The following is a 128,282-nucleotide window of genomic DNA, read 5'->3' on the forward strand; positions in this document are numbered from 1 at the left end:
GTGTAGCTCAGAGGTAGAGTTTATGCTAACATTGTAAGGCCCTGGATTCAAAAGAAAAGGAGGAGGAAGGAAGGAGAAGGGAGGAGGGCAAAGAGAAAGGAGGAGGAAGGAAGTTACCCAATTTGGATGACATTTAGAATAAGAAAATGACAGAGATTGACCACAGAATTTGGCGACCAGCACACTATGCCATTTTGATGAACTGGTGGCCAGAGGTGGACTTACCACAAGGCTAAGAAGCTAAATGTCTAAGGTCCCACACTTGGGTAAAGCTCCAAAGGTCCTAGAAAGGGCACCAGCAGTATGCTCACATGTTCATATGTTTTTGTAAAAATTACAAAGGAAAAACATATTTTAAGGCAGTTATCTCTTCTGACTCTGACTTCACCATTGCACTTCCCCCTCATGTCAAATGGCACTGGAGTGACCAAGGACATTTTTGGAAAGTGGCTAAGGGTAAGTTGAGTTGCAGACACATTTACTTTAGGTTTAACAGGGTGTATATATGATTCGTGATCCTTTTCATATGTAATAGCTGCTATCAGTCGTTCTGGAGTACTCATGGCTTCTAGGAGTACTCCCACCATTCCTGAGGTAACTACCTGGTACTGTGACAAAATGTGGGACCAAAGGTCCTACAAGTATGAACATGTCCCAAGGTATCTGACATCTGGAAGGCATTGGGTAGCAGAAAAGAGACAGACTTAAAATAGATGGAGTGAGAAAGTAGTCTATATAAAATTCATAATTATTCTCATCAACAGATTGTCAAAATTGAAGTTCCCACCTGTCAAGAAAATACTTGACGATGCAGTGAATTCCATTATGGAAACATGCTTATTTTTCCCTTTTTTTATGAGAATCATGTAAAATATAGTTTATCAGAATTCCTCTTTTTAAGAACAGATCTGTAACAGTAATACAAATGATAAGGATTTCTTTGTGTAAAGTCATATGAATCTCAATTGCCAATAATAAAAGACTAATTTTGGTCAACTGTGCTAGAAGAAAGATTAGATTATCTTTTTAATCTCCCTATAATATAGAATTTTCTCATATGGAGAGGCAGAGCACACAGTCAAGAAATGTAAGGGGAAAACTATACAGAGGTGTGCCAAGCACTTATAAAAAATATCCAGTTTTTTTCTGTATTTTCATAGTGTTTATGACTTTTATAAGCCTTTTCAAAATTTATTATGACTTATTTTGTCATTCCATATATTTCTTTTCATAATTTGATCAACTTTAAGAGGTCTGTCTCCTTACCCACAAAAAATTGTCCTCAAGACTCAAAACCTACATCCATGTCAAATGGAGGAAGTGAAAACTAGACTTAAATATGTTTAAGAAATAGGAGGAAGAAAAGAAGTAGCAAGTATGGAAAGTGCTTCCAGGGTGTAGTCCAGGAAGAAAGGGGATGGAGAATGGAAAATGCAAGATTAAAAAAGAAAATGTAAGTTGAAGGGAGAATGACTGGGAAATGATACCAGAAGGACCCACACCAATTGTGTGGAGGTCTGGCTAGCACATTTTCCAGAGATTTCCATGATGAATAATATGGGAACTTGGAAAATACACCAAATGCAACTGAGTATCCAGAAAAGCCTCTCTTGGTGCCAGTCGACTTATGCTCTGATGTAGCATGGACAAAGAGAGCCAGGAGGTGGATTAGGAATTGCATTTTAATAAGCTATGGCACAAGTTTTTAGATTGTTATCATTGTTGTTGCTGTTGGCATCTGATTTTGTTTTAGCAGAAGAACCTATTCAATCTAAATCTTATAGGAACCTCCAGGAATATCAGAGACAAAGGATAATGATTCTAGTTTTCAAGTCCACTGGACTCCAAGCATTGTAGCTTCCCCAGTGGCCCAGCTGTCCCCTAAGCACAGGGTAAAGCATGGTTTGAAAACAACTGACGTGGACACTTGGGTCACTATGACCAGCCTCACAGTTGCTTATACTGTTAGAGCTAAAGGAAGAACGTCCAATGTAGGGAACATTCGTCAAGCTTACCTGACAGCAGTCACTCACACCATGGTCTAAGTAAGCCAAACAGTCTGGACAGAGAAACTGAGGTAGGTAAAGACTTGCCATGGAATGAAGGGCTTTGCAGCTGCTGAGGCTGAGTTAGAAGCTGAGGGAAGGCCTCGCTTATCAAGCATCCCAGCAAGCTGTGATGTGAGCTCGCCTGCGCTGCCTTGCCTCATGCTATATGAAGGAGCTTGCCGTCCTCCCAGTCCTTTGTCTCAGACTTGTTGCTGGGTAGAATTACTTAGGCATACTTGGTTTGTTTATATTATCTCAACATATAGTTCACCTATAGGCTGATTCTGTTAGGCTTTAACAAGCATGTTAACCTGATTGGATAATGTGCCTATATATGTTTTGTACAATCCTAAGTAAAATTAGATCTGTGCCTTCAGAGCCTGGTCTCCAAAGTCTGAGTGCACTGGGTAGGCATCGTACGTCCTCACCCTCAGCAGGCCCCCATCTCTGAACATCTACAGTCCGAGTCTGAATTTCAGATGAGCATGCTAATCTTCAGCGAATTTCAGTAAACAAGCCTTGTGTGCCTCCCTAACTTTGTGGTGTGCCCAAATACCTCATAGGAAAAAGAAGAATTATAGAATGCCTCAAAGCAAACAAGAAGTCTGATAGGGAATAGTTATCTTTGTGCCAAAGAAAAACTGGTGGTTAAATAATTAAGAAAAAAAATTAACAGAAGATAGGTGTTTATGGGAATTAAGCTACATTGTTATCTCCTACCCACTCAAATTTATCTGATGCACATTATCAGGTACTGATTAGATATTCAGCCTTCCAGGGCCCTTACCTGGAAATGCTATTTTGGTGTGCCAGCAGTACAACCCAATAATTTGTATGTTAATAACCAAGCAATTCTTGTCATCTGGGAAACTGGAAAACAGTAGACAAGAAGTTGGAAATGTATACTATCAGATTGTACCCCTGCTATCCTGAATCAGAACCTGCATTTCTGGGGTTGCACCATGCTCAGAATATGAAATTGAAAAAGAATAAACTAATCCAGATTATACTTGAAGATTTCAATACTCCCATCTCAGTAATTCTCAGAACAAGTAGATAGGAAGTCAATAGGAATACAAAAATTTTACTATCTTTCTCAACCAACCTGACCTTTTTTGAAATCCACAGAACATTCTACCCATCAACATTCTCTTCAATGAACATGAAACATTGACCAAGATAAACCACATTGAGGACCATAAAATAAGCCTCCATGAACTGTAAAAATTAGTCACACAGAGTACATATGCACACAACAGAATTAAATGAGAAATTAATAAAAGAAACAACTGGAAAATCTTCAAGTATATGGAAATTAAGGAATACAAAGAAGAAATCACAAAGGAAATTAGAAAATAGTTTAAACCGAATGAAAATCAAAATATGACACGCTAAAATTTATGAAATGTAACTAAAGTAGTGCTTACGGAAATTTATAGCATTAAGTGCTTAAATTAGAAAGGAAGAAAGGTCTACAATATTGTAAGCTGCCAGTTTAAACTGGGGAAGGGGGAATAAAATTAAGTCCACATTTCATTTCCTAGAAGGAATGAAATTACAAGGAAAAGAGCAAAAATCAATGAAATAAAAAGTGGGCAAAAAAATATAGAAAAGCAGGGCTGGGTTGTGGCTCAGGGGTAGAGCCTAGTATTCATGAGGCACTGGGTTTGATCCTCAGTTCCTCATAAAAATAAATAAATAAAATAAAAGTATTGTGTCCATCTACAACTAAAAAATATTTTTTTTAAATAGAAAAAATCAGTATGACCAAAATTGGCTGTTGGAAAAGACTAATAAAATTAATAATCCCATAGCCAGACTGATGGAAAAATTAAAATGAAAAAACTGGTACAAGCTGAATCTCTTTTAGCTGAAATTCTTGGGACCAGAAGTGTTTTAGAGTCAGAGTTTCTCAAGTTTGGGGATATTTGTGTATATTTTACTGGTTGAGCACCACTAATCCAAAAATTCAAAATCTGAAACACTTCAGAATCCAATTCATATTTCAGAGCATTTTAGATTTTGAATTTTTAAGTTAGAGATAATAAACCTGTATCAGGAATAAAAGAGGGAATATCACCACAAATTCTATACATATTAAAAGAAAAGAATTTAACAAATAAAAATGAAAAACCCTTAGACATGCTAACAAAAAAAGAGAGAGAAAACTCAAATTACTAAAATTTGTGATGAAAAAGGAAATATTATTTATGATTGACACCACTGAAACACAGAAGATAATCAGAAACTATTTTGAAAATTTATACTCCAATAAAATAGAAAACCATGAAGACATCAACAAATTTCTAGAGACATATGACCTACCCAAACTGAATCAGGAGGACATACACAATTTTGACAGATCAATTTTAAACAAACAGTGAAATAGAAGATACCATCAAATGCCTACCAATTAAGAAAAATCTAGGACAAGACTGATTCTCAGCCAAGTTCTACAAAACCTTCAAAGAAGAGTTTAATGCCAATATTCCTCAAATTAGTCCATGAAATAAAAAAGGAGGGAACCCTTCCAAATTCATTCTATGAAGTTAGTGTCACCCTGATACCAAGCCCAAAGACACATCAAGGAAAAAAAAACTTCAGACCAATATCCCTGATGAACACAGATGCAAAAATTCTCAATAAAATTCTGGCAAATTGCATACAAAAACATATTAAAAAGATAGTGCACCACAATTAGTTGGGGTTCATCTCAGGGATGCAAGGTTGGTTCAACCTATGAAAATCAATAAATGTAATTCATCATATCAATAGACTTAAAGACAAGAATCATATGATCATCTCAATAGATACAGAAAAAGCACTTGACAAAATACAGTACCCCTTCTTGCTCAAAACACTAAAAAAAAAAAAACTAGGGGGAGTGGGAACATAACTCAACATTATAAAAGCTATATATGCTAAACATAAGGCCAACATCATTGTAAATGGAGAAAATTGAAAGCATTCTCTCTAAGAACTGGAACAAGACAAAGATGTCCTCTTTCACCACTTTTATTCAACATCATCCTTGAAACTCTAACCAGAGGAATTAGACAGAAAAAAGAAATTAAAGGGGTACAAATAGGAAAAGAAGAACTCAAACTATCATTATTTGCCAACTACATGATTCTATATTTAGAAGATTCGAAAAATTCTACAACTAATAAATCAGCAAAAAAGGAAGAATATAAAATCAACACCCATGAATCAAATGTGTTCATATACATCAGTAATGAATCCACTGAAAGATAAATTAGGAAAACTATACTATTCACAATAGCCTCAAAAATAAAATATTTGGGTATCAATCTAACAAAAGAGGTGAAAAACCTCTACAATGAAAACTACAGAACACTAAAAAAAGAAATTGAAGAAGACTTTAGAAGATGGAAAGATCTCTCAAACTCTTGGATAGGCAGAATGAACATTGTCAAAATGGTTGTACTACCAAAAGCATTATACAGATTTATTGCAATTCTTATTAAAATCCCAATGATATTCTTCAGAGAACTAGAAAAAGCAATCATGAAATGAAATTATTTGGAAAAATAAGAGATCCAGAATAGACAAAGCAATCCTTAGCAAGAAAAGTGAAGCAGGTGACATCACAATACCAGATCTTAAATTATACTACAGAGCCATAGTAACAAAAACAGCATGGTATTGGCACCAAAACATACACATAGACCAATGGTACAAAATAGAAGACAGAAACAAACCCACATCAATACAGTTATTTCATATTAGAGAAAAGTGCCAAAAACACACATTGGAAAAAAGATAACCTATTCAACAAATGGTGCTGGGAAAATTAGAAATCCATATGTAACAAAATGAAATTAAACCCCTATCTCTGATCCTGCACAAAACTCAATTGAAAGTGGATCAAGGACCTAAGAATTAGACCAGATACCCTGTACCTAACAGAAGAAAAAGCAGGACCAAATCTCCACCATATCAGCTTAGGAACTGATTTCCTTAACAAGACCCCTGAAGCAAAAGAAGTAAAATCATGAATCAATAAATGGAATGGATTCAAACTAAAAAGCTTCTTCACAGCAAAGGCAATAATCAATAATGTGAAGAGAAAGTCTACACAATGGGAGAAAAATCTTTGCCACATGCACCTCAGATAGAGCACTAATCTCCAGCATACATAAAGAACTCAAAAACCTTAACACCAAATAAATAAATAACCCAGTCAATAAATGGGCTAAGGAACTGAACAGACACTACACAGAAGAAGAAATACAATCAGTCAACAAATACATAAAAAATATTCGACATCTCTAGCAATTAGAGAAATGCAAATCAAAACTACATTTCCTCTCACTCCAATCAGAATGGCAAGTATCAAGAATACAAGCAACAATAAATGTTGGCGAGGATGTGGGGGAAAAGGGACACTCATATATTGCTGGTGGGACTGCAAACTGGTGTAACCACTATGGAAAACAGTATGGAGATTCCTCAGAAAACTTGGAATGGAACCACCATTTGAGCCAGCTATCCCACTCTTCCGTTTATATCCAAAGGACTTAAGATCAGCATAGTATAGTGAGACAGCCACATCGATGTTTATAGCAGCTCAATTTACAATAGTTAAACTATGGAACCAACCCAGGGGCCCTTCAACAGATGAATGGATGAAGAAAATGTGGTATATATACAATACACTAAGCCTTGAGGAATGAAATAATGGCATTTGATGATAAATGGATGGAGCTGGAGAATATCATGTTAAGCAAAATAGCCAATCCCAAAGATCCAAAGCTCAAATGTTTTCTCTGATATGTGGATGTTAATTCATAACAAAGGGGGGTGGCTAGGGAAGAATAGAGGTATTTTGGATTAGACAGAGGGGAGTAAAGGGACTTGGGGGTGGGAAGGACAGTGGAATGAATTGGACATTATTACCCTATGTGCATATATGATTACATGAACAGTGTAATTCTATGTCATGTACTCCATTTATGTATGATATGTCAAAATGCATTCCACTGTCATGTGTAACTAATTAGAACAAATTAAAAAATGCAAATACTATAAAATCAAAAAGTGAATATTAACTTATGTCAATAAATTTTAAAACTTTGGTGAAATGGACATATGTCTTACCAGACACAGACCACTAGATCTCACTGAAAAGGTAATTAATAAGCTAAATATCACTTTATCAATTAAATAAACGGGATTTGCTGTTTGAAATCTTCCCATTTAAAAACAAAGCACTTCAGAGCCAGATAATTTTGTTGGTAAATTCTGCTAAACACCTAAGGAGTTTAGGGGGATCCAGGAATTTTAAATGAGAAATAATACCAAGCTGAGGGTATAGCTCAATGATAGAGTACATGTTAGCATGCATAAGACTGTAGGCTTAATCTCCAGCACCAAAAGAAAATTGTTTTAAGGAAGAATAAAGAAAGAATACCAATCCTACATGAACTTGTGTAGAACACAGAACAGAACATTTCCCACTCACTTTATGAGGCCAGCTTTAATACTTAGAGAAGGAAGAAAAGATGGAATTATTCATCCTAGTAGATTTATTCCATAACTAATTGGGAAAATAAGTACAAGAAAAATTCAATGACTATGGACTTTCATACTAAACTTCCCCTATTCTTTGGCACACTAAGGTTCCTGGACATCTTTATTTATTTGTGGTTAATTAATTAGAAGTTACCTACTCTTCAAATTTTTATAAAATAACAATTGATACTTATGTTAGATTTAAGTCCTATAAGCATAATTGGAACAAAACAGAAATAATTAGTGATTGTAAGAGTGGCAAAACTTCATCTCTAGGGACTGGGGATGTAGCTCAATGGTAAAGTGCTTGCCTAACATGCTCATGGCCCTGGGTTCAATCACCAGTACCACAAAAACAAGCAAGAATAGTGATGAGTTTTCTTATGAAGGAAAAAGTAAAAGGACATGTAAAAATGCTAAAAATAATACCTAAGAGTGAAGTTTAATATGCATATTAAGTTATCTAGAATCAGTAGATTCTCCTACAACAATGAAAACTCGTTGTTCTATTCTCACCAGAATTCCTGGGTCCTCCTAACCCGCTTCTCCTATCCAGTGTTCCACTAGCTCAACCTCAACCTTGACTCTCAAATCTCTAACCTTGACTCTTGACGTAACAGTCTATTAAGAGATCCTTTTCCACATACTGTTAGAGTGGCCTCTGCAACACAATCTGACCCTGTCACTCCCTTGCTTACAGTCCTCTGGGGCCTTCCTCCCTATCCTCCTAGGCTCACCTCTCACCGTCCCCAGCATGCATTGAGCCTTCCAGCCCTAATGCACCACTAGCTCATCAGCCTCCTAATGATTTTCACTTACTCATCTTCCGCATTATTCCCACTTCCCAAAGGGTTCTTCAGTCCCATTCCCTGCCAGTGGGCTTCCTCTAGCCAGGGCTAGTTACTCATTGAAGGAGCTCTTCACCCCATGAATCCATGAGAATGAAGTCAGAAAATGATTGATTCCTGTTGATAAAGTCTGTGTCTGGCACGGGATTGTGGGGGCGCAGGGCGGCAGGGAGCATAGCTGGGGCAGTGAGGGGAAGAGGGGCAGAGGCTGTATTGCCAGGGTAGCAGGTCCATCCCCTGAATGCATTCTTCAAAAGTGGCAACTTTCTAATATTGAACACTGCAGACAATTTGGTGTGTCAATTATCTATCAATTTGTTGACTCTCAGACCTAAATTCACCCTTCAACGCCTGTTCCACAATAAAGTGAAAGAAGATACACGTGTTTCCTTTGCCAACTGCACCATGTTAAGCTTTCTTGTTAGGGGGCTTGAAAGGGACCCTGAAGAAGGAGGAAGAGGATTTGGGTCTAGATTCTGGTGTGCTCTTCAGAAAGCTCCTCAAGTACACTCAGTTTCCATGACTTGTGGCTTATGCTGCATCTGGCAGCAGGCAGCCAATGGCCTGCAGTCTCCTGCAGCTCCCCGTAGGCCACTTTCTGTGACTGTCACTTCTGTTCCAAGGCATAGTACCTCCTGCTGAAGAGACTCCCTTAGCATCTCAGAAGGCTTACTTCTAACAAGGTCCATCAATATGGCACCTCAACACTTTCCCCACCATTGATGAGATCAAAAAGAGCTAGGGAACCTGACAGGGTAGGGGTGGTAGGCTTGGGGGTGGTCCCTTGAGGTTTGCTCCTTCCTTGGTGCTCTGTCTCTCAGCCCTGGAGCCGTGACTGTGCCTCACTACTGCTATTCCTATATTCTTTAGAGTCCTCTTGACTCCTCAGTAGCAATTCCCTGTTACTCCAATCCCTGGTAATCATTAATACTTTAACTCTTCCTTTTCAATACCATCCAGTTTTTGTCTCCCTGTTGGATCCTGACCAATAGTTTCCAGAAGAGGAGCCATGTTAACCTGCTTTCTCTGATAACAAAACCCAAAAAAATCTTTCGTCTGGCACATAGGACAAGTTCACATGTTTTCAGAATTAAAAAACTGAATCCCATATCCTAACACTATATTCATAATTTGAGCCAGTTAAAAGTCAAGATACATAAAAGGTATAAGAAGATAACATCTATGAATGACAATGAGTACTACTTCCTAGTGATGAGATTCATGCAGTAAGGTAAGCAACCACTTTCCACACATGTGAAAGTCTTGGGAGCCAAACCTCTTCATTTAAAACAGCACCTACTTCTGTGCCACCCCCTCTACCTCATACTTACATAAAAGTACAGTCCCTGGAGGTTTCCCTAACAATACTCAAAAGGGCAATGGTAGCCAGGTGTGGTGGCACATACCTGTAATCCCAGTGGCCGGAGAGGCTGAGGCAGGAGGATCACGAGTACAAAGCCAGCCTCAGCAAAAGTGAGGTGCTAAGCAATTCAGTGAGACCTATCTCTAAATAAAATATAAAATAGGGCTGGGGATGTGATTCAGTGATCGAGTGCCCCTGAGTTCAGTCCCCAGTACCCCAAAAAACAAAAGGAGTAATAGTTAACTGCATGTCTGTCTGACACCATGTAATATTGTTCATTCTTTTGAGGACCCACAACTAAATAAAAATCAAGACAATAATCTGGATCTTTGGGGCAAACAAGGAAAGGTCAAGAGTGGCTATGATTTCAGGGTGCTCCTAGCTGGGCTACATTTCAGCACTAGAGGGCAATATTCTCATTTAGAATCTACTCTCTATTTGTGCACAACTAATTTTTATTATTGTTTTCTTACTCCCAATTAGGGAATTAGTCCAATTTAAAAAGAAAAATTCAGATAAATACATGAAATTAGAGGCCATCCAGAATTCACTTAGGGGCTATGAAGACCCGATCACTATGTTTTTTAAAACCCTGAAAGTAGTTTTTTAGTTCTAATTTTTGCCTGAGTTGTTAGAACTTATAACTTTTATAATGTGAATAATTCTGTAAGCAAAGCTCAAAACCTTCATCAGCCTCTGCAGTAGTCTGCTATCAAGGAGCCATCAAAACAAGCTCTACTTTTTTTGAAGAGTGAATTTTTGGCTGGAGATGTAGCTCAGTGTTTTGCATGAGGCCCTGGGTTCTATCCCCAGCACTGGGAGAGGGGGGAAAAGTTAATTTCATCCAGAAACTGTGAATTTAAAAAGAAAGAGGTTATTTCCCTGACATTTCCAGTTGTGGTCAAACATAGAATCATTCTAAAGTAGGGAATGAGAGAGGAAGGGGACTTTGTTAATTAAGCCTCATTAGGAGAATCATAAGAACAGAGTCCTTCTACTTCCCAAATACTTGGGGACACATAATCTCATTTTTCCCGAGCAGCAAGCTCTTCCTTCATGTCTAAAATGCATAAATATAGGTTCCCCAGCAAACTACTGAACAAGGTCAGATTGCTCTTTGGGAAAACTGTCTTGGGAGTACGACTATGAAATTTATGTAAAGTTGAAATGTATGATACAGGCCTTCATCCAATTCTCAATTAAAAGAGTTAACATTTGCGGGGCATTTATTTTTCTGCTAAATGAATTATTCATTTTACCTTCACAGCAACCCTGAATTCCATGAGGTAATACCTTGCTCAAGGTCATTCCTTTTGAATGGAGGAATGGAACAGAGCCTGACCCCCACACTCTCTATAAGTTGCTGTCATTGGCAAGTCATAAGAGTCAGAATGTTAGAGCACATGGACGACAGAAACCAGGGTCCAGTGGAACTTGTCTTTAAATAAAGTCTGCACAGAACCTCAAATTTTAGACAATAAGTTATGTCTATAATTGGAAGGATGAGGGGAGATCTCTAGCTCATCCTTTCAGTACCAGTACCTGGTATCACATCTTGTTTTGCTAACTGTGAAACAGTCCTGGCTTCACCCAGCAAGGTACAGAAACCATAATTCGGTTCAACTCCCATTTCAAAGATGAGGAAACTAATCTTAGAGTTACCATTCAGACCCAGCTCAGAGAACTGAGCTGAAGTCACAAAACATTGCTCTTTCCAGTGAAGTTATATTAAAAACACAATAAAAACAACAGAAAATGATTCCTTAGACTGGTATAAAAAGTTAAACTTCTCTAAGGGAGGAATTGAGGCTCTATTTCTACCTTGGCAACTCAGTCAAGTCCCTGAACACAGCATATCTTTTGAAGGGATAGGATTGGGATCCATGTCATGGAAATTGCATTAAATGTTTACTGTTTGCAAACACCAAGGCTGCTGCGTGGTTCTGCAGCTCATTCACCACACCACAGTTCTCAGCTCAGCAGAGTAAGGTGGGGCCCCACACTCAGGCACCACCTCTGCCTGGAAGAGATGCCCTTTTAAATTGATACAATAGGGTCATCTGCTTTCCAGTCTGTGTATCCCCAAGGCAGTCTCTGACAGCAGGAAGCTGCCTTTCTCAATTCACAAAAAAGCACCACAGCTGAGCCCTGAGAGTGAAAATGCCTTTTATGGTTTATCTTATTTAATCCTCATTAAATCGCTACAACCCTATGAGGTAACTCCAATGAGCCCTTTTTCACAGTTGAGGAAACTGTCTAGTTCCAAGTCTCTCATTTACATAGGCAGTAAGTGCTGAAGAGGGAAATCAAACCCACATCCCTTTACTGCAAGCCACTACCAAGATATCCTGGTGCAAACAAATGAAAGCTCTATGGTCACCAATGTCACATAGCCACATGCAGTCCCAGTGAGCTCTTTTCAAAGTCCCCATATGCACCTTCCTCTCACCTATGCCCCAAAATAAGAATACAAAAGGAGACCAAATAAACTCTAAGTCTGATGCATTCGCTATTTCATTGTGAAATACTGCATACATAAAAGCACATAAAACAAATGTATAGTTTAAAGGATAAATTAAACACTCATGTAATCACCACTCAAAGCAGGAAATTACAGGCCCCTAGAAGATGCTTCACCAGTCACAGCTTCTTCCCACATCCCTAGATGTAACCCCAGTCAGACTTCTATGGTAATGGGCTTTTTAAATATGCTTTGTTCCCACATATACGTTCCTAAACAATATAATTGAGGTCACTCAAGAAATAGTCATTGAACATCTAATATATGCCAGGCATTTGAAATAATAATAAAGATCCTTCCCCTTGTGGGACTTTTGTTCTAATAAATTTAAACGGTGTCTGTTCTTAAACCTGATATCAACATTGAACACATATAAAGCATTTGCATGACATTGTGAGATTCACTCACGTATGTAGTTGTACTTCATTGCTGTCTATAGTATTCCATTGCACAAGTGTTTCATGGTTTATTTACTCTACTACTGATGGACATCTGGATTCTAGGTTAGGACTATGAGTTTTCTTATACATGTATTAAGATGCACATAACCATGAAATACCTATGCACAGAACTGATAAGTCATTGGGTATACAAATCTTCAAATTTACCAGATTATAGATGATTTTCCAAAGATATCCTCCCACCAGCAAAAAATGAGTTCCCATTGATACATATGCTTGCAAATACTTGACTATGTTAGACTTTAAAAATTTTGCCAATTTAGCCACAATTGATGACCCATGCCTATGATCCCAGTGGCTCAGGAGGCTAAGGCAGGAGGATCACAAGTTCAAGGCTAGTCTCAGCAACTTAGTGAGACTCTATACAACTTAGCATGAACCTGTTTCAAAAAACAAAAAAGAGTAGGGATTTGACTCAGTGGTTTGGTGCCCCTGATTTCAATCCCTGGTACCAAAAAAAAAGAAATTAATTTGTCAATTTAATGTGTTAGTGATATCTCAAAGTGATCTTATTTTGCATATCTGTTTATTGACCTTTTGAATTTCTTTTGTGGTACGCCTATTATTTTTTCCTTTCCAGTGCTGGGGATTGAATTAAGGGCCTCATGCATGCAAACCAAGCACACTGCCAGAAAGTAAGGAACACCTGGGATTGCATGAGACAAGGAAGGATTCTTCCCCTACAAATTTCAGAGAGACCTTGACCCCAATGACACTCTTAATTCAACAGATTTCCTTTGTTCAAAGTCAACCAGTTTGTGTTACTTTATTGCAGCAGCCCTAGGAAATAATACAGGGAACTTTGAGACTTAAAAAGTCTAAGGGAAATAAATTGATAATTGCTTCGGGGGAGGGGAGGTAATAATGCATTCTGTTCCTTTCCCTGCTGCCAATCCCTGAAAGATTGACTCAAAACTCTGGACACCATCAGTGATGATTCAGGAACCAGGTAGCAAAAAATGACAAAAGCCAGAGAGGAACACTCTTACTGCACACTGCTACGAACCACAGAGCAGTTGTGGCACCACCAAATAGCATTTTCCCAGAGTCGCTGACTGCAGAGGGGATCATTAGAACAAACCTGTTCCTGAAGACAGAGCTGATGCATCCGGGAGTCCCAGTCTACAGTGAAAAGTCATTAAAATAAACTAGGTGTAAATGTTGAAGTGCTAATAGTTGTACCACAGGCTGATGGGGCCTGATAAATGCTGAGCACCTACTATATGCCAGATATGATGTCAGGCAAGCTACTGAGGGATCACACCTCACAGCCAACCTCAAGGTAATTATTAACAAAGAAAAAAAAAACAATCTAAGGACAAATTTTGATCATCTAATCAAAAAATAAAACGGAACTTGAGAACATTATGTTAAGAGAAATAAGTCAAACTCAGGAAGTTTTCTCTAATAATGTGAAAGCTAGAGAGAAGGAAGGGCAAAAGGAATGGGGTAGATATCATGAAAATAGGAGACCAGTAGAGGAAGGGGACCAGGGGAGGGAACAGGGAGGTAATGGGGAATGCAATTGACCCAATTGTGTTGTATGCATGTATGAATATGTAACAGCAAATCCTACTAATATGAGATATTGCAATGCACCAATAAACATTTTTAAATAAATACATAAAGCTGCTGGAGGTATAACAGTGGCTTTGTGCCTCCTCAGAACATAGATCATCCTGAGTTCAATGCCAGCACTACAAACAACAAAACCTGTTAAAGAGGAGAATTTTTCTCTTTTTCTTTGAACATTCTCTGTATTAACAGGGCAATTAACCACCAAGGGGAGGGGCGGGGGAGAAGAAAATAAAAGGAAAAAGTACTTCCTCATCTAACGAGATCAAAGGAAATGCTTGTGTTACTTATTGATGGGAGCCAGCAAATACATTCCATCTGGTGAGAAAACCAAACTCCAGAGTTTATAAAGAGACTGTTACTTTGTGAAGTTTTTTCCCAGTCTGTAAAGATGAGAGGGAATTAAGATTTGTTGCTTATTTATATGCCAGGTAAGACATTACTTCATCTAATCCTCAAAAACCCTACAAAATAGGTATTTCCCCCCAATTTGCAGATGAGGAAAGTTTCTGAAGGGTTGTGAAAGCTTTGTCAAGAATAACAGCTGTAATCTGAGCCCGAGTCCACCTTGATGCAAAGTTCTTTGTACTGCACCAAGAACCCGAGGCAGTTGGTCCTGAAGGAACGCCCAATGAGAACACAGCTGGCAAAATCCAGGCAAGCCACTGAGCCAGAATTTACAAGGACACTGAGAGGTGGGGGTTGAGAGAATCTGCCATAAAAGCTGTTACTCTTTATCTAGGCCTTATTAGGCATTCAGAATAAAAGCTGATTGCTAACCAATTGCTGACACAATTTTCTGCTGTATTTAACGAGCAATCAAGGATACCAAAAGGACTCTATCCAAATTATCTCTTCTACCCACTAGTCTTCAAAAAATTGTTAATGACTTTTCTTTTTAAAATGAAGTCCCTGGTTGGGGAAAGCAAGGGTTAAGGGCCTGGGAAATGGCACTTTTTGAGGTACTAAGACAGACAAATGTCCCTGCAAAGCAGGTGGTTTTATAAATAGATTTGGGAGGCTAGAGACAGGGAACTGTGGAACTACAGGGGAAAACTTGGTCACCGAAGTCTAGTGCAAAGCTGAGAGGAGCTAAGGGATTAGTAGGTTGATGTGAGAGGGCTCCACAATGTTAGGAGCCGTTAGTTGATACCGAAATGAGAAAATCCTACCATCCTGAAAGCAAACAGTTGGTCTGAGATGACTCAGAATTCTCCAGAATGTTGTTATGAGAACAATGCAATTATCTGGATTCTCTAATGTTCCTCTACAGACTTAACTCATCTGCTTATAAGAGATCAGATCTTTAAGTGAAAAACTTCCTTGTATCTGCAACCCAGTCTCTTAATGAAGACCAGGACAGCTGTTCTTATTTCAGCTAATATTTTAATAGTACACATAAGAACCTAATCTTTCAGTCCTACTCTGTCACAGTGTATCTGTTTCTTCTATTAACTCCTCAGATGTCCAGCTCCAAGTGGATAATCATCTAAATGCCAGAGTTTGCTTAATGGTCCTATTTGCAAGGAATTCAGGTTGCAAAATCTTAGGAATAGCCTTAGAAAAATGTCCATTTGGAAAAAAAAAAAATTCATGGGTTATAATAATCTCAAAATAGAAAACAGAATCCATAAAAGAGGTCTAGATGAGTCCATTTCAATTCTAAATTAATTTAGCAACTGACATAATTGATTTAACTAATTGAACATTATTTATCTCCATCAACAAAATATTTTGTTCAACATGTTTTTTTTTTTTTTTAATAAATCAATACTGCTTTCATTTCTATTGCCCCTAAATTGGACTACATGTAAGTGAAATGCTGAGATATGGAGAGAAAATGTTTACTATACACTGGAAACCTTTCTAGTTCCATAAATAACCTTTTAAAGCATCAAGTAATCTTAGTACCCAAACTATATACAAATGAACTGATGGTGGGTTGAATCCAGCTTTCAAGTCTGTAAGTCCAAGGTTTCTGGAAGGAGATTATTACAACTCTTTGTTGAATTAAAACTGATGAAAGGGGGCGATCCAAGATGGCGGACTAGAGGGTGAGTGCATCTCCAGTTGCTCCAGAACCCAGTATTCAAGAAGGGGAGGCATTGAGAGACTCAGACTAAAATAAAGCCTCGGGGTGAGTCTCCCCCACCCGGTGAAGCGGTGAAGCGCTGCCCGGGCGGCAGGCCCAGATTCGGGTGGCTTATTAGAGTAAGGCAGAGCAGCTAGAGTCCTCCCCAGGTGGCCCTGCGCACTCCAGCGGTGAGCTCCTCCCACAAGGCCAAATTCTTCAGCATCTCGGAGCAGACCCCCAGTGAGAGCCTTTCTGCACAGAACCAAGCTTCAGTTCCCTGAACCAGGGCGGCAAGTTCCTGCCCGCAGGTTGCTTCAGGGACCAGGACAGGGCAGCCAGGGATTTCCCCAAGCAGCCCGCAGCCCTCCCCCCTCCGGCGGGAAGCACCTATCCAGGCTAGCTTCTTGGAGCAGACTGCCCAGTGAGAGCCTTTCCACACAGAGCCAGCTCCAAGTCCTGGAACCAGTAGAGGACTAGGGGCAGCTTTCCTTGGAAGCACTGCATTATCAAGTTACTCCAAGATTTCAGGCTACCGAAGGCAGGAAGGTGATACACTGGAAATCTACAGGGACAATATAAGCCAATAGAAGAATTATGCAATATCACAAAGTCCCACTGACATCTGACCAAGATGAGAAAACAAGGGAAGAAAATGTCCCAAACAAACCTAGATACTATATCAATAAAACCCAATGACAGCACAGCAGAAGAAATGTCAGAAAGGGAGTTCAGAATGTACATAATTAAAACAATCAGGGAAGCAATCAAGGAGATGAAAGAGCAAATGCAGGCATTAAATGATCGCACCAATCAACAGTTAAAGGAGCAAATACGGGAGCAAGAGATCATTTCAATAAGAGTTAGAGATATTGAAAAAAAACCAAACAGAAATCCTTGAAATGAAGGAAACAATAAACCAAGTTAAAAACTCCATAGAAAGCATAACCAATAGGATAGAACACCTGGAAGACAGAACCTCAGATATTGAAGACAAAATATTTAATCTTGAAAACAAAGTTGAACAAACAGAAAAGATGGTAAGAAATCATGAACAGAATCTACAAGAATTATGGGATATCATGAAAAGGCCAAATTTAAGAATTATTGGGATTGAGGAAAGCTTAGAGAAACAACCAAAGGAATGAACAATCTATTCAATGAAATAATATCAGAAAATTTCCCCAATCTGAAGAATGAAATGGAAAACGAAGTACAAGAGGCTTACAGGACTCCAAATGTACAAAATTAAAACAGACCCACACCAAGGCACTTTATAATGAAAATACCTAACACACAAAATAAAGACAGAATTTTAAAGGCTGCAAGAGAAAAGAATCAAATTACATTTAGGGAGAAACCAATAAGAATATGAGCAGATTTTTCAATCCAGACCCTAAAAGCTAGAAGGGCCTGGAACAACATTTTTCAAGCCCTGAAATAAAATGGATGCCAACCAAGAATCTTATACCCAGCAAAACTTACTTTCAGATTTGACGATGAAATAAGATCCTTTCATGATAAACAAAAGCTAAAGGAATTTACAAAAAAAAAGCCGGCATTGCAGAACATTCTCAGCAAAATATTCCATGAGGAAGAGATGAAAAACAACAATGCAAATCAGCAACAGGAGGAACTAGCCTAAAGGAATAGCCAAATAAAGGGGAAACCAAATCATATCAAAAAACAAAAATGGGTCAAATGACTGGGAATACAAATCATATCACAATAATAACCCTGAATGTTAATGGACTGAACTCATCAATCAAAAGACATAGACTGGCAGAATGGATTAAAAAGAAAAATCCAACAATTTGCTGCCTGCAAAAGACTCATCTCATAGAAAGAGATACCCATAGACTAAAGGTGAAAGGATGGGAAAAAACATACCATGCACACGGACACAGCAAAAAAGCTGGAGTATCCATCCTCATTTCAGATAATGTGGACTTCAAGCCAAAACTAGTCAGAAGGGATAAAGAAGGACATTACATACTGCTTAAGGAAGCATAAATCAGCAAGACATAACAACCATAAACATCTATGCCCCAAACATTGGCTCATCCATGTACGTCAAACAAATCCTTCTCAATTCCAGAAATCAAATAGACCACAACACAATAATAACTAGGTGATTTTAACACACCTCTCTCACCGCTGGATAGATCGTCCAAACAAAAATTGAATAAAGAAAACATAGATCTCAATAACATAATCAACAATTTAGACTTAACAGACTTATATAGAATATACCATCCAACAAAGAACAAATACACCTTCTTCTCAGCAGCACATGGATCCTTCTCTAAAATAGACCATGTCTTATGCCACAAAGCTACTGTTAGCAAATACAAGAAGATAGAGATACTACCTTGTACTCTATCAGATCATAATGGATTGAAATTAGAAATAAATGACAGAATAAAAAACAGAAACTTCTCCAATACCTGGAGATTAAATAATACACTATTATATGATGAATGGATAACAGAAGACATCAGGAGGGAAATAAAAAAAATCATAGAAGTAAACAAGAACAAAGACACATCATATCAAAATCTCTGGGACACTATGAAAGCAGTACTTAGAGGAAGATTTATTTCATGGGTGGTTTTCAACAAAAGAAGTAGAAATCAACAAATAAACAACTTAATGCTACAGCTCAAAGCCCTAGAAAAAGAAGAGCAGACCAACACCAAAAGTAGTAGAAGACAGGAAATAGTTAAAATCAGAGCCGAAATCAGCAAAATTGAAACAAAAGAAACAATCAGAAAAATTAACAAAATAAATAGTTGGTTCTTTGGAAAAAATAAACAAAATTAATAGACCCTTAGCCACACTAACAAAGAGAAAGAGGGAGAAAACTCAAATTACTAAAATTCGGAATGAACAAGGAAATATTACAACAGACACGAGTGAAATACAAAACATAATTAGAAGCTATTTTGAAAATCTATACTCCAACAAAACAGAAAACCTCGAAGACATCAACAAGTTTCTAGAGACATATGAATTACCTAAACTGAACCAGGAGGACATACACAACTTAAATAAATCAATTTCAAGCAATGAAATCGAAGAGGTCATCAAAAGCCTACCAACAAAGAAAAGTCTGGGACCAGATGGGTTCTCAGCCGAGTTCTACGAAACCTTTAAAGAAGAGCTCATTCCAATACTTCTCAAAGTATTCCATAAAATAGAAGAGGAAGGAACCCTCCCAAACTCATTCTATGAAGCCAATGTCACCCTGATACCTAAACCAGACAGAGACACATCAGGAGACAAAATTTCAGACCAATATCCTTAATGAACATCGATGCAAATATTCTCAACAAAATTTTAGCAAATCGCATACAAAAATATATTAAAAAGATAGTGCACCACGATCAAGTGGGTTTTATCCCAGGGATGCAAGGTTGGTTCCACATCCAGAAATCAATAAATTTCATTCACCATATCAACAGACTAAAAGTTAAGAATCTCATGATTATTTCAATAGATGGAGAAAAAGCATTTGATAAAATACAGCCATGCTCAAAACACTAGAGAAAATTGGGGTAGTGGGAACATTCCTTAACATTGTAAAGGCCATCTACGCTAAGCCCATGGCCAATATCATTCTAAATGGTGGAAAACTGAAAGCATTCCCCCTAAAAACTGGAACAAGACAGGGATGCCCTCTTTCACCACTTCTATTCAATATCATTCTTGAGACTCTAGCCAGAGCAATTAGACAAACCAAAGAAATTAAAGGGATACGAATTGGAAAAGAGGAACTCGAACTATCCCTGTCCACTGATGACATGATTATATATTTAGAGGAACCTGGAAATTCCACCAGAAAACTCTTAGAACTCATAAGTGAATTCAGTAAAGTAGCAGGTTACAAGATCAATGCTCATAAATCCAGTGCATTTTTATACATAAGTGATGAATCTTCAGAAAGAGAAATTAGGAAAACTACCCCATTCACAATAGCATCGAAAAAAATAAAATACTTGGGAATCAATCTCACAAAAGAGGTGAAAGACCTCTACAATGAGAACTACAGAACACTAAAGAAAGAAAATAAAGAAAACGTTAGAAGATGGAAAGATCTCCCATGTTCTTGGATAGGCAGAATTAATATCGTCAAAATGGCCATACTACCAAAAGTGCTATACAGATTCAATGCAATTCCAATTAAAATCCCAATGGTGTACCTTACAGAAATAGAGCAAGCAATTATGAAATTCATCTGGAAGAATAAGAAACTCAGAATAGCTAAAACAATTCTCAGTAGAAAGAGCGAAGCAGGGGGTATCGCAATACCAGATCTTCAACTCTATTACAAAGCAATAGTAACAAAAACGGCATGGTATTGGTACCAAAATAGACAGGTAGATCAATGGTACAGAATAGAGGACATGGACACAAACCCAAATAAATACAATTTTCTCATACTAGACAAAGTTTCCAAAAATATGCAATGGAGAAAAGATAGCCTCTTCAACAAATGGTGCTGGGAAAACTGGAAATCCATATGCAACAGAATGAAACTAAATCCCTATCTCTCACCCTGCACAAAACTCAACTCAAAATGGATCAAGGACCTCGGAATCAGACCAGAGACCCTGCATCTTATAGAAGAAAAAGTAGGTCCAAACCTTCAACTTGTTGGCTTAGGATCAGACTTCCTTAACAGGACTCCCATAGCACAAGAAATAAAAGCTAGAATCAACCACTGGGATAGATTCAAACTAAAAAGCTTTCTCTCAGCAAAGGAAACTATCAGTAATGTGAAGAGAGATCCTACAGAGTGGGAGAATATCTTTGCCACTCATACTTCAGATAGAGCACTAATTTTCAGAATCTATAAAGAACCCAAAAAACTCTACACCAAGAATACAAATAATCCAATCAACAAATGGGCTAAGGAAATGAACAGACACTTCACAGAAGAAGATGTACAAGCAATCAACAGATATATGAAAAAATGTTCAACATCACTAGTAATAAGAGAAGTACAAATCAAAACTACCCTAAGATTTCATCTCACCCCAATTAGAATGGCGATTATCAAGAACACAAGCAACAATAGGTGTTGGCGAGGATGTGGAGAAAAAGGTACACTCATACATTGCTGGTGGGGTTGCAAATTAGTGCAGCCACTCTGGAAAGCAGTATGGCGATTCCTCAGAAAGCTTGGAATGGAACCACCTTTTGACCCAGCTATCCCACTCCTTGGCCTATACCCAAAGGACTTAAAATCAGCATACTACAGAGATACAGCCACATCAATGTTCTTAGCTGCTCAATTCACAATAGCCAGATTGTGGAACCAACCTAGATGCCCTTCAGTTGATGAATGGATAAAGAGACTGTGGCGTATATATATACAATGGAATATTACTCCGCCATGAAGAATGATAAAATTATGGCATTTGCAGGCAAATGGATGAAATTGGAGGATATCATGCTAAGTGAGATAAGCCAATCTCAAAAAACTAAAGGACAAATGATCTCGCTGATAAGCAGATGAGGACATATAAGGGGGTGTAGGAGGGGTTAGTATTAGGGTTAGGGTTAGGTTTAGGGTTAGGGATAAGGAGGGTGGTAAGAATGGAGGAAGGAAGGACTGCATAGAGGGAAAAGAGGGGTGGGAAGGGTGGGGGGAGGGGGAAAAAGTAACAGAATGAATCAAACAACATTGCCCTATGTAAATTGATGATTTTTAATTAAAATTTAAAAAAAACTGATGAAAAAAGAAAAAAAAAACTTTGCAGGAGTTACAGAAATTATCCCAAGTGGAACTCAAATGAAACTGTTCACATATTACATTAAAATTATTTCTTAAATGACTTATAATTTAAGGTGAAGGACAAAAGGTATAGTAGAATAAGCTGATGATGAATAAAGATACATTTGATGTGACAATAGTACACACAACTCCACTAAGGACTCTACAAGGTAATGCTAAGAATAATTCTATACCTTGTGATCATGGAATTCTCCTTAGCTGGAATTTCATTCATTTTAGAGTAAATCATCTAAATCTGAAAATTGCCCATGGAGATGGCTTCTTAACACCAGAAGAATCCTTTAAAACTCGTTGCATTACCAACTCCACAGTTTTCCTTTGAAAGTACTGAGTCTACTGAAGATATTGAAAAGATTGGAAATTTTCCATCTTCCCCATTTACTATATAACTCTTTTCAAAACTGTGTAAACCTTGGTGAATTCCAAGGGCAGGGCAAGTAACAGGTGTGAAGTGAACCTGATATGAAAAGGGCATGCCCTGCCCCAAAGCAGAAAGGAATCAAAAAAAAGCTCCCCCACCCACTCACCCTCAAAATGGACATTGGTTACATTTACAGATCAGGGAACAAAACATAAGTACATCCCTCCCGGAGTGGCCAATTTGAAACCCTGTACCAATGACATTCTTTGAAATATTTATAAAAAACAAAGACAGAACAACCTAACTGAAATCCTTATGCCATCATTAAGAACTTGATTCCTAGGAGTTAATGAAGGCTGGGGTGTAGCTCATGGTGGAACACATGTCTAGCACTCCTAAGACCCAGGGTTCAAGCCCCAGCACCCCGTCCCCCCCAAAATGCTAGTAGTAGGAATTATACTTTGTTATCATTATCACATATTTGATAAACATTTCTCAATATTTAAATAGATTTAACAGGAATATTGGAAAATAGTTCAAAGTTTAAATTTTGGGACTAGTTTTTCATTAAAATCTCAGCTCTGCCATTTATAAACTTTGATACCTAGACAGGTTATTGATCAGTCTTCTTCACCTGTAAAATGGGTAAAATTATACACTTTTCTTGGGATTGTATAAGAACTAAAGTAAGATTTATATAAAGCAGTTGTCATAGATTGTAGAACACCACTCACAAATGGTGATTTGTGTATGTATGTGTAGTGCTGGGAATTGAAAGCAGGGCCTTGCACACACTGGGCAAGTGTTCTACCTCTGAGCTACAATCCAGCGCAGCAAATGGCAAGGATTTTGAAATAATAAATCCCTTCCAAAAAATTGTTCAGTCAGTTGTGGATGTATTTTGAAATTACCCCATCTAACATTATGAAGAACAAAAGGATCAAAATCAAGCAAATTCTACTCATTCACATTCTGTAAGTTATAAAAATTTCTCGGTTTGTTTTAATAGCTGAGGTGCCTATAAGCCCTGCATTTAATTTGCGAAGTTGTAGAACAGGCCCAAGATGGCTATACTTAAGCTCCCTCCCAAAACTTCCAGCCAGCTATGTTTTTAGTATGTACTAAGAGTCATGAGCATGTGCTCACTTATATAGCCTGTTGGCACATATACAAGAGGCCTATGGAGAAGACTGGGTGGGGCAGGCTGCTGCCACCTCCAAATGAAGCACATCCCCAATCCCTACTGCAGCTCGCATATTCTTTTTCCTGCTGGGATCCCAAATCTATTTCCCAAGGTCTGAACCCCAGTAGGGTTCAGAAGTCCAAACTCTCTCCTATATTGTATATTTGGAGTTCTCAAATGTTTACCCAAAGACCAAACTGATTTAGAACTTCTTGAAGAAATAATTTTGACCTTACCTGCAAATATGAAGAGGCCTGCCTCAGATGATGGTTCCCATTCCAGTTGAACCTGCTAAATTTTCACTGTAAACTAAATTATACTGTCCAAACTCCTACCCCAGTTCCTCATCCATATATGCACAGAGGAATTGTTCTGCTCACCACAGTCCAGTTACTCATGGAATCCATGGTTCTGCAGCCCTGGCTTCATTCACCTGGAGCTTGTTTAAACACACACACACACACATACACACACACACACACACACACACACACACACACACACAAAAGGCTCTCAAACCCCACCTAAGACAACTAAATTAGAATCAGCATTTTAACAAGCACCCCAGTGACTCACGTGCATGCTAGTGTGTGAGCATCACAGCTCTATAGTATATAGTACAAGCTGCTTTTTAATAAGTAAGACTATCAGCAGGTGCAGGAGTCACCAGAGAAATCTGCTGTGAACTAACTTTACTTTGGACCCTAAAACTTGACACAGACTATGTAAGTCTTTTTCTTTTGAATTTTATGAGTTCTTGTTCACTATTGTGCAATAACAAAGAAACACATCTGGGTCATATTGTCTTACCAGTTTATTTTTTATCTGACAAACTGAATTATATCTCAAGTTATTAATGTAACTCTCTGGTTTGTTTTGTAGGATAAGCAAATTATTTGGGGAAAATTCAGTCCCGAACCACTCACCAAAAAGTGTAAGGGATAGAGACTAAAGAAAAAGGTAGATAGACTCAGCACGGCACAAAGGACAAATCATTCAAGTCTGTGGATGAGAGTGTGTCTTGGATGGCAGCAATTCAGGAAGATCCCTGCACCCCAAGACTGGAGAACGGAATCCATTGGCTGAGTTATACCAAGGTAGGTGGCAGCCAGCTGGAAAGCATCTGGCCTTTCTCAGAAACAATTAATATCCACCGTCAGTTAAGAATCAGTGCAGGTGTCAGTGGCTGGCACGACATGCTCAGTTGACTATCTTAATAACTTAATTTGTGCTATATGGCTTGGGGATGTATGTCAGGGTCATCTAGCAAGCTGTTATGATGACGATGGCTGTGGTCATGTAAAGGTGGATAGCTATACAAATAATAGCAGTTGAACATAGTACTTATGATTTCCCTCGTACAATTTTCTATCCAAATGTATCCCCAACATTTGTAAAATCCTATTTTCAGAAATGCTTTTTAAAAGTAGAATATATGTGAGAAACCACCATACAGTGAGTACTTTACACCAGACACTACAGTGAATACTTCATACACATCATCAAATTTACCCACAGTACCTGGCACTAGAAACTATGTTACAGATAAGATGGAACTCACAGGTTAATAACTTGCCTAATATCACATGGTTATTAAATGACAAACCTAAGATATGAATCTAAACCACTTAGGTTCCAATAATCTGTACTAACTACTGTTACTATTTGTGCAACATATTCCATAGAATGTTCTGTTAGATTCAAAGCCAGATGGGCACTAAATGCTGTGACAATTCCTAATAGTCAAAAATAAGACAAATACTTCTCATCTAAATTATTTGCTCAAAGTGTTTTCTCTCTTTCCCAAGACCTGAAAACTACTGAGATCAACTTTTTAGATATGGATCACAATGTACTAACTGTTACAACTTACGAATTTCCCGCCACCACCACTGCCCGAGGGGCCCTGCTATGTGTTGCCCAGGCTGGCCTCCAGCTGCTAGGCTTAAGTGGCCCTCCTGTCTAGGCCTCCCAGTAGATGGGACTACAGGCCCCTGCACCCAGGTTTAAGAATGTTTTTTAAATTCACTATCATTCAACAACTTAAAGGTATATTAAGCATGCTTAAAGGATTTCCAACATTCGAATATCAAAACCTTTGGCAAAACTGGTAACTCAAATATTATAAGAAAAATGATTCCTAGAGCATAGATGTTTCCATGCAGTACAGAGGTACTATGCTTAAAACAGGAAGGGATCATCTAGAGTGTAAAGAATCCAAGTGCAGGCACAATTTAAGGCGCTAACGGCAGCTTAAAACTCTTGGTAGAGGGCTAGGATGTATATACCACAGTGGTAGAGTATGTGCTTAGCATGTGCAAGGCCCTGGATTCAATCTCTAGCACCACACACATACATAAAAGACCCTCAGTCTCTTAAATATTGAATCAATTATCATATTTACAGTAGAAGTTCAATTTTAAGTTTTCAAAAAAAATCTGCAAAATATAAGGAACATGTTTGCCCTATACCATAGCTCTACTGTTTAAAAATAAAACAAAAACCATGGTATTTATTGGTTTTTCTTAAGTCAAGGAGCTATTTCCTAGGGCATCATAAATATCTAGAAAAAGTTCTATTTATTATGGACCCAATAGATAAACAGTAAATGCCCGATCTTCTAGCCAAAATTACCATTCCAAAAATACTTTTTTCAGTTTCAAAATGGCCAAGTCCTATCTACCTCCTTCTTCCTCTTGAAAATCACCCCAAAAGTAAACAAACAGAGAGGAAACCATAACTACCACGCAACTAGGAGACATCTGTATCTGTGAACTACAATGAAGACAGAGATCAAGGAATGGCAACGAAGGTCAAATCTAAAAACCTGCAGAGGGAGAAGCTCATGAAAATCAAGTGGACTTATCCACCCAGGTCCTGAGAAATCTCAGGTACCCATGTGCCATGAGGGCAGAGGTGAGTCAGGACTGAAAACCAAGGGAGATTCAGAGTCCAGTAGTGATAAAATTCTCAGTGTATATCCTGCTTTGGTGGAGCTTACACATTAATGGAAGCAGACTATTATGGTTCGGATATGAAGTGCCCCCCAAAAAGTTCACGTGTGAGACAATGCAAGAAAGTTTAGAGGCGAAATGATTGGGTAATGAGAGCCTCAACCATTAATCCTCTGATATGGATTAACTGGGCAGTAACTATAGGCAGGTAGACAGGTCCTGGGGGGCGTGCCTTTGGGGTAGTTTGTTCTTGCTGAGTGTAGCTTTCTCTCTGGTTCCTGATTGCTGAGGGGCTTTCCACTGCCACACTCTTCCTCCATGATGTTCTGCCTCACCTTGAGACCCAGAGTTATAGAGCTCACCATCTTTGGACAGAGACTTCTGAAATTGTGAGTGCCAAATAAACTTGTCCTTCTTTAATTGTTCTTGTCAGGTCTTTTGGTCACAGCAATAAAAATGTTGAATAAAGCATTGACAAAAGTGAAATTCAGTAGTCCTGTGGAGGGACTGGGAATGTAACCCAGTGGTAGAGTGTTCACCTGATATGCATGAGGCCCTGAGTTCCAACCCAGCACCGTAAGACAAAACAAAAAATTAGTCCTGTGGAAAACCAAGCAGGGAAAGGGGAGTAGAATGGGGGTGGACAGGTATAGTTGCAATAGAGTGGTTAGATGTTTCTTATAAAAAATGTGACATCTAAAAATAGACAAAAGTGGTGAGGGATTGTATGAATAGCAGGAATAGTAAGAGTGATATGAAGTGGCTTATACATTTTTAAAAGGATCACTCAGGTTTTCCAGTTGAGAATAGTAAGTAACAGGGTAAGGGCTTGAGAGAGAAATTATTATTGCTCCACCTTATCTGGTTCTCTTCTTCCTGGGCACTCACCAGTTAACATCCCATGCCTGTTAGTTAGCACTATGTGATTAGTCCCAGTCAAGGAAACCTGAGTACAAATTATGTATTAAGGTACTTATAGCTGTTAGGACTCCTCTAGGTTCTTTTTCTGCTGTAGTAACTTTAGAAACCATGTGCTCAGGTGGTGTCACAAAAAGAAGGGAACTTGTATCACCAGTGGAGGAAAGCCTTTACTGATCTACAGTGGATTTTGAAATAACAATAATAAATTGTGGTTAAGTTTACAAGTTTCAGAGTTTGTTAATAGCAGGACTTAGCTGTACAACTAATATAGGGCTAAAGAAGACAGACCTGTGAGTAAGCTAGTTAGGAGGTTGGTGGTGACTGGAGGTAGCAGAAGCTGAATCCTGAATACATTTAAAAGTACAGCCAACAGAGACTGATATGGAGCATTTAAACCCCACCTTTCATTTCCCAGCTAGCTCCACCCTACATTATCAGATGATTACCTCTCCCCTCCACCTGAGTTCCTACCAACAGCAGCAACTTACAAAGAAGACAGGAGGTCGAGTTTCTGCAGAAAACTAGATGTTCCTCACTCAGGAACACTAAATCCATAGGAAAGGTCAGGAGAAGGAAGATTTACTTACTGAGTGATGGAACTTCACAGCTTAATCCCCAGTCCAGTTCTAGAGGACCATTATTCAGCAAAATGATTAAAGGATCTTTCATTAGAGAAAGGATGTGCAGATACTGAACTGTGGGGAGGATTCAGTAGAAGCCACCTTGTACTTGACTATGCCATAATGAAGGTCCATAGTCAATAAACCTTACATACAAAGTTACTAATCAGTCTTAATTCTTCAATCTTCAGTATAGACAGAAGGCAAGGTGAGGGGAGTGTCTAAACAGGGAATGCGAAATGGTACACTTTAGAAGGCAGCTTAGTAGTTTCCGAGAAAACCATATGATCCAGCATTCTAGCTCCTTGGTATTTATCCAAGAGTTGAAAACGTAAATCCACAAAACTTTGCATATGGATGTGTATAGCATTTATTTATGATTGTGAAATAAGCCACCAGTGGTTGAGAAGCAAGGTTTATATTCAAAGCATGAAGTAGACCCGTTATAACACTAATGTAAAGTTTAAGAGTAGCAAGAAAAAAAATACATCAATGAAATAAAAGTTGCATGCTATTAAAATGTTTAAGGTGAAGCAGTCTAGTATCTGACTAGTTGGGGAGCTCCAAAAAGTTAGTGATGTGAAATCGAAGGGGATAAAATCAATGAAGAAATAACACAGAAAACTCCCAGAACTGACCGTAAATAACCAAATCCTCAAAACATGGAGAGAAATAACCTGCACTAAGAAATATTATCAAAGTTCAAAACATCACAGGAAAAAAAATAAGCTAAAAAGCTTTGAAAGAAGACAGAAAGGTCACATGCAAAGAATCAAGAATCAAGGGCCAGAAAGGTAGCTCAGTGGTAGAACACTCGGGTTCAATCCCTAGTACTTAGGAGAAAGAAAAAGCAAAAGCAAAATGGCATCAGACTCAACTACCAAGACTGGGTGTTAGGTCGTTGACGATGTAGAGCACTTGTCTAGTTAGTATATGCAAGGCCCTGGGCTCAGTGTCTAGTACTGCAAATACATAAACAAATATTGGGTGCTAGTAGACAATAGAACTATACCCTGAAAAACTATGCCCAGGAAAACAGCTTTGAACTATTAACTGAAAGAAAATTCAGAACACACATTTTTTAAATTCTTTGTTTCCTGAACCTTCTCTCAAGACACTGACTACAGAATATGCTCTACTACAATGAGGTCACAAACCAACTAAAAGAAAGACCTGGGATCCAGAAATGAGATTCAATTTAGGAAAGAAAGGTTATCCCTGGGTGGAAGGCAAAGGCAACCCCCAAAGACAGCCCAGGAACCAATCAGTCCACATTGAGTAGGATGATAAAAAGCACTCGCAGAGATTCTCCAAGATAAACAAACAGAAACACTTTGTAAATGCCTTACTAGAAGCATTTTATAGAGTTTTGGAAGGTGTAAGACAACAGATTTAAAGACAAATAAATAGATAATTTAACTCCAAGAAGAAAAAAAAATGAGAAATGCAGTCATAATTCACCTACTTGACTTAATATTGAATACATGGTGTTAAAATAATAATTTAACATTATATGATATTGGCAAATGATAATACTAGAAAGTAATCTTAATATAGAGATAAATAGAGAAGAAACAAGAGTTAAAATCACTAAGAAGCTGGATGAAGGTGGCAGGTTGGAAGTTGATGTTTTATCAATCTTTTGAATCTTTTGTCATTATTTGACTTTATAAACTGTTTAGTACTTTAGAGATATTACAATATATCCATTTAACTTTGAGGAGATTATGACATAATTTCATAGTGTTAACTAATAGGAAGGTTAGAAAAACAATGTTGCTCCAACTGTCCTAAGATTACAAGGCAGATATAGTATTTTAAAGGATATTAGCTCTGTGCTAAGACTCTTGTTTTAGGAGCTCAAGACTTAAAGAAAGCAGATCTCCATGTGATATATCTGGCCAATCAGTAGAGACACATGCTACATTTGAACAACATGCCAATATGTATATCAATGATTGTTTTAAGGTCTTTCAAAAGCATGCAGTGGCCTGTAGAAAACAAACCATTGAGTTTAGCTAGGTTTAAAAAGGGAATCTAAGGCTGAGAATATAGTTTAGTGTTAGAGCACTTCACTCTGGGATCAAACCCCAGCATCAACTATAATTCATGTATGGCACATTTCAATGTATTTTGACAGTATTCTATAATCTTACTTCTACATTGCAGTTAAGTCTAGCCAAAACTTTAAGGATACTTTTTTCTTCACAAAGCTCTTATTCTTTTTTTCTTATTTTTTTTTTCTTATTCTTTTCTATTCCAAATAATACAAGATTTCAGACAAAGAATAGCAAACTTGTAAAGCACTCATCAATCATCCTATGGATGATCTCCACATGAAACAGTTAACTGAAAAACAAATATCAGAATGCTAAATGGGAAAACTTGCACACATTTTTTTTTAAGTCTTCAAGTCAGTTCCTTTTATTTGCAATGTTCTGACATTTCAGATCATAAATATCCTTCATCAAAACTGGAATGGAACAATCATATGACCCAGCTATATACCACTCCTCAGTATTTATTCTAAAGAATTAGTCACTCACTATAGTGATCTGCAATGATACATATAGTATACTGCAATGATACATGCATGTCCATGTTTATAGCAGCACAATTCACAACAGCCAAACTCTGGATGTCCATCAATGGTATCCATCACCGGATGAACTGATAAAGAAAATGTGGCATATATACACAGTGGAGTTTTATTCAGTCAAAAATAAAAATGCACTTATGACTTTTGCAGGAAAATGGATGGGACTTGAGACTATTAAGTGAAATAAGCCAAACTCAGAAGGTTAAGGGTCATATGTTTTCTCTTATGCGGAGGCTAGAGAGAAAAAAAAGGAAAACAAAAGTTGGGAGTGTCAAGGATCTCATGAAAATCAAAGAAAGATCAGTAAAGTCAAGGGACCAACAGGTGGGAGTGGGGAGGTAGGGAGGAACTGCTGGGGAGTGAGAACTGGTCAAATTATATTGTGATACCGTGTGCATGTATGAATATGTAACAAATCTCATCATTATGTACAACTATAATGCACCAATTTAAAAAAATGTGGAAAAAGACCCTACTTCTCACTAAGATCTGAGTAGCAGGAGCAGTACTTCTCCTCTGTCCTCCTGGCTTTACAGGCAGTGGTGGCTGCAGGCTATGGCCAGTCTTTTCTAGTGCCACCTCATTGCTTGTATCTTCCTTTACCACTGCCCATACCTTTAAGCAATCCTTTCTAGAACTTTTCATTTTAACCATCTAGGCAGAATTCCATTACCTGCCAGAACTCTAAGAATTCACCATCCCAAAGGCTTTTGTTCTTGTCCTCTCTACCAGGAATGCTCTTCACCTCAGTTTTCATGGCTCATCCTTAGCAATTAAGTGTCAACTTTCATCACTCTCCTTTGAAGGGCTTCCCTGATAACCAAATCTAACGTTAGCTCCCATATCAAGCATTCTCTAGCACCTTCCTTATTTTGGTCATCTCTCCATGCTGGAAGTTAAATTCCACAAAGGAAGGAACCTAGAGAGGCTGTCTTGTTCACTTTATGCCCAGTGTGTAGTAGCACAATGTCTCATAGATAGCAGGAATTAAGATTGTTGCAAAATGAATAAAATAGTTCCAAACCTAAATTTTAAACTAAATTTCTTCAAGTTTTTAAAAATATTTTTTAGTTGTTGATGGACCTTTATTTATTTGTATGTGGTGCTGAGAATCAAACCCAGTGCCTCATACATGCTAGGCAAGTGCTGTACCACTGAACCACCTCAGTCCCTTCAAGTTTATTTTTTAAAGCAAAAAAATTCCAAGAAAAACTCCAATTTGTCAAAATGTTTCCATAAATAGCAGATAACTCTTGTGAGAGCATAATTTCTTTAAAGTATTCTCACCTGTGACAGCAGTCCTCACTCTTTTCTACAGCAGTAAGATTGATTACATTTTAACTACCCCCATGGGACATACTCCCAGAGCCCAACCAGATGAGAGTTTCTGACTGAAGATTTAATAGGTCCAGATTATGTTTCTATCCCCAAAAGGAAGATAGAGAGCTAGGAGACAGAGATTACAGAGACTCCTACTATTAAGCACAGTATCATAGGGATAGCCTTGAATCTACTCTTATTAAACAAAATTAAAACCCATCATTAGTAACAACTTGTTATGATCCATCACTGAACACAACTACCAAAACCCCATAAAACAAGAGCATGAATGTAAAATAAATGGTCACTCATCGAGGCAAAATCTAATCTACTATGGATCAGAAAAGAAATAGAGAAAATGATCAACTAAACAACTGATATATATCAGTTTCATGTTAAGCTTTTCTCATGATCAATTCCACAAGAGGATTAAAGGTAATAAACAACCATCCAAAATAATCTCATACAAAACTTTAGCTCTAAATAATTGTGTGCAGCTTACAACTTTTAACGTTTTGTTTCAATTTTCCATATAAACATACTAAAAAATTCCTCAAGTACAGATCTGAATAATTACACTTGACTTTCTTTTAATTTTTATTAAAAATGAAAGAAATTCTGAACAATTTATATAGTACTATACAACGTTTGAAATGACTTTCTTATTCCTATTAAAGCTTTATATTTAAAAATGCCTACGTGATATGTGCTTACACAAGGCTTAAGAGTGTCAAACTTAACCACACGTACAACTTCAGCAGCTTCATTGCACAGTGATCCACATAACACTGCATATTTTCTTAGTTTAGCCTATGTGATAAAGTGCTATTCATAGATGAGAGAGTAACAAAGACTATTAAATTCTCCACTATATTTTCTACTTAGTGCTACTAGCCTGAATAAGAGATTTTTCACTAAAAAATAAAAATAGAAACAGACCCCCAAGAGTTTTGGTTACTCCATTAAAATATGTTAACAGTATTCCATAAGTGATCTGTGCTAAAATATATGACCGTCTTAGTTTCTGAACATTTTAACTTAAAAAAATAGGCAGTTTAAATAAAAATCACCTATTTAAAAGAATATCTTTCAAAAATGAACATCTAATTGAGATAAAATGTAGTTCTTCAAATGAAAATAAACTGCAAATTTTAAACGGATATATACAGTCATTATGATTTTAGTAATTAATTATTCCTTAACAATTAAATTTGTTTACTTGCTTATACTACAAACACTCATTACCAAACATTGAGCCATAGAAAATGCCATACAACTGAACAATTAGTACTCCACATTTTGCAATATATTTAATGCTACTATAAATATATCATGAACTTTTTCAAACTCGTAAACTAGGAAAATCTGATATGTAATAGTTGTGTCATAAAATGAAAATCACAAGACAATTGGAGGGAAAAAAATAATTATGACTGCAATAACAGTCCATCTTCACTAATATTTCTGAAATATTTAATGTAATTCTTTAATGTAAGCACAAATATTTTCATACAATAAGAAAAACTGAAGATAATTTTTTCTGAAAAAAAATTATATGCGTGAAAAGTTTCATGGGTTAGCCAAGAACTTTTTGTTTCTATCAGACATCATGTTTACTACTCATGCTAGTTAATGAGCATTACAGCTAAAGGAACTCTTTCAGATGTCCTGATCAATACAGTTTGTGGTCTTTAAAAAACAAAAACAAAAAACCCAGCAGTACTCATTTTCCAGGCTACATGCTATTAATACACTTCGAAATATATAATTTTCCACTTAAATATGCTACCGTTTTTATGGTATTTTTCTTTATCTTTATCTATAACTTTGTTTAGATGGATAAAAAATAATTTGTTAAAATCAAATGAAAGACACACTGCTTAGTACTCATTTCTACCCACAGCCATTTAAAACTATCTTGACATAAACATGATATAAAAATGAAAAACCAAACACAAAAAAACCATAATAAATAGTTTTGTATCCCTCCCCCACCCAAAAAAGCAATACCAGCTGATATAAATTAGATTCCCTGTACATAAAGAGAAAGATGATCCAGTTGCAAAGTTAACCATTCCATATTAACCAGGAAAGAATGTCTTTACTCTGTCACTTGTGAAAGGCAGAACAGTAACATGGAAGAGACAAGGCTGTTTAGGTTTTCTGTTTTTTTTTTTTGTTTTTTGTTTTTTGTTTTTTAAGAAGAATCAGACACTAAAAACAAGTGTGTGACCAAGACTTGGATGTTATCTAATTAGTTACAAAGGCTAACATTAAGGTGTTCCTTTGTTAACACTTTTCATCCCAGTCACACTGGATATTTCAACTACATGTCTTCGTGGTAGTCCAGGTACTTCGCTGTGATGGGTTCTTCAAGCTGAATTCCTCCACTGCCCATTAATGCGAATGCTGGATACATCGTATGTGAACAGTCCACCTGGCGCTCATAAAGGCACTTCATATGCTCCATGTCATAGAAACTCACTCTGCCTTTATCATAGTCCAGGAAAATCCCTATACTTGTTGGCATGGGAAGAATTCTATTTTCAGGTTCATTAGAAGAAGTAGGTGACTTGGGAATAAAAAATTTCTTCATGCCTACAGTAACTAATGTAAAAGGTTGTGAAGAATCAAAACAGGCATCTTCACTTCCGCTGTCATGCCCACTGTCTTGCTCATATCTAAAACACAATACACAACACAGTATCTGTACCTTCATCCATTAAATCTTCAAGTATCTTCAAAACATTTTCACAAAATAATATAAATTGACTTCAAGTAGAAATAACCTCTACCTTATGAGTTTTCTATTTAAAAAATCAACTTAAAGCATACTCAGTCCCCAATTCCATGTCATGAGACATTATCCATTTTTACCTCAATGTACACACAAGTGAGAACTTAAAAATTCTTCAATAACTTTGGTCTACCAAAATTAAAGAAGTGGGGAGGGGAGTGAAATGACTGGTCAAAGATGAAATATTCATGGCACACAGTCATATATAAGGAAACACAAAGGCAAGATACATGTCCTAATCCAAGGCCAAGTAAAATGAATGGGCACTTTCATGAGAGGAAAAAATAAAAATAAAGCTTGTGTCCTTCTCCTTGAGAACTGTTTCCTAATTGAACTGTCTAAATCAAGAAATCTGCCCTGCCTCTATTATAAAACAATGAAAGCTGACTATATGATCCTTCTTTCTCTTTTCATTTTGGTACCAGGTTTTAAACCCAGGGGAGCTTAACCACTGAGTCACATCCCCAACCCTTTATTTTATTTTATTTTATTTTTTAGACATGACATCACTAAGTTGCTTCGGGTCTTTTCTAAAGTTAATGAGGTTGACTTTGAACTTGCAATCCTTCTGCCTCAGCCTCCGGAGAGTCTTCCATTTTTTACCTATGTATAGTTTGCTTCTTACATATTTGAGATCACACTGCAACAACAATTTTAATCAAGTTTGATCACTTCTAATATTTCTCATGTTATGAACTTTTTTAAACATTAAATCTAGTATTATATCAACTGGGTATGCCACTATGTTTAGTTAACTACTTCCCTATGAGAATAATATCTGGCATTATGTAAATTTCTCATCTCTGGGCAAAAAAAAAAAAATTGGTCCTATCATATTATTAATCTGGTATACCATTCACATAAGTGGTCAAAAATTAACTATGCCAGTCTTCTTATCCTATCCAAAAAAACTAAACTGCACAATCTCCATTATTCAATCTCTTAAGAAATCAGAACTCTTCGCTTTCAAACATGTCTTCTGTGACCCAATTTTGTTAAGGACATATGGGAAATTTTAAAGAAACTGGGTCCCATAACCAAAGAACAACTTGTATCAATTGTGAAGTATGGCAATTAGAGGCATTTCTCTCTCTCTCTCTCTCTCTCTCTCTCTCTCTCTCTCTCTCTCTCTCTCTCTATATATATATATATATATATATATAATTTTTATAATTTATTAAGGTACCATGTACAAGACTTTGAAAACTTAAAACTGTGAGGTGATATCATTATCAAGGCATCTAAAACATAATTATTTCCTTGGAGCATCAAAAATTTACTGCTGCTCTCATTATTCAATGAGATAACCCAGCTCCTTTCCTAAGTCAGCCACCCAGCCACAACCTAACTCTAAGAAGTACATACTCCAAGAATAAGAGGTAAGTTTAAGTATATTTTCAGGCTTATCTTGCTATCCAAGGATATTTACTTTCAAAAACATTATTACATTCTACGTCAAAAGATCTACCTTGGACTAACTGCATCCCGGGGAGAATGGAGCCATTCTTGTAGTTTATCACTGGAAGCAACTCCTACTTTCACTAGGTATGAATATGGCTCCACACGGAAGGCCCAAAAGTGTTTTCCTTTTGTAATTCCAATGTCTCCAATGATATAGTCTAAGCTTGTATAATAGCCAACTTGGATCCGTTCCGCAGCCAGTAGAACATTGAATCCAGCTCTACTCTCTACCCGGTCTCTCTTCAAGTTCAGCAGGAGGTGTTCATTATTATAGCCACATTTTTCATCAAAGAGGAAACTGAAAACTAAAGAGAGCTTAAAATTAATGTAAAATCAGCCTGAAAATTAATTATTAGCATTTCTATGATTTAAGGTTAAATTTGACAAGTTTTTAAACAAGAGATTACCAAAAAGAGATGGGAAGAGGAAAGTGTCATGCTACCCAAACAACTATGTTAACTCAAAACCTCAACTTACCCACAACTTCTAGTATATTCTCTATACATGAAAATCTTCAGAAATCTTCAGAAAGCAGGAGAAAGTATTTTCATGTATGCGAAAATTTATGGACGCACCTCTTTGAAACAGAGATATCAAATCTATCATAGATATTTGCACTTACTAGATATGTTCTTTTATCCTTAAATTAAGAGGCATTGCATTTTCATAAATATCTACTCATGGGGCCTGGAAGATGGCAGAGTAGAGGAAACCTGCATTCCAAGCTGTGACATGGGCCTGAGACCAAAGCACTAAGTGTATAGCTTCTCGTGGGGGTTGTATGAAAAAGGAATTTTGCCAAAATTCAATACTGAACAAGAAATTTGGGTACAATAAACAAAGAATAAAGAATACATCAGAGCCCACCTGGCTGCCACATGGGCATCACCAGTGTGGATTCACCTCAGACAAGGTTGGGGGATGGGGACATGTCACAGTTTGGGTACAGAAAGGCCTGAGATTAAAAAAAAAAAAATTACTGCCTAATCTTAGCCAATCCAAGGCCACACTGCATGCTGGAACTTGAAAAGCATGCTCCATATCTCAACTGGCCATGGAGAACTGAGGCAGGAGCCATCTTGAGGCAATGTTGCCACAGTGGCAACTGCAGGACTGAAGAGTTCAGGACAAAAGGGGAAAAAAAAAAAAAAAAAAAAAAAAAACAGCCAGAATGTCTCAGCAGGCAGCTTTCTAATGACCTACGTTGAGCCTGATGGAACATAAGTGAAACAGGTGTGGAGTAACCAACTGTACCTGGGGGCATTCAAGTCATAAGGGCAAAGGGGAACCCAACTTCCTTCTCCTTTGCATTGGGCAGCTCACATGACCAACTAAAGTGGACTGGGATCGAGAGCTGGAAAGGCTGTGCTCCTGGGCAGCAGTGAGTGGAGGCTCCTGAGAACCAGACCTGCATAAGAAACTGGCTAATGTTTAGCCCTAGGGGCAGGTCATTTTAGTCTCTCCAAAGAAGGTACCACCCAACAAAGCTCTAAGACCTGTTGAGATGTCAGCATCACCTGCTGGAAGGCCCCTCACAGAATGATGCAGAAAACTGGGAGTGCACGAAATGGACAAAACCCCCACTGACAGCTTCCCAAACCCTCCCATCTCACACTGGTGAGAAGGAAAGCTAAGTCATGTACCAAACAGCTTCAGTGTTAGATCACTCCAGCTGGCAGCTCAGGGAGCAACACGAAAACAGCAAGGAGTTAACAACCCTTCACCCGTTGCTCTATCAGTACGTAACTAAAGATATGGAAAGCAAGACTGTTGGTAATAGACAGTGACTATCCAATAGGGCCAACTATTTTGACCACCTCAATGGAGATGGTTCCTTCATTCTTCATTAAGATAGTTTTAAATTTTTTTAAATTTTTTAATTTATTTTTATTCTTTCTCTGTTTTGTGTGTGCGCGTGCACGCGCGCATGCGCCCACACACATAAGAGTTCCTGCTGTACTGACTGGTTCAGGGACATATTACACATACTTTTATTAGTTTCTTTATCTCTCATTTTTAATGTAATTATTTTTTCCTAGCATTGTCTTTTGAGGGTTCAGGTTTATTGGTTTTGTATGATTTTCATTTGTTTATTTCTCTCCTCCTGCTAATTGGCCAAATTCTATTGTGCTCTCGCCTAATACTTTGCTGCTTCTATTTTTTTTTCTTCCTGCTATATGAAGAATCACCTGCTACATCTCCTCTGCATCTCTCTGTTCACTTTCTGAAACTGTAAACTCTTTTCTAACTTCTTATCACATCCTTTCCCCCAAATTAGCTTTACTTTTACCATCTTTCAGAACTAATTGACTTATATAACTCATGCCCCACCAGGAATGCTGATACAATTATTACTACTATAAATTATATAATTGACATGTGTTATATGCTTTAAAGCCAGATCTGGTTCATGGTTATTGTTTTTTATTGTTCATAATTCCTGAACCCATTATTCCTGTTTACTGGTGGTCATTAATGTTGAAGATGTCATAGTAGGCACTGGGTATTTACTTTAATGCTCTGTATTGTTTGCAATAGTTGTTACTATTATTTATTTCAGCCCAACCTGTGAGGTGCTAAGAACCTACACTGACACTAAAAGTTCACAGGTTAGAGACTGCTGCTGAACTAAACATTCTCTGACATTATTCCAACTCAAAGAAGTAAGGAGACAAAAGTCCTAAACCAACAAATCCACATACCTACTCTACAGCTGTCTGATATTTGACAAAAGTGCCAAAAAACATATCTTGGAGAAAAGACAGTCTTTTTAATAAATGATGCTGGGAAAACTAGATATCTATATGTAGAAAAATGAAGTTAGATCCATCTCTCTCACCCTACACAAACTAAAATCAAAATGAATCAAAGACCTACAAATTAGACCACCAAACTTTACAACTGCTACAAGAAAAACATAAAGTCAGCATTCCATCATAAGGGTGTCGGCATCAAATTCCTTAACAAGACCCCAAAGCACAAGAAATAAAACCAAGAATCATTAAGTAGGATGTCATCACACTAAAATCTTCTGCACAGCAAAGGAAATGATTAAGAGCATGAGGAGAGAGCCTACAGAATGAAAGGAAAATCTTTGCCAGTTGCTCCTCCAACTGGAGATTAATATCCAGACTATATAAAGAACTTAAAAAGTTTTAATGCCAAAGAAATTAAAAAGAACCCAATCAACAAATGGGCAAAATAAACAGACACTTCTCAAAAGACTAAATATAAATGGCCAACAAATATAAGAAAAAATGCTCAACATCTCTTAGCAATCAGGGAAATTCAAATCAAAACTACAGTAAGATTTCATCTTAGCCAGTCAGAATGGCAATGTTCAAGAATGCAAACAGTAATAAATGCTGGCAAGATTCTAGGGAAAAAGGCACACTTGTACTTGGTGGAACTGTACACTAGTACCGCCACTCTGGAAAGTAGTATGGAGATTCCTCAAAAAACTAGGGATGGAACCACAATATGACCCAGTATCCCACTCCTTGGTATTTTCCCCAAAGATCTAAAATCTGCATACCACAGCAAGACAGTCACCCCAGTGTTTATAGTAGCACGATTCACAATAGCTAAATTATGAATTAACCCAGATGCCCATCAATAGATGAATGGATTAAGAAATTGGGGTACATATAATACAATGAGTTCTACTCAGCCATAAAAAGAATGAAATTATGGTATTTGCTGGTAAATGGATGGAAATAGAGAATATCATGCTAAGTGAAATAAGTCAAACTCAAAAGCTGAATGTTTCTCTTGTGGAAGTTACAGTAAAATAAAGGAAAAGGGGAGAGAAGGATAGGATAACATAAAGAACCAAGCGAATGTAAATTAATAGATGAGCAAAAGGAATCTAACAGAAAAGAGGAAGAAGAATGGGAGAAGGAAGGGAGAAAAGGAAGGAAAAGGGGGAGAGAGAAGGGAGAAAATCGTGAACTGAAACTGATATCCATGCATATATGAGTTTGTCAGGATGATCCCAACTACTACATATAGCTATAAAGCTCTAATTTTTAAAAATCTACTCATTTTCTTAAATATCTACTCCAAATTTTAAAATTTAGAAAATGTTTGCCTTTTCCTTACTGAATCAATATGGCAGACAAGAGAAACATGGTAGTATTAAAAAAAAAAAAAAATGGTTTGGAGTGACCTAGCTTTGCAACCCTGCTCAAACATTTAACCAAGTTTGACCTAAAATTTAATTTCCTCATCTACAGAATGGAGATAATATAACTCTTATAATCCCTTATCAACTTAAATCCATTAAATATAACACTGGATGATAACCAATGTAGAAATAACCCAAATGTCCATTGACCAATGAATGGCAATAAAATGTGGTGTACATGTATAACAGAATATTATCCAGCCTTGAAAAAGAAGGAAATTCTGACACCTGCTATAACATGAATGAAACATGAAATACCCCAGACGTGAAAGGACAAATATTGCACAGTTCCATTTATATGAGGTACTAAGAACAGACAAATTCATAGATGGAAAGTAAGAGATTACCGACTCTGGGAAGAGGGGGAATAGGGTGTTATTGTTCAATGGGTACAGACTTTCAGTTTGGGATGATATGAGGGGTGGTAGCTGCACAATGTTGTGAATGTACAGTGTCAATGAACTGTACACTTAGAGGGATGACTAAATTGGTAAATTTTATATTATACCACATATTATACCAAATTTATATCACAATTTTTAAAAATGACTGCGAGCAAGCTGAAGTCATTCTCCAAATGCAGGCAGACCAGTCTTTTTGGTAATGCCTACTGTCCTGGCATAATTATTCCTGCTTCCTGTCAATATCCAAAATCCCCAGATTTGTTACAATAAATTTAAAGATTCACCTTATTAATATGGCTTCTCTTGGAGAAAAAAGACAATAACCCTTACCTCCTCCCCCACCCCAACTAACATTACTGAATATAGCAACTATGTCCAAGATTCTTTTTCTTCAGTTCAGTTAAACACACTGGAAAAGAAAGAGGAAACAGCATAAACCATATAATGTTTACTTAATGCTTGCAAATTGAGCCTAAAACTCTTAGATTTTATTCAGTGTTATTCCAACACTGAGTTGGAAGTCAGAATTAGGTTAGACCAAAATTAAATTTCAGGATACCATACTAATAAATTTAAAAATATGTGCCTATCTCCTATTTGTTAAAGTTTTCATGAACTGGACAAAAAACCAGAATTATACTATTTAAAGATTTTAAAGTAGCACTGTATGCTATTTTACCCCAATTTAGCCCTGCTAACTCAAATGTCTTCGTTTCAAGTTTTTCTCTGACTAACATCAGTCAAAATCTAATCCTGTTCTCAGTCTAACAAAGTGAAAAGGTGAAATTCAACTATTCAGTTCATTTCTAAATCCTAGCTGGGTATGATATCTACTTGTCTGTAGGTTTTTTTTTGTTTTTTTTTTTGTTTGTTTGTTTTTTGTCTTTGTGGGTTTTTTGTTTGTTGTTTGTTTGTTTGTTTTGGTACTGAGGATAGAACCTAGGAGCACTTAACCACTGAGCCACATTCCAGCCCTTTCTTTTTATATTTTATTTAGAGACTGAGTTGCTTAGGGCTTCACTAATTACCAAGACTAACTTTGAACTCACAATCCTCTTGCCTCAGCCTCCTAAGCCACTGGGATTGCAGGCTTGCACCACCATGATCAGTTTTCTATACTCTTTTAAAAGCAAGAGCTGGTTTCATTGTAGGTCTGTCTAGGTGGAGGCACTGACTCCTTGATACAATCAAGGTCTCATTCAAGTCAACTCTTTTTAAATGTTCAGTATTTCCAATACCTGGAGCTGGAGGAGTATGAAGAATCAGTTCTCTGCTGCAGGGACTACAGATGGAACCCTTGTAAGCTCTCACTCTGAAAGCATAGTGACAGTTTTCCTCAAGATCAGAGACAACTTTACTTGTGCCACACACTTCTATCTCATTCCAGGGCATCATTTCTTCATCTTTATTAATCTTCCGATACTCAAGAACATAGCTGTCAGCTTTGTCTTCTCTGGATGGTGCCAATTATCAAAGCATTGTTATAAACTTTGCTCTGTTCTTCATTGATCTCAGGCACATCTATGCCTGAAAGAATTATAAAATAGAAAAAAATGTTAAATACTGGTATTTCCAAACCTGTATTTTCCCGCATAAAAATGATACACTGACAAGACTTCTATACTACCCAAGGATTTTCTTTTTCTTTTCTGCACTATTGAAGGACTAAACCCAGGACCTCACACATGCTAAGCAAGCTCTCCACCACCACTGAGCTGCATCCCCAGACGTTTTTAGTTTTAATTTTTGAGAAAGGGTCTCATGAATTCTCCCAGACTGGTCTGAAATTTTCTGATCATCCTGCCTGGGTTCCAAATAGCTATAATTACAGGTGTGTGCCAACAGACCCAGCTTGTCCAAGAATTTTCTGAATTTATAATACTATGTATGTAAGAAAAAAAATTTATAGGAAGGTATATGTGTATTTATAACAAAATGAGAAAGAATTAAAAAAAAATTTAAAACTGAACTATAGCTTTAAGTATTATCATTATTAATTCTCAAACACCATAAACTACATATTTTAACTATATGCCTTCCATGTACAGAACAACAGCTCTGGACTTGAAATTTTTTAGTTATATCCTCCCATGAACAACTATTCTAATATTTTAAATCTAAGTGCTGCCTATTTCAAACAAATTCTCAATGGACATTATGTAATTTCCTTTCATATTCTCTCCTATAGAACTGCAAAGCAATTTAATTTTTCTTAGTATAAATATGATACACATTTTTGAAAGAAAACCAGTAACTAAAGAAACAAAAAAACAAATTTAGGCATTCAAAGATAATAACATACTTCTGTCCATACTTTTGTATAGCTTCTGTCCATACTTTTACCCTAAAATATTCCATTGTACAGGTACATTAACATTTACTTCACAAAACAGGTTTCTAATATATCATTAAAATGAAGTGATTAAAATATTACTGTTAAATCTTTGTGTGTATACATAATCCTAAAATTAAATTTCTAAACTTGGAAAGTATAAGAACAAGATGCAATAAAAATTAACACATGCGTGCACATACACATACACACAGACACAGACACACACACACACACACACACACACCTTTTAACAAGTAAAGAGGATGTAAAATGAAACAGTTTCTTCTCCTTATCCCCCAGCTACATAAAAGCAGCATATAAATATGTCTGTGAAGGATGCATTTATGTACCTGAACATTACACAGCCACAATTAGGTCTGGAAAAATATCTAAAATACATTCTGAGGTTTAAAAAAAAGAAACAAGTTATGGAATATCATAAATACCCATACCCTTTTTCATTTCTTTTCTAGAAGCATAGCTTGCCAAAAAAAAAATGTGCACACAGGGAAAAATTAAGGGAATGTATATTCGCAGGAAAATAGGTAGTAGATAGGTGACTATATCCATTCTCACCCGATCCTTTAAGTGACCTTGCTGTACAAGATTACCCACACTCAACCTCAACCTTTTAATTAGGATCCCAAATTTAATTAGGATCCCAAGCTTTAATTTGGGATCCACAGAAAAGGAAGGATCTTGGACTCATAAAAACAAGTCAGGTATACAGTTTGGAAATAGGGAGTACAGTGGATGAAGAAGAATAGTTGTTTGTTATTTCAAATAATAAGATATTCACAATAAATATCAGATTCAGTATATCTTTAAAAAAAAAGTAGTTACAATAATCCTGCAGAGTTTTAACTTTTAACAAGACAAATTTCCTTTGAATGTACAAATCCACAAATCTATCTACATAGCAATTAGACTAAAACTTTTAAGGACTGTGATCATTCACCATCACTAGTAGCTGATGGAGACAAATGAGATAAGATGTGGAAGGTAAAAAGGAAAAAAAGACCTCCCTGAGGAGGATAGCAAAATGCAAACTAAGCAAATATTATGGGTTGAAATGTGTTCCTGTCAAATTCATAGGCTAAAGTTCTAATCCCTAGAATGGAGTGCTAGCCTTAGAATGCAATTGTATTTGGAGACTGGGTCTTTAAACAGGAAATTAAAATTGGGTCATTGCAGGGATCCTGGTGTCCCTAATAAGGAGAGATTAGGACACAGACTGTACAGAGAGAGGAACAAGTGAAAACACAGGGAGAAGATGACCATCCACAGACAAGGAGAGCAGCCTCAGAAGAAACCAACCCCACCAACACCTTTTACTTAAACTTCTAGCCACGAGAATTGTGAGGAAAGTGCTGCTGTTAAGCTGCTCAATCTGTGGCCCTTTGTTAATGGCAGGCCCAGCAAACCAACGTAGCAACATAAACACCTAAATGTCCTATGGTCAATTTAGCCACGGATTTCATTTCTAGGTTTCTGCCCTTGAGAAATTCACATACAATGTACCAAAAAAAAAAAAAAAAGAAAAGAAAAAAGAAAAAAGAAAAAAACCCTGATAGCGTTCAATACCACATACTTACAATAGAGAAAAAGTAAAAAACAAAATGTCTCTCAGTAGAGAAATGATTTATTTACTTACTAAATATTATAAACACATACAGCTAAACGTTTATGCAACTTCACAGCAGAAATTTCATGTGTTAACAATTCTTATACTTAATTTTTTAAATAAGCAATTTACAAAGAGATACATACAACTTGATGTCATTTATGCAATGTTTAAAACACACCAGCCAATAGAATATATTTTTATACATAAGAATATAGTCATAAAAACATAAATGGGATATAACCTTAGGACATAATAATCCTGGGCAACTGAGATGTTGTTTTAAATTTCAAAATAAAGAAAATGGGGGTGTAGGGGTTGTTGTTGCTTTTGTAGTACCAGGGACTGAACCAGGACCTTGTGTAAGATAGGCAAGCACTCTATCATTGAGCTACATACACACAGCCCTTTTTAAATTTTATCTTGAGTAACGATTTTTTAAATTGCACAAGCTGGTCTTGAACTTGAAATCCTACTGTCTTAGCATTCCAAATGGCTGAGATTACAGGCATTCACTGGCAAAACTTGTTTTTTCATTACAGTGTAAATCCAGACTAAAATGATATTTGCTTTTGCTAAGACTTACCACTAGAGAAAAATGACAATTCTCCAAGAAGTTCTGTTTGTTTAGATGTATTAACAACATAGTCTTCAAAAGATGTCTGAGCAGCGGGTCTAAAGCTCTTCAAAGATTCTGTAGCTTTATGTATTCTGCAGACAGACACATCTTATATAAATATGATCTTTAAAAAAGCAAATCAGACTAAATATCTGCAATGTAATGAACAAAAGAAAACTTACACTTCACTTAACACTCAAGCAAAGAATGAAGCAAGGCATACTTCACATTAACACAGCATATGAACCACTCTGGAGTTAAAGTGGAAATATACAGTGGCATTGAATGACATTGCTAGAGAGATTCTTAAAATAACCAGTAAGAGAAAATACCTTAGGTGGAGCTGCTTTGCTGTCTGTACAAAGCAAGACTGATCGGTCTCCTAAGCACTTCCTGAGCATAACCCACAAGCCCATTGTTCTCTAGAAGTCCTTGATATTCTTCCACTTGAGTTTGAAATTTGTCTAATCTTAGTTTCTTAGACGCATCAATTGCTCTCAGAACAGATGATTTCCTCTCTTCTAGAATTTCAAATAGTTTTTCAAAATGTGTAATTGCTTTCTTCTTTAGCCCTCTCTCCATTGCACTATTATAAAACACAGAAGCATTACCTCATCAGCGAAACCCAATGTCTTTTCACAAAGTTCTACATAATCATATTTATACTATGTGATGATGAAATTATCAAAATTAAACAGAACAAATTCAGATATTATAAAGAAAAAAATTTCTGAAATTTTCAAAACATAGTTTGGCATCAAATACCCTTAGCAAAGAACAGCTGAAAATTTTTGTTTATGCTTACTTTGTAATTTTATAACTGTACTTCATTAGGCTTTTTCCCTCCAAGTTCAGCAATAGACAATTTATTTGATTAAATAAAATATAATTTTCAGTTACATATAAAGGAATCTGAAGCAGCAATGAACTTATTTAATCAAACATGTAGGAAAAACACATTTCTAGAGTTTTGAATTCACTCAGGAATTTTTTAATCCATTTTAAGATACTCTAATTTTGTTAAACCACAGCCACAAAACTACAAAATAAAATAACAACTCTTCGCTACAATATAAAAATGTCCGTTCAAATTAATTTAATTATAATGCTACATGACCTTATACAAATTATTAACTTCTCCATGCATGAGTTTTTCTCTTTTGAAACTGTGGACGGGGCTGGGGTATGTATAGCTCAGTGATAAAGCATATGCCTACCATGTGCAAGACTGGGATAAATGCCAGCATTCTCCCCTACCCGCCCCCCAATAATTTTTTTGTGAAGATTACACAAGACTATTTACATAAAATACATACTACAATGTATCATACTCTAACATTCTTATCATTATATACATAGTTATTACTTTGCCATAAAATTATCCTATCTGTAGTGTTTATTAAACATTGTGAACTCAAAGCTCAACATGATTTTGAAAATGAACAGATCACTTATCATAATAGACCCAACAAAAAAAATATGTCTATCAGAACATTCTTAAAAGTTGACGATCTATGGTACCAGTGCATTGTACACTTTTCAATGGCTTCTGGCCAATAATTATAATAGAACAAATTTTTTCCAGATTTCCTCTGTTTCCTTAACCCCAGAAGTTACACTTACTAAAAAGCAAAGGGCAGAGAGCAGTGACTGATAGAATTTCCAAGATATGTTACATTAAGCTGAGAAATAACATTATAAACAATTAAGACTTTTTTCTAGCCAAGTGTAATTGCAGATACAAAGATGGTGCCACTATGATCACTGAGTAAAAGAAAAAAAAAAAAAAAAAAAAACGGAGACAAATTCTCTAGTGTAAAAGATTCTACTGATAGCCTACAAATGCAGTTCAGGCCAAAAGTAGAAAAAGTTCCACCAATTTCCCCAGGATCTTAAGATATCAGTGTAAACATGAACACTGATGCCTAAGTTCCCCGATTTTCTACCCAATGGACAACAAACCCAAAACAAATACTGAGTTTCCCTTACTTTGAAGCAAAGGGCAGCATGACTGAAAGAATCTATGGGGCAAAATGACCAAAGATTAAAAAAAAAAAAAAAAATTGTGAGAAGTAACAGTGTCATACTAGCCAGGATATTTTTAATTATAACTTTTAAAGACATTAGGAGTAGTGGTTCTCAGCTTTACTTCAAATAGAGAAGAGAAATAAGTATACAATCAAAGCCAGTGAAGAATATTTGGAATTTTAAAATAACGTAGTCCTATTCTCAACTATATTTAAATTCACTATTACTTTTAAAATTTTTAATGAAACCTAAGACAGGTTGTACATAGAAGTATAAAGGTAGATGAATGCAACCAGCATCCAGCAGAGCATTCACATTAAAGAACATCACTAGCATCCTAGAAGTCACCCTTAAAACCTCCACAGGCACTAATTCTCCCCTATCAATGATGACTACCCTGAATTTTAAACTCGTGATCTGGTCTCACCACTGGGTACTTTTTATAAATGTCATCAGAGTATGTACTCCTTTGTATCAGGCATCTTCCTTTCAATATTATTGCTAGATTGCTCTACACTGTTGTGTGCAGTTACACATCCTTCACTCATATTGTTATTTGTATTTCATACCGATAAGCATTTGGGCAGTTTCCACTTTGTGGCTATCGCAAACAATGTAGTCACAAACACCCTAATACTATCTTTCCATAAACAAATGCAGAGCATGTACTCAGGAACACCTGCAATTTTAAATATATGATCCTATCCATGCAATGTAGTGTATGTAACTATGCAATGTATATATCTTTCAAAGGCAATCTATTAATTTATTAAAATATAATTGTAAAAGCTATAGTTTCCATTATTACTACTTTTTGATACTGTTATGTGTCCCATATACTCTTTCCTCTGTTCCATTATCACTTAATCACTATCACAGCACTTATTATATAACATTATAATGTATTTTTACATTTGTTTTGCTAGTCCCAGAGAAGTAGAAGTGAGACCTAACACAACTTTGTGTTCCCAGTTCACATAACACTCTCAGGAATTTATGAACAAATAAATGAATGTCTAGATGAATAAATGAAAAATACGTAAACCAGTCTGTCACTTACCTCTGTCTCTTTCATTAACAAGTTCAGTTCAGAAATCTGACTCTTCACTGACCCTCCTTACCAATAAGGTAATCAATATCCTTTGAAAGCTTTTCCTGTTGAAACATATTCATAACATAAATGTCCAAAAGCAAGCTTAACAAAGGCCTTGCAGAATTTTTTTAATTATACAGTACTCATCCTCTATGATGAACAGATGGTAAAATCAACCATCTGGTGGCAATCCTTATGAAACCAGGGTAAATAGTTACTGGCCTTTAAGCAGAGAGGTCCCAGTGATATAGGGAAGATTAAAATCAGGTTGGAAGCAGACACAGTGGCGCATACCTCTAACCTCAACTGCTTAGTAGGCTGAGGCAGAAGATCACAAGTTCAAGTCCAGCCAGACAATGTAGCAGGACCTTGTCTCAAAAAGGGCTAGGGATGTAGCAAAATAGCAGAGTATCCCTAGTACCACTCAAAAAAAGAAAATCAAGTTGGAAAAAATAAGGTAGTGATGTGCAGTCAAAAATTCTAAATATAGTACAATAGTACATTTTTATTGTTTCATTAGCAATTCCAGAACTCTTCCTCCTAGGGCCTCTAAGTAAATGGAAGGGCAGAAATTCAGTCTTGTCTTCCATAAGATTTTATAACTTACTCACACCCACCCATGCATAATGGAAAAAGCAACAAACAGCAATTCAAAATAATCTTCCGAGCCTAACTCAGCTTATATATTCATTAAATAATTATACAATAATGAAAATACAGATCTATTTTTAAAATAGTCAATTCCCAAAGTTTACTGAATAATATAAGGGAGTCTATCATTTTCCAAAGAAAGAACATCATGGGTTTTGGTGCAATTCCTAGTCTAGCCTAGAAATGGATACTATGCATTATATCTAAAGTATATCTAAAAAAACAAAGCCCTGAAAGCACCAGAGCATAAAAAGTTGGACAAATATTTTCGGAGTCTAAATAACAATAAGTACAACCAGGAAACATCTCACAAGCTGCGGCCCTGACAGGATCTGAGCAATTCAGTGTTTCAATCACTGCTGACGATCTGAAATGGAAAGAGTGGGCAAGAAAGGAAGAGGGACAGAGACCACTTTTAGCAATTGAAGAAGTGAGTCTTCTACCCCTATCATCTTCCTCTTTTTTTTTTTTTTTTAATTTAGACCAAGGAAAGAAAATGTGTGCAAAACTAAAAGTGACAAGTTCTGCAGGCCCCATTGCTATTTCAGAGGAATTAGACACAAGGAGTATCCTTGATGGCTCACTGGAGAGAGGAAGGATCTGTTAGGCAAAGGAACAAGATTTCTGGCCATTAAAGACAGAATGGGACCAGAAATCTATAGGATTGAAGATAAACATAAAATCTTGTGTTTTAACCCAAAATTTTACAGGTGCGGAAAGAAAAGTCATAAAGTACAAACATCTTACAGTCAATAACCGCATTAGAAAGTCCCTCACTGCTCAGGACACCGATCACTATTTCATGGGCTGAGGGGTATTTCTCCAGCACCAAACTTCAAGTTCAGTATCAGTTCTTCTAATACTGTCCCTGTTGGGCCCAGGCTGGGACCAGAAGTACTAGGTACTGGTGATGGTACTCATTTTTTTTTTTTTTTTTTTAACTACAAAGAGCAAAGAGCTAAATTTGGTCAGGTAAATCGAAGGGAGGCTTAGTTCTAAGACAACCTAAATTACAAAAAGGCTAAGATAAGTTATCAACTAATCAGGCTAAGAAATGTTGATTCTTCCAAAGAGGTAAGGACCAGACAAGAATAGATGACAAAATCCAAAACAGTCTAAGAGCACCATCATTCACTCTCATTGAGTTTTAAGGCTTAGAAAAAGTCCACTGCCAACTATATCCTCCCTTTGTCTGAGATAGCCTCACTCTTCCTAATGCCCTCAGGCAGACTGCATCTAAACAAAGTCCGTTTTAACCAAGAATCAGTATGTCATTTATTCATAGGCCTCCAAAAATAGAATCAGACATTGACAATAAAGATAAAATGAAAATCGTCAAGGCTCCTACCTGAAGAAATTTTACCCGATGGCAGAAGTAGTTTTAAATAACTCAGTACTCCAGTTCTCCAGGAACTGGTCAGGGGCTAACTTCACCAGGACTCACAATTTCTCAGAAGCTTTCCTCTCAACAGTGGTTCAAACCTGATTCTCCTGAACAATTAAAGAACACAGAGGCCTAAGTCCCTTGAAGAGGACAGAGTCGGCCTCTGTAGTTGTACCAGGTGCCCCAGGTGAGGCTAACACCCAAAAGTTTGAGAACCACTGTTTTCCTCTTTGAATCACATCCTTAATCAAAGATATTATAGAAACATTAGAGACAATAAACAAAGAAGGAAGAGAGGAAGGCAAAGTCATTCAATACTCACAATGAATATCTTTTATGTAGAAATGATACATAACTAGGATGGTCCCTGCTCTCAGCTCTACAATTTTAAAGATGATGGCTTTGCTCTACCTCTGAAAAGGTTCAAAACAAAATGTTGGGAAGAAAGAGTATATAATGATACATTTTAGTCAAGTACCAAAGCTATTTCAGAAAACATGACAATACTATTAAACACAAATTTCACAAAAATAGTATAAATAATATCTCACATACCCTAAAAAACAAATGCTGTATTATTTACTTTCTGATTCAATGAGGACTATTTGTAGGAATGTTTACATTTTTTACTTTTCTAGGTCCTCACTGTTAATAACTTATCTAAAATCAAAACCAGAAGAAAGGGTAGGTACAGGAAAAGATTCTTAAACTCCTCCTTAGAAATGTAAGGAAATAATCAATGGGAAACAAAACTAGCCAAAATTCCTCAGGAAACAATCTTCAGTAAAATGTCCATTACCTACTGCAGATACAGCTGCAGAGAAGATAATAAAGATGAGCCAATCAACTCTCTGTAATGAGAAACTGAAATGGGCCTCTATGTTCTTTAATCTTAAGCTGTGTGAAAAGTTATGAAAACACTCCTGCCCAGAGAACAAGGAGAAACACAGTTTGCTCTACCAGTATCTTAAGTGTACACTATTGTTGAAGACTGATTCCAGGTGATAGAAAAAAATTTGAACAGTTTGTGTAAGGTTAAACCAATAAGAAACTGAAACCTTTAAAAGGGTGTTAAAATCTAATTACAAATAGTGATAAGTGGTGCAGACTATGGAGGCATCCAAGTGACAAAAAAAAAATGGATTTACTCTCCCACTTGAAAGAACCCAACAAAATATAAAACTCAAGCACTGGTATCAAGAAACAAAAGACCTTTTCTTGAAAGATGGGCAAAAGACGAGCCTGTGATTGCCCTAGCTTACTTTCTGGATGTTTCTAAGAAGGCCCAGTACAGAGAAGAACTCAAATGGTGACCAAGGTCTCCCATGAGTATAGATGATGCTGGGAGTATAGGAAGCCCATGTCCATAAGGCTTAACACTGAAAAAGAGAGAACTGTAAAGAGATGTACAAAGCAGAGTACAATCAACTTGAATGTTTGAGGATACTGCCAGGGGACAGGGAAAATATGACCCAAAAGGATCAGACAGGGAACAATTCCAGGAACTCACACAAGGCTGGGAGTAGTGCCTATTCCCTACCAGCCAGACAAAAAAATTACAATTAAAAACCTTCAAAATTATAGGACATCAGAAATGGTAACCAAAGTCTCTTACCTCCATAATCAAGTAAAATTAGCCCTAGAACTAAATTCCATTCTGTCCTGCCTAACAAAGTTTAAAAGCAAGACCCCAAATAGTTTCTAAGTAACTTAATCACATACCTAGTGAAAATTCAAGAATATATGAGGCTGGGGACGTTAGCTCAGTGGTCAAGCACTTGCCTATAATGTACAAGGCCACCCCCAGCACCCCTCCCTGCCACACACCACAAGGACTATTTTAGGAGTACAAAAAGATCCAACATCAAGGTAAGATTTACAATACCTGGCAGCAAATCAAAAATTACTAGGCAAGCAAAGGGAAATATGAAGTATAATGAGAAAAATCAAAATTAGCCTAGTCATAATGGAAGTGAAAGAATTAGTAAACAAAAAGAATAAAAGTTTACCTGTTTTCCACATGTTCAAAGACAACAGAGGGAATACTGAGCATGACACAGATATAAAATACAAAATATAAAACGTATATATATGCAATTAGATATAGATTAAAAAAAATACATATTGTTAAAGACCAAAAGGAAATAATTAAAATAGGTGGTAAGTTCATAGATGAATTAATTCCTCTTTAATATAATGCTTAAAGGAAAAAAGAATTTAAAAAGTACGATTACACCACTGTCTACTTTGCCACTGATCAAACTTTTCAAGTTTTATAAGGGTCATGTATAAAGTTAATAGGAAGTAATTTAATCTTAGCTAGTAAGGATCCCAAATGGAATAAACCAAAATTTATGACAAATTCTAAGGGTAAGAAATAAGACTCTGGGGCTGGGGATATAGCTCAGTTGGTAGAGCAAGGCCCTGGGTTCAATTCCCCACCACCAAAAAAAAAAAGAAATAAGAAGCAAGTTTCTTATAATAGATACAGTCCTTCAGGGTGTGTCATTCCCATGTACACACTTGGCATCACAGGCTTTGGGTTCATTTGGGGATCATAACAGTGTCCTGCATCCTCCCATCTCCCTCAGAGTTCAAAACCAGCATGTAGGCTTTAACTTGTATTGCACAAAGTCCCTCAGAAACACTGTCAGTCGATAGATTATTAAGTAACACTTTACATTGTTAACTCATTTCTGTAAAATGGATCACTTTCAAGCCATGATTTCATAAATAAAAACTTAAAGACATAAAGTAAGTTACAAAGAATCAAAATTCCAAAACAATAAACAAGTCCTACCTTTAAGGTTTTGTAGGCACTGCTCATGGTGGTTACACGGTGGTTGGAATGATTACCACCCAACTTACAAAGATGACAAACTGGCCTCCTACATAATTCACAGTACATGTTTATTCTCTCCGTTTCATGTTCTGGGCACATTAAAATCTATTGAGTAAGGAATAAAAGCATGATTAAGCATCTAGGTTTCAAGTCATCTGATGAAGCCCCAAATACAAACATTTTCATTATAAATTCAGTAAAGAGTCACTTAAATGAATAAAAAATATTAAAAAATAAAAATTTTCTGAATTAGAATTACCATTTTTCAGTTTTAATGTATAGATTTTTTTTCTCCTAAATGTGGTGATAAGAAAGTGAAAGTTTCATTCCTAGCAGACTCAAGTAGAAAGATTAACCAATCTAGAAAGGCCCTCTGACCACACAGACCAGGTAATTCTTAATGATCTTGATGGATATTTCTGTAAGATACCAGAACAACTTATGAGAATCTACAGTCTTGACCACCCCTTCAAGAAGTCTGTTGCTAAGAGAATCTTGGAACACATTATGATGTAAGCTTCCAATGTGTTAGCTTTTATAAATTAATTACAACCACACTGACTAACTGTGGTTTTCTACACAGTTCTACATTTTTATTTACTCTGTAAATTATCATTGTAGATACATTTGAAATTTTGTGTAAAATAATTGTTTTCATTTCAAACAAGAGAATTTTTTAGTATGTTAATGAAATTAAAAAGTTGTTTTATGATTCCAAGAGACTGGATTTTAGCCAACTAAAATTTGTCTGATAACTTATAAGTATTTAAGAAAAATAGTACAAGATGAAAAATCCTATAACCAATATAAGTTCAGGAGAAAAGCAGTAGAAAATATCTCAAGCTTTTCAGAATGTCCAAATTCCTATAGTCTCAAAATCATTACATGTAAAGTAAAATACAAAGTTTGGCTTTCTACAAGAAATTATCAAAAAAAAAAAAACCTGAAAGTTAAATGCGAATACTCTATAGCACAAGGGATCCCTTTTAGAATTATACTATGTTAAATAATACACTTACAATGGGAAAAAATACTTTTTCAATATAACCTTATTTATATTTCTCTGGTTCTTTCTTATCAACATTTCAGTATTTTTGTAAATAGAAGTATAAGAATAATTTATGCTCAAAACTTCATGAAATCAATTCATAAAAACTCAAGCCTAATATAATTCATTGAATAATCATAGGTCTTTTCATGATAGAATAGTATTAACTGATTCAATTAATCTTTTAAAAGAAACATTAAAACACCAGATTGAAGTCATAAATTTTTAAGAATCAATGACCTTGAGCATTTAAAATGAGATGAACATAAATAGCTATTTGATAAATTTATTGCCAGACTGAGATAGTTTGAGAAGAGTCATTCAAAATTCGAGTGTAGATTGTTTTTGCTTTACTCTACCAGTCCTACATTATTTAAGAAACAGTTCATAGTTTCAAGATAACTTTGGATATTTTTCCTCTTTTAATATAAATTAAAGGCCTTACACTTAAGAATGAAATTATACTTTCAGATTCTTACAAGTTACTAAGTTGTAAGAAATAAAAACTTTAAAAGAATTAATTATAATTTTTAAAAATCCATATAAATCTGAAAGTGAAGATAACCAAAAATCATTCTGCTTTTTAGTCATATAGCAGGGCAAATGACAATACACAAGGTTCTTGTGAGCATTATTAAACAAATTGCCCAGAATTCTTAAAAATTGAATATTCTACCTGAGATATTATAAAAACATTATATCATAGCTTCAGAATATTAAGAATACCCAAAGTTGCAATTGTCCTTTATTTATTCATAGTACAATTTAAGTTAGCTAAAACCATCAGAAAAATGTGTTTCCCAAGCAAATCTTGCAGGCAATTATGAGTTTATCACACTAAAGCATAAAGTTTCTTAAAACATTCCAATCACATGGGCTGGGGTTATATAGCTCAGTGGTAGAGCACGTGCCTATCACGTGTGAGGCACTGGGTTCAATCCTCAGCACCACATATAAGTAAATAAAATAATAAAGGTCCATCAACAACTAAAAAACCATTAAAACAAAAAAAATTTCTAATCACAGAGATACTCTTTCTCCTATTACTCAGACTTATTAGTATGAAGACTTATGGTATAGGATTACACTGGATTATAATAGAATGAAACCCAAGTTCTGCCTTCTGAGCTAGGGATTTTTAGCCCCATACTCTGCAAATAAAACGACTAGGTCTTAGATTCTTGTATTACTCCAACTTTTAATGTAATTTTCTTTCTGTCAAGTTCTAGACTCACAATAACCTCTTTTGTAACATTAAGTATTACATTCTAACTTACCTTGGGTCTAAAGTTAGTGGTGGGGCCCACATACTCATGCTGAGCTTTTACCGTTCCCCAAGGATGATAAATTTTGAAGCATTCATTGCAGTAGCTTGCACTACAGTCCATGCAACTTTTTGTGGATTCTTGAGGTGGTGGTTTACAAAGGTCACACATAATGGCTGTAGCTGCCCTAGCTGCCTGCCGGTATCTCTCAACAATAGTTTCCAAAGTGAAATTTCGAAACAGACCATTGATTCCTCGTTCTCCAAGATCCACATTATGTTCACAGCCAGGGCAAGGGAAAGTAGTTGTCCTAGGTGTCAATGAATTGCGCTTCCAGCCTGTGTAATTATTAAGTCCTTGTTAGTTACATCAAGTAGGAAAATGATTAAAATGAAGAAAAGAGGAGCATGTTTTAGAAAACTGTATCTACAAATCTAGTCCAAAAGCATAGATACCCACAGTGGTTCCATTTGAGTTGATTTGCATTCTTTTCTAAAAACTATTTTTTCTTGGGTATGCAAAAGACAAACTCAACTTATTAAATAGTTATCACATCAAATAGAAAGGAAAATACTGTAGAGTAAATCCCATATAAAACCCATATTAAAGAAATACAGACAAAGATAAAAACATATAATACAATACTACATGGACATCAGGATCTTGTAAAATTACATAATTAACATTTATAGTTATTTTATGTACCATATCCAAAGGCATTTAAATGAACACAGTCTTAGCTGACTGGGAGGAAATGCGTGGATGCCAAAAAGAGAAGAGGTCTTTAAGCCAAGGTCTGTGAATAGTCTCCCAGGCAGATCCATGAACTACTTGATAACTCTATGTAAAATCTGTCCATCCATCTATTTATATATATATGATTCAACAATCTATAATTTTTATCATATTCTCAAAGGATATATGATCACAAAAAATTTAAGAACTACTACAATAGAAGGTTTCCCACTGTAGTATTGTTTTATCTAGAAAAATTCAGAAGGCAAGATCATTAGTTAAGGTGCAATCTATAGAAGAGTGAAAAACCTCACTCATACACCTAGAATGTTTGTAACGTTAAGAGTGACTAACCATTTATTATCTTCTTATGACCTGCAACAAAGAATCATTAAGATTACTTATTGGTTATAAATATAATACAATTATATTACAAATAGTTTTATAATATAAAACACCATTTTTTGTTCAGTATTATCATCCTGATTTTTAAAAAATCAAGAAACCAAGGCATGACAGTCCTTACCCACAAGTAGTTTACAGGAATTCAGTTGTCCAATTGAACATAGGTGCATGCACACCACATTTCTTCCTCTCATTTAAGAACCTATTCTTAAAGTATGTAAGCTTGATTCCCCACAAATAACTCAATATAAACACAAGCTTCTTAATTTATACCTCCTTACATACTACAACATATACAGAACCAAAAATGAATGGTTAAACTCAGTCTATCATATTTAATGTCTATATTAATATTGCCTCTTGCACATGACTATGCTTACTCTCTTGATGCCTGGCATGATATCACTATATGTAAAATATAACAATCAGCCCACAATAATACTTATTTGAAGTGACTTTATAACATGCTAAAATGGCATTAGGGTCCCAAAAGCTAATTACATGACAAACATGCAGAATATTTTAATATCTCTAAAGATATTTTTACTTTAATGCATATGAAAACATATGCATTTTATATCTCATAAAAATTTGAAATTTCCACCCAAATATATATTCTTGTAATAATTCTAAAAACATGCAATACAGTCCAGGATGTTTCACACCACAGCAGGCATATATGAAATAAGCAGCAAAGCTGTTTTTAAAACACATGCCAATGAAATTTTCATTTAGTTAAAATACAAACTGAACAACTCTGGAAGAGGTATAGTGCCAGTGGTCAAGTTTTAACAAATGGAAATCACAATTGCATGCTTCCCACACATGAACAGGTGATGGCAATTTAAATGAATGAATAACTGATCTCAACAATGTTTTTTTTTTTTTTTTAAAAAAAAAGCTATTATTGATTTTATGAAGGTTGTGATCAATTAAGTAATGAGACAAAACAAAAATCATGACAACAAAATCATGCTTTAACACGTATACTGGTGATACTCAAGATTTTGGTCATGTTTAGAAATTTCAAAAAAGATGTTTCATACCTTTTCTGTATACCTCTGTTAACTTGTTTCTTACAGTCATAAATAAAGGGGTAAAGGCATCACATTGGACTTCTTAATCAGGTAAATATAAACCAAGACATAAGTATTTTTAACCTAACTTATTTGAATAGCATATGTTGGGCTATTATTCTGTGTAGGTGTTGAAAGGCTCTCAAATTCTTCTTATGAATGCTGAAGAACTTACATTTTATTTTCATCAGTCCTATAATTCTAACCATTGTTTTCATAAAAGCAATGTATATTTAGGGCAAAAAGGTAAACAGGACAGATTCAAGGATATTCTGGGGAAGTAACTTAATGAAAAAATTAAAACTGTGGAACTAAGAATACAATGTAATACAGAGTCAACTTTCAACTTCTATAGCTATGCTATCTACAACAGTAGTGATTAACCAATGTGGCTATTTAAATTCAGTTAAATAAAATTTAAAATTCAGTTCTCTGGTTGCATGAGTTACAGTTTCAAATACTTAAGAGCCCTAGGGCCTAGTGGCTACCAGATAGCATGGTGCAGGGTTGAAACATTTCCATTATCATAAAAAGTTCTAATGAATAATACTGCTTTATGAATGATATAATGAAGAAAACTAATGATGGCTTGCAAGGGTAAGGAAGTAATGTAGACCAAGCAATAGTCAATTTGTGGGACCACAATTATTTGAAAATTATATTAATACTATCAATTTGCAAATCTAGCCTTTTCCCTATATATCTTCACTTCAAACACCAATTAAATAGTAAGCAAACTGCTTTATAGCAAATTCTCCAAAACAGTCAACTTTTAGTCATATATTTTACCATTTAAATGTCAAAGAGAAAATAAAGTATTTCAAAATAAAAGAGTCAATTCATAACAAGTTCCAATTTTCTACTAGTTACCATCTTCTTCTATATTCTGGCAGCAAATAACTTCTCTCTGTTACACCTGGACAACTGATGGACTACTACTCCCCACAATGGACATTCATGTTGGGCTTTCTTGTGTTTGCCAATGAGCTGGTACCTTGCACTGCAATGGTAATGTTTCTTTTGGCATATTCTGACCATCTGATGCCCATGTGTTACATTTACTCTTTGAATAATATATTAGCATTCTTCAACTTGCAAAAACTATTTTTTCTCAGCTAACTTCTGAATCAAAAACAGGTAATAAGAAATAAACATTTTAAGCTGAAGTACAATGGTGACACCTATAATCCCAGCAGTCAGGAGGCTGAGGCAGAGGATCGCAAGTTCAAGGCTGGCCTCAGCAACTTAGCAGAACGCTCAGCAACTAAGTGAGATCCTGTCTCATAATAAAAAATAAAAAGGACTAGGAATGAAGCTCAGTGGTAAAGTTCCCCTTAGGCTCCATCCCTAGTACCAAAATAAAAGAAAAGAAATAATTTATTTTAGGACAACTGTTCCTTTCTCTCCTAGTTACTAAATTTCAACATTTAAAATTGTCAGAAACTCAGTAAAACACACTAAAGAATGACATGTGACTTCTAGAAGTGGCTCTAAAACTTAAAATCAAGAGATGCAAAGGGTGGCAAGAAAACAGAAAAGGGATAACATTTCAGGTCTTTCTTATTCTCCAATGAGCAAGAGGGTACCACCAGCATTTCACAAGAAAAGTAGTCCATTTTACTTTAAAGGTCAACTGGAATTAAAAAAAAAATTGATAGGTTGGGTCCATCTTTCACACAGAATAGTTCAAAAAGCCTAAAAGGAGGGTACATTATTTACCCACAAGTGGGTAAAGACCTCAGAGTTAAAACCCTAATGCCAAATATGTTAAAAACATTAACCTATAAAGACAGCATATGCATATAACAAGCAACAATTGTTATTAACTGCAAAAAATGATCAATGAGTTTAATTAAAATTTCCAATACAAGAGAAAAGTACTGGCTTATTTACCTTCCCCAATGTTGCTATATTAAGCTTTGTTTCCACTAAGTAAATGTAAGGAATGTTCAGTTACCATATATTAAAAAAACAAGCAAAGGTAATACATATTTCTTCAAAAATGTCTTATGTACACTGACAAAATGCAAGCACTAATAATCAGTGCTCCCCTTCAAAACATCAGAACTTGCTTTAAAATTTAATCCTGTGACCTTTAAGTCATCTCAGTCCAATTGTTCACTTTCTACATAATTTTGAAGACTTGACCACTGATGTTTAAGAACCTTATATATACACAAGATAACAATCTAAATCTAACACTACTACTGCCTGCGGCCACAAAAGCAATAAAGCATTTTCTACTACCTCTCCACCCAAAGATCTCCGTTGTGGAAGCTGTGAACAATGAACAGAAAGCTGGATTTAGAATTTAATTTCAAAGAGAAGATTCCAACTTGTTAACAAAAGATAAAGCAGTAAACTGTGTCCCACACATAGTACAATTATTGAATTAACAGTAAAAATGTGTTTTTCCCAGTACACATGGCATTTATGAAGCCAGCAATATAAACATTCAAGCTAATGGAATTCAGAATTCATCATTGTTGGTGCAAGTGCTTAAGAGACCTATGCTTTGTCCTATAGATTTGTATTTTTAAACAATCCTATTTCTGGTAACAGAAAAAAAAGTCAAAATCAATTCTCAGTTTGTTTTTTTACTGATCTAAAAGCTATAAATAAATAATTACTGAAACTGGGTATATTTTCTATAAATATAACATTACTAGAACTGAGTATATTTTTTTCCATTTTTTATTTCAGGAAAATTAAAATAGGGAAAACTTGCTCATATATGATTAGAAGCATGAGGCAATACAGCTCTTTTACATAATATGCAATTGTGTTATACATACAAACTTTACACTCCTTTGAAGGAACTCTTTATTTTAAAACTCTATCAAGCGTCTAAGGCTACATTATCCAAATGAAATACAGGAGCCAAAATCAAAATATAGGTAATTTTAAATTTTCCAGTTGACACATTAAAAAAAGTAACAAGTGAAATTAATTTTGATAATGTTATTTAATCCACTATATTCAAAGTACTATCACTTCAAAATGTAATCAATATAAATATTTTAGTTTTTATCCTAAGTCTTTAAAATTCATTTTCTACTTACAGCACATCTCACTTCAAACTAGCCATATTTCAAGCACTCAACAGCTGCATGTTGCTAGTGGCTACTCCACTGGACAGCCAAATCTAATCCTTTATTAAAACAATGGCAAAAATATTTTTTAGAATTCTATTCTTCCCATCCTAATACCTGTGAATAATGTTTGTTTTCCTTCTCAAGTATGTATAACTGATAAAAATAAAGAAAAAGCCTGTCAGTAAAAGAGGTGGTTAGTGACACTACTGACCCATGAATCCACAAATCTACAAAAAGAAAAACTGCAGACAAATGTCCAAACGGAGGGTAAGTAACAGTACATCAGTAATACAATGAGTTCCATTAGTTTAAACCTGATGATCATATGATCATGTGGAGGACAATCCTAAAATTTATATTTATTGATACAAACCTCCAGGAATGATTACCACATTTGGGGCATTCTTACCTTTTAGGTCCTCTTCATGTATCTGTTCAATTACTCAGTATGTGTGCTTGACAAAGGATTATGCTCTAAATCTGGTATCCCTTGTGAAGCTTTGTGCAATGCGAGGCTATTTATTACACCTTTTCAGAAGTACAGGTCTATTTTATTCATCCCTATTTGGCATTTTCCCCCTTCAGCGTTTAGTCTTATCTGGCAACCAGTGAGGACTCAAATATTTGTTGATTGAATGAGTACAGTTGGTATTAGATAAGACACAGAACTTCAGTGCTAGAGAAATCTGGCAGATCAATGACAGAAGTTGCTCAGTACACTACCCAAAGCAGAATCCCCCTCTACAATATTAGCAGATATTGGTCACCTGTACATTATTTAAAATAAAGACTACATACACTGATGACCCAAAAGCTGGAGGAGGCAGAGTGAAAGACACGTTTTAGCAGTCTTGCCCTATGTTGAGCCGGCATGGCGTTCTTAAACAATTTGAATTAACTGCCAATATTTTCAATTAAAAACCATTACCAGGTTTGTGACAAAATAGTAAATCTGACAATTTGGTGCCCTCAATCCCACATAATTCATTTGGTGCCAAGTAGCTTCTGCCCTCTCTAATGAATGAGGCAACCATCCTAATCCCCATAGTCCCCCATGGTCCACTGTCGCCAACAGGGAGGTCTAGAATCAATTGGCTGCTGGTTTTCTTACAGTAGTTGAGTTAGTGGGAAAATGCATTATTCATCTTTGCATCTATACCAAAAAAGTAAAATGAAGAAAGGTTCTGTATTTATTATGCGTGTAACCTAAAAATTAACACCTGATTTAAGTACTTCTAGTGACAGGGTCAGATATGATTAAGCAGCCCACTCACTCTCATGGCCATCACAGTCTACAGTCATCCTTTTCCATGTCAAACACTCTTATCTCCTGTAATTATTCTTTACAGAAGTTTTCAAACTCCTCACCATCCTAACTCACTCGTCAGGATATAACCCATCTTCTTTATATAAGAGAGGGGAATACCTCAGTAACTATTTTTAACTTAGCACAAATATGGTAGAAATGAATTCTTGTTCCACAGTGGGATATATGGAATGGAGCGATTGTTTTGGAAAAACGCCACTATTATTGCATTATTATTTATTTTTTACTATGCTGTGCTTTCTGTATGAATATTGTAGCAGAGGTTTGTCATTTAGCATCCATTCAAATATTAAACACCTACAGAGTACTCTGTTCCTAAAAACATCTAGATATTAAAAGCCCACATAAAATGCAAGATTTCATGAAATATGAGTGCAACCAATTTTTTAGGTAGAAATACTCTACTTAATTGTCTGTGCTGAGTATTGATATACAAAATTAAATTTTGAATGGTCTATCAGGCAAGGATCCCCCAACCAGCCAATGAAAATCTATCATTAGAGCTGGGCGTGGTGGCACAAGCCTGTAATCTGGGGGGCCTGGGAGGCTGAGGCAGGAAGATCACGGGATCAAAGCCAGCCTCAGCAAAAGTGAGGTGCTAAGCAATTCACTGAGACACTGTCTCTAAATAAAATACAAAATAAGGCTGGGAATGTGGCTCAGTGGTTGAGTGCCCCAGTTCAATCCCCAGTACCCCCTACCAAAATAAAGAAAATCTATAATTAGAATATCAAGTTTTATCTGTTGTGATAACTGTCTTTTTCCCTTCCTCAGTGTGCCTGATTTATAGTCAGGAGGAAAACATAAATGTAAAGACTTTACAAAGAACACAATCCTCTCTGTGTTCATCGTCCCTGCCATCTCGCATTTGCTAAATGCTCCTTTATTGGTATACTCATACAATTTTTATATGTGTAAAATATCTTCCAAGTAATTAGTAATTCAAATTTAAAGAAAAACACATTTTCAACATAGCATAGTATCACCCTTAAAGGAAAATTATCCACTCTGATGGAACACAGATATAAATACCACACAAGAAGACTCCATATTTTAGGGTTGAGCCAAAAAAAGATGATAGTCCTTAAAATGCAACTTAGAGAAAAATATCCTTCTCTGAAAAAAAAAATGTTTACATGATTAAAAGGTTACTCCTATACTACAAGAGAAAGAAACACACAGAGGATTGAACTTAAAATCTCAAGGTTCAAATTGGGCAGAGCTGAAGCTCTGAAGTCTGGAATTTATGGCCACTCACGTACTACATGTTTACCTGGAGGATGTGGTGTTTTTAACCCCTTGGTACTGACTTTTGTACTAAGAATTTCAGCATCTCCAGTGATTTTAAATTAATTCTGTAATATATTAATCCTGCAATAGCTGTCTATTAGTACCACTATCTCAATAGGAAACAATTGAAATGTTGGTAATATAATAAAGGTAAAATATATGTGCTCTATCATATCAGATCTACTTCTATACATTGTTACAGAATTATACTATTTGTGATGTTCAAAATTCTTATTTTAAAAAAGTGGATTAAAAATGGCTAAAGAAAATAAAACTTTCATATGATACCAAATAATTTGTCTATAAAAAGTTTTCCAGGACTAACCATTATGTAGTTCCCTTTTTAATTCTGCAGTATTTATTTGGTTATTACATATATGAATATTTCTCTAATAAGTATCTCACTAGTTCGTTATTTATCATATCAAGGATACCACAGGGTCAGCACATCCCCTAAAACACAGACACAGTTAATAAGAGGTTTATCACAAAGTTAGTGTTCAATATCCAACATATGCTTTAAGTGCATATCAAAACACAAGAATTCATTCTCACATTTTAATTGGGGGTAATCCATTATTAATTATAGTTTTAATTTATCCACCTGGAAAAATTAAAATACAAAATGATGAAAACAATTTTATTTACACAGTTATACCTAAACATATATCTATAAGTTCCTCATACCAGCCCCAACCCAAGGTCCTGCCACATACCTGGTCTGTTAATTCTGTCAATTTTATCCATGCTAGGAGAGGGAAGCCGAAGTCGAGGACTGCTCTGATTGGAGTTGTCTGATCCCACATCATTGAATGAATCATCAAGAGTCAGTAAGAGTTCTTTTACACATTTATGACAGATACTATGTTGACAAGGGAGAATCAGTGGGTGGGTAAACAACTCCTTGCATGCTGGGCAAATGAGCTCTCTTTCGATATTCTTAATAGTCACCTTAAAATGAAAAAAAAATCAGTCAAAAGCTCTTAGACAGCAATATATTAACATGCTTATAGCCTCTTGTAGAAAGGCATGTGGTTTAAGAGAATTAAGAGACTTTTTTAAAATCTGAAGCTCCCTCAGATGCCATCAACCTCCCTTCAAGATCGTTAGCTCAGAACTGAGAATCCAATATGGCAGGCATCTGTAATTCCAGTTACTGGGGAGGTTAAGGCAAGAGAATCTCAAATTCAAATCTGGCCTGGGAAATGTAGTAAGAACCTGTCCCCCCCCCCAAAAAAAAAGAAAAAAAAAAAAGGCCTGGATACTAGCTCAACAGTAGAGCACTTCCCTAGTACATGTGAGAGCCTGGGTTAATCCCCAGTAATGGAAAAAAAAAAAAAAGATCAGACATGAGACAAAAAGATGAAAGTATAAGAGGAAAAGTTGGCAGAAAATATCAGGGGACCATAATATTCTATCAAAAACTAAAAAGTCATTCAAATCATCATGAATAACTCACTGATTTAGGACTTCAGTAATATTCTAAAAGTAATTACTTTAATAAAGTAGTTTAAATATAACACTAAGAACAGATTGTATTCCTACTTGGCACATTCAGTTTTGAGACTGCCAAATAACAAAAGCTGACAAAAATTAGGCTAGCCTGTATGTTCACAGAATCCTAGTTGAAATCTATTTACAAGCTGAATTATCAGCAATTTTGTGCATTAAATGACCATTTTTCATATGCTGTAATGCAGCTAAAATGCATGAGGCCCTCATGCTATATATCAAAGCTGTTACCATAAAAGCACTTAATGAATATTAAAAGGATGTAGAGGACTAAAAGGCACATTTAAGTGCTTCAATACTATAGGCTTCCATTATTTCTTTAAATGAGAAACATTTTAGATTCTTATACCTAAAGAAGTTGAACAAATCACACTGCTTTCCCTTCCTTGCCCTATGTGTTTCCTCAAATAACCTGAAATTCAAATGCTATGTATCTATTGTCAGCATCTCTGCAATTTAAATGACGTCCAACATTAAAGGACTCTTGAAATGAGAACCTCATTTCAATTCTTAACCTTACAATGATTTCAATTAGTAGAAATCCATGGAAAGTTAAAATTGGATTAATCCATGTATCTTTTTTAACATTTCTTTTTTTATTTGTTCTTCTCATATATACCTAACAATAGAGTGTATTTTGACATATATGCATGGAGTATAACTTACCTTAAACAAAAATGCATGCTAAACTATTTCCCTTAAAGTGTCACAAAGGATTTTAACAATCCTTAACGATTTATTAACACTACAGTCAACTGCTTTTATCACTGTCTTTCAACGTAGTTCTCTTGCTACATCACTGAAATATTTTCTAAAGGCCCATGTCAGGATTTTAATAAATCTGTAAATGAGATAACCACACCTACAATTCACACTAAAGATACAGGATATTCAGTTTATCTCATTACATAGAGAGTTTGACAATAACATGAAAGAAAATATTGCACTGAATGCCCAAAATTGATTTTCATACCCCATCTGTGTATAAAATAACTTGGTGAAGGTTTACTTCTCACTGGAAGAAGATCTAAAATCCATTTTTCTTGTACATGAACCATTCACTGTCTTGAACTTGGCTTTATAATCACAATAAAATAATTCTTACACAAAAGAAAAATTAAGTGTCCATTTTTTGTATTAAAGGGGAAACAATCTAAGAGAAATGTGATGTAGAGGCTCATTCGCTCTTCAAAGGTGTTCAATGAAAAACTTCGGAGTAAGTGTGTATACACGACTCCTAGACGGCTGCCAGGACTCCAGCAGGCCCCGCCCAGCAAGGAGGCAAAGCCAAAAAGCCTTCGCTCATTGCGGCAGCACCTGGATAGGGTCCGCCGGGGAGGCGGCGGGGACTCCAGAGCCCCAAGACGCTCCCAGACAAAGCGGGGCGGGTCACGCACCCAACTCCCTAAAGCAAATTCTCCAACCTGAATCCACTTAAAGAGCCCTGTTGGGATTCCCTGAGGTGCTTAGGTGGGCAATCACCAATCACCTACCCGCGCCCTCCACTGGGCCCAAGGGATGACAAGTCCCACCCGCCCAACGTGTTTAATAAAGGGCGGGGATGGCGGAACCAGTGCCCCGCGGGGCAGGCGAAGAGGAAGCGGGGCCACTACACGGAGCTCTCGCAGCTCCGGAGGAGAGACTCGCTCCCGGCTCGGGCGGAGGGCAGAGAAAGCCCCGGGGGTCCCCGCGCGCCGCCACCGAGGCGAGAGGCGGCTGCGCTCGGCCCCCACTCACCAGAGTCTCTGAAGCATCCCCCTCCATGGCAGCCTTCTGCCAGGTGTCATCAACGGCAGTCCAAACAGGCAGACTGGCGGCCCCAGGCAGGGTCTGGTGGGCGGGTCCCTGCGACGGTGGAGCCTCGGTTCAGAGCCGGAGGGCAAGCTGGTCAGCCGGATCCGGCCAGCGGACCGACGCGGCGAGGAAAAGCCGGGGCGGGCAGGCGAAAGCACAGGCGCGGGAGAGTCAGCTTTGCTCCCAGCGACGGCCCCGGGAAACCCGCCCCACGGCCGGCTGCGGCGGCGGCTCCTGCGGACTGCAGCTGGGCGAGCGGCCGCGCGGAGACCAGGGCGGGGCGCCGCGGGGGCGGGGCCGGGGCGGGCCGGGGCGGGGCCGTCGCCCAGGCAACAGCGCCCGCCGCACAAAGAGGGCGGGGCGGCAGGCAGCGGAGCGCCCGGGACGGCGGGGGCCCGGGGCCAGCGTGGGTGTGGCTCCGCGTGGGGTCCCGGCGTTCTCCGCCGTCACCCCTCCCGCTCCTTGGCCCCTCACTCCCACCCAGGCCGCGGCTCATTGCCCCCTCGGGGGTAGGAAGCTTCGAGGGGCGGAAGTGAGGGCGGTGGAGCGGAGGGCGGCGCCGGGGCGGGGCCCGGGTGGCGCGGTCCCGCTGTGCTGCGGCAGGATGCAGCCGCCGCATCCCTCGCCACCCGCGTCGGCGCGCCCCTTGGTGCTTCACTTTACTTTCCCCGCGGGCTTTCCCAGAGCGCGGTTCCAGACACTACAAACTAGCAGCACCCCCTGGCTCTGAACTGAGCAGAGGGGGCGAGGGCACCACAGAGCCGCGCTCCCGAGGTGCCCAGAGCGAGACCCCCCCACTCCCACCGCCACCGCCCGCAATGCCAGGCTTGGGGATTTACCCCCTTGGGTCTCCGTCCTCGCCCGACTCTTCTCGCTCTTTGGCGACTTGATTGGCTTCTCGTGGAACCTCACGTTCCCGCAGTGATGGATGAACACTGCTTTCTGCTGCTTCTTACCAGGGCGCGGTCCCGTCACGCACCACACGTTCCTGCCCAGTGGCAAGGAGACAGCCCGCGGGGTAGGAGTTCCGCTCCCGAGTGCTGCTCAAGAATTGAATTGAAGAGATAGGGGCAAGGGAGTGCCCCAAGCCCGCAACACCCCATATTTTTCTCCCCTAAGAATAGAGGGCAGAGGGTCCTGAGCTGCATGTGCACGCAGAGACTTAGTGGAGTTAGTTTCATCTGCCAGGATTCAGGCACGTTTCTTCTTGCTCGCAGGGAGAGTAAGTTAACCTGGGATTGTCGGAAACTATTATTAGATCACACCACTGCCTTTCCAGTTATTAGACTGAAAGAACCGGTGCCCTAAACTGGGTGAAGGGACCACAGAGCTGTAGAGACGCATCTCGTTTAGGTTTTGAAATGCTTCCCACTTTTAATTTCCTGTTTGGGAGAGGTCTCGGTGTGGCAAGTTCCGCTGTCTTCCCACAGCAGCGGTAGCCTCTTCTCCAACCCGGCAGCTAAATGACGGTAGTAGTGTAGAACTGAGAACAGCAAGGAACTACTGCAATTAGCTTTAATGGAATATCCTCAATTTACAGATGAGGGGCAGAGAGGATAAGCGCCTTTTCAAGCAAGACTGGGTTGTTCTGATTCGGATCCATGGCCGCAGGTGATAGACCCCAGAGGGCTTCTTTCTTCCCTAGGGTTCCCAAGAGTCCTAATCAACAGGGAAATGAGGAAAACGGCAAATGCCTGTGTTATTTGGGTACCTAAATCGTGCCCTATGCCACGAGCCTAAATAGATTTGTAAAGGCTCAACCATTGAAGTAATAAGACTTTTCTAATACTGAGCTTTGGGTTAAATAAGTCCCCACAGGTTGTAATTCCACATCAACACACCTGAATAGTGTTGTGGGTCCAAAAAATTACTAGTTGGCAGGGTAAAAGAGAGTAGACTGTTTCGTGAAATGAACCAAAGATAAACTTGTATAGACAATACAAAATAATTTTAAAGGCCTTCTGTTATGCAAATCAACTTCAAGGAAACAGTTTCACCTATTTAACAAGTTCAAAAAATTATGTTGAAACACTTGCCAAGGGCTGGGGAGATAGCTCAGTTGGTAGTGCTTGCCTGGTAAGCTACAAGTCCCTGGGTTCAATCCCCAGCACCACAAAAAAAAAAAAAAAAAAAAAAAAAAAAAACCTTACCAAACTAGGCACTTTCAAACTTTTTGTGACAGTGTAGATTGGTACAGCTTATTTGAAGGGAAATTTTGCAAAAATTTTTAACACATTTTTACAAAGTTATTTTTAGCTAAGATTTTCTTATTGCATGTGTACAAAAAAATATGCATACATACATAGATCTATTTGGGAACTTGTAGTAACTACTTATCTTCCATAATGTGTTTCCACACCTGGAAATACTATGCAGCAGTTAAAATGAATGTACTGATAATAAAGAATGCCTAAAATACAGTGTTTTTAAAATGTAAAGTCGTATGAATTCTATATGCTGCCACTCTTGACAAAAACATTCAGGCCGGCATATGTGCTTGTACAGACAGTTAAATAAAATAAGTGTCTCTAAAGCACAAAAAGTATTCACATTATGCAGAGAAGTAAGGGGATGGAGTCAGGAGTGCAGGGTTTAGTTTGGTATTTGCATTTTTAATGTGTGCATGGTTCGCTTCTAAAACATTTATGTAAAAACATCCTTTCTATTTAATGTATATACTTTTAAAAGCAAAAAACATGGAGGAGTACATTGGTAAGATGAGAGCAAATATGAAAATGACCATTTAAAACCTCCACTTCCCAGTTCCCTCATGGTTTCTATCTTGCTGGAACAGTCCATGCTTTCATCAACTTCTCTCAACTCCCACACAACCTAGTCTCCCACATACAAGCACCAAGACCCTTCCCAGTTCTTCAGTTAAAATTCTGTAAGTAAGTGTGTGTGTGTGTGTGTGTGTGTGTGTGTGTGTGTGTGTGTGTGTAATATCCTTTCCTCTTTCCTCTCTACCTCTGGTCAACCTTCAAATCATACTGTTTCTCCTCAGATTCTGTTCTTTCTCATCCTCCTGGCAAACTCCCCTGCCCAACCTGAGACTCCTCTCTGCATGCCTACAGTGCCACAGGCCATTAGGTATTTACAGTTGACTTCCTATATGGGCAATATTATCCTTGTGAGTTCAATCAGAAAGAGGCAGAATAAGCTATAGTGCTGGACCACAAGCAGCTTGGCTTGTGAATGTAAGGAGGAGAGGTATATATGTATGTGCATGTGTACACCAGCCCTGTTGGTGGCAGGGTTTACAGGGATGATAAACTTGCAATAACACAAAATAAGTCAGATAAAGGATAGAGGGCTGGGAATGCCATATTTTCTGTAGACATTAAAGCTTTTAAAGGCTTTTACAGAGAAATGATTGTCCCCTGACTTTTACAGAGAAATGGTTGTACCCTGGCACCTATCCCTTCCCAGTTAGGAATCCTAGCACCTTTTTTTCAATAGTTTCTTTTAAAATCTGGGTCAAAATTCATGAGAAGTTAGCCGAGCCCATTCCTATCACTCACCAAGTCCACAGACCTTCAACTCTTGAATTCGTTGTGATGTCTTGCACTTGTTGGTGTTACTCATTTGATCTTTCATAACAGAAGTGTGAACTGTCTTACATCTACCTTCTTCATGAAGTCCAAAAAGTCAACAAGCCCTTCTAGACCTCAAACATATATACACAACTCAGGTTTTGGTAAAACAGAGGCTCAGTACACATTCATTATTTGATTTTTAAAATACAAACTTGTTACTTGTAGGTTATATACTACTCATTAAGCTGACCTAGTCTCTTCACATATGAATTGTTTGAGATCAGACACTCTGTGTATCATTCTATTATATGTCCTTAGCAAGAAAGAGAAACAAAGTGATATGACCACATACCCCTACACCTTGGCCCTGCTGGGAACCCCCAGTCATTTTGCAACACTGGTATAAAATCAAGAGAGTCCTGGACTTCAGGGAAATAAGGTAAATAGAAATTAAGTAAATCACAGGGGCATACAGACTGTCCATACTGCTGGGAATTAGGAAGTTAAAGGTAAAGCCATAATGAATGGCGTCGTCTATCAATTATTGACCCAAGCCTCTGACATGCCAACTTACCAGTCATAAAGTGTTTCTATGGGAACAAAGTCAGGGGAGAGGAGTCCAGAGAGCCAGGAAGTTTAGATTTCCACTGCCTGGCCGACAGGTCCTGGGGGGCGTGCCTTTGGGGTAGTTTGTTCTTGCTGAGTGTAGCTTTCTCTCTGGTTCCTGATTGCTGAGGGGCTTTCCACTGCCACACTCTTCCTCCATGATGTTCTGCCTCACCTTGAGACCCAGAGTTATAGAGCTCACCATCTTTGGACAGAGACTTCTGAAATTGTGAGTGCCAAATAAACTTGTCCTTCTTTAATTGTTCTTGTCAGGTCTTTTGGTCACAGCAATAAAAATGTTGAATAAAGCATTGACAAAAGTGAAATTCAGTAGTCCTGTGGAGGGACTGGGAATGTAACCCAGTGGTAGAGTGTTCACCTGATATGCATGAGGCCCTGAGTTCCAACCCAGCACCGTAAGACAAAACAAAAAATTAGTCCTGTGGAAAACCAAGCAGGGAAAGGGGAGTAGAATGGGGGTGGACAGGTATAGTTGCAATAGAGTGGTTAGATGTTTCTTATAAAAAATGTGACATCTAAAAATAGACAAAAGTGGTGAGGGATTGTATGAATAGCAGGAATAGTAAGAGTGATATGAAGTGGCTTATACATTTTTAAAAGGATCACTCAGGTTTTCCAGTTGAGAATAGTAAGTAACAGGGCAAGGGCTTGAGAGAGAAATTATTATTGCTCCACCTTATCTGGTTCTCTTCTTCCTGGGCACTCACCAGTTAACATCCCATGCCTGTTAGTTAGCACTATGTGATTAGTCCCAGTCAAGGAAACCTGAGTACAAATTATGTATTAAGGTACTTATAGCTGTTAGGACTCCTCTAGGTTCTTTTTCTGCTGTAGTAACTTTAGAAACCATGTGCTCAGGTGGTGTCACAAAAAGAAGGGAACTTGTATCACCAGTGGAGGAAAGCCTTTACTGATCTACAGTGGATTTTGAAATAACAATAATAAATTGTGGTTAAGTTTACAAGTTTCAGAGTTTGTTAATAGCAGGACTTAGCTGTACAACTAATATAGGGCTAAAGAAGACAGACCTGTGAGTAAGCTAGTTAGGAGGTTGGTGGTGACTGGAGGTAGCAGAAGCTGAATCCTGAATACATTTAAAAGTACAGCCAACAGAGACTGATATGGAGCATTTAAACCCCACCTTTCATTTCCCAGCTAGCTCCACCCTACATTATCAGATGATTACCTCTTCCCTCCACCTGAGTTCCTACCAACAGCAGCAACTTACAAAGAAGACAGGAGGTCGAGTTTCTGCAGAAAACTAGATGTTCCTCACTCAGGAACACTAAATCCATAGGAAAGGTCAGGAGAAGGAAGATTTACTTACTGAGTGATGGAACTTCACAGCTTAATCCCCAGTCCAGTTCTAGAGGACCATTATTCAGCAAAATGATTAAAGGATCTTTCATTAGAGAAAGGATGTGCAGATACTGAACTGTGGGGAGGATTCAGTAGAAGCCACCTTGTACTTGACTATGCCATAATGAAGGTCCATAGTCAATAAACCTTACATACAAAGTTACTAATCAGTCTTAATTCTTCAATCTTCAGTATAGACAGAAGGCAAGGTGAGGGGAGTGTCTAAAAAGGGAATGGCGAAATGGTACACTTTAGAAGCAGCTTAGTAGTTTCCGGAAACCATATGATCCAGCATTCTAGCTCCTTGGTATTTATCCAAGAGTTGAAAACTAAATCCACAAAACTTTGCATATGGATGTGTATAGCATTTATTTATGATTGTGAAATAAGCCACCAGTGGTTGAGAAGCAAGGTTTATATTCAAAGCATGAAGTAGACCCGTTATAACACTAATGTAAAGTTTAAGAGTAGCAAGAAAAAAAATACATCAATGAAATAAAAGTTGCATGCTATTAAAATGTTTAAGGTGAAGCAGTCTAGTATCTGACTAGTTGGGGAGCTCCAAAAAGGTAGTGATGTGAAATCGAAGGGGATAAAATCAATGAAGAAATAACACAGAAAACTCCCAGAACTGACCGTAAATAACCAAATCCTCAAAACATGGAGAGAAATAACCTGCACTAAGAAATATTATCAAAGTTCAAAACATCACAGGAAAAAAATAAGCTAAAAAGCTTTGAAAGAAGACAGAAAGGTCACATGCAAAGAATCAAGAATCAAGGGCCAGAAAGGTAGCTCAGTGGTAGAACACTCGGGTTCAATCCCTAGTACTTAGGAGAAAGAAAAAGCAAAAGCAAAATGGCATCAGACTCAACTACCAAGACTGGGTGTTAGGTCGTTGACGATGTAGAGCACTTGTCTAGTTAGTATATGCAAGGCCCTGGGCTCAGTGTCTAGTACTGCAAATACATAAACAAATATTGGGTGCTAGTAGACAATAGAACTATAACCCTGAAAAACTATGCCCAGGAAAACAGCTTTGAACTATTACTGAAAGAAAATTCAGAACACACATTTTTTAAATTCTTGTTTTCCTGAACCTTCTCTCAAGACACTGACTACAGAATATGCTCTACTACAATGAGGTCACAAACCAACTAAAAGAAGACCTGGGATCCAGAAATGAGATTCAATTTAGGAAAGAAAGGTTATCCCTGGGTGGAAGGCAAAGGCAACCCCCAAAGACAGCCCAGGAACCATCAGTCCACATTGAGTAGGATGATAAAAAGCACTCGCAGAGATTCTCCAAGATAAACAAACAGAAACACTTTGTAAATGCCTTACTAGAAGCATTTATAGAGTTTGGGGAGGTGTAAGACAACAGATTTAAAGACAAATAAATAGATAATTTAACTCCAAGAAGAAAAAAAAATGAGAAATGCAGTCATAATTCACCTACTTGACTTAATATTGAATACATGGTGTTAAAATAATAATTTAACATTATATGATATTGGCAAATGATAATACTAGAAAGTAATCTTAATATAGAGATAAATAGAGAAGAAACAAGAGTTAAAATCACTAAGAAGCTGGATGAAGGTGGCAGGTTGGAAGTTGATGTTTTATCAATCTTTGAATCTTTTGTCATTATTTGACTTTATAAACTGTTTAGTACTTTAGAGATATTACAATATATCCATTTAAACTTTGAGGAGATTATGACATAATTTCATAGTGTTAACTAATAGGAAGGTTAGAAAAACAATGTTGCTCCAACTGTCCTAAGATTACAAGGCAGATATAGTATTTTAAAGGATATTAGCTCTGTGCTAAGACTCTTGTTTTAGGAGCTCAAGACTTAAAGAAAGCAGATCTCCATGTGATATATCTGGCCAATCAGTAGAGACACATGCTACATTTGAACAACATGCCAATATGTATATCAATGATTGTTTTAAGGTCTTTCAAAAGCATGCAGTGGCCTGTAGAAAACAAACCATTGAGTTTAGCTAGGTTTAAAAAGGGAATCTAAGGCTGAGAATATAGTTTAGTGTTAGAGCACTTCACTCTGGGATCAAACCCCAGCATCAACTATAATTCATGTATGGCACATTTCAATGTATTTTGACAGTATTCTATAATCTTACTTCTACATTGCAGTTAAGTCTAGCCAAAACTTTAAGGATACTTTTTTCTTCACAAAGCTCTTAGTCTTTTTTCTTATTTTTTTTTTCTTATTCTTTTCTATTCCAAATAATACAAGATTTCAGACAAAGAATAGCAAACTTGTAAAGCACTCATCAATCATCCATGGATGATCTCCACATGAAAACAGTTACTGAAAAACAAATATCAGAATGCTAAATGGGAAAACTTGCACACATTTTTTTTAAGTCTTCAAGTCAGTTCCTTTTATTTGCAAGTTCTGACATTTCAGATCATAATATCCTTCATCAAAACTGGAATGGAACAATCATATGACCCAGCTATATACCACTCCTCAGTATTTATTCTAAAGAAGTAGTCACTCACTAGTGATCTGCAATGATACATATAGTATACTGCAATGATACATGCATGTCCAGGTTTATAGCAGCACAATTCACAACAGCCAAACTCTGGATGTCCATCAATGGTATCCATCCCGGATGAACTGATAAGAAAATGTGGCATATATACACAGTGGAGTTTTATTCAGTCAAAATAAAAATGCACTTATGACTTTTGCAGGAAAATGGATGGGACTTGAGACTATTAAGTGAAATAAGCCAAACTCAGAAGGTTAAGGGTCATATGTTTCTCTTATGCGGAGGCTAGAGAGAAAAAAAGGAAAACAAAAGTTGGGAGTGTCAAGGATCTCATGAAAATCAAAGAAAGATCAGTAAAGTCAAGGGACCAACAGGTGGGAGTGGGGAGGTAGGGAGGAACTGCTGGGGAGTGAGAACTGGTCAAATTATATTGTGATAACCGTGTGCATGTATGAATATGTAACAAATCTCATCATTATGTACAACTATAATGCACCAATTTAAAAAAATGTGGAAAAAGACCCTACTTCTCACTAAGATCTGAGTAGCAGGGCAGTACTTCTCCTCTGTCCTCCTGGCTTTACAGGCAGTGGTGGCTGCAGGCTATGGCCAGTCTTTTCTAGTGCCACCTCATTGCTTGTATCTTCCTTTACCACTGCCCATACCTTTAGCAATCCTTTCTAGAACTTTTCATTTTAACCATCTAGGCAGAATTCCATTACCTGCCAGAACTCTAAGAATTCACCATCCCAAAGGCTTTTGTTCTTGTCCTCTCTACCAGGAATGCTCTTCACCTCAGTTTTCATGGCTCATCCTTAGCAATTAAGTGTCAACTTTCATCACTCTCCTTTGAAGGGCTTCCCTGATAACCAAATCTAACGTTAGCTCCCATATCAAGCATTCTCTAGCACCTTCCTTATTTTGGTCATCTCTCCATGCTGGAAGTTAAATTCCACAAAGGAAGGAACCTAGAGAGGCTGTCTTGTTCACTTTATGCCCAGTGTGTAGTAGCACAATGTCTCATAGATAGCAGGAATTAAGATTGTTGCAAAATGAATAAAATAGTTCCAAACCTAAATTTTAAACTAAATTTCTTCAAGTTTTAAAAATATTTTTAGTTGTTGATGGACCTTTATTTATTTGTATGTGGTGCTGAGAATCAACCCAGTGCCTCATACATGCTAGGCAAGTGCTGTACCACTGAACCACCTCAGTCCCTTCAAGTTTATTTTTAAAGCAAAAAAATTCCAAGAAAAACTCCAATTTGTCAAAATGTTTCCATAAATAGCAGATAACTCTTGTGAGAGCATAATTTCTTTAAAGTATTCTCACCTGTGACAGCAGTCCTCACTCTTTTCTACAGCAGTAAGATTGATTACATTTTAACTACCCCCATGGGACATACTCCCAGAGCCCAACCAGATGAGAGTTTCTGACTGAAGATTTAATAGGTCCAGATTATGTTTCTATCCCCAAAAGGAAGATAGAGAGCTAGGAGACAGAGATTACAGAGACTCCTACTATTAAGCACAGTATCATAGGGATAGCCTTGAATCTACTCTTATTAAACAAAATTAAAACCCATCATTAGTAACAACTTGTTATGATCCATCACTGAACACAACTACCAAAACCCATAAAACAAGAGCATGAATGTAAAAATAAATGGTCACTCATCGAGGCAAAATCTAATCTACTATGGATCAGAAAAGAAATAGAGAAAATGATCAACTAAACAACTGATATATATCAGTTTCATGTTAAGCTTTTCTCATGATCAATTCCACAAGAGGATTAAAGGTAATAAACAACCATCCAAAATAATCTCATACAAAACTTAGCTCTAAATAATTGTGTGCAGCTTACAACTTTTAACGTTTTGTTTCAATTTTCCATATAAACATACTAAAAAATTCCTCAAGTACAGATCTGAATAATTACACTTGACTTTCTTTTAATTTTTATTAAAAATGAAAGAAATTCTGAACAATTTATATAGTACTATACAACGTTTGAAATGACTTTCTTATTCCTATTAAAGCTTATATTTAAAAATGCCTACGTGATATGTGCTTACACAAGGCTTAAGAGTGTCAAACTTAACCACACGTACAACTTCAGCAGCTTCATTGCACAGTGATCCACATAACACTGCATATTTTCTTAGTTTAGCCTATGTTATAAAGTGCTATTCATAGATGAGAGAGTAACAAAGACTATTAAATTCTCCACTATATTTTCTACTTAGTGCTACTAGCCTGAATAAGAGATTTTTCACTAAAAAATAAAAATAGAAACAGACCCCCAAGAGTTTTGGTTACTCCATTAAAATATGTTAACAGTATTCCATAAGTGATCTGTGCTAAAATATATGACCGTCTTAGTTTCTGAACATTTTAACTTAAAAAAATAGGCAGTTTAAATAAAAATCACCTATTTAAAAGAATATCTTTCAAAAATGAACATCTAATTGAGATAAAATGTAGTTCTCAAATGAAAATAAACTGCAAATTTTAACGGATATATACAGTCATTATGATTTTAGTAATTAATTATTCCTTAACAATTAAATTTGTTTACTTGCTTATACTACAAACACTCATTACCAAACATTGAGCCATAGAAAATGCCATACAACTGAACAATTAGTACTCCACATTTTGCAATATATTTAATGCTACTATAAATATATCATGAACTTTTTCAAACTCGTAAACTAGGAAAATCTGATATGTAATAGTTGTGTCATAAAATGAAAATCACAAGACAATTGGAGGGAAAAAATAATTATGACTGCAATAACAGTCCATCTTCACTAATATTTCTGAAATATTTAATGTAATTCTTTAATGTAAGCACAAATATTTTCATACAATAAGAAAAACTGAAGATAATTTTTTCTGAAAAAAAATTATATGCGTGAAAAGTTTCATGGGTTAGCCAAGAACTTTTTGTTTCTATCAGACATCATGTTTACTACTCATGCTAGTTAATGAGCATTACAGCTAAAGGAACTCTTTCAGATGTCCTGATCAATACAGTTTGTGGTCTTTAAAAAACAAAAACAAAAAACCCAGCAGTACTCATTTTCCAGGCTACATGCTATTAATACACTTCGAAATATATATTTTCCACTTAATATGCTACCGTTTTTATGGTATTTTTCTTTATCTTTATCTATAACTTTGTTTAGATGGATAAAAAATAATTTGTTAAAATCAAATGAAAGACACACTGCTTAGTACTCATTTCTACCCACAGCCATTTAAAACTATCTTGACATAAACATGATATAAAAATGAAAAACCAACACAAAAAAAAACCATAATAAATAGTTTTGTATCCCTCCCCCACCCAAAAAAGCAATACCAGCTGATATAAATTAGATTCCCTGTACATAAAGAGAAAGATGATCCAGTTGCAAAGTTAACCATTCCATATTAACCAGGAAAGAATGTCTTTACTCTGTCACTTGTGAAAGGCAGAACAGTAACATGGAAGAGACAAGGCTGTTTAGGTTTTCTGTTTTTTTTTTTTGTTTTTTGTTTTTTGTTTTTTAAGAAGAATCAGACACTAAAAACAAGTGTGTGACCAAGACTTGGATGTTATCTAATTAGTTACAAAGGCTAACATTAAGGTGTTCCTTTGTTAACACTTTTCATCCCAGTCACACTGGATATTTCAACTACATGTCTTCGTGGTAGTCCAGGTACTTCGCTGTGATGGGTTCTTCAAGCTGAATTCCTCCACTGCCCATTAATGCGAATGCTGGATACATCGTATGTGAACAGTCCACCTGGCGCTCATAAAGGCACTTCATATGCTCCATGTCATAGAAACTCACTCTGCCTTTATCATAGTCCAGGAAAATCCCTATACTTGTTGCATGGGAAGAATTCTATTTTCAGGTTCATTAGAAGAAGTAGGTGACTTGGGAATAAAAAATTTCTTCATGCCTACAGTAACTAATGTAAAAGGTTGTGAAGAATCAAAACAGGCATCTTCACTTCCGCTGTCATGCCCACTGTCTTGCTCATATCTAAAACACAATACACAACACAGTATCTGTACCTTCATCCATTAAATCTTCAAGTATCTTCAAAACATTTTCACAAAATAATATAAATTGACTTCAAGTAGAAATAACCTCTACCTTATGAGTTTTCTATTTAAAAAATCAACTTAAAGCATACTCAGTCCCCAATTCCATGTCATGAGACATTATCCATTTTTACCTCAATGTACACACAAGTGAGAACTTAAAAATTCTTCAATAACTTTGGTCTACCAAAATTAAAGAAGTGGGGAGGGGAGTGAAATGACTGGTCAAAGATGAAATATTCATGGCACACAGTCATATATAAGGAAACACAAAGGCAAGATACATGTCCTAATCCAAGGCCAAGTAAAATGAATGGGCACTTTCATGAGAGGAAAAAATAAAAATAAAGCTTGTGTCCTTCTCCTTGAGAACTGTTTCCTAATTGAACTGTCTAAATCAAGAAATCTGCCCTGCCTCTATTATAAAACAATGAAGCTGACTATATGATCCTTCTTTCTCTTTTCATTTTGGTACCAGGTTTTAAACCCAGGGGAGCTTAACCACTGAGTCACATCCCCAACCCTTTATTTTATTTTATTTTATTTTTTAGACATGACATCACTAAGTTGCTTCGGGTCTTTTCTAAAGTTAATGAGGTTGACTTTGAACTTGCAATCCTTCTGCCTCAGCCTCCGGAGAGTCTTCCATTTTTTACCTATGTATAGTTTGCTTCTTACATATTTGAGATCACACTGCAACAACAATTTTAATCAAGTTTGATCACTTCTAATATTTCTCATGTTATGAACTTTTTAAACATTAAATCTAGTATTATATCAACTGGGTATGCCACTATGTTTAGTTAACTACTTCCCTATGAGAATAATATCTGGCATTATGTAAATTTCTCATCTCTGGGCAAAAAAAAAAAAATTGGTCCTATCATATTATTAATCTGGTATACCATTCACATAAGTGGTCAAAAATTAACTATGCCAGTCTTCTTATCCTATCCAAAAAAACTAAACTGCACAATCTCCATTATTCAATCTCTTAAGAAATCAGAACTCTTCGCTTTCAAACATGTCTTCTGTGACCCAATTTTGTTAAGGACATATGGGAAATTTTAAAGAAACTGGGTCCCATAACCAAAGAACAACTTGTATCAATTGTGAAGTATGGCAATTAGAGGCATTTCTCTCTCTCTCTCTCTCTCTCTCTCTCTCTCTCTCTCTCTCTCTCTCTCTCTCTCTATATATATATATATATATATATAATTTTTATAATTTATTAAGGTACCATGTACAAGACTTTGAAAACTTAAAACTGTGAGGTGATATCATTATCAAGGCATCTAAAACATAATTATTTCCTTGGAGCATCAAAAATTTACTGCTGCTCTCATTATTCAATGAGATAACCCAGCTCCTTTCCTAAGTCAGCCACCCAGCCACAACCTAACTCTAAGAAGTACATACTCCAAGAATAAGAGGTAAGTTTAAGTATATTTTCAGGCTTATCTTGCTATCCAGGATATTTACTTTCAAAAACATTATTACATTCTACGTCAAAAGATCTACCTTGGACTAACTGCATCCCGGGGAGAATGGAGCCATTCTTGTAGTTTATCACTGGAAGCAACTCCTACTTTCACTAGGTATGAATATGGCTCCACACGGAAGGCCCAAAAGTGTTTTCCTTTTGTAATTCCAATGTCTCCAATGATATAGTCTAAGCTTGTATAATAGCCAACTTGGATCCGTTCCGCAGCCAGTAGAACATTGAATCCAGCTCTACTCTCTACCCGGTCTCTCTTCAAGTTCAGCAGGAGGTGTTCATTATTATAGCCACATTTTTCATCAAAGAGGAAACTGAAAACTAAAGAGAGCTTAAAATTAATGTAAATCAGCCTGAAAATTAATTATTAGCATTTCTATGATTTAAGGTTAAATTTGACAAGTTTTTAAACAAGAGATTACCAAAAAGAGATGGGAAGAGGAAAGTGTCATGCTACCCAAACAACTATGTTAACTCAAAACCTCAACTTACCCACAACTTCTAGTATATTCTCTATACATGAAAATCTTCAGAAATCTTCAGAAAGCAGGAGAAAGTATTTTCATGTATGCGAAAATTTATGGACGCACCTCTTTGAAACAGAGATATCAAATCTATCATAGATATTTGCACTTACTAGATATGTTCTTTTATCCTTAAATTAAGAGGCATTGCATTTTCATAAATATCTACTCATGGGGCCTGGAAGATGGCAGAGTAGAGGAAACCTGCATTCCAAGCTGTGACATGGGCCTGAGACCAAGCACTAAGTGTATAGCTTCTCGTGGGGGTTGTATGAAAAAGGAATTTTGCCAAAATTCAATACTGAACAAGAAATTTGGGTACAATAAACAAAGAATAAAGAATACATCAGAGCCCACCTGGCTGCCACATGGGCATCACCAGTGTGGATTCACCTCAGACAAGGTTGGGGGATGGGGACATGTCACAGTTTGGGTACAGAAAGGCCTGAGATTAAAAAAAAAAAAAATTACTGCCTAATCTTAGCCAATCCAAGGCCACACTGCATGCTGGAACTTGAAAAGCATGCTCCATATCTCAACTGGCCATGGAGAACTGAGGCAGGAGCCATCTTGAGGCAATGTTGCCACAGTGGCAACTGCAGGACTGAAGAGTTCAGGACAAAAGGGGAAAAAAAAAAAAAAAAAAAAAAAAAAACAGCCAGAATGTCTCAGCAGGCAGCTTTCTAATGACCTACGTTGAGCCTGATGGAACATAAGTGAAACAGGTGTGGAGTAACCAACTGTACCTGGGGGCATTCAAGTCATAAGGGCAAAGGGGAACCCAACTTCCTTCTCCTTTGCATTGGGCAGCTCACATGACCAACTAAAGTGGACTGGGATCGAGAGCTGGAAAGGCTGTGCTCCTGGGCAGCAGTGAGTGGAGGCTCCTGAGAACCAGACCTGCATAAGAAACTGGCTAATGTTTAGCCCTAGGGGCAGGTCATTTTAGTCTCTCCAAAGAAGGTACCACCCAACAAAGCTCTAAGACCTGTTGAGATGTCAGCATCACCTGCTGGAAGGCCCCTCACAGAATGATGCAGAAAACTGGGAGTGCACGAAATGGACAAAACCCCCACTGACAGCTTCCCAAACCCTCCCATCTCACACTGGTGAGAAGGAAAGCTAAGTCATGTACCAAACAGCTTCAGTGTTAGATCACTCCAGCTGGCAGCTCAGGGAGCAACACGAAAACAGCAAGGAGTTAACAACCCTTCACCCGTTGCTCTATCAGTACGTAACTAAAGATATGGAAAGCAAGACTGTTGGTAATAGACAGTGACTATCCAATAGGGCCAACTATTTTGACCACCTCAATGGAGATGGTTCCTTCATTCTTCATTAAGATAGTTTTAAATTTTTTTAAATTTTTTAATTTATTTTTATTCTTTCTCTGTTTTGTGTGTGCGCGTGCACGCGCGCATGCGCCCACACACATAAGAGTTCCTGCTGTACTGACTGGTTCAGGGACATATTACACATACTTTTATTAGTTTCTTTATCTCTCATTTTTAATGTAATTATTTTTTCCTAGCATTGTCTTTTGAGGGTTCAGGTTTATTGGTTTTGTATGATTTTCATTTGTTTATTTCTCTCCTCCTGCTAATTGGCCAAATTCTATTGTGCTCTCGCCTAATACTTTGCTGCTTCTATTTTTTTTCTTCCTGCTATATGAAGAATCACCTGCTACATCTCCTCTGCATCTCTCTGTTCACTTTCTGAAACTGTAAACTCTTTTCTAACTTCTTATCACATCCTTTCCCCCAAATTAGCTTTACTTTTACCATCTTTCAGAACTAATTGACTTATATAACTCATGCCCCACCAGGAATGCTGATACAATTATTACTACTATAAATTATATAATTGACATGTGTTATATGCTTTAAAGCCAGATCTGGTTCATGGTTATTGTTTTTATTGTTCATAATTCCTGAACCCATTATTCCTGTTTACTGGTGGTCATTAATGTTGAAGATGTCATAGTAGGCACTGGGTATTTACTTTAATGCTCTGTATTGTTTGCAATAGTTGTTACTATTATTTATTTCAGCCCAACCTGTGAGGTGCTAAGAACCTACACTGACACTAAAAGTTCACAGGTTAGAGACTGCTGCTGAACTAAACATTCTCTGACATTATTCCAACTCAAAGAAGTAAGGAGACAAAAGTCCTAAACCAACAAATCCACATACCTACTCTACAGCTGTCTGATATTTGACAAAAGTGCCAAAAAACATATCTTGGAGAAAAGACAGTCTTTTTAATAAATGATGCTGGGAAAACTAGATATCTATATGTAGAAAAATGAAGTTAGATCCATCTCTCTCACCCTACACAAAACTAAAATCAAAATGAATCAAAGACCTACAAATTAGACCACAAACTTTACAACTGCTACAAGAAAACATAAAGTCAGCATTCCATCATAAGGGTGTCGGCATCAAATTCCTTAACAAGACCCCAAAGCACAAGAAATAAAACCAAGAATCATTAAGTAGGATGTCATCACACTAAAAATCTTCTGCACAGCAAAGGAAATGATTAAGAGCATGAGGAGAGAGCCTACAGAATGAAAGGAAAATCTTTGCCAGTTGCTCCTCCAACTGGAGATTAATATCCAGACTATATAAAGAACTTAAAAAGTTTAATGCCAAAGAAATTAAAAAGAACCCAATCAACAAATGGGCAAAATAAACAGACACTTCTCAAAAGACTAAATATAAATGGCCAACAAATATAAGAAAAAATGCTCAACATCTCTTAGCAATCAGGGAAATTCAAATCAAAACTACAGTAAGATTTCATCTTAGCCAGTCAGAATGGCAATGTTCAAGAATGCAAACAGTAATAAATGCTGGCAAGATTCTAGGGAAAAAGGCACACTTGTACTTTGGTGGAACTGTACACTAGTACCGCCACTCTGGAAAGTAGTATGGAGATTCCTCAAAAAAACTAGGGATGGAACCACAATATGACCCAGTTATCCCACTCCTTGGTATTTTCCCCAAAGATCTAAAATCTGCATACCACAGCAAGACAGTCACCCCAGTGTTTATAGTAGCACGATTCACAATAGCTAAATTATGGAATTAACCCAGATGCCCATCAATAGATGAATGGATTAAGAAATTGGGGTACATATAATACAATGAGTTCTACTCAGCCATAAAAAAGAATGAAATTATGGTATTTGCTGGTAAATGGATGGAAATAGAGAATATCATGCTAAGTGAAATAAGTCAAACTCAAAAGCTGAATGTTTCTCTTGTGGAAGTTACAGTAAAATAAAGGAAAAGGGGAGAGAAGGATAGGATAACATAAAGAACCAAGCGAATGTAAATTAATAGATGAGCAAAAGGAATCTAACAGAAAAGAGGAAGAAGAATGGGAGAAGGAAGGGAGAAAAGGAAGGAAAAGGGGGAGAGAGAAGGGAGAAAATCGTGAACTGAAACTGATATCCATGCATATATGAGTTTGTCAGGATGATCCCAACTACTACATATAGCTATAAAGCTCTAATTTTTAAAATCTACTCATTTTCTTAAATATCTACTCCAAATTTTAAAATTTAGAAAATGTTTGCCTTTTCCTTACTGAATCAATATGGCAGACAAGAGAAACATGGTAGTATTAAAAAAAAAAAAAAAATGGTTTGGAGTGACCTAGCTTTGCAACCCTGCTCAAACATTTAACCAAGTTTGACCTAAAATTTAATTTCCTCATCTACAGAATGGAGATAATATAACTCTTATAATCCCTTATCAACTTAAATCCATTAAATATAACACTGGATGATAACCAATGTAGAAATAACCCAAATGTCCATTGACCAATGAATGGCAATAAAATGTGGTGTACATGTATAACAGAATATTATCCAGCCTTGAAAAAGAAGGAAATTCTGACACCTGCTATAACATGAATGAAACATGAAATACCCCAGACGTGAAAGGACAAATATTGCACAGTTCCATTTATATGAGGTACTAAGAACAGACAAATTCATAGATGGAAAGTAAGAGATTACCGACTCTGGGAAGAGGGGGAATAGGGTGTTATTGTTCAATGGGTACAGACTTTCAGTTTGGGATGATATGAGGGGTGGTAGCTGCACAATGTTGTGAATGTACAGTGTCAATGAACTGTACACTTAGAGGGATGACTAAATTGGTAAATTTTATATTATACCACATATTATACCAAATTTATATCACAATTTTTAAAAATGACTGCGAGCAAGCTGAAGTCATTCTCCAAATGCAGGCAGACCAGTCTTTTTGGTAATGCCTACTGTCCTGGCATAATTATTCCTGCTTCCTGTCAATATCCAAAATCCCCAGATTTGTACAATAAATTTAAAGATTCACCTTATTAATATGGCTTCTCTTGGAGAAAAAGACAATAACCCTTACCTCCTCCCCCACCCAACTACATTACTGAATATAGCAACTATGTCCAAGATTCTTTTTCTTCCAGTTTCAGTTAAACACACTGGAAAAGAAAGAGGAAACAGCATAAACCATATAATGTTTACTTAATGCTTGCAAATTGAGCCTAAAACTCTTAGATTTTATTCAGTGTTATTCCAACACTGAGTTGGAAGTCAGAATTAGGTTAGACCAAAATTAAATTTCAGGATACCATACTAATAAATTTTAAAAATATGTGCCTATCTCCTATTTGTTAAAGTTTTTCATGAACTGGACAAAAAACCAGAATTATACTATTTAAAGATTTTAAAGTAGCACTGATGCTATTTTACCCCCAATTTAGCCCTGCTAACTCAAATGTCTTCGTTTCAAGTTTTTCTCTGACTAACATCAGTCAAAATCTAATCCTGTTCTCAGTCTAACAAAGTGAAAAGGTGAAATTCAACTATTCAGTTCATTTCTAAATCCTAGCTGGGTATGATATCTACTTGTCTGTAGGTTTTTTTTTGTTTTTTTTTTTGTTTGTTTGTTTTTTGTCTTTGTGGGTTTTTTGTTTGTTTGTTTGTTTGTTTGTTTTGGTACTGAGGATAGAACCTAGGAGCACTTAACCACTGAGCCACATTCCCAGCCCTTTCTTTTTATATTTTATTTAGAGACTGAGTTGCTTAGGGCTTCACTAAATTACCAAGACTAACTTTGAACTCACAATCCTCTTGCCTCAGCCTCCTAAGCCACTGGGATTGCAGGCTTGCACCACCATGATCAGTTTGTCTATACTCTTTTAAAAGCAAGAGCTGGTTTCATTGTAGGTCTGTCTAGGTGGAGGCACTGACTCCTTGATACAATCAAGGTCTCATTCAAGTCAACTCTTTTTAAATGTTCAGTATTTCCAATACCTGGAGCTGGAGGAGTATGAAGAATCAGTTCTCTGCTGCAGGGACTACAGATGGAACCCTTGTAAGCTCTCACTCTGAAAGCATAGTGACAGTTTTCCTCAAGATCAGAGACAACTTTACTTGTGCCACACACTTCTATCTCATTCCAGGGCATCATTTCTTCATCTTTATTAATCTTCCGATACTCAAGAACATAGCTGTCAGCTTTGTCCTTCTCTGGATGGTGCCAATTTATCAAAGCATTGTTATAAACTTTGCTCTGTTCTTCATTGATCTCAGGCACATCTATGCCTGAAAGAATTATAAAATAGAAAAAAAATGTTAAAATACTGGTATTTCCAAACCTGTATTTTCCCGCAATAAAAATGATACACTGACAAGACTTCTATACTACCCAAGGATTTTCTTTTTTCTTTTCTGCACTATTGAAGGACTAAACCCAGGACCTCACACATGCTAAGCAAGCTCTCCACCACCACTGAGCTGCATCCCCAGACGTTTTTAGTTTTAATTTTTGAGAAAGGGTCTCATGAATTCTCCCAGACTGGTCTGAAATTTTCTGATCATCCTGCCTGGGTTCCAAATAGCTATAATTACAGGTGTGTGCCAACAGACCCAGCTTGTCCAAGAATTTTCTGAATTTATAATACTATGTATGTAAGAAAAAAAATTTATAGGAAGGTATATGTGTATTTATAACAAAATGAGAAAGAATTAAAAAAAAATTTAAAACTGAACTATAGCTTTAAGTATTATCATTATTAATTCTCAAACACCATAAACTACATATTTTAACTATATGCCTTCCATGTACAGAACAACAGCTCTGGACTTGAAATTTTTTAGTTATATCCTCCCATGAACAACTATTCTAATATTTTAAAATCTAAGTGCTGCCTATTTCAAACAAATTCTCAATGGACATTATGTAATTTCCTTTCATATTCTCTCCTATAGAACTGCAAAGCAATTTAATTTTTCTTAGTATAAATATGATACACATTTTTGAAAGAAAACCAGTAACTAAAGAAAACAAAAAAAACAAATTTAGGCAATTCAAAGATAATAACATACTTCTGTCCATACTTTTGTATAGCTTCTGTCCATACTTTTACCCTAAAATATTCCATTGTACAGGTACATTAACATTTACTTCACAAAACAGGTTTCTAATATATCATTAAAAATGAAGTGATTAAAATATTACTGTTAAATCTTTGTGTGTATACATAATCCTAAAATTAAATTTCTAAACTTGGAAAGTATAAGAACAAGATGCAATAAAAATTACACATGCGTGCACATACACATACACACAGACACAGACACACACACACACACACACACACACCTTTTTTAACAAGTAAAGAGGATGTAAAATGAAACAGTTTCTTCTCCTTATCCCCCAGCTACATAAAAGCAGCATATAAATATGTCTGTGAAGGATGCATTTATGTACCTGAACATTACACAGCCACAATTAGGTCTGGAAAAATCATCTAAAATACATTCTGAGGTTTAAAAAAAGAAACAAGTTATGGAATATCATAAATACCCATACCCTTTTTCATTTCTTTTCTAGAAGCATAGCTTGCAAAAAAAAATGTGCACACAGGGAAAAATTAAGGGAATGTATATTAGCAGGAAAATAGGTAGTAGATAGGTGACTACTATCCATTCTCACCGATCCTTTAAGTGACCTTTGCTGTACAAGATTACCCACACTCAACCTCACCCTTTTAATTAGGATCCCAAATTTAATTAGGATCCCAAGTTTAATTTGGGATCCACAGAAAAGGAAGGATCTTGGACTCATAAAAACAAGTCAGGTATACAGTTTGGAAATAGGGAGTACAGTGGATGAAGAAGAATAGTTGTTTGTTATTTCAAATAATAAGATATTCACAATAAATATCAGATTCAGTATATCTTTAAAAAAAAGTAGTTACAATAATCCTGCAGAGTTTTAACTTTTAACAAGACAAATTTCCTTTGAATGTACAAATCCACAAATCTATCTACATAGCAATTAGACTAAAACTTTTTAAGGACTGTGATCATTCACCATCACTAGTAGCTGATGGAGACAAATGAGATAAGATGTGGGAAGGTAAAAAGGAAAAAAAGACCTCCCTGAGGAGGATAGCAAAATGCAAACTAAGCAAATATTATGGGTTGAAATGTGTTCCTGTCAAATTCATAGGCTAAAGTTCTAATCCCTAGAATGGAGTGCTAGCCTTAGAATGCAATTGTATTTGGAGACTGGGTCTTTAAACAGGAAATTAAAATGTGGTCATTGCAGGGATCCTGGTGTCCCTAATAAGGAGAGATTAGGACACAGACTGTACAGAGAGAGGAACAAGTGAAAACACAGGGAGAAGATGACCATCCACAGACAAGGAGAGCAGCCTCAGAAGAAACCAACCCCACCAACACCTTTTACTTAAACTTCTAGCCACGAGAATTGTGAGGAAAGTGCTGCTGTTTAAGCTGCTCAATCTGTGGCCCTTTGTTAATGGCAGGCCCAGCAAACCAACGTAGCAACATAAACACCTAAATGTCCTATGGTCAATTTTAGCCACGGATTTCATTTCTAGGTTTCTGCCCTTGAGAAATTCACATACATGTACCAAAAAAAAAAAAAAGAAAAGAAAAAAGAAAAAAAGAAAAAAACCCTGATAGCGTTCAATACCACATACTTACAATAGAGAAAAAGTAAAAACAAAATGTCTCTCAGTAGAGAAATGATTTATTTACTTACTAAATATTATAAACACATACAGCTAAACGTTTATGCAACTTCACAGCAGAAATTTCATGTGTTAACAAATTCTTATACTTAATTTTTTAAATAAGCAATTTACAAAAGAGATACATACAACTTGATGTCATTTATGCAATGTTTAAAAACACACCAGCCAATAGAATATATTTTTATACATAAGAATATAGTCATAAAAACATAAATGGGATATAACCTTAGGACATAATAATCCTGGGCAACTGAGATGTTGTTTTAAATTTCAAAATAAAGAAAATGGGGGTGTAGGGGTTGTTGTTGCTTTTGTAGTACCAGGGACTGAACCAGGACCTTGTGTAAGATAGGCAAGCACTCTATCATTGAGCTACATACACACAGCCCTTTTTAAATTTTATCTTGAGTAAAGATTTTTTTAAATTGCACAAGCTGGTCTTGAACTTGAAATCCTACTGTCTTAGCATTCCAAATGGCTGAGATTACAGGCATTCACTGGCAAAACTTGTTTTTTCATTACAGTGTAAATCCAGACTAAAATGATATTTTGCTTTTGCTAAGACTTACCACTAGAGAAAAATGACAATTCTCCAAGAAGTTCTGTTTGTTTAGATGTATTAACAACATAGTCTTCAAAAGATGTCTGAGCAGCGGGTCTAAAGCTCTTCAAAGATTCTGTAGCTTTATGTATTCTGCAGACAGACACATCTTATATAAATATGATTCTTTAAAAAGCAAATCAGACTAAATATCTGCAATGTAATGAACAAAAGAAAACTTACACTTCACTTAACACTCAAGCAAAGAATGAAGCAAGGCATACTTCACATTAACACAGCATTATGAACCACTCTGGAGTTAAAGTGGAAATATACAGTGGCATTGAATGACATTGCTAGAGAGATTCTTAAAATAACCAGTAAGAGAAAATACCTTAGGTGGAGCTGCTTTGCTGTCTGTACAAAGCAAGACTGATCGGTCTCCTTAAGCACTTCCTGAGCATAACCCACAAGCCCATTGTTCTCTAGAAGTCCTTGATATTCTTCCACTTGAGTTTGAAATTTGTCTAATCTTAGTTTCTTAGACGCATCAATTGCTCTCAGAACAGATGATTTCCTCTCTTCTAGAATTTCAAATAGTTTTTCAAAATGTGTAATTGCTTCTTCTTTAGCCCTCTCTCCATTGCACTATTATAAAACACAGAAGCATTACCTCATCAGCGAAACCCAATGTCTTTTCACAAAGTTCTACATAATCATATTTATACTATGTGATGATGAAATTATCAAAATTAAACAGAACAAATTCAGATATTATAAAGAAAAAAATTTCTGAAATTTTCAAAACAATAGTTTGGCATCAAATACCCTTAGCAAAGAACAGCTGAAAATTTTTGTTTATGCTTACTTTGTAATTTTATAACTGTACTTCATTAGGCTTTTTCCCTCCAAAGTTCAGCAATAGACAATTTATTTGATTAAATAAAAATATAATTTTCAGTTACATATAAAGGAATCTGAAGCAGCAATGAACTTATTTAATCAAACATGTAGGAAAACACATTTCTAGAGTTTTGAATTCACTCAGGAATTTTTTAATCCATTTTAAGATACTCTAATTTTGTTAAACCACAGCCACAAAACTACAAAATAAAATAACAACTCTTCGCTACAATATAAAAATGTCCGTTCAAATTAATTTAATTATAATGCTACATGACCTTATACAAATTATTTAACTTCTCCATGCATGAGTTTTTCTCTTTTGAAAACTGTGGACGGGGCTGGGGTATGTATAGCTCAGTGATAAAGCATATGCCTACCATGTGCAAGACTGGGATAAATGCCCAGCATTCTCCCCTACCCGCCCCCCAATTTTTTTGTGAAGATTACACAAGACTATTTACATAAAATACATACTACAATGTATCATACTCTAAACATTCTTATCATTATATACATAGTTTATTTACTTTGCCATAAAATTATCCTATCTGTAGTGTTTATTAAACATTGTGAACTCAAAAGCTCAACATGATTTTGAAAATGAACAGATCACTTATCATAATAGACCCAACAAAAAAATATGTCTATCAGAACATTCTTAAAAGTTGACGATCTATGGTAACAGTGCATTGTACACTTTTCAATGGCTTCTGGCCAATAATTATAATAGAACAAAATTTTTTCCAGATTTCCTCTGTTTCCTTAACCCCAGAAGTTACACTTACTAAAAAGCAAAGGGGCAGAGAGCAGTGACTGATAGAATTTCCAAGATATGTTACATTAAGCTGAGAAATAACATTATAAACAATTAAGACTTTTTTCTAGCCAAGTGTAATTGCAGATACAAAGATGGTGCCACTATGATCACTGAGTAAAAGAAAAAAAAAAAAAAAAAAAAACGGAGACAAATTCTCTAGTGTAAAAGATTCTTACTGATAAGCCTACAAATGCAGTTCAGGCCAAAAGTAGAAAAAAGTTCACCAATTTCCCCAGGATCTTAAGATATCAGTGTAACATGAACACTTGATGCCTAAGTTCCCCGATTTTCTACCCAATGGACAACAAACCCAAAAACAAATACTGAGTTTCCCTTTACTTTGAAGCAAAGGGCAGCATGACTGAAAGAATCTATGGGGCAAAATGACCAAAGATTAAAAAAAAAAAAAAAATTGTGAGAAGTAACAGTGTCATACTAGCCAGGATATTTTTAATTATAACTTTTAAAGACATTAGGAGTAGTGGTTCTCAGCTTTACTTCAAATAGAGAAGAGAAATAAGTATACATCAAAGCCAGTGAAGAATATTTGGAATTTTAAAATAACGTAGTCCTATTCTCAACTATATTTTAAATTCACTATTACTTTTTAAAAATTTTTTAATGAAACCTAAGACAGGTTGTACATAGAAGTATAAAGGTAGATGAATGCAACCAGCATCCAGCAGAGCATTCACATTAAAGAACATCACTAGCATCCTAGAAGTCACCCTTAAAACCTCCACAGGCACTAATTCTCCCCTATCAATGATGACTACCCTGAATTTTAAACTCGTGATCTGGTCTCACCACTGGGGTACTTTTTATAAATGTCATCAGAGTATGTACTCCTTTGTATCAGGCATCTTCCTTTCAATATTATTGCTAGATTGCTCTACACTGTTGTGTGCAGTTACACATCCTTCACTCATATTGTTATTTGTATTTCACTACCGATAAGCATTTGGGCAGTTTCCACTTTGTGGCTATCGCAAACAATGTAGTCACAAACACCCTAATACTATCTTTCCATAAACAAATGCAGAGCATGTACTCAGGAACACCTGCAATTTTAAATATATGATCCTATCCATGCAATGTAGTGTATGTAACTATGCAATGTATATATCTTTCAAAGGCAATCTATTAATTTATTAAAATATAATTGTAAAAGCTATAGTTTCCATTATTACTACTTTTTGATACTGTTATGTGTCCCATAGCTACTCTTTCCTCTGTTCCATTATCACTTAATCACTATCACAGCACTTATTATATAACATTATAATGTATTTTTTACATTTGTTTTGCTAGTCCCAGAGAAGTAGAAGTGAGACCTAACACAACTTTGTGTTCCCAGTTCACATAACACTCTCAGGAATTTATGAACAAATAAATGAATGTCTAGATGAATAAATGAAAAATACGTAAACCAGTCTGTCACTTACCTCTGTCTCTTTCATTAACAAGTTCAGTTCAGAAATCTGACTCTTCACTTGACCCTCCTTACCAATAAGGTAATCAATATCCTTTGAAAGCTTTTCCTGTTGAAACATATTCATAACATAAATGTCCAAAAGCAAGCTTAACAAAGGCCTTGCAGAATTTTTTTAATTATACAGTACTCATCCTCTATGATGAACAGATGGTAAAATCAACCATCTGGTGGCAATCCTTATGAAACCAGGGTAAATAGTTACTGGCCTTTAAGCAGAGAGGTCCCAGTGATATAGGGAAGATTAAAATCAGGTTGGAAGCAGACACAGTGGCGCATACCTCTAACCTCAACTGCTTAGTAGGCTGAGGCAGAAAGATCACAAGTTCAAGTCCAGCCAGACAATGTAGCAGGACCTTGTCTCAAAAAGGGCTAGGGATGTAGCAAAATAGCAGAGTATCCCTAGTACCACTCAAAAAAAGAAAATCAAGTTGGAAAAAATAAGGTAGTGATGTGCAGTCAAAAATTCTAAATATAGTACAATAGTACATTTTTATTGTTTCATTAGCAATTCCAGAACTCTTCCTCCTAGGGCCTCTAAGTAAATGGAAGGGCAGAAATTCAGTCTTGTCTTCCATAAGATTTTATAACTTACTCACACCCACCCATGCATAATGGAAAAAGCAACAAACAGCAATTCAAAATAATCTTCCGAGCCTAACTCAGCTTATATATTCATTAAATAATTATACAATAATGAAAATACAGATCTATTTTTAAAATAGTCAATTCCCAAAGTTTACTGAATAATTGGTTATAAGGGAGTCTATCATTTTCCAAAGAAAGAACATCATGGGTTTTGGTGCAATTCCTAGTCTAGCCTAGAAATGGATACTATGCATTATATCTAAAGTATATCTAAAAAAACAAAGCCCTGAAAGCACCAGAGCATAAAAAGTTGGACAAATATTTTCGGAGTCTAAATAACAATAAGTACAACCAGGAAACATCTCACAAGCTGCGGCCCTGACAGGATCTGAGCAATTCAGTGTTTCAATCACTGCTGACGATCTGAAATGGAAAGAGTGGGCAAGAAAGGAAGAGGGACAGAGACCACTTTTAGCAATTGAAGAAGTGAGTCTTCTACCCCTATCATCTTCCTCTTTTTTTTTTTTTTTTTTAATTTAGACCAAGGAAAGAAAATGTGTGCAAAACTAAAAGTGACAAGTTCTGCAGGCCCCATTGCTATTTCAGAGGAATTAGACACAAGGAGTATCCTTGATGGCTCACTGGAGAGAGGAAGGATCTGTTAGGCAAAGGAACAAGATTTCTGGCCATTAAAGACAGAATGGGACCAGAAATCTATAGGATTGAAGATAAGACATAAAATCTTGTGTTTTAACCCAAAATTTTACAGATGCGGAAAGAAAAGCTCATAAAGTACAAACATCTTACAGTCAATAACCGCATTAGAAAGTCCCTCACTGCTCAGGACACCGATCACTATTTCATGGGCTGAGGGGTATTTCTCCAGCACCAAACTTCAAGTTCAGTATCAGTTCTTCTAATACTGTCCCTGTTGGGCCCAGGCTGGGACCAGAAGTACTAGGTACTGGTGATGGTACTCATTTTTTTTTTTTTTTTTTAACTACAAAGAGCAAAGAGCTAAATTTGGTCAGGTAAATCGAAGGGAGGCTTAGTTCTAAGACAACCTAAATTACAAAAAGGCTAAGATAAGTCAATCAGGCTAAGAAATGTTGATTCTTCCAAAGAGGTAAGGACCAGACAAGAATAGATGACAAAATCCAAAACAGTCTAAGAGCACCATCATTCACTCTCATTGAGTTTTAAGGCTTAGAAAAAGTCCACTGCCAACTATATCCTCCCTTTGTCTGAGATAGCCTCACTCTTCCTAATGCCCTCAGGCAGACTGCATCTAAACAAAGTCCGTTTTAACCAAGAATCAGTATGTCATTTATTCATAGGCCTCCAAAAATAGAATCAGACATTGACAATAAAGATAAAATGAAAATCGTCAAGGCTCCTACCTGAAGAAATTTTACCCGATGGCAGAAGTAGTTTTAAATAACTCAGTACTCCAGTTCTCCAGGAACTGGTCAGGGGCTAACTTCACCAGGACTCACAATTTCTCAGAAGCTTTCCTCTCAACAGTGGTTCAAACCTGATTCTCCTGAACAATTAAAGAACACAGAGGCCTAAGTCCCTTGAAGAGGACAGAGTCGGCCTCTGTAGTTGTACCAGGTGCCCCAGGTGAGGCTAACACCCCAAAAGTTTGAGAACCACTGTTTTCCTCTTTGAATCACATCCTTAATCAAAGATATTATAGAAACATTAGAGACAATAAACAAAGAAGGAAGAGAGGAAGGCAAAGTCATTCAATACTCACAATGAATATCTTTTATGTAGAAATGATACATAACTAGGATGGTCCCTGCTCTCAGCTCTACAATTTTAAAGATGATGGCTTTGCTCTACCTCTGAAAAGGTTCAAAACAAAATGTTGGGAAGAAAGAGTATATAATGATACATTTTAGTCAAGTACCAAAGCTATTTCAGAAAACATGACAATACTATTAAACACAAATTTCACAAAAATAGTATAAATAATATCTCACATACCCTAAAAAACAAATGCTGTATTATTTACTTTCTGATTCAATGAGGACTATTTGTAGGAATGTTTACATTTTTTACTTTTCTAGGTCCTCACTGTTAATAACTTATCTAAAATCAAAACCAGAAGAAAGGGTAGGTACAGGAAAAAGATTCTTAAACTCCTCCTTAGAAATGTAAGGAAATAATCAATGGGAAACAAAACTAGCCAAAATTCCTCAGGAAACAATCTTCAGTAAAATGTCCATTACCTACTGCAGATACAGCTGCAGAGAAGATAATAAAGATGAGCCAATCAACTCTCTGTAATGAGAAAACTGAAATGGGCCTCTATGTTCTTTAATCTTAAGCTGTGTGAAAAGTTATGAAAACACTCCTGCCCAGAGAACAAGGAGAAACACAGTTTGCTCTACACAGTATCTTAAGTGTACACTATTGTTGAAGACTGATTCCAGGTGATAGAAAAAAATTTGAACAGTTTGTGTAAGGTTAAACCAATAAGAAAACTGAAACCTTTAAAAGGGTGTTAAAATCTAATTACAAATAGTGATAAGTGGTGCAGACTATGGAGGCATCCAAGTGACAAAAAAAAAAATGGATTTACTCTCCCACTTGAAAGAACCCAACAAAATATAAAACTCAAGCACTGGTATCAAGAAACAAAAGACCTTTTCTTGAAAGATGGGCAAAAAGACGAGCCTGTGATTGCCCTAGCTTACTTTCTGGATGTTTCTAAGAAGGCCCAGTACAGAGAAGAACTCAAATGGTGACCAAGGTCTCCCATGAGTATAGATGATGCTGGGAGTATAGGAAGCCCATGTCCATAAGGCTTAACACTGAAAAAGAGAGAACTGTAAAGAGATGTACAAAGCAGAGTACAATCAACTTGAATGTTTGAGGATACTGCCAGGGGACAGGGAAAATATGACCCAAAAGGATCAGACAGGGAACAATTCCAGGAACTCACACAAGGCTGGGAGTAGTGCCTATTCCCTACCAGCCAGACAAAAAAATTACAATTAAAAACCTTCAAAATTATAGGACATCAGAAATGGTAACCAAAGTCTCTTACCTCCATAATCAAGTAAAATTAGCCCTAGAACTAAATTCCATTCTGTCCTGCCTAACAAAGTTTAAAAGCAAGACCCCAAATAGTTTCTAAGTAACTTAATCACATACCTAGTGAAAATTCAAGAATATATGAGGCTGGGGACGTTAGCTCAGTGGTCAAGCACTTGCCTATAATGTACAAGGCCACCCCCAGCACCCCTCCCTGCCACACACACACAAGGACTATTTTAGGAGTACAAAAAGATCCAACATCAAGGTAAGATTTACAATACCTGGCAGCAAATCAAAAATTACTAGGCAAGCAAAGGGAAATATGAAGTATAATGAGAAAAATCAAAATTAGCCTAGTCATAATGGAAGTGAAAGAATTAGTAAACAAAAAGAATAAAAGTTTACCTGTTTTCCACATGTTCAAAGACAACAGAGGGAATACTGAGCATGACACAGATATAAAATACAAAATATAAAACAGTATATATATGCAATTAGATATAGATTAAAAAAAATACATATTGTTAAAGACCAAAAGGAAATAATTAAAATAGGTGGTAAGTTCATAGATGAATTAATTCCTCTTTAATATAATGCTTAAAGGAAAAAAGAATTTAAAAAGTACGATTACACCACTGTCTACTTTGCCACTGATCAAACTTTTCAAGTTTTATAAGGGTCATGTATAAAGTTAATAGGAAGTAATTTAATCTTAGCTAGTAAGGATCCCAAATGGAATAAACCAAAATTTATGACAAATTCTAAGGGTAAGAAATAAGACTCTGGGGCTGGGGATATAGCTCAGTTGGTAGAGCAAGGCCCTGGGTTCAATTCCCAGCACCACCAAAAAAAAAAAGAAATAAGAAGCAAGTTTCTTATAATAGATACAGTCCTTCAGGGTGTGTCATTCCCATGTACACACTTGGCATCACAGGCTTTGGGTTCATTTGGGGATCATAACAGTGTCCTGCATCCTCCCATCTCCCTCAGAGTTCAAAACCAGCATGTAGGCTTTAACTTGTATTGCACAAAGTCCCTCAGAAACACTGTCAGTCGATAGATTATTAAGTAACACTTTACATTGTTAACTCATTTCTGTAAAATGGATCACTTTCAAGCTATGATTTCATAAATAAAAACTTAAAGACATAAAGTAAAGTTACAAAGAATCAAAATTCCAAAACAATAAACAAGTCCTACCTTTAAGGTTTTGTAGGCACTGCTCATGGTGGTTACACGGTGGTTGGAATGATTACCACCCAACTTACAAAGATGACAAACTGGCCTCCTACATAATTCACAGTACATGTTTATTCTCTCCGTTTCATGTTCTGGGCACATTAAAATCTATTGAGTAAGGAATAAAAGCATGATTAAGCATCTAGGTTTCAAGTCATCTGATGAAGCCCCAAATACAAACATTTTCATTATAAATTCAGTAAAGAGTCACTTAAATGAATAAAAAATATTAAAAAATAAAAATTTTCTGAATTAGAATTACCATTTTTCAGTTTTAATGTATAGATTTTTTTTCTCCTAAATGTGGTGATAAGAAAGTGAAAGTTTCATTCCTAGCAGACTCAAGTAGAAAGATTAACCAATCTAGAAAGGCCCTCTGACCACACAGACCAGGTAATTCTTAATGATCTTGATGGATATTTCTGTAAGATACCAGAACAACTTATGAGAATCTACAGTCTTGACCACCCCTTCAAGAAGTCTGTTGCTAAGAGAATCTTGGAACACATTATGATGTAAGCTTCCAATGTGTTAGCTTTTATAAATTAATTACAACCACACTGACTAACTGTGGTTTTCTACACAGTTCTACATTTTTATTTACTCTGTAAATTATCATTGTAGATACATTTGAAATTTTGTGTAAAATAATTGTTTTCATTTCAAACAAGAGAATTTTTTAGTATGTTAATGAAATTAAAAAGTTGTTTTATGATTCCAAGAGACTGGATTTTAGCCAACTAAAATTTGTCTGATAACTTATAAGTATTTAAGAAAAATAGTACAAGATGAAAAATCCTATAACCAATATAAGTTCAGGAGAAAAGCAGTAGAAAATATCTCAAGCTTTTCAGAATGTCCAAATTCCTATAGTCTCAAAATCATTACATGTAAAGTAAAATACAAAGTTTGGCTTTCTACAAGAAATTATCAAAAAAAAAAAAAACCTGAAAGTTAAATGCGAATACTCTATAGCACAAGGGATCCCTTTTAGAATTATACTATGTTAAATAATACACTTACAATGGGAAAAAATACTTTTTCAATATAACCTTATTTATATTTCTCTGGTTCTTTCTTATCAACATTTCAGTATTTTTGTAAATAGAAGTATAAGAATAATTTATGCTCAAAACTTCATGAAATCAATTCATAAAAACTCAAGCCTAATATAATTCATTGAATAATCATAGGTCTTTTCATGATAGAATAGTATTAACTGATTCAATTAATCTTTTAAAAGAAACATTAAAACACCAGATTGAAGTCATAAATTTTTAAGAATCAATGACCTTGAGCATTTAAAATGAGATGAACATAAATAGCTATTTGATAAATTTATTGCCAGACTGAGATAGTTTGAGAAGAGTCATTCAAAATTCGAGTGTAGATTGTTTTTGCTTTACTCTACCAGTCCTACATTATTTAAGAAACAGTTCATAGTTTCAAGATAACTTTGGATATTTTTCCTCTTTTAATATAAATTAAAGGCCTTACACTTAAGAATGAAATTATACTTTCAGATTCTTACAAGTTACTAAGTTGTAAGAAATAAAAACTTTAAAAGAATTAATTATAATTTTTAAAAATCCATATAAATCTGAAAGTGAAGATAACCAAAAATCATTCTGCTTTTTAGTCATATAGCAGGGCAAATGACAATACACAAGGTTCTTGTGAGCATTATTAAACAAATTGCCCAGAATTCTTAAAAATTGAATATTCTACCTGAGATATTATAAAAACATTATATCATGAGCTTCAGAATATTAAGAATACCCAAAGTTGCAATTGTCCTTTATTTATTCATAGTACAATTTAAGTTAGCTAAAACCATCAGAAAAATGTGTTTCCCAAGCAAATCTTGCAGGCAATTATGAGTTTATCACACTAAAGCATAAAGTTTCTTAAAACATTCCAATCACATGGGCTGGGGTTATATAGCTCAGTGGTAGAGCACGTGCCTATCACGTGTGAGGCACTGGGTTCAATCCTCAGCACCACATATAAGTAAATAAAATAATAAAGGTCCATCAACAACTAAAAAACCATTAAAACAAAAAAAATTTCTAATCACAGAGATACTCTTTCTCCTATTACTCAGACTTATTAGTATGAAGACTTATGGTATAGGATTACACTGGATTATAATAGAATGAAACCCAAGTTCTGCCTTCTGAGCTAGGGATTTTTAGCCCCATACTCTGCAAATAAAACGACTAGGTCTTAGATTCTTGTATTACTCCAACTTTTAATGTAATTTTCTTTCTGTCAAGTTCTAGACTCACAATAACCTCTTTTGTAACATTAAGTATTACATTCTAACTTACCTTGGGTCTAAAGTTAGTGGTGGGGCCCACATACTCATGCTGAGCTTTTACCGTTCCCCAAGGATGATAAATTTTGAAGCATTCATTGCAGTAGCTTGCACTACAGTCCATGCAACTTTTTGTGGATTCTTGAGGTGGTGGTTTACAAAGGTCACACATAATGGCTGTAGCTGCCCTAGCTGCCTGCCGGTATCTCTCAACAATAGTTTCCAAAGTGAAATTTCGAAACAGACCATTGATTCCTCGTTCTCCAAGATCCACATTATGTTCACAGCCAGGGCAAGGGAAAGTAGTTGTCCTAGGTGTCAATGAATTGCGCTTCCAGCCTGTGTAATTATTAAGTCCTTGTTTAGTTACATCAAGTAGGAAAATGATTAAAATGAAGAAAAGAGGAGCATGTTTTAGAAAACTGTATCTACAAATCTAGTCCAAAAGCATAATACCCACAGTGGTTCCATTTGAGTTGATTTGCATTCTTTTCTAAAAACTATTTTTTCTTTGGTATGCAAAAGACAAACTCAACTTATTAAATAGTTATCACATCAAATAGAAAAGGAAAATACTGTAGAGTAAATCCCATATAAAACCCATATTAAAGAAAATACAGACAAAGATAAAACATATAATACAATACTACATGGAATCAGGATCTTTTAAAATTACATAATTAACATTTATAGTTATTTTATGTACCATATCCAAAGGCATTTAAATGAACACAGTCTTAGCTGACTGGGAGGAAATGCGTGGATGCAAAAAAGAGAAGAGGTCTTTAAGCCAAGGTCTGTGAATAGTCTCCAGGCAGATCCATGAACTACTTGATAACTCTATGTAAAATCTTCCATCCATCTATTTATATATATATGATTCAACAATCTATAATTTTTATCATATTCTCAAAGGAATATATGATCACAAAAAATTTAAGAACTACTACAATAGAAGGTTTCCCACTGTAGTATTGTTTTATCTAGAAAAATTCAGAAGGCAAGATCATTAGTTAAGGTGCAATCTATAGAAGAGTGAAAAACTCACTCATACACCTAGAATTTTGTAACGTTAAGAGTGACTAACCATTTATTATCTTCTTATGACCTGCAACAAAGAATCATTAAGATTACTTATTGGTTATAAATATAATACAATTATATTACAAATAGTTTTATAATATAAAACACCATTTTTTGTTCAGTATTATCATCCTGATTTTTAAAAAAATCAAGAAACCAAGGCATGACAGTCCTTACCCACAAGTAGTTTACAGGAATTCAGTTGTCCATTGAACATAGGTGCATGCACACCACATTTCTTCCTCTCATTTAAGAACCTATTCTTAAAGTATGTAAGCTTGATTCCCCACAAAATAACTCAATATAAACACAAGCTTCTTAATTTATACCTCCTTACATACTACAACATATACAGAACCAAAAATGAATGGTTAAACTCAGTCTATCATATTTAATGTCTATATTAATATTGCCTTTGCACATGACTATGCTTACTCTCTTGATGCCTGGCATGATATCACTATATGTAAAATATAACAATCAGCCCACAATAATACTTATTTGAAGTGACTTTATAACATGCTAAAATGGCATTAGGTCCCAAAAGCTAATTACATGACAAACATGCAGAATATTTTAATATCTCTAAAGATATTTTTACTTTAATGCATATGAAAACATATGCATTTTATATCTCATAAAAATTTGAAATTTCCACCCAAATATATATTCTTGTAATAATTCTAAAAACATGCAATACAGTCCAGGATGTTTCACACCACAGCAGGCATATAATGAAATAAGCAGCAAAGCTGTTTTTAAAACACATGCCAATGAAATTTTCATTTAGTTAAAATACAAACTGAACAACTCTGGAAGAGGTATAGTGCAGTGGTCAAGTTTTAACAAATGGAAATTCACAATTGCATGCTTCCACACATGAACAAGGTGATGGCAATTTAAATGAATGAATAACTGATCTCAACAATGTTTTTTTTTTTTTTTAAAAAAAAAGCTATTATTGATTTTATGAAGGTTGTGATCAATTAAGTAATGAGACAAAACAAAAATCATGACAACAAAATCATGCTTTAACACGTATACTGGTGATACTCAAGATTTTGGTCATGTTTAGAAATTTCAAAAAAGATGTTTCATCCCTTTTCTGTATACCTCTGTTAACTTGTTTCTTACAGTCATAAATAAAGGGTAAAGCATCACATTGGACTTCTTAAATCAGGTAAAATATTAAACCAAGACATAAGTATTTTTAACCTAACTTATTTGAATAGATATGTTGGCTATTATTCTGTGTAGGTGTTGAAAGCTCTCAAATTCTTCTTATGAATGCTGAAGAACTTACATTTTATTTCATCAGTCCTATAATTCTACCATTGTTTTCATAAAAGCAATGTATATTTAGGGCAAAAAGGTAAACAGGACAGATTCAAGGATATTCTGGGGAAGTAAACTTAATGAAAAAATTAAAACTGTGGAACTAAGAATACAATGTAATACAGAGTCAACTTTCAACTTTCTATAGCTATGCTATCTACAACAGTAGTGATTAACCAATGTGGCTATTTAAATTCAGTTAAATAAAATTTAAAATTCAGTTCTCTGGTTGCATGAGTTACAGTTCAAATACTTAAGAGCCCTAGGGCCTAGTGGCTACCAGATAGCATGGTGCAGGGTTGAACATTTCCATTATCATAAAAAGTTCTAATGAATAATACTGCTTTATTGAATGATATAATGAAGAAAACTAATGATGGCTTGCAAGGGTAAGGAAGTAATGTAGACCAAGCAATAGTCAATTTGTGGGACCACAATATTTGAAAATTATATTAATACTATCAATTTGCAAAATCTAGCCTTTTCCCTATATATCTTCACTTCAAACACCAATTAAATAGTAAGCAAACTGCTTTATAGCAAATTCTCCAAAACAGTCAACTTTTAGTCATATATTTTACCATTTAAATGTCAAAGAGAAAATAAAGTATTTCAAAATAAAAAGAGTCAATTCATAACAAGTTCCAATTTTCTACTAGTTACCATCTTCTTCTATATTCTGGCAGCAAATAACTTCTCTCTGTTACACCTGGACAACTGATGGACTACTACTCCCCACAATGGACATTCATGTTGGGCTTCTTGTGTTTGCCAATGAGCTGGTACCTTGCACTGCAATGGTAATGTTTCTTTTGGCATATTCTGACCATCTGATGCCCATGTGTTACATTTACTCTTTGAATAATATATTAGCATTCTTCAACTTGCAAAAACTATTTTTCTCAGCTAACTTCTGAATCAAAAACAGGTAATAAGAAATAAACATTTTAAGCTGAGTACAATGGTGACACCTATAATCCCAGCAGTCAGGAGGCTGAGGCAGAGGATCGCAAGTTCAAGGCTGGCCTCAGCAACTTAGCAGAACGCTCAGCAACTAAGTGAGATCCTGTCTCATAATAAAAAATAAAAAGGACTAGGAATGAAGCTCAGTGGTAAAGTTCCCCTTAGGCTCCATCCCTAGTACCAAAATAAAAGAAAAAGAAATTAATTTATTTTAGGAAAACTGTTCCTTTCTCTCCTAGTTACTAAATTTCAACATTTAAAATTGTCAGAAACTCAGTAAAACACACTAAAGAATGACATGTGACTTCTAGAAGTGGCTCTAAAACTTAAAATCAAGAGATGCAAAGGGTGGCAAGAAAAACAGAAAAGGGATAACATTTCAGGTCTTTCTTATTCTCCAATGAGCAAGAGGGTACCACCAGCATTTCACAAGAAAAGTAGTCCATTTTACTTTAAAGGTCAACTGGAATTAAAAAAAAAATTGATAGGTTGGGTCCATCTTTCACACAGAATAGTTCAAAAAGCCTAAAAAGGAGGGTACATTATTTACCCACAAGTGGGTAAAGACCTCAGAGTTAAAACCCTAATGCCAAATATGTTAAAAACATTAACCTATAAAGACAGCATATGCATATAACAAGCAACAATTGTTATTAACTGCAAAAATGATCAATGAGTTTAATTAAAATTTCCAATACAAGAGAAAAGTACTGGCTTATTTACCTTCCCCAATGTTGCTATATTAAGCTTTGTTCCACTAAGTAAATGTAAGGAATGTTCAGTTACCATATATTAAAAAAACAAGCAAAGGTAATACATATTTTCTTCAAAAATGTCTTATGTACACTGACAAAATGCAAGCACTAATAATCAGTGCTCCCCTTCAAAACATCAGAACTTGCTTTAAAATTTAATCCTGTTGACCTTTAAGTCATCTCAGTCCAATTTGTTCACTTTCTACATAATTTTGAAGACTTGACCACTGATGTTTAAGAACCTTATATATACACAAGATAACAATCTAAATCTAACACTATACTGCCTGCGGCCACAAAAGCAATAAAGCATTTTCTACCTCTCCACCCCAAAGATCTCCGTTGTGAAGCTGTGAACAATGAACAGAAAGCTGGATTTAGAATTTAATTTCAAAGAGAAGATTCACAACTTGTTAACAAAAGATAAAGCAGTAACTGTGTCCCACACATAGTACAATTATTGAATTAACAGTAAAAATGTGTTTTTCCCAGTACACATGGCATTTATGAAGCCAGCAATATAAAACATTCAAGCTAATGGAATTCAGAATTCATCATTGTTGGTGCAGTGCTTAAGAGACCTATGCTTTGTCCTATAGATTTGTATTTTTAAACAATCCTATTTCTGGTAACAGAAAAAAAAGTAAAATCAATTTCTCAAGTTTGTTTTTTACTGATCTAAAAGCTATAAATAAATATTACTGAAACTGGGTATATTTTCTATAAATAAACATTACTAGAACTGAGTATATTTTTTCCATTTTTTATTTCAGGAAAATTAAAATAGGGAAAACTTGCTCATATATGATTAGAAGCATGAGGCAATACAGCTCTTTTTACATAATATGCAATTGTGTTATACATACAAACTTTACACTCCTTTGAAGGAACTCTTTATTTTAAAAACTCTATCAAGCGTCTAAGGCTACATTATCCAAATGAAATACAGGAGCCAAAATCAAAATATAGGTAATTTTAAATTTTCCAGTTGACACATTAAAAAAAGTAACAAGTGAAATTAATTTTGATAATGTTATTTAATCCACTATATTCAAAGTACTATCACTTCAAAATGTAATCAATATAAATATTTTAGTTTTTATCCTAAGTCTTTAAAATTCATTTTCTACTTACAGCACATCTCACTTCAAACTAGCCATATTTCAAGCACTCAACAGCTGCATGTTGCTAGTGGCTACTCCACTGGACAGCCAAATCTAATCCTTTATTAAAACAATGGCAAAAATATTTTTTAGAATTCTATTCTTCCCATCCTAATACCTGTGAATAATGTTTGTTTTCCTTCTCAAGTATGTATAACTGATAAAAATAAAGAAAAAGCCTGTCAGTAAAAGAGGTGGTTAGTGACACTACTGACCCATGAATCCACAAATCTACAAAAAGAAAAACTGCAGACAAATGTCCAAACGGAGGGTAAGTAACAGTACATCAGTAATACAATGAGTTCCATTAGTTTAAACCTGATGATCATATGATCATGTGGAGGACAATCCTAAAATTTATATTTATTGATACAAACCTCCAGGAATGATTACCACATTTGGGGCATTCTTACCTTTTAGGTCCTCTTCATGTATCTGTTCAATTACTCAGTATGTGTGCTTGACAAAGGATTATGCTCTAAATCTGGTATCCCTTGTGAAGCTTTGTGCAATGCGAGGCTATTTATTATACACCTTTTCAGAAGTACAGGTCTATTTTATTCATCCCTATTTGGCATTTTCCCCCTTCAGCGTTTAGTCTTATCTGGCAACCAGTGAGGACTCAAATATTTGTTGATTGAATGAGTACAGTTGGTATTAGATAAGACACAGAACTTCAGTGCTAGAGAAATCTGGCAGATCAATGACAGAAGTTGCTCAGTACACTACCCAAAGCAGAATCCCCCTCTACAATATTAGCAGATATTGGTCACCTGTACATTATTTAAAATAAAGACTACATACACTGATGACCCAAAAGCTGGAGGAGGCAGAGTGAAAGACACGTTTTAGCAGTCTTGCCCTATGTTGAGCCGGCATGGCGTTCTTAAACAATTTGAATTAACTGCCAATATTTTCAATTAAAAACCATTACCAGGTTTGTGACAAAATAGTAAATCTGACAATTTGGTGCCCTCAATCCCACATAATTCATTTGGTGCCAAGTAGCTTCTGCCCTCTCTAATGAATGAGGCAACCATCCTAATCCCCATAGTCCCAACCATGGTCCACTGTCGCCAACAGGGAGGTCTAGAATCAATTGGCTGCTGGTTTTCTTACAGTAGTTGAGTTAGTGGGAAAATGCATTATTCATCTTTGCATCTATACCAAAAAAGTAAAATGAAGAAAGGTTCTGTATTTATTATGCGTGTAACCTAAAAATTAACACCTGATTTAAGTACTTCTAGTGACAGGGTCAGATATGATTAAGCAGCCCACTCACTCTCATGGCCATCACAGTCTACAGTCATCCTTTTCCATGTCAAACACTCTTATCTCCTGTAATTATTCTTTACAGAAGTTTTCAAACTCCTCACCATCCTAACTCACTCGTCAGGATATAACCCATCTTCTTTATATAGAAGAGAGGGGAATACCTCAGTAACTATTTTTAACTTAGCACAAATATGGTAGAAATGAATTCTTGTTCCACAGTGGGATATATGGAATGGAGCGATTGTTTTGGAAAAACGCCACTATTATTGCATTATTATTTATTTTTTACTATGCTGTGCTTTCTGTATGAATATTGTAGCAGAGGTTTGTCATTTAGCATCCATTCAAATATTAAACACCTACAGAGTACTCTGTTCCTAAAAACATCTAGATATTAAAAGCCCACATAAAATGCAAGATTTCATGAAATATGAGTGCAACCAATTTTTTAGGTAGAAATACTCTACTTAATTGTCTGTGCTGAGTATTGATATACAAAATTAAATTTTGAATGGTCTATCAGGCAAGGATCCCCCAACCAGCCAATGAAAATCTATCATTAGAGCTGGGCGTGGTGGCACAAGCCTGTAATCTGGGGGGCCTGGGAGGCTGAGGCAGGAAGATCACGGGATCAAAGCCAGCCTCAGCAAAAGTGAGGTGCTAAGCAATTCACTGAGACACTGTCTCTAAATAAAATACAAAATAAGGCTGGGAATGTGGCTCAGTGGTTGAGTGCCCCTGAGTTCAATCCCCAGTACCCCCTACCAAAATAAAGAAAATCTATAATTAGAATATCAAGTTTTATCTGTTGTGATAACTGTCTTTTTCCCTTCCTCAGTGTGCCTGATTTATAGTCAGGAGGAAAACATAAATGTAAAGACTTTACAAAGAACACAATCCTCTCTGTGTTCATCGTCCCTGCCATCTCGCATTTGCTAAATGCTCCTTTATTGGTATACTCATACAATTTTTATATGTGTAAAATATCTTCCAAGTAATTAGTAATTCAAATTTAAAGAAAAACACATTTTCAACATAGCATAGTATCACCCTTAAAGGAAAATTATCCACTCTGATGGAACACAGATATAAATACCACACAAGAAGACTCCATATTTTAGGGTTGAGCCAAAAAAAGATGATAGTCCTTAAAATGCAACTTAGAGAAAAATATCCTTCTCTGAAAAAAAAAAATGTTTACATGATTAAAAGGTTACTCCTATACTACAAGAGAAAGAAACACACAGAGGATTGAACTTAAAATCTCAAGGTTCAAATTGGGCAGAGCTGAAGCTCTGAAGTCTGGAATTTATGGCCACTCACGTACTACATGTTTACCTGGAGGATGTGGTGTTTTTAACCTACCTTGGTACTGACTTTTGTACTAAGAATTTCAGCATCTCCAGTGATTTTAAATTAATTCTGTAATATATTAATCCTGCAATAGCTGTCTATTAGTACCACTATCTCAATAGGAAACAATTGAAATGTTGGTAATATAATAAAGGTAAAATATATGTGCTCTGCATCATATCAGATCTACTTCTATACATTGTTACAGAATTATACTATTTGTGATGTTCAAAATTCTTATTTTAAAAAAGTGGATTAAAAATGGCTAAAGAAAATAAAACTTTCATATGATACCAAATAATTTGTCTATAAAAAGTTTTCCAGGACTAACCATTATGTAGTTCCCTTTTTAATTCTGCAGTATTTATTTGGTTATTATCATATATGAATATTTCTCTAATAAGTATCTCACTAGTTCGTTATTTATCATATCAAGGATACCACAGGGTCAGCACATCCCCTAAAACACAGACACAGTTAATAAGAGGTTTATCACAAAGTTAGTGTTCAATATCCAACATATGCTTTAAGTGCATATCAAAACACAAGAATTCATTCTCACATTTTAATTGGGGGTAATCCATTATTAATTATAGTTTTAATTTATCCACCTGGAAAAATTAAAATACAAAATGATGAAAACAATTTTATTTACACAGTTATACCTAAACATATATCTATAAGTTCCTCATACCAGCCCCAACCCAAGGTCCTGCCACATACCTGGTCTGTTAATTCTGTCAATTTTATCCATGCTAGGAGAGGGAAGCCGAAGTCGAGGACTGCTCTGATTGGAGTTGTCTGATCCCACATCATTGAATGAATCATCAAGAGTCAGTAAGAGTTCTTTTACACATTTATGACAGATACTATGTTGACAAGGGAGAATCAGTGGGTGGGTAAACAACTCCTTGCATGCTGGGCAAATGAGCTCTCTTTCGATATTCTTAATAGTCACCTTAAAATGAAAAAAAAAATCAGTCAAAAGCTCTTAGACAGCAATATATTAACATGCTTATAGCCTCTTGTAGAAAGGCATGTGGTTTAAGAGAATTAAGAGACTTTTTTAAAATCTGAAGCTCCCTCAGACTACCCAATTCCATGCCATCAACCTCCCTTCAAGATCGTTAGCTCAGAACTGAGAATCCAATATGGCAGGCATCTGTAATTCCAGTTACTGGGGAGGTTAAGGCAAGAGAATCTCAAATTCAAATCTGGCCTGGGAAATGTAGTAAGAACCTGTCCCCCCCCCCAAAAAAAAAAAAGAAAAAAAAAAAAGGCCTGGATACTAGCTCAACAGTAGAGCACTTCCCTAGTACATGTGAGAGCCTGGGTTAATCCCCAGTAATGGAAAAAAAAAAAAAAAAGATCAGACATGAGACAAAAAGAAATGAAAGTATAAGAGGAAAAGTTGGCAGAAAATATCAGGGGACCATAATATTCTATCAAAAACTAAAAAGTCATTCAAATCATCATGAATAACTCACTGATTTAGGACTTCAGTAATATTCTAAAAGTAATTACTTTAATAAAGTAGTTTAAATATAACACTAAGAACAGATTGTATTCCTACTTGGCACATTCAGTTTTGAGACTGCCAAATAACAAAAGCTGACAAAAATTAGGCTAGCCTGTATGTTCACAGAATCCTAGTTGAAATCTATTTACAAGCTGAATTATCAGCAATTTTGTGCATTAAATGACCATTTTTCATATGCTGTAATGCAGCTAAAATGCATGAGGCCCTCATGCTATATATCAAAGCTGTTACCATAAAAGCACTTAATGAATATTAAAAGGATGTAGAGGACTAAAAGGCATCATTTAAGTGCTTCAATACTATAGGCTTCCATTATTTCTTTAAATGAGAAACATTTTAGATTCTTATACCTAAAGAAGTTGAACAAAGTCACACTGCTTTCCCTTCCTTGCCCTATGTGTTTCCTCAAATAACCTGAAATTCAAATGCTATGTATCTATTGTCAGCATCTCTGCAATTTAAATGACGTCCAACATTAAAGGACTCTTGAAATGAGAACCTCATTTCAATTCTTAACCTTACAATGATTTCAATTAGTAGAAATCCATGGAAAGTTAAAATTGGATTAATCCATGTATCTTTTTTAACATTTCTTTTTTTATTTGTTCTTCTCATATATACCTAACAATAGAGTGTATTTTGACATATATGCATGGAGTATAACTTACCTTAAACAAAAATGCATGCTAAACTATTTCCCTTAAAGTGTCACAAAGGATTTTAACAATCCTTAACGATTTATTAACACTACAGTCAACTGCTTTTATCACTGTCTTTCAACGTAGTTCTCTTGCTACATCACTGAAATATTTTCTAAAGGCCCAAATGTCAGGATTTTAATAAATCTGTAAATGAGATAACCACACCTACAATTCACACTAAAGATACAGGATATTCAGTTTATCTCATTACATAGAGAGTTTGACAATAACATGAAAGAAAATATTGCACTGAATGCCCAAAATTGATTTTCATACCCCATCTGTGTATAAAATAACTTGGTGAAGGTTTACTTCTCACTGGAAGAAGATCTAAAATCCATTTTTCTTGTACATGAACCATTCACTGTCTTGAACTTGGCTTTATAATCACAATAAAATAATTCTTACACAAAAGAAAAATTAAGTGTCCATTTTTTGTATTAAAGGGGAAACAATCTAAGAGAAATGTGATGTAGAGGCTCATTCGCTCTTCAAAGGTGTTCAATGAAAAACTTCGGAGTAAGTGTGTATACACGACTCCTAGACGGCTGCCAGGACTCCAGCAGGCCCCGCCCAGCAAGGAGGCAAAGCCAAAAAGCCTTCGCTCATTGCGGCAGCACCTGGATAGGGTCCGCCGCGGGAGGCGGCGGGGACTCCAGAGCCCCAAGACGCTCCCAGACAAAGCGGGGCGGGTCACGCACCCAACTCCCTAAAGCAAATTCTCCAACCTGAATCCACTTAAAGAGCCCTGTTGGGATTCCCTGAGGTGCTTAGGTGGGCAATCACCAATCACCTACCCGCGCCCTCCACTGGGCCCAAGGGATGACAAGTCCCACCCGCCCAACGTGTTTAATAAAGGGCGGGGATGGCGGAACCAGTGCCCCGCGGGGGCAGGCGAAGAGGAAGCGGGGCCACTACACGGCAGCTCTCGCAGCTCCGGAGGAGAGACTCGCTCCCGGCTCGGGCGGAGGGCAGAGAAAGCCCCGGGGGTCCCCGCGCGCCGCCACCGAGGCGAGAGGCGGCTGCGCTCGGCCCCCACTCACCAGAGTCTCTGAAGCATCCCCCTCCATGGTAGCCTTCTGCCAGGTGTCATCAACGGCAGTCCAAACAGGCAGACTGGCGGCCCCAGGCAGGGTCTGGTGGGCGGGTCCCTGCGACGGTGGAGCCTCGGTTCAGAGCCGGAGGGCAAGCTGGTCAGCCGGATCCGGCCAGCGGACCGACGCGGCGAGGAAAAGCCGGGGCGGGCAGGCGAAAGCACAGGCGCGGGAGAGTCAGCTTTGCTCCCAGCGACGGCCCCGGGAAACCCGCCCCACGGCCGGCTGCGGCGGCGGCTCCTGCGGACTGCAGCTGGGCGAGCGGCCGCGCGGAGACCAGGGCGGGGCGCCGCGGGGGCGGGGCCGGGGCGGGCCGGGGCGGGGCCGTCGCCCAGGCAACAGCGCCCGCCGCACAAAGAGGGCGGGGCGGCAGGCAGCGGAGCGCCCGGGACGGCGGGGGCCCGGGGCCAGCGGTGGGTGTGGCTCCGCGTGGGGTCCCGGCGTTCTCCGCCGTCACCCCTCCCGCTCCTTGGCCCCTCACTCCCACCCAGGCCGCGGCTCATTGCCCCCTCGGGGGTAGGAAGCTTCGAGGGGCGGAAGTGAGGGCGGTGGAGCGGAGGGCGGCGCCGGGGCGGGGCCCGGGTGGCGCGGTCCCGCTGTGCTGCGGCAGGATGCAGCCGCCGCATCCCTCGCCACCCGCGTCGGCGCGCCCCTTGGTGCTTCACTTTACTTTCCCCGCGGGCTTTCCCAGAGCGCGGTTCCAGACACTACAAACTAGCAGCACCCCCTGGCTCTGAACTGAGCAGAGGGGGCGAGGGCACCACAGAGCCGCGCTCCCGAGGTGCCCAGAGCGAGACCCCGCCCACTCCCACCGCCACCGCCCGCAATGCCAGGCTTGGGGATTTACCCCCTTGGGTCTCCGTCCTCGCCCGACTCTTCTCGCTCTTTGGCGACTTGATTGGCTTCTCGTGGAACCTCACGTTCCCGCAGTGATGGATGAACACTGCTTTCTGCTGCTTCTTACCAGGGCGCGGTCCCGTCACGCACCACACGTTCCTGCCCAGTGGCAAGGAGACAGCCCGCGGGGTAGGAGTTCCGCTCCCGAGTGCTGCTCAAGAATTGAATTGAAGAGATAGGGGCAAGGGAGTGCCCCAAGCCCGCAACACCCCATATTTTTCTCCCCTAAGAATAGAGGGCAGAGGGTCCTGAGCTGCATGTGCACGCAGAGACTTAGTGGAGTTAGTTTCATCTGCCAGGATTCAGGCACGTTTCTTCTTGCTCGCAGGGAGAGTAAGTTAACCTGGGATTGTCGGAAACTATTATTAGATCACACCACTGCCTTTCCAGTATTAGACTGAAAGAACCGGTGCCCTAAACTGGGTGAAGGGACCACAGAGCTGTAGAGACGCATCTCGTTTAGGTTTTGAAATGCTTCCCACTTTTAATTTCCTGTTTGGGAGAGGTCTCGGTGTGGCAAGTTCCGCTGTCTTCCCACAGCAGCGGTAGCCTCTTCTCCAACCCGGCAGCTAAATGACGGTAGTAGTGTAGAACTGAGAACAGCAAGGAACTACTGCAATTAGCTTTAATGGAATATCCTCAATTTACAGATGAGGGGCAGAGAGGATAAGCGCCTTTTCAAGCAAGACTGGGTTGTTCTGATTCGGATCCATGGCCGCAGGTGATAGACCCCAGAGGGCTTCTTTCTTCCCTAGGGTTCCCAAGAGTCCTAATCAACAGGGAAATGAGGAAAACGGCAAATGCCTGTGTTATTTGGGTACCTAAATCGTGCCCTATGCCACGAGCCTAAATAGATTTGTAAAGGCTCAACCATTGAAGTAATAAGACTTTTCTAATACTGAGCTTTGGGTTAAATAAGTCCCCACAGGTTGTAATTCCACATCAACACACCTGAATAGTGTTGTGGGTCCAAAAAATTACTAGTTGGCAGGGTAAAAGAGAGTAGACTGTTTCGTGAAATGAACCAAAGATAAACTTGTATAGACAATACAATAAATTTTAAAGGCCTTCTGTTATGCAAATCAAACTTCAAGGAAACAGTTTCACCTATTTAACAAGTTCAAAAAATTATGTTGAAACACTTGCCAAGGGCTGGGGAGATAGCTCAGTTGGTAGAGTGCTTGCCTGGTAAGCTACAAGTCCCTGGGTTCAATCCCCAGCACCACAAAAAAAAAAAAAAAAAAAAAAAAAAAAACCTTACCAAACTAGGCACTTTCAAACTTTTTGTGACAGTGTAGATTGGTACAGCTTATTTGAAGGGAAATTTTGCAAAAATTTTTAACACATTTTTACAAAGTTATTTTTAGCTAAGATTTTCTTATTGCATGTGTACAAAAAAATACGCATACATACATAGATCCTATTTGGGAACTTGTAGTAACTACTTATCTTCCATAATGTGTTTCCACACCTGGAAATACTATGCAGCAGTTAAAATGAATGTACTGATAATAAAGAATGCCTAAAATACAGTGTTTTTAAAATGTAAAGTCGTATGAATTCTATATGCTGCCACTCTTGACAAAAACATTCAGGCCGGCATATGTGCTTGTACAGACAGTTAAATAAAATAAGTGTCTCTAAAGCACAAAAAGTATTCACATTATTGCAGAGAAGTAAGGGGATGGAGTCAGGAGTGCAGGGTTTAGTTTGGTATTTGCATTTTTAATGTGTGCATGGTTCGCTTCTAAAACATTTATGTAAAAACATCCTTTCTATTTAATGTATATACTTTTAAAAGCAAAAAACATGGAGGAGTACATTGGTAAGATGAGAGCAAATATGAAAATGACCATTTAAAACCTCCACTTCCCAGTTCCCTCATGGTTTCTATCTTGCTGGAACAGTCCATGCTTTCATCAACTTCTCTCAACTCCCACACAACCTAGTCTCCCACATACAAGCACCAAGACCCTTCCCAGTTCTTCAGTTAAAATTCTGTAAGTAAGTGTGTGTGTGTGTGTGTGTGTGTGTGTGTGTTTGAATATCCTTTCCTCTTTCCTCTCTACCTCTGGTCAACCTTCAAATCATACTGTTTCTCCTCAGATTCTGTTCTTTCTCATCCTCCTGGCAAACTCCCCTGCCCAACCTGAGACTCCTCTCTGCATGCCTACAGTGCCACAGGCCATTAGGTATTTACAGTTGACTTCCTATATGGGCAATATTATCCTTGTGAGTTCAATCAGAAAGAGGCAGAATAAGCTATAGTGCTGGACCACAAGCAGCTTGGCTTGTGAATGTAAGGAGGAGAGGATATATATGTATGTGCATGTGTACACCAGCCCTGTTGGTGGCAGGGTTTACAGGGATGATAAACTTGCAATAACACAAAATAAGTCAGATAAAGGATAGAGGGCTGGGAATGCCATATTTTCTGTAGACATTAAAGCTTTTAAAGGCTTTTACAGAGAAATGATTGTCCCCTGACTTTTACAGAGAAATGGTTGTACCCTGGCACCTATCCCTTCCCAGTTAGGAATCCTAGCACCTTTTTTTCAATAGTTTCTTTTAAAATCTGGGTCAAAATTCATGAGAAGTTAGCCGAGCCCATTCCTATCACTCACCAAGTCCACAGACCTTCAACTCTTGAATTCGTTGTGATGTCTTGCACTTGTTGGTGTTACTCATTTGATCTTTCATAACAGAAGTGTGAACTGTCTTACATCTACCTTCTTCATGAAGTCCAAAAAGTCAACAAGCCCTTCTAGGCCTCAAACATATATACACAACTCAGGTTTTGGTAAAACAGAGGCTCAGTACACATTCATTATTTGATTTTTAAAATACAAACTTGTTACTTGTAGGTTATATACTACTCATTAAGCTGACCTAGTCTCTTCACATATGAATTGTTTGTCTGAGATCAGACACTCTGTGTATCATTCTATTAATATGTCCTTAGCAAGAAAGAGAAACAAAGTGATATGACCACATACCCCTACACCTTGGCCCTGCTGGGAACCCCCAGTCATTTTGCAACACTGGTATAAAATCAAGAGAGTCCTGGACTTCAGGGAAATAAGGTAAATAGAAATTAAGTAAATCACAGGGGCATACAGACTGTCCATACTGCTGGGAATTAGGAAGTTAAAGGTAAAGCCATAATGAATGGCGTCGTCTATCAATTATTGACCCAAGCCTCTGACATGCCAACTTACCAGTCATAAAGTGTTTCTATGGGAACAAAGTCAGGGGAGAGGAGTCCAGAGAGCCAGGAAGTTTAGATTTCCACTGCCTGGCCAAATCCCACTCATCTTTCAAGCGACAATTCTAGAGCCTCCTTCATTAATCTAGTTTACATTGATTGTCTCTCCTTACTCTTGAACCCCCTTAGCACTTAAGAGTCTATCTGCTCGATTTAACTCAATTACATACTCTCATTTCATACCACTGATGTTTGACATCCACTGATGTTTGACATTTTGTAACTCTTACCTCTCCAACCATTTAAGCTTTCATTTAAGACAAAATCCAGTAGGTATTTAGCTACTAAACAGCAACACCAGACCAATAATTTGAAACTGGGAAAACGAGAGAACACACTGCTGCTCTAGCAGACTTTTTTCTGATAATAGCCAGACTGTGCTTGCTGCATAACTGATGGGCAAAGGAAGGGGTCACTTGAGGTGAACAACACTGGTAATATTTTAAAGTTTTCTAGAAGGTCCCCTTTAGCCAAACCTTATTATCCTTCATCCTCAGAGTTGTAGAGTGAGCAAATAGAAACAAAGCACACCCAGTAAAATTTGAATTTCAGATATGTTCTGAGAATTTTTTACATAAATATGTCCCAGAAATTGCATGAAACATACCTATAGTAAAATTATTTGTTGTTGATATGAAATGCAAATTTTACTTTATAGTCTGTATTTTACCTGGAAATTCTACCTCCACTTACTAATGATCATGCAGTTTAGATATAAGATATCTCAAGATCTAACCCTGTTACCATAATAGCTAATTATTTACTAAGGGTCTATTATGTGCCAGTAATAATAGTAGGAAGTTCATATAACATATTCATTAATCCTTATAATAATCCTGTGAAACGAGTTTGATTCTCTTCAGAGGGGACAGGTAGAAACCATCACACCTCTCTGCCACTACCCAGAGATTAAGTAATATGCTTACAATTGCATGGCTAGATATCAAACAGTCAGACTGAAAACTGAATGTTACCCTAGCATCATTATTTGCATTGCCCACAGATATGTATAAAAGATGTAATTTATAATTTCACAAAATATCCAGCTCATTCTTTTACAGTGTAGTTTAGGAGATCCCTTTATCCTCAAAAAATTTAGAACAATATAGTTTAAAAAGAGAAAAATTATGAGAGTCATGAAATTAGCTATTTTCAAATGATATTGCAAAACTCTAAATCTTCTTCCCTACCCTTCACATTTCACTCCATCCCAATGTATAAAAAAATATTTTGAAGAATACTTTACAGTGGACACACCTTACCTTTATCACCCCAGCTTAAGTTTCAGCTGTGTGAGCAACTATCTATTCAGCCTTCTGAAACACCTCATTTGGTGTTTTTTTTGTTTGGTCCCAGGAGACATTTACGACTTTACATTAGTCTGGATTTAAAAATATTCTAAACCTAATTCTTTCAGAGTATAAATATTATCTCGTTTTAGAGTCAATTTTATGTTCGTAAAAATTCTCGAATTTTATGTGCCTCAAAGATGTTCAAAGTTAATAATTCACCACATAATGGTATCATTGCTTGTTTCTCTAACAAAATTAAATGTGAGCTTTCCAAAGCCCCTTTAATTTGTTCACACTATTCTACTCCTTAAATGTGTCCAAACAGTAAGTATTAAACTCTGAGAAACAAGAAGTATTTTTTGGATATTTATATGTAAACATAAATATGATAAATACTAGAAATATAAATAGGTATATTAGACTTAAATGCTATATTCTTTATCGTCAAATCTTCATTGTTTGAGTCCAAAATAATGCATGATAGTCTAAGAGAAGAGGTATATAAAGATGATAAAAAATTAATGAGGCAAATCTTTGAAGAGATCAAAGCAGTTTGAAAATACTGCCTGAGTAATCTTGGATATTGACCACAGATTGGAAAAGCTCTTCCTAAATCCAAAGAGATGAGTTGCAAAAGAAGCAAATTTCAGAAACGGCAAAAGTTTCACTGATAGTGAAATACAGGGGAATACATTTATATTGATTTTTAAAACTCTTGAGAATTATAAGACTTTTTGCTACTGTGTACCTATATAGTATTGTTTGATGAGCTGAAAGATTGCAATGGTAGAGATTACTGTGTACTTTAAATATTAAAGTAAGCATCACAGTAAGAGTAAAATAAGCCGATCAAGTTTAACACGTGGGTTTTAGGTTACCCTAAGAGGAAAGGCTCACCTCCCACATCAGTGAATACGTAATAAGTTAATTTAATTTGAAAGAGTCACATAAATTGCTGCCACTGAGCAATGGATTGAAAGTGGGAATGAACCTCCAGCATTTCCTCTGTAAAGTCTTCTGAAAAGTTAGAATACTTTGCAACATGCACGTATTAATTTTGTAAGATTTTAAAGCCATGTATTTTAAATTAACTTATGTACAATTTGAGAAGTCCTACGAGAATTAAACAACATCTGAAGGAAAAGTGAAAGAAATTATTATGATGTCACTCACTGGTCTCGACTTTGGGAGACCAGGGAGAACACTGGCAGACTATAGGCCTCTAATCTCCTTTTACTTTCATAATTAGACCAGTTTCACATTATTCATTACATTACAAGCCTGAACTACAAAGTGAAACCTAACTCCTCAGAGGAAAATAAAGCAAGTCAGTCTCAAAGATTTGTTATTTCATGGCTAATATTAGGTGTCCAAAGTCTGTGTGCACAAAACAAGGGGTTTTAAACGGAGATGGGGGCTAAGAAGAGTGGGTAGGTAATAAACTTGAGTTGGTTAGGAGCCAACTCCTGATCCCTCCAACCCAATAAAAAAATAGAGAGAGGAACTGTTCTGTGCTCTTACTGGGGGAGCTTGCTGTCTAACTTGAGATGTCCAAGAGACACCTGGCCTCCCTGCTATGGAAGTTAGGTGTGGCCCCCTGCTAAAGCCCAGAGAAACTCTGACTAGTCAACAATGAGAGGCAGAGGAAACCAGTGCAGAAAACGAGAAGATAATTTTGTTTTCACGACAAAGAGCACATGGTGATGAACACATTGCTGTTCTGAGGGGACTGTTTCTGTTTTTGTGTACCTCAATTTATTCTAACGTGTCTCAGTATTCACTAATGGTATGCCCTACCTCTCCATCTAATGTTTGTGGTAAGTTCAGCTGCTTCATGGTCACCCATGTTGGTGGTGTTAACATGCCCATCCCTAGGCCCACCCCAGAAATATTCCCTCAGAATTTCTGGGTTTGGATGCAATTGATTAGTTTGGATGCAAGTGTATTAGTTAACCAACTAATACAATTCTGTCTTATTTTGAAGAATGCCTGAACATAAGCCTAAACTCACCTATTTATCATCCTCTTCACCATCTTATCAAGAGTGTCTGTTTGAGATAAACAAAAGGCATCCTCTCACCCCCCAGCTCCCAAACAGATGTCCCTGTCAGGCACTGGTACTTAGAACTGGGCAGTCAGCGTCGGTCTGTGCATCCTGCTCTCCAAAGACTCATGTTCTGGCCTTCCTCTGGCTGTGCTCCTCTTCGCTGGGAGCCAAGCCTATCTTCTGTACTTCTTTCTCTGGGGGCGGGGTCCATTTCTAGAGGGAGGAGGGGGCTGCGGTGCATACTTTAGGTCTGGAGATGGTGGAAAGGTTTGAGACCAGGAAGAGCCTGGATGTACGGGCCAGGGTGTTCTCTTGCACACGCGGAATATCCCTTGAGATGCAAGATGGAAAGAAGTAGAGCAAGGATCCTCCATTTGTACTTCTGCCCCGGTCTATAAATTGAAGCGGTGCTCCGAGGGACCCTTCACTCCACACCTTGGAAATGTTAATGTATACTATTTCAGATGACTGTATTCGGTCGTTGGAGAATAGGAGAAGTCAGGGAGGTGTTGGTTCACTTGGGACTCTAAAGAGTCCTGTGGGCTCCTAGTCACCATCTGGTTTAAAACTAAAACTACTCCCCGCTCTATACCGTCGGCTGGACTTAGTGGGGTGTGGAACTGAAGTTTCAAGGGTTCATCATCCTCTTTTCTGATGACTGCGCGCAGGGTGTTGGGTTCTGCTCTTTTCTCTCCAAGCGTAGAGGGCAAAAGCAAATGCCATTTACCACCTTCTCACCACCTGAGTCGGGTGGGTAGTGAGCGGTGCTGCCTCAGTTATTTCCCGACGCGTCCAGCTTGCAAACCACTTAGAAGGCTCTCTGGGCAGTTTTTCTTATGCTCTACGGAGCCCAGCTTCTTGCAAGGTTCTCTACCCTGGACAGGCTTCTCCTGACGGAGTTAAGGGAGTGGTCGCCGAGAGCCACCCACCGCTCCTAGGTCCCCAAAGGGTTCAGAACAGGTGCGGAGCTGACATCTGGCTCCTACAGCATCCCCTCTACCCACTAAAAGGAGGCGGCTTGAAACGTTACCTACCTGGGGGAGCGCCTAAGGACTTGGAAGAAGCGCTGAAAACGCCAAGGCAGGGCGATCTGGGTTGCTGCTGCTATTTATCCTCCACAACCACAGACTGGGAGCTGAATCCGACCCCGCCCTCCAGGCCTATTCGCTGGTGGGTTAGACCCTCCCTCCGCCTCCACGCCTTGACAGGGGAGGTCACCCACTCGAAGTCACCACGCTTGGGCAGCCTTGGGTGCGTAAGGGAGAGTCCCCTTGACCAACGAGTGGTCATCGTCCCCATATCTTTGCACAGTGGGCTCTCGCCCCCGCTGTCACCCAGCTGGCTCCTAACGCGCTCCAAAGTGTCCCACGGTTCATTTCAGTGATGCCTCGCAATAAAGAAAAGGCTGCTACTTTGCATTCTGCAGCAGCTGGGACGCCTGGGCTGCGGGCACGGACCATGGGGTCTAGCCCCCGTCCTCCCCAGACGCTGAAACGGACCGGTGGCTACAGGGCCGACAGTACCCAGAGTAAGGACGCGGGGCATGACACCGAGCGCCCGAGCACTTACCTTGCCTTTGGCTAGCAATTCCATGATGTAGCCAAATTCACTTATCTCCCCCGACTCCGACATGGTTACGACCCTTCACAAACTCTGGAGAACCGAAACGGGTTCATGGAATTCTTTTTCTTTTCTTCCCTCTCCTTTCTCTGTTTTTGGTTTGAGTTTTGCCAAGCGCCCCTCCAGTATGCTGTTAATGAGGAAAAGTGAAGAAGTGGAGGACGAGCGTCCGAAGAGGGATTGGGTGGGATGAAGGCTACAGACGACTCCTGGGCAGCCCTGTCCGGTGTGCTTGGCTCTGGTTGAAGCGTCGGGGCAGCGCGATCTAACCGAACAAATGAGGGCGGCGACGACTGTGAAACCCTCTCCAGGCGGAGCTGGCGCGCAGAGGCCCCGCCTCCTCGGGGGTCGCGGCCCGCGCCTCGCGCCAGCGGTCCTGCAGCCGTGGAGACAAACAAACGCGCTCACAAAGCGGGTCCGCTCCCGGCGTGGCGCGGACCCAGCTACGACCCCCCCACTGGCTTTTTAAATTGGTCCTCGGTCGCACGCCAGGGAGGCTGACGGTCCCGGCCTCCCAGCGAAAAGACCAGGAAACATCCCCATCACACTGTCTGGAGGTGTGAGGGCAGAGAAAAATGAATGCAGAGGAGGCACAACAAAGGATCTGGCTGCTAGCTCCGGAGAAAAAAAAGGCCCAGGAAATGGCAACACCGCATCTCAAGTCAGCCTTCCTGAAATCCAATAGGTAACAAAGACCAAGCCCAGGGCTTCTGAGATGAGAACAAATAAAAGGATTGTATTTTAAACACTCTAAGTGTGTAAGGTCGATGGTATCTCCATATCCTCTTGATTCTCGACTTTCCCTTAACAATACCAACAAAAAAAAAAAAAAAAAAAAAAAAAAAAAAAAAATGACAGCAAGGCTCCTGGAGGCTCTCACCTTCAGTTACTATCCACTCACTTTTCTAATTGTTTCCTTGATTGAGTTTAACAGAGCAGTTTCTTTCATTTTATACTTCTATTTATAATAGCAGCTTCCCTAGAAGACTGCAGCTGAAATGACCTCTTAGACCATACCTGCCAATCTTTACCTCTCTTGAAAAGAAAAGACTAAACAAAGTCAGTCTATTACTCTGCTCTGGGCAATCTCTTATCTTTCTTGAAAAGGAGAAAAGGATAAGGGCTTGAGTTTTAATTAAAAGGAAAAAACTGCCAGTGATAATTAGATTAGACAAGAACAAGATTTACTACAAGAGTGAAACCACTTTTCTTAAGCAGGTTGGCAGAGTTTGCCGTGGGTTGGGCATCAGAAGGCAGGGTGGTGTGTGGAAATGACCTATTTTACAGGCACCTGCGAGTTTGCCAGGCTCAATAAACCATAGGTTTTGTTTGTTTTGCCTCTCCTTTCAGTCCTTTTTAAATTTCTCCTCTTTGGCCCAGATACTCTCTCCTTTCCTCCCCTCCTCCCCACTATCCCCCACCCCTTTAGTACACTTCTCCTTAATGCTCCAGTAATGTTGCTTAACTGCTGTACCAAAACTTTGCTTCTTCAGAGTGCTACTCTCCTCTGTGAGCTGCCAGCTACTTAGAACAAGCAACAACAATTAGTGTGCTGGATGTTCACAGTCAGGGCCCTGCAGAAGGTAAGACACATCACAATGTTTCTTGGACTAGAGCTTAGATCTTTCTTGTCCTCAAGTTTTGTGCTCTTGCTTCCATAAGGAAAACAGTAGAATTCATAAAAATCTGTAGCATCCATGAATGGATTCTTTTCCAATATTAGTAATACTTGATGGGTTACCAGAGAGAGCTATTGCTCTAAAAGTAAAGGTTTTTCACACCCAGAATGGACTCTCACACATGATTAAAGACACTGTATTAGATCTGAGAAGCTAATCTTACATCTGTACTACATGCAAGAGGAAGGGAGAAACACAAGGACATACAGGCCAAGTGTTTCCCCTTAAAAAACTTTTCCCTGCCTGCAACCCCATCCAACTTTATCTTACACCTCCTCAATATAAGAACTGGGTCATATGTATACCCCTGGTTGCAGAGAAGACTGGGAGGGCGTTTATAGTGCTCTGGGAATATTGCCACTCTAAAACAACATCAACGGTTAGTGAGGAAGAAGGGGAGACAGATATTGGATAGGAAACTGTTAGTTTCTGCTATCCCTTGAGTTAAGTCCATTCAACTTTCTGAATTTCAGTGTTCTTTTCTGTAAAATGACTGATTTTGACCAGTCCTAATCGCTTCCTGCTCTTAATGCTAAGATATCTGATTTGAAGATCCCTTTGCCACCTGGCAGCACTAGCTGCCACTCTTCTCTCTGAAAAAGATGCTATTACAAAAGAGCTGTCCACCTAATCACTTACTCCTAGGAAATACTCCAGCAAAGTATCCTCATCAGTTGCCTGAATTCCTCCACCAGGCCAAGAAAGTTTTAAAATCAGCTGCTGCTGCAGTACATTGCCCATAAAAGGGTTCATGCCAGTGTCCAGAAGTTAAAATACAGGTCTGGTCCTGAGCATTTACTCAAATACCAGGTGGGTTTCTTGTCATCAGTGTGTGAAGAACACCATACAGCATCTTCCAAAGATGACAGGTAGCTGGCATAGTGGTGCATGCCTGTAATCCTAACAGCTCAGGAGGTTGAGATAGGAGGATTACAAGTTCAAAGCCAGCCTCAGCAACTTAGTGAGGCTCTAAACAATTTAGCAAGACCCTGTCTCTAAATAAAATTAGGGATGTGGCTCAGTGATTAATACCACCCTGGGTTCAATCTGATACAAAAGAAAAAAAAAAAAAAAAGAAAAAGAAAAAGAAAAGAAAAGAAAAAGGACAGGTATACAAGATGAAGACCACATTAAAATTTCTCCTGAAATTCTTTGCATGGATTTCAAAGACATAGGGTCAAACAGTCAATAGCTATCAAATAAAACTTTGCTTCATAATTTCTTTCTTCTAAGAACAAAAATTAATATGTAAATTAGTATAAAATTTTATTTTCCCCAAAGTTAATTCATATTCCTCACAAAATAATGAAATTAACATGACAGATGCTGCTTCACAGGGAACTTCCCAGTTAAGATGAAGATATTTAATAGAGGGATTTTGTGATGTGTGAATTTTTCACACTGAGGAGACCAAAATATTAAAGGGTTCCTTGCTTTAGAAAAATCTGATACTTGACAATTTCCATCAAATGAAGAAAATTCATTCGAAATTTTATCAAATGAAGAAATTGTATTTGTGAAGATTTAAAAGTTAAAATCTATGATGATCAATGTTTAGCTTTTTAAAGAGATTAAAACAAGAACTCTAAAAATATCTTAGTTATCGTAAACCTTCACATTTACTCCAGTTTTTATTTCAAAAATGTCAATATAAATACATTCCAGTACCTATACCCAAAAAGAACATTTAAAAAAAAAACTATTTAATGGCCAACATATATGAAAAAATATTTAACATCCCTGTTAATCAGAGAAATGCAAATCAAAACTGCATCAAGATTTCATCTCACTTTAGATACAATAGCAATCATAAAAAATACAAATAATAATAATAAATGCTGATGAGGATGTGGGGGGAAATGTACAGTCATGTATTGTTGGTGGAACTGCACATTAGTACAACTGTTTTGGAAAACAGTAAGGAGGTTGAACGACTAGGAATGTAATTACCACGGGACCCAGCTACCCCATTCTTTGATATTTATTCAAAAGAGTGAAAATCAGCAGTAACATCAATGTTTATAACAACATAGTTCACAATAGTCAAGTTATGAAGCTAGCCAAGATACCCATAAACAGATGAATGGATAAAGAAAACGTGGTATATAAAGAAGAATGATATTATGGCATTTCCTGGTAAATGGGTGGAACCACTATGTTGAGTGAAATAAGTCAGATTCAGAAAGTCAAGGGTCAAATATTTGCTTTCATATGCAGAAACTAGAGCAAAGATTGGGGAAAAGAGGAGGGCAGATTCTCCAAAAATATAGGGGAAACCTGGAGTAGAAAAAGGAGCTTAAGGAAGACGGAGGAGGGATAGGAAAAGGGAGAAAGTGCAGAATGAAATTGACCAAACTGTGCTATGTACATATATGAATATATGTACATATATGTACATAATGAATTCCACCTTTATTTAAATCTATAAAGTACCAATTCAAAAAATAAATAATTAGAAAAATAACTAACTAGAAAGAAGAACAGTAGAATAGAGGAAGGAAATGGAGGAAGGAGAGGAGGGAAAGAGGAAGCACTGGGGACTGAAATGAAACTATATTCCATGCATGTATGATTATGTCAAAATGAACTCCACAATTATGTATGACTACAATGTACTAATAAAAACATTTTTAAAAACTAAAAATTTCCTCTATTTTTTAAGTTTCATTGTTATATAATTTACTATCATAAAGTTAACCAGTTGTCAGGGTATAGTTTTGTGGTTTTTATTAAATTGTGGAGTTGTGCAATCATCTCATGATCTGATTTTAAATATTGGAATATCTCCATTTATTGAGATTTTATTTACTGTCTTTCAGCAATAATCTATAGCTTTTAGTGTTCAGATATCACACTTCTTTTATTTATGTATTGCTAGGTATTTTTATTCTGTTAAATATTATTGGGAGTGAAACTAGAATACATAGATTCTTATATCATCTGTAATTAAAGAAAAATTAATTTTTGCCTTTCTAATCTGTGTGATTTTAATTTACTTTGTTTGCCTTATTGCTCTGGGTAAAGTACAATATTGAATGAATGTGGCAACGGTGGAGATCCTTGCCTTATTCCCAAACTTGGGGTAAAAGCATTCATTCTTTCTCTCTTACATATTGTAATATGAATGTAGCTAAGCTACATTCCATAAACTTTTATAAGTTGTGTTTTTGTTTCTATTCAGTTAGAAATATTTTCTAATTTTCTATTGTGATCTTTCCTTTGATACATGGATTATTTACAAATGCATTGTTTAATTTCCAAATTATTCCAAATTCCCAAATAGTTTAGATTTCCTATATTTTTGTGTTGATTTTTTAATCCAATTCTGTTTAACAAAGACAATTTTGGGGATGATTTCGATATTTTTGAAAACACTGAGACTTTTTATGGTACAGTGTGGGAATCAGCAAACTTCTTCTTAAAGGGAGAGATATTAATTAAATATTTTCTAGATTTAAACAAGAGAGAAGTTTGCCATGTAGTATCTTGTTGTCCAATAACATAGCATTGTAACATAGCATTGTATGTCTTCTTATTCAGGTCATCTTTTATAATCATACCCTTAGATAAGGTCTTAAGTATTAGTCCTTATAACTTACTAGGCTCTTTTTTTTAATACATAGCTTCATGGATAGTGCTAGTGGTTAGGAAAGCACCGGATTTTGTCTGTTGATCTGGTTTCTGGTCCCCTTATTGGGATCTTACTATTTCTAGTGGTTTGTTAGCTGATTCTACTGGAAATTCTTAAAAAGACTATTATGTTATCTGCATTTACATATAGGTCTTTTTTTCCTCCTCTTTGCCATTATTGGAAGGTCATGTTTGTCATATTTTACTTGCTAGAACTTGTAATATAATGTTGGACAGCAGAAGCCATAACGGCCACTCTTGTTTTATTTCTGACTTTAATGGAAATGGTTCTTTGCAGGGTACAGGCTGAAATTATACACCATTTTTTCCCAAGAATATCATATATAGATGTATATATCATTAAATATATATTCATTTATTTAACTTTATTGGATTAGGAAGTTTCTTTGTAAGTCTAGTATGTGAAAGAAACTTTTTATTAGATATGTATATTGAATTTTATCAAAGTCTTTTTGGAGCATCTATTTACACGATTGTATGGTTTCCATTTTTAATCTAATAACAGAATGAGTTACACTGATAATTTTCCCAATGGTACTTTCATCTGTTTTATACCCTGCTTGGTTTTAATTGTATAACAATTCCTCAATCTGATGGATGGAGCATTTTTGCTTTAATGTGTGCAGATCACTTTCTGGTAGCCCAGGGCTCTTGCTGTTCTCTATATGCACCCTTTCTGAGTCAGCAGCACATTTGGACTCATTCCATTTTTAGGTGGTAACTTTCCTCCATTGATATTATTTCATCAGCCTCACATATTGTAGGGATTCCTTGTAGTAATTTCTGGCCCAACCAGTGTATCCATTACTGTGTTTCTAGTACTGCTATGGATTTAAAAATTAAATATCTATAAATTGTTGAAATTTGGGATGGGAGAGGCAGAGACATTAACAGGAACTCTGACCTTCATCTTGATCCAAGATCTAAATTGGTGCCATTATAGGCTTTTGTTGGAAACTGATTATTTCTAAGACTCTTAAATCAATTTAAATTCCATCAGAACACTAGGGACACCTATTTTTATAATGTGGTTGCTTATTTAACTTAATAAGATGTTTATTATTAGGAAGAAAGGCCGTACATTAGTCAATGCTGTTTGTAATGGAGATATGTCACAATATACCTTTCCTAGGTGGTTTTCCAACAATCATGTGGGGCAAATTCTTAGCATTCCCTCTTGGAATAAACCAGTTTGGTCAGCTACCTACATTTTTTTTTCTCTTCTATGTTAGAACAGGAGCTCCCCTCAACCTCACTTTCCAAATGGAATAATGGAATGCTAATTACTTCAGTAGCATTAAGAACAAAGTTTTTAAGACTCCTTTCCCTTGAGGTGAAAAGGACAGTGTATCTTCTAATAGTTCCCTTTCTTCAGAGGTTTATCACAATCCTTGGTCCAAAGACAATAGCAAATTCCTTGGGATTGTTTGTGTAAGAGCAAAGGCTCAATCCTTGTCTTAGAGGTTTCTGAAATGGCAAAGTGGATACTGTATGCACATATCCTACATTCATCTTCAGCCTGCAGAAGTAAGTTATTCCTCTGGCAAGCAAGCCTTTGCCCAGGAGGAATCCTAGAACAACTAGCCCAGGCTATCCTGGGATCCAGGGGCCTCCTAAGACAAGCTGTGAGACAAGGATTTAGGCCTTCAGTGCCTAAATCTCAAAAGTCCAACAATATTCCTTCATTAAATAGTTCATTAAACATGACTGACCACCTACTGTGTGCTTGACAGTAGAGGTTCAGCCTGGAATACAATAAATAAGATTTGCAAAATATTAGTGTCCTTTTAATACCATGCTGTGTTTTGAAAACTTCAATTTTGTATTGAGCTTTTTGACACTGAGGTAATGTGATCTCGGCAGGTAGGGCAGAAACTTTTTTTTCCCTGCAGGGTACAGGGTGAAATGATATACCATTTCTTTCCTAGGAAATGAGATATGTGGAGAGATCATCAGTTTGTTTGTCATTAGATATGGTTGAACTATATTGGGTAACCGGTCTTCTTGTAACTAAGGTCCTGACTAGCTACCCACACCCCTCTGCCACCACCTGCACTTGCAGACTGGGGCACAATTCACTGGGTGAAGAGCTTCTGTAGGTATAGGGAAGGCAGGGCCAAGAGAGGAAACTGCTTCTGATCAATACAGCTTCAGCATCATCATCATAAATAATTTAACCACATACTCCACTTTTAGTTTCTTAGAGCTGCTTCTC

The 128,282-nt window shown here is 36.9% G+C and overlaps 2 protein-coding genes across 2 annotated transcripts; both read right to left on the minus strand.

Annotated features, from left to right (window-relative positions):
* Positions 1-34,304: 34,304 nt before the first annotated feature.
* LOC306663536 (E3 ubiquitin-protein ligase TRIM36-like) lies at positions 34,305-67,382 on the minus strand. The gene is given in 15 exon segments (XM_079143888.1): positions 34,305-34,861; positions 36,446-36,743; positions 42,267-42,479; positions 42,482-42,499; positions 42,502-42,555; positions 45,574-45,698; positions 45,939-45,990; positions 45,993-46,164; positions 46,166-46,192; positions 48,695-48,741; positions 48,744-48,789; positions 53,563-53,709; positions 55,930-56,255; positions 64,562-64,796; positions 67,095-67,382. Coding segments are annotated over 15 exon segments (2,142 nt in total). The 5' UTR covers positions 67,122-67,382; the 3' UTR covers positions 34,305-34,506.
* An 11,305-nt stretch (positions 67,383-78,687) lies between these two features.
* LOC306663535 (E3 ubiquitin-protein ligase TRIM36-like) lies at positions 78,688-121,263 on the minus strand. The gene is given in 11 exon segments (XM_079143887.1): positions 78,688-79,089; positions 79,092-79,243; positions 80,827-81,124; positions 86,654-86,944; positions 89,976-90,100; positions 90,342-90,595; positions 93,116-93,211; positions 97,999-98,145; positions 100,368-100,693; positions 109,005-109,239; positions 120,687-121,263. Coding segments are annotated over 11 exon segments (2,187 nt in total). The 5' UTR covers positions 120,750-121,263; the 3' UTR covers positions 78,688-78,889.
* Positions 121,264-128,282: the final 7,019 nt, after the last annotated feature.

The sequence above is a fragment of the Sciurus vulgaris genome, assembly GCF_902686455.1.
Source record: "Sciurus vulgaris genome assembly, chromosome: 6".
NCBI classification, from domain to species: Eukaryota; Metazoa; Chordata; class Mammalia; order Rodentia; family Sciuridae; genus Sciurus; species Sciurus vulgaris.